General features: G+C 55.0%; 33 protein-coding genes across 33 annotated transcripts; 17 read left to right on the top strand and 16 right to left on the bottom strand.

Annotated features, from left to right (window-relative positions):
- Nucleotides 1-749: 749 nt before the first annotated feature.
- Nucleotides 750-7,862, top strand: ColSpa_09275 (reducing polyketide synthase rdc5; the record flags this gene model as incomplete). Its single annotated transcript, XM_049275487.1, has 5 exons — nucleotides 750-1,455; nucleotides 1,514-1,724; nucleotides 1,796-2,001; nucleotides 2,058-6,970; nucleotides 7,023-7,862. 5 exons carry the CDS (start codon nucleotides 750-752, stop codon nucleotides 7,860-7,862), a joined length of 6,876 nt encoding a protein of 2,291 aa, XP_049131444.1.
- ColSpa_09274 (uncharacterized protein) lies at nucleotides 4,346-7,921 on the bottom strand (the record flags this gene model as incomplete). Its single annotated transcript, XM_049275486.1, has 3 exons — nucleotides 4,346-6,932; nucleotides 7,021-7,816; nucleotides 7,900-7,921. 3 exons carry the CDS (start codon nucleotides 7,919-7,921, stop codon nucleotides 4,346-4,348), a joined length of 3,405 nt encoding a protein of 1,134 aa, XP_049131443.1.
- Nucleotides 7,922-8,514: 593 nt separating this feature from the next.
- On the top strand, nucleotides 8,515-9,076 carry ColSpa_09273 (uncharacterized protein; the record flags this gene model as incomplete). Its single annotated transcript, XM_049275485.1, is given in 2 exon segments — nucleotides 8,515-8,814; nucleotides 8,831-9,076. The coding sequence occupies 2 exon segments, from the start codon at nucleotides 8,515-8,517 to the stop codon at nucleotides 9,074-9,076; spliced, it is 546 nt and encodes a 181-aa protein (XP_049131442.1).
- An 815-nt stretch (nucleotides 9,077-9,891) lies between these two features.
- ColSpa_09272 (uncharacterized protein) lies at nucleotides 9,892-10,526 on the top strand (the record flags this gene model as incomplete). Its single annotated transcript, XM_049275484.1, has 2 exons — nucleotides 9,892-10,115; nucleotides 10,139-10,526. The coding sequence occupies 2 exons, from the start codon at nucleotides 9,892-9,894 to the stop codon at nucleotides 10,524-10,526; spliced, it is 612 nt and encodes a 203-aa protein (XP_049131441.1).
- A 6,879-nt stretch (nucleotides 10,527-17,405) lies between these two features.
- ColSpa_09271 (fusaridione A cluster transcription factor fsdR) lies at nucleotides 17,406-19,098 on the top strand (the record flags this gene model as incomplete). The annotated part of the gene is made up of 4 exons (XM_049275483.1): nucleotides 17,406-17,421; nucleotides 17,495-17,763; nucleotides 17,842-18,527; nucleotides 18,627-19,098. 4 exons carry the CDS (start codon nucleotides 17,406-17,408, stop codon nucleotides 19,096-19,098), a joined length of 1,443 nt encoding a protein of 480 aa, XP_049131440.1.
- An 800-nt stretch (nucleotides 19,099-19,898) lies between these two features.
- ColSpa_09270 (NAD/NADP-dependent betaine aldehyde dehydrogenase) lies at nucleotides 19,899-21,416 on the bottom strand (the record flags this gene model as incomplete). The annotated part of the gene is made up of 1 exon (XM_049275482.1): nucleotides 19,899-21,416. The coding sequence occupies one exon, from the start codon at nucleotides 21,414-21,416 to the stop codon at nucleotides 19,899-19,901; it is 1,518 nt and encodes a 505-aa protein (XP_049131439.1).
- A 3,151-nt stretch (nucleotides 21,417-24,567) lies between these two features.
- ColSpa_09269 (choline oxidase) lies at nucleotides 24,568-26,318 on the top strand (the record flags this gene model as incomplete). Its single annotated transcript, XM_049275481.1, has 2 exons — nucleotides 24,568-24,811; nucleotides 24,910-26,318. 2 exons carry the CDS (start codon nucleotides 24,568-24,570, stop codon nucleotides 26,316-26,318), a joined length of 1,653 nt encoding a protein of 550 aa, XP_049131438.1.
- Nucleotides 26,319-28,677: 2,359 nt separating this feature from the next.
- Nucleotides 28,678-30,862, bottom strand: ColSpa_09268 (pectinesterase; the record flags this gene model as incomplete). Its single annotated transcript, XM_049275480.1, has 4 exons — nucleotides 28,678-29,078; nucleotides 29,146-29,284; nucleotides 29,346-29,407; nucleotides 29,464-30,862. The coding sequence occupies 4 exons, from the start codon at nucleotides 30,860-30,862 to the stop codon at nucleotides 28,678-28,680; spliced, it is 2,001 nt and encodes a 666-aa protein (XP_049131437.1).
- A 1,500-nt stretch (nucleotides 30,863-32,362) lies between these two features.
- Nucleotides 32,363-33,925, bottom strand: ColSpa_09267 (tyrosinase; the record flags this gene model as incomplete). Its single annotated transcript, XM_049275479.1, has 1 exon — nucleotides 32,363-33,925. One exon carries the CDS (start codon nucleotides 33,923-33,925, stop codon nucleotides 32,363-32,365), a length of 1,563 nt encoding a protein of 520 aa, XP_049131436.1.
- Nucleotides 33,926-36,221: 2,296 nt separating this feature from the next.
- Nucleotides 36,222-37,594, top strand: ColSpa_09266 (uncharacterized protein; the record flags this gene model as incomplete). The annotated part of the gene is given in 3 exon segments (XM_049275478.1): nucleotides 36,222-37,174; nucleotides 37,298-37,555; nucleotides 37,570-37,594. The coding sequence occupies 3 exon segments, from the start codon at nucleotides 36,222-36,224 to the stop codon at nucleotides 37,592-37,594; spliced, it is 1,236 nt and encodes a 411-aa protein (XP_049131435.1).
- An 11,286-nt stretch (nucleotides 37,595-48,880) lies between these two features.
- Nucleotides 48,881-50,461, top strand: ColSpa_09265 (uncharacterized protein; the record flags this gene model as incomplete). The annotated part of the gene is made up of 4 exons (XM_049275477.1): nucleotides 48,881-48,932; nucleotides 49,016-49,216; nucleotides 49,279-49,472; nucleotides 49,529-50,461. 4 exons carry the CDS (start codon nucleotides 48,881-48,883, stop codon nucleotides 50,459-50,461), a joined length of 1,380 nt encoding a protein of 459 aa, XP_049131434.1.
- A 2,162-nt stretch (nucleotides 50,462-52,623) lies between these two features.
- ColSpa_09264 (uncharacterized protein) lies at nucleotides 52,624-53,637 on the bottom strand (the record flags this gene model as incomplete). Its single annotated transcript, XM_049275476.1, has 3 exons — nucleotides 52,624-52,695; nucleotides 52,736-53,144; nucleotides 53,240-53,637. 3 exons carry the CDS (start codon nucleotides 53,635-53,637, stop codon nucleotides 52,624-52,626), a joined length of 879 nt encoding a protein of 292 aa, XP_049131433.1.
- Nucleotides 53,638-53,651: 14 nt separating this feature from the next.
- On the bottom strand, nucleotides 53,652-54,594 carry ColSpa_09263 (uncharacterized protein; the record flags this gene model as incomplete). The annotated part of the gene is made up of 2 exons (XM_049275475.1): nucleotides 53,652-54,318; nucleotides 54,380-54,594. 2 exons carry the CDS (start codon nucleotides 54,592-54,594, stop codon nucleotides 53,652-53,654), a joined length of 882 nt encoding a protein of 293 aa, XP_049131432.1.
- Nucleotides 54,595-57,552: 2,958 nt separating this feature from the next.
- On the top strand, nucleotides 57,553-58,269 carry ColSpa_09262 (puromycin N-acetyltransferase; the record flags this gene model as incomplete). The annotated part of the gene is made up of 1 exon (XM_049275474.1): nucleotides 57,553-58,269. The coding sequence occupies one exon, from the start codon at nucleotides 57,553-57,555 to the stop codon at nucleotides 58,267-58,269; it is 717 nt and encodes a 238-aa protein (XP_049131431.1).
- A 2,072-nt stretch (nucleotides 58,270-60,341) lies between these two features.
- ColSpa_09261 (uncharacterized protein) lies at nucleotides 60,342-61,934 on the bottom strand (the record flags this gene model as incomplete). The annotated part of the gene is made up of 1 exon (XM_049275473.1): nucleotides 60,342-61,934. One exon carries the CDS (start codon nucleotides 61,932-61,934, stop codon nucleotides 60,342-60,344), a length of 1,593 nt encoding a protein of 530 aa, XP_049131430.1.
- A 663-nt stretch (nucleotides 61,935-62,597) lies between these two features.
- On the bottom strand, nucleotides 62,598-63,509 carry ColSpa_09260 (uncharacterized protein; the record flags this gene model as incomplete). Its single annotated transcript, XM_049275472.1, has 3 exons — nucleotides 62,598-63,030; nucleotides 63,202-63,243; nucleotides 63,460-63,509. The coding sequence occupies 3 exons, from the start codon at nucleotides 63,507-63,509 to the stop codon at nucleotides 62,598-62,600; spliced, it is 525 nt and encodes a 174-aa protein (XP_049131429.1).
- Nucleotides 63,510-73,814: 10,305 nt separating this feature from the next.
- ColSpa_09259 (sterol 3-beta-glucosyltransferase UGT80B1) lies at nucleotides 73,815-74,279 on the top strand (the record flags this gene model as incomplete). The annotated part of the gene is made up of 1 exon (XM_049275471.1): nucleotides 73,815-74,279. One exon carries the CDS (start codon nucleotides 73,815-73,817, stop codon nucleotides 74,277-74,279), a length of 465 nt encoding a protein of 154 aa, XP_049131428.1.
- Nucleotides 74,280-74,328: 49 nt separating this feature from the next.
- ColSpa_09258 (sterol 3-beta-glucosyltransferase UGT80A2) lies at nucleotides 74,329-76,168 on the top strand (the record flags this gene model as incomplete). Its single annotated transcript, XM_049275470.1, has 3 exons — nucleotides 74,329-74,438; nucleotides 74,534-75,615; nucleotides 75,675-76,168. 3 exons carry the CDS (start codon nucleotides 74,329-74,331, stop codon nucleotides 76,166-76,168), a joined length of 1,686 nt encoding a protein of 561 aa, XP_049131427.1.
- A 2,506-nt stretch (nucleotides 76,169-78,674) lies between these two features.
- ColSpa_09257 (uncharacterized protein) lies at nucleotides 78,675-79,832 on the top strand (the record flags this gene model as incomplete). The annotated part of the gene is made up of 1 exon (XM_049275469.1): nucleotides 78,675-79,832. One exon carries the CDS (start codon nucleotides 78,675-78,677, stop codon nucleotides 79,830-79,832), a length of 1,158 nt encoding a protein of 385 aa, XP_049131426.1.
- A 796-nt stretch (nucleotides 79,833-80,628) lies between these two features.
- ColSpa_09256 (methionyl-tRNA formyltransferase) lies at nucleotides 80,629-81,218 on the top strand (the record flags this gene model as incomplete). The annotated part of the gene is made up of 3 exons (XM_049275468.1): nucleotides 80,629-80,899; nucleotides 80,978-81,048; nucleotides 81,099-81,218. The coding sequence occupies 3 exons, from the start codon at nucleotides 80,629-80,631 to the stop codon at nucleotides 81,216-81,218; spliced, it is 462 nt and encodes a 153-aa protein (XP_049131425.1).
- Nucleotides 81,219-81,590: 372 nt separating this feature from the next.
- On the top strand, nucleotides 81,591-82,133 carry ColSpa_09255 (uncharacterized protein; the record flags this gene model as incomplete). Its single annotated transcript, XM_049275467.1, has 1 exon — nucleotides 81,591-82,133. The coding sequence occupies one exon, from the start codon at nucleotides 81,591-81,593 to the stop codon at nucleotides 82,131-82,133; it is 543 nt and encodes a 180-aa protein (XP_049131424.1).
- An 833-nt stretch (nucleotides 82,134-82,966) lies between these two features.
- On the top strand, nucleotides 82,967-84,175 carry ColSpa_09254 (uncharacterized protein; the record flags this gene model as incomplete). The annotated part of the gene is made up of 1 exon (XM_049275466.1): nucleotides 82,967-84,175. The coding sequence occupies one exon, from the start codon at nucleotides 82,967-82,969 to the stop codon at nucleotides 84,173-84,175; it is 1,209 nt and encodes a 402-aa protein (XP_049131423.1).
- Nucleotides 84,176-85,049: 874 nt separating this feature from the next.
- Nucleotides 85,050-85,933, bottom strand: ColSpa_09253 (uncharacterized protein; the record flags this gene model as incomplete). The annotated part of the gene is made up of 2 exons (XM_049275465.1): nucleotides 85,050-85,344; nucleotides 85,410-85,933. 2 exons carry the CDS (start codon nucleotides 85,931-85,933, stop codon nucleotides 85,050-85,052), a joined length of 819 nt encoding a protein of 272 aa, XP_049131422.1.
- Nucleotides 85,934-89,107: 3,174 nt separating this feature from the next.
- On the bottom strand, nucleotides 89,108-91,693 carry ColSpa_09252 (dual oxidase 1; the record flags this gene model as incomplete). The annotated part of the gene is made up of 1 exon (XM_049275464.1): nucleotides 89,108-91,693. The coding sequence occupies one exon, from the start codon at nucleotides 91,691-91,693 to the stop codon at nucleotides 89,108-89,110; it is 2,586 nt and encodes an 861-aa protein (XP_049131421.1).
- A 2,159-nt stretch (nucleotides 91,694-93,852) lies between these two features.
- Nucleotides 93,853-94,245, top strand: ColSpa_09251 (uncharacterized protein; the record flags this gene model as incomplete). Its single annotated transcript, XM_049275463.1, has 1 exon — nucleotides 93,853-94,245. The coding sequence occupies one exon, from the start codon at nucleotides 93,853-93,855 to the stop codon at nucleotides 94,243-94,245; it is 393 nt and encodes a 130-aa protein (XP_049131420.1).
- A 646-nt stretch (nucleotides 94,246-94,891) lies between these two features.
- Nucleotides 94,892-95,434, bottom strand: ColSpa_09250 (uncharacterized protein; the record flags this gene model as incomplete). The annotated part of the gene is made up of 2 exons (XM_049275462.1): nucleotides 94,892-95,289; nucleotides 95,353-95,434. 2 exons carry the CDS (start codon nucleotides 95,432-95,434, stop codon nucleotides 94,892-94,894), a joined length of 480 nt encoding a protein of 159 aa, XP_049131419.1.
- A 4,829-nt stretch (nucleotides 95,435-100,263) lies between these two features.
- Nucleotides 100,264-101,509, bottom strand: ColSpa_09249 (uncharacterized protein; the record flags this gene model as incomplete). Its single annotated transcript, XM_049275461.1, has 2 exons — nucleotides 100,264-101,056; nucleotides 101,109-101,509. 2 exons carry the CDS (start codon nucleotides 101,507-101,509, stop codon nucleotides 100,264-100,266), a joined length of 1,194 nt encoding a protein of 397 aa, XP_049131418.1.
- Nucleotides 101,510-108,012: 6,503 nt separating this feature from the next.
- On the bottom strand, nucleotides 108,013-108,791 carry ColSpa_09248 (pH-response regulator protein palI/RIM9; the record flags this gene model as incomplete). The annotated part of the gene is made up of 2 exons (XM_049275460.1): nucleotides 108,013-108,541; nucleotides 108,595-108,791. The coding sequence occupies 2 exons, from the start codon at nucleotides 108,789-108,791 to the stop codon at nucleotides 108,013-108,015; spliced, it is 726 nt and encodes a 241-aa protein (XP_049131417.1).
- A 2,068-nt stretch (nucleotides 108,792-110,859) lies between these two features.
- Nucleotides 110,860-111,664, bottom strand: ColSpa_09247 (uncharacterized protein; the record flags this gene model as incomplete). Its single annotated transcript, XM_049275459.1, has 2 exons — nucleotides 110,860-111,400; nucleotides 111,507-111,664. The coding sequence occupies 2 exons, from the start codon at nucleotides 111,662-111,664 to the stop codon at nucleotides 110,860-110,862; spliced, it is 699 nt and encodes a 232-aa protein (XP_049131416.1).
- A 402-nt stretch (nucleotides 111,665-112,066) lies between these two features.
- Nucleotides 112,067-113,145, top strand: ColSpa_09246 (ATPase get3; the record flags this gene model as incomplete). Its single annotated transcript, XM_049275458.1, has 2 exons — nucleotides 112,067-112,444; nucleotides 112,504-113,145. The coding sequence occupies 2 exons, from the start codon at nucleotides 112,067-112,069 to the stop codon at nucleotides 113,143-113,145; spliced, it is 1,020 nt and encodes a 339-aa protein (XP_049131415.1).
- A 569-nt stretch (nucleotides 113,146-113,714) lies between these two features.
- Nucleotides 113,715-115,764, bottom strand: ColSpa_09245 (putative RING finger protein; the record flags this gene model as incomplete). Its single annotated transcript, XM_049275457.1, has 3 exons — nucleotides 113,715-115,197; nucleotides 115,248-115,536; nucleotides 115,593-115,764. 3 exons carry the CDS (start codon nucleotides 115,762-115,764, stop codon nucleotides 113,715-113,717), a joined length of 1,944 nt encoding a protein of 647 aa, XP_049131414.1.
- A 1,396-nt stretch (nucleotides 115,765-117,160) lies between these two features.
- Nucleotides 117,161-118,645, top strand: ColSpa_09244 (Cys-Gly metallodipeptidase dug1; the record flags this gene model as incomplete). The annotated part of the gene is made up of 2 exons (XM_049275456.1): nucleotides 117,161-118,410; nucleotides 118,465-118,645. The coding sequence occupies 2 exons, from the start codon at nucleotides 117,161-117,163 to the stop codon at nucleotides 118,643-118,645; spliced, it is 1,431 nt and encodes a 476-aa protein (XP_049131413.1).
- A 480-nt stretch (nucleotides 118,646-119,125) lies between these two features.
- On the bottom strand, nucleotides 119,126-120,112 carry ColSpa_09243 (protein yippee-like; the record flags this gene model as incomplete). Its single annotated transcript, XM_049275455.1, has 1 exon — nucleotides 119,126-120,112. The coding sequence occupies one exon, from the start codon at nucleotides 120,110-120,112 to the stop codon at nucleotides 119,126-119,128; it is 987 nt and encodes a 328-aa protein (XP_049131412.1).
- Nucleotides 120,113-121,896: the final 1,784 nt, after the last annotated feature.

The following is a 121,896-nucleotide window of genomic DNA, read 5'->3' as shown; positions in this document are numbered from 1 at the left end:
TTGACGAGAATAACCATAATCATGGAACAGGCTTCTCCAACCGGCGCCACCAGTACCCTTACTCTGATCCTGCCTAGTACTCCCTGATCTGGCTGATCTGGGGGGGATGGCGACGTCGTGAACAGCAAGGACTGCCGCTGCTCCGCTGCTCCGGCTCGACATGGGCAACCCGGCATCGGATGTGCCCTGGCTCACTCTCCGTAAACGACCTCTCTCCCACCTGGCATGAGCCTGGCATGCACGTTCGGGATCTCCCTATGATCTACCCAACCGTCAGGCAAATTTAAATCACACAGGCTAGTCTGTGCGAAGAACTCCGGCCGACTTGGCGATCTGATCACCAACCAGTCCCTTCCATGTCAACCACTCCGCGACGGAGCGAGCACCATCGAGGCGATCTTCACCCGTGGCCGTTGATCAGCTAAAAACCCTACAGAGATTCCCAACCAGGTCCAGGAAAAGAAGATTCGTCACACTCACTCATCTCAACGAGGCTTGGTACGTACTCCCATATCATCCGGCCTGCCCTCTTCCAAGCCCAAAAGATATCAATTAGAGCACTCGCAGTCCGCCTTTCGTTTCGTCCTCTCTTCACCCATCTTTCTTCCTTTCTTCTTTTGTCATTGTAAGGAACGCCTAGAGCGCCGGAACCTTCGTTGTCACTTTCTTTCGTTGCTTCGACGAATGCTTGCGGAATAGGATCATCACACACAAGCGGCTTCCGCAATCTTCTCCCTCCGCCCCTCATCATGGCGCCCGGCGTCCTGTCCTACTCCTCCTCGGGGACATCGCCTTCGGCAAGTCCTGTAATGATGACCCCGATCGATCACTCCGATACCACGTCCGATGGCTTCACCAGCCTGTCCGTGGGGCCCCTAGATGGCGTCGGCCTCAACATCCACGGACAATCCTCGAACGGTAATGGCCACTCCAACGGCCATTCCAATGGCGGCGCCGGCAGCAGCGCAAACGCGGCCTACACGAACCCAGTCGGTGGCAGCGATGCCGGATTGAAACAGATGCCCATCGCCATTGTCGGCATGGCTTGTCGTCTGCCGGGCAGCGTCTCCAGCCCTGCCGAATTCTGGGAGCTGTGCTCCCGCGCCAGAACCGGCTTTACTCCCGTGCCCAAGGAGCGCTTCAACCATGAGGCCTTCTATCACCCCAACCCTGGCAAGACTGGCGCTTACCACGCCGAGGGCGGTAATTTTTTGAATGTCGACCTGGCTTCGTTCGACGCCCCCTTCTTCGGGTTGACGGAGAAGGAGGCCATCTCCATGGACCCTCAGCAGCGTCTGCTGCTCGAGTGTACCTTCGAGGCGCTCGAGAACGCTGGTATCCCCAAGCACACGATCGTTGGAAAAGACGTCGGTGTCTTTGTCGGCGGCAGTTTTGCCGAGTATGAGAGCCATCTGTTCAGGGACAGCGACACGATACCCATGCACCAGGCCACAGGTAAGAAGAGGATCATCCCTGTACCCCGGATGCTTACTCGCGCTAACCTACCGGTCAGGATGTGCCCATGCGATGCAGTCCAACAGACTTTCACATTTCTTTGATCTCAGAGGGCCAAGTTTCACGGCAGACACCGCTTGCTCGGCTAGTTTGGTAGCCCTTCATTTGGCTTGCCAGAGTTTGCGTGCCGGCGAGTCCACCGCCGCTATTGTTGGTGGTTGCCATCTGAACATGTTGCCTGAGTTTTGGATTTCGTTCTCGTCTTGCAGGTAAGCGCATGATGCACGCTCGGGTGCTTCTTCCCGTCGCCCTCAGTCGATGCTGACGCAGTTGACTTCAGATTGCTTGCGGACTCTGGCCGCTCTATTGCATTCGACCAGCGTGGTACTGGTTTCGGCCGTGGCGAAGGCTGTGGTATGATTATTCTGAAGCCTCTTGATCAGGCCATCAGAGACAACGACTCCATCCGTGCCGTCATCAGAGGCACTGGTATCAACCAGGATGGCAAGACCCCTGGCATCACGATGCCCAGCGGCGCAGCGCAGGGTATGCATCAAAAAGCGCCCCACGTTATGAATGTAGACGCTGACAACCCTATGCAGAGAAGCTCATGAGACAGATCTACAGAAACGCTGGACTTGACCCCAGCGACTGCGGATATGTCGAGGCCCACGGCACTGGTACCAAGGTCGGTGACCCGATCGAGGCCACCGCCATTCACAACGTCATTGGCCAGAACAGATCGACGAAGGACCCTCTCTTCATCGGCTCCGTCAAGTCCAACATTGGCCATCTTGAGGCCGCCTCCGGTATTGCTGGAGTCATCAAGGCCGCCATGATGCTGGAGAGAGGCTTCCTCCTCCCGAACCACGACTTCAAGAAGCCCAATGAGAAGATCCCGTGGAAGGAGTGGAACATGAAGATCCCTGCCACTCAGAGGCCTTGGCCCAAGAACAAGAAGTACATCAGTGTCAACAACTTCGGTTTCGGTGGCACCAACGCCCACATTGTCTTGGAGAAGGCGCCTTTTACCGCTGCCCCCAAGAAGGACAAGAACCTGCCTCCCCCGGAAGCCAAGAAGGTCAAGGGCACCAAGAAGATCTACGTCTTGTCCGCCAACGACAAGAACTCCGTCGGTGCTGTCATGAAGAACCTTGTTGTCTACCTCGAGCAAAGGCCCGAGATCTTCCAAAACGACCTGATGGACAACATTGCATACACATTGGGCTCGCGTCGCTCTCTGCTTCCCTGGAGGGTTGCTATCCCTGCCTCGGATTCTTTCGAGCTCATCGAGACTCTCAACAGCGGAAAGGTCATCCCCGGCAAGGAGACTGAGCCTCTGAGAATTGGCTTCGTCTTCACCGGACAGGGTGCCCAATGGTGGGGCATGGGTCGTGAGCTTTACGGCGCATACCCGATCTACACCGCCGCCATTGACAGAGCTGATGAGTGCCTGAAGAAGCTCGGCGCCGAGTGGTCTCTCGTCGAGGAGCTCAGCAAGGACCAAGAATCATCCAGAGTTGGAGATGCTCACATCAGTCAGCCGGCTTGCAGTGCCGTCCAGCTTGCATTGACTGATCTCCTCCGCACCTGGGGCATCCGCCCTGCAGCCGTTGCCGGTCACTCCAGTGGTGAGATCGGTGCCGCCTACGCCGCCGGTATCATCGGCTTCGAGGCTGCCATGGCCATTGCCTACCACAGAGGTCGTCTTGTCCCCATCTTGAAGAAGAGGAACCCCGACCTTCGCGGTTCCATGATGGCTGTGGGCGGTAGCAAGGAGGAGGTCCAGCCCATGATTGATGCGTTGAAGCAGCAGCAAGTCAGGATCGCCTGCTACAACAGTCCTTCCAGTTTGACCATCTCCGGTGACACCGACGCTCTCATCGAGCTCGAGAAGAACCTCGAGGAGAAGCAGATGTTCAACCGGCGCCTGCAGATCGAGACTGCCTACCACTCCCACCACATGAACCTGGTCGCCAAGGAGTACAGGGAGTCCATCTCTGATCTCCCCCACCCTCAGACCACTGACGTCCGCTTCCACTCTTCTCTTTACGGCCACCAGATCGACGGCTTTGAATGCCAGGCTCACTACTGGGTCAACAACCTTACCTGCCCCGTCCGCTTCTCCGAGGCTCTCGAGACCATGTTGGAGCCTGTTGGCGAGCACAAGACTGGTGTCAACATGATCATCGAGTTGGGACCCCATTCCGCTCTTCAGGGTCCCATCAAGCAGATCTTCAAGCATGTTGGAGAAGCCGCGACGAAGATCCCATACGTATCTCCCCTCATCCGCAAGAAGGATGCTGTTGAGTCTGCCATGGACTTGGCCTGCAACCTCATCACCAAGGGTGCCATCCTCAACATGGACAACGTCAACTTCCCCAACCTGAAGAAGAAGCCTTCCCTGTTGACCGATCTTCCTCGCTACGCCTGGAACTACCAGAACAAGTACTGGCAGGAGTCTCGCATGACTCAGATGCACAAGTACCGCAAGTCGCCCAGAAACGACTTGATCGGTCTTGAGGCCATCTACTCCAGCGACCTTGAGCCCACATGGAGAAACATCATTCACCTTGATGACCTTCCATGGCTGCGTCACCACGCTGTCCAGTCTGTCACAATTTTCCCCATCTCTGCCTTCATCGGCATGGCTCTGGAGGCTTCCGCTCAGTGGGCGCAGCGCAAGGAAATTTCTTTTGAGAAGTTCGAGCTCAGAGATGTCTCTGTTGTCAAGCCTTTGGCCCTTCAGGACGCCGATGTTGAGTTGACCATCAACCTCCGCCCTCACCAGGAGACCAACCTGACCGCATCTGAGACCTGGAAGGAGTTCCGCATCTGCTCTTGGTCGCACGGCAGCGGCTGGACCGAGCATTGCGTCGGTCTGATTGCCCTACACACCACCGAGACCAACGAGGTCGACGGCAAGGAGCAGAAGCTGGCCGCTCTTCGTGGCGCTGAGGCTACCATCAAGGCCAGCGAGGGTCCTGAGGCTGTTGCTGTCGCTGAGGCCGACATCTACGAGCGCCTTACTGAGCTCGGTGTCGGATACGGACCGTCTTTCCAGGGCATCAAGGACTGTAAGGCTTCCAGCAAGTACGCGATGGGTAACATCGCAGCCTTTGACGTCGCCGCCGACATGCCCAACCATTACCAGACCAGCACTGTGCTCCACCCGACTTTCCTGGAGTCCGTCATCGAGATGTACTGGCCCATCCTTGGCGCCGGCCGCACCGACATCAACACCGTCTACCTGCCCTCCTCCATCGGCAGGATGTCCATCGCCCGCGAGATCACCGCCCTCACCAAGACGCCTGGCAGCACTCTCAAGGCTTACTGCAAGGCTGACTTCCCGGCCGAGGCCCGCTCTACCAAGGTCTCTGTGTTCGCCACTTCCGAGAAAAATGACCTCGTCATTGAGATTGATGAGCTCACCGTTTCCCCCATCATTGATGGTGAGACTGAGTTGGCCAGCAACCCCGCTCGCGAGCTCTGCTACAAGCTCGAGTGGGAGGACATTGGCAACTTGAAGTCGCTCTCTGGCAAGGCCAAGACCAAGATCAACGGCGCTCTCGGAGTCAAGGTTGACGCTCCTCTGCCTGACGTTGATGTCGCCATCATCCACGGCGACTCCAACTTCCAGCAGACTTTGGCCAACGGTCTCGCCATTGCCCTGGCCAGTGCTACCTCCAGACTTCCCGAGATGGGTGGCATGCACGAGGTCAACACCGAGGGCAAGCTGACCATCGTCCTCACTGAGATCGAGCAGCCCTTCCTTGCCAACCCTACCAAGGAGCAGTTCGCCGAGGTCCGCAACATGCTTGCTGGCGTCCAGGGCTGCCTGTGGGTTGTCCGTGGTGCCTACGATAAGGCCACCTCGCCCGAGTCCAACATGATCATCGGTCTTAGCAGAACCGTCCGCTCCGAGACCGTTCTGCCCTTCGCGACTCTCGATCTTGACGACAACAACCAGCTGGACGAGGATGACTCTTCTGCCGTTATCTTCGAGATCTTTAAGCTTGCTTTCGGCGCCAATGCCTCGTCCACAAGCGAGCTTGAGTTCATGGAGCGTTCCGGCCGGTTCTTCACCCCCCGCATTGTTCACGACGAGGAGATGAACGAGTTCGTCCACCGCGAGACCAACCCCAGCGTTGTCGAGCTCCAGCCCTTTGGCAAGGACAACCGATACCTCAAGATGGAGTTCTCTACTCCCGGTGCCATCGAGACGGTGCACTTCGTTGATGATGTCTCTGCTACCCAGCCTCTCGGAGACGATGAGGTCGAGTTCGAGGTCAAGGCTGTTGGCATGAATCTTCGCGATGTCATGCTTGCTAAGGGCCAGATCCCCGACGCCGACAAGCACGCCCTTGGTGTCGAGGCTTCTGGTGTTGTCACCAGAGTCGGCTCCGCTGTCAAGGCTCACAAGGCTGGCGATCGCATTGCCGCCCTCACCATCAAGCACGGCGCCTATGCCACGCGCACTCGCACCACCTCCGCCAACGTCATGCCCATGCCATCCAAGATGTCTTTCGAGGACGCCTCCACTCTTCCTCTGGCCTACTGCACCGCCTACTACAGCTTGATCGAGCAGGCACGCCTCCGTGAGGGTCAGCGCATCCTGGTCCACTCCGCTGGTGGTGGCATTGGCCAGGCTTCTGTCTGTCTCGCCAAGATGATTGGTGCCGAGATCTTTGTCACCGTCAGCACCGCCGCCAAGAAGAAGCTCCTGATGCAGCACTACAACGTCCCCGAGGACCACATCTTCTACAGCCGCAACACCACCTGGAGAGCTGCTGTGAGGCGCGCCACCAACGATGAGGGTGTTGACGTTGTCCTCAACACTCTGCCGGGCGCTGACGCTCTGAGGGAGAGCTGGGCTTGTCTCAGCCGCTTCGGCTGCCTCGTCGATGTTCGTAGGAAGGATGGCTCTCGCGCCACCCGCCTCGACATGGGCCAGTCTGATAACAACGCTTCGTTCTTGAGCGTCGATATCTTTGGCCTCGCCGCCGAGAGGCCCAAGATCATGGAGAGACTGGTCACTGACGTCTCCAAACTCTTGGCTGACGACCAGCTCCGCCCCATTGACCCTGCCACCATCTTCCCCGTGTCCTGCATGGAGACGGCCTTCAAGACGCTTCAGACCACTCAGGGCCCCGGCAAGCTTGTCGTCGTCCCCCATGCTGAGGATGTTGTTATGGCAACGCCTTCCAAGGCTGCGAAGGCTCTTCTCAAGGCCGACGCCACTTACCTCCTCATCGGTGGTACTGGTGGTCTTGGTCGCAGCATGTCCAGATGGATGATCGAGCACGGCGCCAGAAACTTGGTACTCCTGTCCCGTAGCGGTTCCGCCACTGGCAAGGTCAAGGTCCTCATTGACGAGGCCGCTGAGGAGGGTGCTCACGTCACCGTCCGCTCCTGCAACGTCGCCGATAAGGCCAGCGTTGAGCAGCTGTTCAACACTGGTCTCAAGGGCCTGCCGCCTGTTCGTGGTGTCATTCACGGTGCCATGGTCCTTCGTGTAAGTCTTCTATACCTTGCTTCTATCTACATGTCACCTAACAATTGTACAGGACGTCCTCTTTGAGCAGATGAAGTTCAATGACTACATCTCCGTCACCGAGTCCAAGGTTCAGGGTGCCTGGAACTTCCATCACGCTCTCCAAGAGCGTCAGACCGAGCTTGACTTCTTCATCGCCATCTCCTCCGCCGCCGGAGCCGTCGGCAACCGTGGCCAAGCCGCCTACGCCGCTGCCAACTGCTTCCTCAACGCCTTCGTCCAGCACCGCATCGCCCTGGGTCTGCCCGCTACCTCCCTCGATCTTACCGCTGTCTCCGACGCCGGTTACCTGGCCGATGGCAGCGCTGAGCGTGCCGCCGAGGTCGCCAAGAACTTGGGCTCCGACAGTATCTGCGAGGCCGAGGTGCTCGCCCTCATCGGCGCCTCTATCTCGGGTAAGACGTCCGTCTGCAACCACCACGTCATCACGGGTATGCGCATCACGCCCACCATCCAGCCCTTCTGGACGCCAGACGCCAAGTTCAAAGCCCTCCGCCTGGCAGCTGAGGAGCTTGCCGCCGCCGAGGCTGGTGCCAACGGCGCCGTGTCGCTCAATGCCGCGCTCAAGGCGTCGCGCAGCGAGACGGAGGCCATGGAGGTCGTGTGCCGCGGTCTGGTCGAGAAGATTGCCGCTGTGCTCATGATGGAGACCGAAGACCTCGACGTCACTCGCAGCTTGTCGCATTACCCTCTCGACTCGCTTGTCGCCATCGAGATCCGTAACTTCATCACCCGCGAGTTCGAGGCCAACATGCAGGTCCTCGAGTTGTTGAGCAGTGGCAGCATCCAGACTCTCACCAAGGCTGTCTGCAAGAAGAGCAAGCTTTGCGTCGGATTTGACTGGAGCAATTAGAGACCATGAAAGATGGAAGAGTACACGCAAGAGATACAGGCATCATTCAACGAAGGCATGAAGACGAGTAGTGATTATTAGATTGTTCTTTTTCGGTCAAGGAAGTGTGGGAAGATATAATTGGGGCGCTTGGGGGGGGGTACTTGTATGGATTGGGACAGTATGGATTGGGACACGGGGAATGATGAAGACATGAGGATATGGAAACGGAAATTTGAGGGAAACGCCGGGGACATGGAGGTCACACGGGACACAAGGGCGACCAGAACCACAATTCTGCCATCTCCTTTACTAGTTGTTATGAGTGAGTTGTAACAGTTTGTGTTTTATCGTGTGGTGCGCCATGGAAACTGGAAATCGGGAAACGCGACCCCTCAAAGGTCGGAGGACGGAAAGGCTGGATGGTAACTGGAGATTGGAACCTCATCGGGCTAGGCATTTGGGAGTTTTGATGTCATCTTCTCTTGTTCTTGCAGTCTCAGTTCTCTTAGAATTATTATTATCAGCAGCAGCAGCAGCAGCAGACTTTCCTTAGTAACATGGCATTGCTATCTATTCACAATTACCTTGCGGCTTTCTGTGAAATCAACTTGTAGCGGTGAAAACCATTGAACTCCCTGGTAAAGGGTGCTATCCCATGTCCACAATCCCTATGGTGAGCAGCAGACACATTCATTGGGCCGAAGGAGGCGTTTCCAACTTCGATGCATACTTGCCTACCGCCCTAGTAGTACATATCTCCCTCACGAAGACGCTATTGGAGAAGCATGGCGAGACCATTGTGGCGTATGCCGGCTCGACGCGTCACATAACGGACCTCCTGGAACTCACTGCCCAGGGCAGCGGACGTTTTCCCACACTAAAGCTGGACGAGGTGCTCGCACTGCCGGAGATGAGGGACGGCGAGGGTGTCATGTCGGACTACACGGTGGCGGGGTGGAGGCCCGCTGACGTGACGGGGCGAGCAGGCGCTCCTGAAGCGCTTCGGCGGTGTCTGCTGGGTCATAGAAATGGACCACCTCGGCGTGCCGTTCTGTCGGGCCTACGCCGACGGTTTGCAGCGCGGCAAGGCCCGCTGCAGTGACTTTTTGCTTGGACTCGATGAAGTTATTGGCTGCGGCAAGCGCCACACGACGGCCGGCGAGGCCTTGGCTACGCTTGACCAGCACAGAGTCGACCCTGCTGACTACAAATGCTACGTCGACATACGATAGTTGAAGCCACTAAATACTACCGGATGGGGAATTGGCCCGGAGAGATTCCTCGGCTGAGTCTTGCAGCATGATGACATCCGGGATATTCAGCCACTACCACGACTCAAGGAGTTGACCTGCGCGCCCTGAAATGGCACGGTCTCGCTCGAAGTTTTCCCAAGACAGCCAACGCAGGGTGATGAGCTTTCCGGACTCAGTCACGTCACGCTGAGAATCATCTTTCCGCAGTTGACTTCTTTCTGCCCGTCATCCGGAGACAACAAGGAACAGGGGTGCGTGATGATGAACGGCCCTTGCCTTGTGGCAGGGGATGGAGGGATGATGAACAGGGCCACCCCTGACTCCCCAGCGCTAGGATGCATGCATCGACCGGCACGGAGACGTTGGCCAGAACACTTCATGTACAGATCTTACTCCGCCTGCTGGTTGTTCACAGATAAGATTGTGGATGTGCGCTACGTTACAAAAGCGGTCGCTTAGATTGGCTGGAACTTACGTGGAAATGCTTACTGATAAGCAGCGCTGGTGTCAATTCTGGCCTAATTACCCCAAGTTCAGCTCCGAAGAGGCCAGACATAGGGCTAGGGGGACTGGTCGACTGCAACGGGCAGGGGAGAAGCAACATCGCAGGCCTCAAGATCGTGTTCGCTCCGATGACAACCGGAATCTCGACAACTAACCTAACGCAACCCAAGAAAGACCACGTCGCAAGAGAGCAGCGTATCGACCATCGACCGTTCGACATCACCCGCTATATCATCTTCGCACGCCTACGCTGCCTCTGTGCCCTGCCGCCCATCTCAAGTCTTCCAAAAATGGCATCCGCTTTAGCACCAGCACCGCCCTCAACATCGAAACCGCTTCCCATCATCCACCTGAACGGCTTCCCAGGGACTGGCAAGCTTACCATCGCGCGCGCCTTCCAGCAGCAACTCGGGGCATGTTGCCAGCTGGTGCACAACCATCTGCTCATCAACCCCGCTGACGCGGTGCTGCACCGCTCCGAGGCCGGCTACCAAGACCTCCGGCGCGCGGGGCTGTCTTCGCGTCGCTGGCCCAGAGCCCGGCGAGCCACCGCTTTGCCTACGTCTTCACCGATTTCCAGTCCACCGACGCCGTCGGGAGCGCCGTGTGCGCCGAGTACCTGGCGGCGGCGCGTGCCCGCGGCGCGGCACTGGTGTCCGTCGTTATGCGCTGCGACGAGGCGACTAACCTGATGAGGCTACAGGTCGCGCATCGCGAGACTCATCACAAAATCGTCGACCCGGAGCTGTTGCTCATTTTTCGTAGGGGCACTGAAATTCACCGCTTCGACGAGCCGGGTGTGACGAGCTTGGACATGGACGTGACCGGTTTGAGTGCGGCCGAGGCGTCGCAGCGTATTCTGGAGCATGTGTTGAGAGTCTGCCCTGAGTTGGAGGATGAAGTTACAGCGGCCAAAGACTGTTGAAGTGGATATAAGAGATGCGGTCTCGGTTCACTACAGCAACCCTGTGTGCGGTATTACTAGCTAGGCTAGTAACTCCGTAATATCTCATTTGTCAACTAGCTGGGTCACGTGATGCTTACGTCGGCCACCCTACATCAGCCATGAGTGGTTTGGATATTCCAACAACGATACACCTTTTGGTTATAGTCGCGCCGGTTCTAGTATTACTTTCCATTGGCATATTTAGCTGGTGTTTGGCCTCCATAATTACGTATGCTGAGCTGTAGGTCAACTTTGGCCCCTATTTATAAGATAACCTGCAAGCTCCAAATTCTCCCTAGCAAAAGCCACGAATAACGGCGTCCAACCTTCTTCGTCCTTTGTGTGTTGGGGTCCACCCTTCTTACCTCAATCAAGTATTCGAGGTTAGTGAGGTGTTCTCCGTCCCCTTCGTTGTCGACGAGATGCAAAGAAGACACATCAGTGATGTCTCATGAATTAACAGCTCCCTTACCTGTTTTAAGTAGAGTTTTGAATAACGCGCTCGCGGTTGAAATGAACGACCAAAAGCAACGCATTCTGGCTGTCTTACATGGCTCAGTCATCACGTATACTATCTGGAAGTTGTTGATGACGTAGATTCCTTTGCCTTTTTGATTGCGGATGTTCAACTTGCTGCTACCAAGGGTAACGCGAACTCGGTATCAAATTGAATGAGGCTGCGTGTACGAGCGCTGTCCCAGCTTTCTAATTGTGAAGTCGCGTCGAAGCATGCCCTAAAGTACCCGAGAGAAATTATGTCGCGAGTGTGTGAACAAGAACATATCCAAAACGGAATTATTGATCAAAGCTCGAAGCAAACTCCAAACAACCCCTTAGCCTCTTGCTCGTAGATCGTTGTTCTATTGCCATTAAACCTAGCTTGTAGTTGGCAGTACATCTTCATCCCTAGAAGTCGCACCGCCTAAGTCGCTAGGGGCGTTTGGGGTTTTAACTGACACACGTTGTTCCTAGGTACATCCAACAGGGCTGATGCATTAGCCACAGCACGAGTCAGTCATTAATTGGCGAAACCGTACAGAATACGGTTGCCTCTGATACGCGTATTTGAAGCTCGGATGAAATACGCTTTCCGGCCCACCATTGGTTCGGATCTCGACCGAATACACGTATTGCTCAGATGAGAATTGAGTGCTGAGTTTAAGCCCGTAGGTCTATTGCATAGTTGTCACAGCACATATTGACGGACTCCCAGGGCGACAAAGAGCGGGGGGCACGTACGTAAAGCACAATGGTACAGCCAAGACTCAAGAAGACCACTTGAATACATGTGCTTTTCGCAAATCAAACTCTCTGGTGACTGGGATTCGGCCCAGACTTTCCACCACAATTGGATAGTAGGCCTTGTTTTTCAGTGCGGATAATTCGAGGACTTCGTTCAAGCTTTACGAGGGCAACAAGACATTTATCGGACCACCCGCGCCAAACCATGTATCGACGCTCCCACAAAAAGTCCCGAAAGGGATGTGCAGAGTGTAAACGACGTCACATGAAGGTGAGACTCTCATACCTGTTTCCACGTATTTATTCTCGGCACTCGCCTACGGTATCTGCTGCAAAGCTAACGTGATGATCTCTTAATTGGATGAGCAGTGCGACGAGACCCGGCCAAGATGCGTTAATTGTACCATGGTGGACCGGGTATGCGTCTTTCCAGGCCTCGCAGAGCCTAAGTCAACCAAAAGCTCGGTTCAAGCCGACGGCGCCTCGCGAGGCTCGTCTGAGGCGGCGAGGCCCAAGCATGGGACGGCCTCCGAATCACCGGCCATTATACCCACCCCGGACTTGGCCCACCTCCTCGGATGGCCTAGCAACGACAGTACCCGATCTGGTTCTTCACTTTCAGATGGCATGATTAATATGGGCCATATGAAGTTGCTTCTTCATTTCACTCTGGAGCTCGCCGTACCAGAGCTGGAAGAGACTCTTCGTGAACGAAACACAGAATTGACGCTCCAGGCAGGCGTCAACTCTCCCTATCTAATGCACGAAGTGCTTGCTCTGTCTGCTCGACATATGTCAACTCTCGAACCAGAAAATGCTCCCGAATATCTGGATCATGCAGTCCAGCTGCAAACAAGAGCGATATCGCTTTTCAACGCTCAAAAGGCGCACATCAACGAGTCAACATGCGTTCCATTGGTTCTATTCTCCTCTATTCTGGGCCGCCACCTCTGCATCGACGCTCTTGCCTTCCGCGGCCCATACTTGGAAGGGTTTCTCGACTGCTACGTCAACTTTGCAAGGATTCGGCGAGGCGTCAGAACGGTTGTCACTCGTGCCTGGCCGTTTCTGCATAACTCTGAACTGTGCTCTCTGATGTCCTGGGGCCTAGGACTCAGCCGACTTCGGAGCGTGGGCCAGGAATGTAACGGCATTATAGACCTTTTAGCCTCGTCAAATCTCTCGTTAGGCTCCAAAAAGACATGCGTCGCAGCGGTGGAATTGCTACAAATTGCGGTTGACGATCTCAACAACAAGGTCTATGTCGGCAGAAAACATCAAATCCAGATCATATTTTCTTGGTCATTGCTAGTTTCGGAGGATTTCACGGAACTGCTGGTGGAGCGAGGTCCTGAGGCCGTGGCTGTTTTAGCACACTATGCTGCTGTTTTGCACCTAGCGCGGGACCTGTGGCAAGTAGGAGACTCGGGAACGTATCTCTTGAATGTCATCTATCAGTATCTCGGTTCGGACTGGGATGAATGGCTGGCTTGGCCAAAAAGTGTTGTGTCTCCTGAGGCCTCGGACCATCTTATATCGATAGACCCGGCCCTGAGTTCTCAAACATGGTAATCAAAGGAGGCCAACATTTCAATCGGCTGTTGTCAGATTAGCGAAGAGTTGGATATTTTCCGGAAGTATTGACTTCGCTGACTCTTGAGTATTCGGTTCTATTTACGTAGTGGCGAGATGGTGGCGAGGAACTATGTCACTCAAGCGAAATCCCTTCACTCAGTCGGTCATCCAACTATCGCTGGTGTGTTTGCGCTTGAGCCGCCTAGTTTTGTGCCACACTGGGGGTTTCACTAGCCTAGCTACCCGCTTGAGTAAAATCATAGCCAGAGATCCTGACGATGATGGATGTGGGCAAGAAGTTCAGCCTCGACAACATTCCGGATATAGGATGCGCTAGCAATACCCCGCCTGAAGGCGGCCCGCGTACGAAGTGGAAATAAAGCTCCTTAAGGAGATACAAGACAGTTGGGGATCATCCAATCAGCTACGAGACAGTCAGAGCAGCTGCTTCTGAAGTCCCATGGTCAACTCTACAAAAATTTGCCGACCTTCAGCATCAGCTTCAACTGTTCAGCCAGCGGAAGCAGCAAACACTATGAATCTATATATAAAGGTATCTATTCCGGAAGATTTAGAAGGGCTGGCATAACCATGCCTATAGACTGGCATTCCTAAAGCATCAGATTCAGTTATTACATGCTCAGATGGATAGTCAACGACAGGGTAGGACAAAAAAAGTCCAACTAGATTCCAATTCTAAGTTTCCTAATATGGTTTAAAAGTGGGTGTTTGAGTTACTCCTAGATCCCCTTTGTTCTAAGGGGGGCTACCGGGGATGGGTGTGGTGTCCAACCACCGGTCTCTAATCCAGCGAACATACTGACGACCGTAAACGCAGTAGGGGTAGCCATCCCGATTGCCTCTGTTGGGAGACCATATGACATAGTTGCCGCCACTATCCTGAATCGGAGCACATGACATTCGTAGCCTGTTGTGGACGGTGTACGCCGTCTGAGCCTGCTTTATCCATACAGCGAAGTAACCGTTTGCACTCCCAGGGCATGAGTAGCTGTTGCCAGTCTCGATTGACATCTCGACCGCGAAACCACCTGAAAGCCACTGCCAAGCCGTTGCGGAAGCCGTCCAACCGATACTAAAAGAGCGGGTGGTGGTCCAAGTGATTTGACAGCCATCTCTGCTTCCACACTGCATTGGCTCCTGTTGTGAGCCATTAGTTATCATGCATCATCAGAGGTAGTAGGCGGTTGGAAAAGGACAGAGACGAAAGACTTACACTAAGCTGAACGTTAAGCGGATTCTGGTGCGGGTTATTATGCCAACAAGGTAAGTCTCCTTGCTAGAGATGCCGGCGTGGTGCGAGCGTCGAGTTGTCCGGAAGTTCGACCGGCTGCTCAATGGGAAGAAACCCTGGTCTTTAGAGAAACCCATCTAAGATAGCCTCCAGACCCGATGCCTGTCCAGTACTTGCAGATTTCATCGACTTGCACTCAGGGAGGTTGCGGCGGTTGAGTGGAAGCAAATCGAGGGTAGCCGGGACTGCCAGCTCACAGCTCACAATAGTCTCCACGGCGTTGTGGATACGGCCACAGATAACACCTCCTGAGACCTCAGGATCATCAAGGACCCTGAATTCCTCTTCGTCAACAGTGATGTTTCCAGATCCATTCTGGTCAACGATAAAGGCAATCAAGGAGGTACCCAAGGCTAAGCTGGTTGAACAAGAGTAACCGACCACTTCGCTGCAATCATTGTTGTAGGCTGTAATCGACGGCTGGGGATAGCCACCCTTGAGAAAATGCATCGTGACCTGAATGTTTTGGGGAGTAATGGTCTGGTTGAGAGTTGTGGCAATGGCCCAGCGGATGCCCCAAGGGCCAAAAGAAGGGTGTATCTCATAACGAGACAAAGAAATAGGTGCAAAAGGAGCCAAGTAAGTTGTTGATTGATGCGTGTCTGTCTCTCGAGCTTGAAGCTTTCAGGACTTATCTTGACAGGTCTGAAAATGTTTGCGTCTTGTTAGTTCTTAGGTGGTACGTAGCAGAGCCAAATTGCATATTGCTGGGGGTCGTTGCGAGGAATACACCCAGGAAGGGTACAAGACGACCGAGGGATGGATCGCGAGAGAATTGGAGGAAGTTTTCCCCTGTGTTGGCTAGGGGGAAGAGTCGAATCGGCTGCCAAGTCGTCGCTGCGTCATTAAAGTCGTCGTACAGACTTCGAATGGTCGTCTGGCTTCGTGAGTGCAGGGTCGCAATCGATTTATATCCAGAGTCGCACATCTACACCCAGGGGGCATGGCCAGGCACTCCAAGTTCACCATTCGACCAACCGTTGCTGTTTCCACGCGACCAATTGTGTGACCAGCAAATCACATTCATCTTGGGAGTGTGAACGTACCTTTGGTGTGCTTGGCGCTCGGCGGCTGGCGCTGGTACTAACAAGCCAATAACAAGCGCCGCCTCAATCATGTACTTGTTCACCCAGCTTACCCAACTAACTTTATACATCACGCGAGGAAGGCATAAAGCAACCAGACGAAGGTGAGCAGCTGGGGGAGGCGGATACACTTAAATCACCTAGTTAGACGCCACTACCTGATGTCTGAAAAAGCCTCACCAAGATCGCAAATCCCTTTGAGGCTGTAATCTCGAAGCTTACAGCAGAAAAACAGCTACCATGTTCCAGTGTCACGAATTATCTACCACGATTTACAAAAGGCTCTAGAGCTTCGTCGTCAGGGCCATTTGACACTATTTATCGCAACGTTGAAGCAATGCATTGAGCTCTGCCTCTTTGCCATGTTTTCCTGCATGAAATACACACGTCATTGGCCTCACCCAACCGGTGGGAGAGCCCAACCAACCCAATCACATGAATTGAGACCCTTCGGCGCGCCCGTGCCCTATCGTTCCCCAGGGGGAAGCTCGAGATATTTCCGTTTGCGGCCCCAGGCGCGCCCCTAGCGCCGGAACTTTTTATTGTCCGTCCGGGAGCCTGGTCAGCAGAAGTTGACGACAGGCTGGACCTCTCGCGAAGCTCTGTAGACCGCACGTTCAAGACCCTCCGACACCATCGTTCTCACCGGAAATTTTGCAACCTCTATCATAGTCCGCTTTTCGCCTAACGCCATCCGGGGATTCCAGTCTCACACCAGTCACAGAACAAGAATCCGAAGCTCGTTTCCTGTTCCGATGCAGGCCCTGGAGACTCAGCAGCAAGCGCCCGGTCAGCGGTCTGGGTCAAGGCCGCCGGTGTTATCTTGTGTGACATGCCGACGCAGAAAGGTGAGTGCCGTGGGAATGCCGATCAATTGCCAAGTCGAGAATTGCGGGCGACTGACCGGATTCAATATACCAGATCAAATGTGACCATAGAAAACCAATATGCTCTGGATGTGAAAAGTACGCGGAAGAATGTATCTGGCCAGAGAGAAAGAAAAATGCACCCAGGAAGGAAAGACGGTTTGTCCTCCTTTGCGTCACGATTGTCCCGAATGCGTGTTCTTCATATACGGCGAACTCATTGAAGATCGGGTTGCTTACTCATAAGTTGACTGTTTATTTTCTTGTTTTCATAGCCTTTACGAACACGTCGTCGACAGGTTAGCGCAAATGGAACGGTTGGTAAAAGAACTTCAAGACCCAAAGACTCTGGCGGAGACTGGACAAGACCTGTCGAACTCTGTTTCTCAAGGTTCCTCAACTGCATCTCCAGATGTATCGTTTGCATCAGTTGGAGGCCATCCCAAGGTGAACCCCTCAGATGAAGACTCTCCAAGAGTGAAACCGTATTACGCCGGGGCGGCATCTGAGGCCACTGTTGGGACAGTTGGTAGGTGATTGTCTAGCACAAGCGGACGTGCCCCGAATTCGATCAGGACATTGATTCGGTTTGGTGCTAGGTTCGTGCTCTTTATTCTCTGCGGAGGGAATCACGAAAATCGACGTTTTGGTGGGCGACAAGCGGTTCTCGACGGCCGTTCGAGGACTGCTGCAAAGGATACGAAGGATCACACCCCCACGAAACCTCGACTTCACGTCTTTTTCGACCATTTACCCCTTCCCGCCCAACAATGTCATCATGGAATGCATGTCGGGTAAGGATTTCTCATCGTCAACGTGTCGAAGCTTGGATCGACGCAAAAAGCTAACTGATCCCGTTCGACGCAGACTTCTTCTTGACCCTAAATCACGACATCAAGGTCTTCGAAGAGACTGAGGTCCGCGCTGCAGTTCAGTCTTATATCTACGGCCAACCGCCTCCGGGCAGCGGCTGGAAAATGGCGCTGAATGTCATACTTCTGCACTCACTCCGCAAACGTGATTGGACGAACCAAACCGGAGAGTATGAGAAGTACTTGCATAACGCTCTTGGCCTCATCCCGATCGCCATCCTGCAAACGCCGGACCCACTTACGATAGGCGCTCTTCTCTCACTCGTAGGTGGCACCTTCAATCCACCCCTTGGTGTCTTTGTACCTGCTCGTCTGTGGTTACTGAAATTGACTTGACAACAGACGACCTACTTCGTCTTCACAGCCGAGAACCACGTCGCACTTTCGATCCTCGCCATTGCAGTCCAGTTTGTCCTCCTCGCTGGTTACCATCATTCCGACCACCCCACTCTCACGCCTGCCGAGACACTGCACCGCCGGCGTCTGTTTTGGCAAGCCTACGTCCTAGACCATGACCTCATGCTCAGGATCGGGAAGCCACCTCTCATCACGGACGACTTTCTCCTAGACATACCAGAAGAGTACCCCCAAGACGGCTACGGCATGTTCTTCTACCCCGGAGACGTCATCCTGAACTACTTCCGTCAACAAGTGCGGCTTTCCCAGATCCAGGGGCAGATCTGCTCAAGGTTGTACTTCCGGAGCGGGCGCGCCGCTTCGACTTCCACGCTCGACGGCGAGATCGCAAGCCTGGACGCCGAGTTGCAGGAGTGGCGGGACAGCATCCCGGAGATGATCCGCCCGGAACCGTCGTCCGGCCTGATTGACGCGGATTACAGCCGGATGATGAGCCTGAGCGTGTTGCACTTTGTCTACTTTCAACTCGTTGTCGCCGTGCACTCGGCGGCGTTCCGGGTGCTCGACCAGGACGTCGAGAGCCTGCGGCCCAGTGTGGGCATCTGCGTCAACGCGGCTCGCGGCGCGATCTCGTTGCTGAACTACCATCAGCTGCAGCACCCTTTTACCATGTGAGCGCTCCCCTTTGTTCTTTCTATCTTGATGTGCCGTTTTGGAATGAATTCGAGAGACGTCCCATGGGGAGGATGAGATCTGACAACCGAGCCTAGATACCTGCTTTACCAGGTCGCCTGGTGCGTCGACATCCTCTTTGTCAACATTCTTGAGAACAAGACTTCGGCCCAATCTCTTCAAGACCTCGAGCTTATCAAGATGGTTCTCAAATTCTTCGAGGGGTACGACATGAACCACCAGAGGGTCGCGTCATATCACATCATCAAGGCCCTGTACGAGGTGGCATCGTCCGTGGTGGGAGGGGCACGGCCAGGCCTCACCGACGCTGCAACCCTGCCAGAACTACCAAGAAGCAGCGTGGGAATGAGCGTCGGCGGCAGCAGTGACCTCGTCGACTCTATGCCGACGCTTTCAATGTCCGATATCGATTTGGATGGCTGGGAGGAGATATCCTTGGGCAGCCATGACTGGCTTTCCGCTGGGTTCTTGCAGATGGCCGATTGGGGTCCTCCTATGAACTCGGGAACCAAGTTGGAGCAGCCAGACGAGGAGTTCGGCTTGACTTGAGTTTTGTGTATTGAAACAACTTGGTCACCTCGGTCTGAAATGGGCAGGGAACTTTGAAACCGGGTAGATAGTGTGAAAAGCCAATAGGTATGAACTTTTTGTGACGCGCTAAGTGGGTAACGCATGGTGGCAAGCCTGATACAGTCCTCTACGAGGCCAGTTTGAGAAGACGCTCCAAAAAGCCTAGCAAACGCAGCCCGCCACAAGCCAAGGGGCAGAGGTCTGCTGGGAGCCACTGCCCACTTAAGCATATACCTACTTGGCACGGCAAGCCTGGTTCCCATGATTGGCCGGAGACCACGATGCCCTACTGGAGAGTCACAGTATTGCCAATGAGGGATGGGCATAATGAGCTTCCTTTTCGAGTTACTCCGTCGCGTTGCCGCGTTCCCACTTCGCTGCCGGATCCTGCCCGCTGATCCGTTTCAGAGCAGTGTACCCCGTTGAGCTTATTCCAACCTACCCTTTTGCATTCCAGCCCGCCTTGTTTTCCTCGCATCAGTGACAGCATGCTGTGAGATGCACATTCATTCTGCAGGGCGCAGAACCTACCATAACTTGGCGCCAAGGTTGCCACAGTACAACAGTTGTGGAACATCACCCACTCGTAGGAGCAAAACAGCGTCAAATAGTGTTGGTAGTGAGGAAATAAAACCGTGATATCATAGAAACGCTACCAAACCCAACTTCTGGCTCCCCAAGGTATCAACCCGGGAGCAAACCTTTTTGACCGCTTCGGTACACCCAAGTAGTACATTTTTCTCCCCATCCCGAACCCCTTCTCGTCCGCACGTTTACTTTTACAACTTGGAGAAAACAGTGGGCACGCTCCCGCCCATCTCGACGAGCGTGCTCTTGTTGCGCACCCACGCCTCGAGGCCCTTGCGGCCGTTCTCGACGCCCACACCGCTCGACTTCCACCCGCCGACCGCCATCTCGGCGGGCGACTCGCCCCACGTGTTGACCCACGTGATGCCGGCCTCGAGCTGGGAGATGACCTTGTGGCACTGGTCGACGTCCCTGCCAAAGACGCCGGCGGCCAGGCCGACGTCGGTGTCGTTGGCGCGCCTCACCGCCTCGTCGACGGTGTCGTAGGTGAGGATGCTCATGACGGGGCCAAAGATCTCGTCCTTGACAATGGTCATGTCGTCGGTGCAGTCGGTGAAGACGGTCGGCTGGATCCAGAAGCCGGCCTGGTACGCCGAGGGCAGGCCCTTGGGCGGCGTGGCGCCGCCGACCAGCAGCGTCGCCTTGTCTTCCATGACGCCCTTGCGGACGTAGGCCTGCACCTTTTCGAGGTGGGTCTTGCTGTTGAGCGGGCCAAAGTTGGTGGCCGGGTCGAACAGGTCGCCGGCGCGGACGTACTGGATCTTCTCGAGCACGAGCTTCTCGAACTGCGCCTTGAGGGTCTTGGGGACGAAGACGCGCGTGCCGTTGGTGCAGACCTGGCCGGAGCTGTAAAAGTTGGCGAGCATGGCGCCGTCGACGGCCTGCTCGACGTCGCAGTCGGGCAGGACGATGACGGGGCTCTTGCCGCCGAGCTCCATGGTGACGTACTTCATGCCGCCGGCCGCGGAGCCGGCGACCTTCTTGCCCGTGCTCACCTGGCCGGTGAAGCTCACCTTGGCGATGTCGGGGTGGGAGGTTAGCTGGGCGCCGACGTCGCCGGCGCCGTAGATGACGTTGAAGACGCCGTCCGGCACGCCGGCCTCCTTGTAGACGGAGGCGAGGTACTCGGCGTGCAGCGGGGTGAACTCGCTGGGCTTGTAGACCATGCAGTTGCCGGCGGCCAGGCAAGGCGCCGACTTCCACAGGGCGATCTGGATGGGGTAGTTCCAGGCGCCGATGCCCGCGCAGACGCCGAGGGGCTCCTTGGTGGTGTAGACCCAGGCGGAGGGCCTCAGGCGGAAGGACTCGCCGTTGAGGCCGCCGGAGGCGACGAGGTTGGCATAGTACTCGAGGACGTCAGCGCCGGTGACGACGTCGACGTACTGGGTCTCGGAGAAGGCCTTGCCGGTGTCGAGGGTCTCGACGGTTGCGAGTTCGTCGTTGCGCTCCCTCAGGATGGCGACGGCGCGCAGCAGGATGCGGGAGCGCTCAATGGGCGGCGTGGCGGACCACGAGGGGAAGGCGGCCTTTGCGGCGTCCACGGCGGCGTTGATGGAGGCCGGGGACGAGGTGTGGATGGTGCAGACGGGCTTTGCCGTCGCAGGGTCGATGGACTGGAAGGTGCCTGGGGATTCCGAGTCCGGTTGCGGCTTCCCCGCATAGAAGGTGTGCCGGTCCTGCTGCTGCTGCTGCTGCTGTGGTGGTGCCATTTTGAGAATGATATTGGTGCTAGTGCTTGAGCGAGACAACGAAACAAAGCGATGAGCGGTACAGAATACACAGCCAACGAACAGGAACTCGGTAAGGGGGTATAATGGGATGCAAGACAAGCTGGGGTCGTCGATTGGAAGTTTAAACGGGTAGTGCCGGGGATGGATGGCGAACGGGGGTTAGACGGGACACGGAGGTCGGAGGCAGGCTGGGAGACTGGGCGGAGGACCAGAGGGTGGAAAAACTCGTAGAGATCGGAGTGAGATCGGGATCGTACATAGTACCACGGAGGGCCACGCCGGGGCCTTATCTCGAGTTCAGCTGACCCATGTGGGTAATGGGCTGGCAACGCCCAGCGCTGGGACCAGCTGGTGGGGTTGCAGATTTACCGGGAGACACCCCTGGTCGCCCACTCCTGCGGCGGTGTGATGTCATGGACCATACGTCATTGGCCGGTGATCCACACCTATGCAACACTACTCCATAATTAAAATCCCGGGAGGGAAAAAGCGATGCTGCGTTGTGAGGCGCCGTTGCGAGTAGAGGAAAGACAAGTTGCCTCCACTTGAAGAAGTTTCAGCCTTCCAGGTCGTTGGCGATGTGAAGTTTTTTTCCTTTTTTTCTGGAGACCTGTCCCGGTTGATTGGCTTCTTTGTTGCCGGTGCGACATGCATTGATGTTTGATAGAAACAGTGTGAAAATGTGGCTACGAATGCATGCACGCAGGGCCGCAGGATCCGTCTTGGTTCCGGGCCCGGCCGTCAGAGTCGAACGATGCAACGCGTGCAGCCGCGGCATCGAGGACCTCAGCTGCGGGATGAATGGTGTCGAGTGCGACATACCAGCGGCATCACAGCCGCGTGGGCGAGCCACAATCGGGAAAAAGATACGGCGGGCATGAGCCAGGGGGGTGAGATAGAGCCAGATACGGGGGACGGCGAGATAACTCCGTGAGACCGATATCAGAAAAAGGGTCTAGGCTTGACCGTGATGAACCCCGTCTATCTCGCAGTATCTCGCATCTGCGGTGCCGAGTTCTATCTAGTCTGTGTCGGCGATAGCGACGGTTCGTCAGGCCATCAGCAAAACTAGAGTTTGCGATTGACATCAGAAAAGCGCTTTTCCCTGATGGGAAACCCTTGATCGTGCTGCAGCCTGCAAAGTACCTGACGGAATTTTGCTCCTGGAGAATCTGAAAACTGGAAACCGGCCGACAAAGACCAAGGCCAGGGTTGCCTTGGCATGCTAACCCGGGCTAGACGAGTCGGCGGATGCCCCGGATGAGGCCGAACGTGGTGGAAGTGAAGGGGGGGAGGTGCCGACGACGCAACCAGTCAACTCCTGCCACCTCGCCCCCCGGCCACAGGCGACATGTCAGACGGCGCATACGACCGGGCGGGAAGGCGAGTCGTCGTCGTCAGGCGGACAGGGCGGACAGGGCGGCGGGCACGGCTGTGGAAACCGAAAACCGACGGATGGAATCCGACGGCTTGGCGCGGATTGCAGATGGCGGATTGGGGAATCTCGGTTGCAATTCTCGCATATGCAGCATGTCGGAATGTCTCATTGTCTGGAACCGAGTGTAGGCGAGCGGGTGACTTTGATAAGTTCAACGCTTACTATGATAAGTGACCACCCCCGGCTCCAGGCAACACACACACACACACACATACACACACACACCACCGGGGGAGAAAGGTAGGGTCGGCAACGACGGCGTTGGTTTGATGCGGTCGATAACCCCCAATATTCCTCGGAGAAGAGCGTGGGCACACTGTGGACGACGTGAGGGAAAAATGCAGGTAAGATTAGATGGCGAAGCTAGGTGGGCATGTCTTCCGCCGTCCTCGCCCGTACGCATTAGACGGATCAAGGGCATTCGCCGGGTCAACCAGGCAATCCAGATGCAGGGCAAAGTCGAGACGTCATGATTGGGCTGTGCCGTCAAACGGCGTTGCGGCACTTGGCTTTTTTTTCATTACTCTCAGGCCTCTGGCCATTATTCGTAATTCTTTTTCGACGACGTCGGACAGTTTCCACCAGAGTGGGCGTCGCGGGAGGACTTGGCAGGCCAGGGGGGCCCAATCAGGTTTGTCGGCAAAGACGTGCACTCATCTCGTATCGTTCTCGCCGCCCAGCCGCTGGGTGCTGGGTCCTGGTTGCTGACACAAATGTTGGCTGCCAGCTGTGCAAAAAGCGTTAGTCCGGCCTAGCTTGAGCCGTTGAGCCAGTCAGGAAACCTGGAACTTTGAAAATCCGGCCCTGATGTCTTGCAGGGATGACAGGGCGGACGGGGGGTCCCTGAGGAGCTTTCAAGGTGCAGGACCGATGATGGGTGCGCGCGACAAGAACTAATTAACTGCCTTACCATGTAGGTACGTAATGTACAAGAGGGAAAAACGACCAGGAAAAAAACAAAAAAAAAACCTGCTAGCGACCAATTGCCCAATGGGCCGTCGCCTCCCGCGCTGTTCCCGGTCCGGGCGTGGGTGCCGCCTCAGGAAGGGACCCGGCGAGTCAGTTTCAATGCCTTCGAAACCCGCTTCCCTTCCATGGCCCCGCCACCCACTTTCGCGGGGTCCGTCTCCACCATCCTGCGCCAGCGCCTGCGTGTTTGCTGCACCGGCGGTGCGACTTGCAGCGCGCGAACGAGGTCCCTTCAGGCGGCTTCCAACCGCGCCATCAAATTTCTCAAGGGTTCGACGCTGGCAGACGTGTACGGAGGTCGTGGTCGAGCTCTCTCTCTCTCTCTCTAGGTCTGTCGGTCTCTCCAAGGATGGGTCTCCTTGGGGCCCAGTGTGTCCTTTGCGCCGATGCCGAGTTACCATTGATCATAGATAATGCGGCCGGATGTCCACTTGGATCGACACTGGAGAACATCTAGAGCTCTCTTCCCTTCTTCTTTTTTTTTAATCACCATCGGTGTGCACCTCCAACTCTCCAACTCTCTCTCATCCCAAGATTCCTCCAATCTCACCCAAGACCGCCCGCGCGTTCTTGAGCTGTTTCACCCCTCCGTACATACATTCCTCGTGTGTGTAAGCTGATAAGCTACCCCTCACCCTGTTTTTACTGGCCGGGCGCCCGCATCCTCTCTTGTTTGAATACCCTCACCCTCACCCTCACTCTCACACCCCTCAATCCGCCAAAATGTCCACCACCCAGCTCCCTCTCTCCGACGTCGACCGCTACGACTATGTCATTGTCGGCGGTGGCACCGCTGGCTGCGTCGTCGCCTCCCGTCTGGCCGAGTCTCTGCCCCAGAAGCGCATCCTCCTGATCGAGGCTGGCCCCAGTGACTACATGGACGACCGCGTGCTGGACCTGCGGAAGTGGTTGAACCTCCTTGGAGGCGAGCTTGACTACGACTACGGCACCACCGAACAGCCCATGGGTAAGCTCCCTCTCCTCTCCGCATCGTCAGCTCATCCAGCGAGGCTGGCGACGGCAACCTTTGACCCGTCGACCACAAAACTGATACTCTTCTCACAGGCAACTCCCACATCCGCCACTCCCGCGCCAAGGTCCTCGGTGGCTGCTCATCACACAACACCCTGATTTCCTTCAGACCCTTCGAGTACGACCTGAAGATCTGGCAGTCCATGGGCGCCAAGGGCTGGACCTTCCACGACTTCATGCGTCTCATGGACAAGCTGCGCAACACCGTCCAGCCCGTCCACGCCCGCCACCAGAACGAGCTCTGCCTCGACTGGGTCAACTCGTGCAGCTCCGCCCTTGACATCCCCGTCCTCCACAACTTCAACAAGCACATCACCCAGAACGGTGCTCTGAAGCAGGGCGTCGGTTTCTTCTCCATCTCCTACAACCCCGACGATGGCCGTCGGTCCAGCGCCTCGGTCGCCTACATCCACCCCTTCCTCCGCGGCGACGAGAAGCGCCCCAACCTGACCGTCCTGACCAACGCTTGGGTCTCCAAGCTCAACGTCCGCGGCGACACCGTCACCGGCGTCAACCTGACCCTTCAGGACGGCTCCAAGCGCACCATCACTGCCAAGGCCGAGACCATCCTCTCCGCCGGTGCCGTCGACACCCCTCGCCTGATGCTCCTGTCCGGCATTGGCCCCAAGGAGCAGCTCAACGAGCTCGGCATCCCCGTCATCCACGACCTGCCCGGTGTCGGTGAGAACCTCCAGGACCACCCCGAGTCCATCATCATGTGGGAGCTCAAGAAGCCCGTCCCCCCCAACAAGACCACCATGGACTCGGACGCCGGCATCTTCCTCCGCCGCGAGCCCCCCAACGCCGCCGCTAAGAAGACCTACTTCAACCCCGACGGCATCCCCGACGGCGACATCGCCGACGTCATGATGCACTGCTACCAGATCCCCTTCACCCTCAACACCGGCCGCCTCGGCTACGACGAGCCCAAGGAGGGCTACGCCTTCTGCATGACCCCCAACATCCCCCGCCCCCGCTCCCGCGGCCGCCTCTACCTGACCTCGTCCGACCCCAACGTCAAGCCCGCCCTCGACTTCCGCTACTTCACCGACGAGGAGGGCTACGACGCCGCCACCCTCGTCTACGGCATGCGCGCCGCCCGCAAGGTCGCCGAGCAGGCCCCCTTCAAGGACTGGATCGCCCGCGAGGTCGCCCCCGGCCCCAAGGTCCAGACGGACGAGGAGCTCAGCCTCTACGCCCGCCGCGCCGCCCACACCGTCTACCACCCCGTCGGCACCACCAAGATGGGCGACGTCCGCAAGGACCCGCTCGCCGTCGTCGACGAGCACCTCAAGGTCAAGGGCCTCAAGCGGGTCCGCATCGTCGACGCCGGAATCTTCCCCACCATCCCCACCATCAACCCTATGCTGACTGTCTTGGGCGTCGGCGAGAAGGCCGCCGAGATGATCATTGACGAGGCCCAGGAGACTGCCCGTCTGTAAAAAAAGAGGTTCCGAAATTTTGATGCGGAAACCATGTGAGAAGGGATATACCTAAAAAAGCATTTGTTGTCTATTTTTTTGAGAGTTAGCTATCAGGCATTATACCAATGATATCATGACTATGTACAAATTTTTTTTCCCGCCCGGCTGCTGAAGTTTCGCTTGCGCCTTTCGTGACATTTTGACCCCTTTCATCTCCATTCTCCGGCGGATTCTGCTACCGAGGTGCTCCCGAGCCAAAAGTCCACATTTCCACCGCCGTGCATGAGGGAAAATTTCTGTTGATCTTCGCGAAGCACTGCCAACCCACTCAGTAGCGCAGGAGATCCAGTTATCGAGCATCGATTCGCAATATCCGAGGCATCTTCACACATCGCCGCCACTTTTTCCGAGGGGTTTGTTGTGAGGCATCCCTCGTTCATGCCTTATCCCATCCTCTAGAAAATCAACGGGGCTGAACCAAAGCCCCTCAGCCTTGGCGGCCTCCTGCCTTCGACTTCTCACTTGGGGAATATCTGCAGTTTTATAAGACTAGGTTGTAAGAGCGGACTCAAAGAAGCAACCTTTGCCTACACATCCGCTGAACTCTCGGAGGATGTGGCGTATGGGCCGTATGGACAGACCCTGAAATTTGTATCGGGGTTTTTTATTCTCCAACCAGCAAGAGCACGCCGATCACTCTGCGACTCCAAGCCAAGATTCTTAAGGGTCTTACTTATAACGGACGCGTCGAGGTCCATGATTGGCCGAGGACCGCGACTCTTCTGGATTAATAGGCGGACGCCGGTGGACGCGAGATCTGGCGGTGGCAAATTCGATCCCGATCTTCTTGGGGTCTATTCCATTCTGATTAACTAGCCCTTTAGCCTCACCCGTACTAGCGAGTATGCAGATCCTTTCGCATGAAGCCGCACACTCTGAATTGCTGAGTTGGAAACCATATCTTTGCTGCACTATTGCTTTGATCAGGGTGAAGAACTGTCAGCAGGGCGTTACAATTCCCGTTTTGTTGGATTGAGCAAAGAGGATAGACAGCGCCGTTCTGAGCCCTTTGCTTCTTCCGTTGTCTTTGGAGAATGACACTCTATTAGTGTCGATGCGATGACATTGAAATTCGGTTAGACAGATTAGTCGAGCCGGGAGTCTTGGCTTGGCATCAAACTATCCATCGGAAGTGAGCATCGCTATACACATTTTAATAGGCGGTCCGACTTTTTTCACAAGTCAACAACTTGTTTCCTCACCTTCTTTATCCTTCATCATTTCCCTTTCCTCAAGTCCAAATAAAGAAGACAATCCTGTTAGAGCTTTGTCAGTACTTCTGTGCACTGCTTGCACTGGTGCCCAATGTTGGAGGCATGAAACGTGCAGGGAAGAATGTATGACTGATCTTTTTTCCCCACTCCCGGCTACGTGCGCGGCAACCGAATACCGAATTCAAGATCTACCCGTCATCAGGTTCAAAGAGCTGAGGAATTTTAACAGGGTCTAAGGAAGTCGTACAGGTACATGTGCGTCTCGCCTGTTGTTTGTCGTCGTTGGTGTCGTATTCGCGGGGATTTACGTGATCAATATGTCACAGGAGGTGAGCTTGGGGGGTGAACGAGAGAGCATACCTGGACATCAAACAGGGTACCTGCTTTTCTGACACCGAGTATGCAGGATTGAGTTTTTGGTAAGAATGCTTGGGTGTCAGGAACTTGGTTTTTGAGATGCTTCTTTCTGTCACTTTTGACCTATACATCTATATGATGCGGTGGACTAAAATTCTTCCTACGTTTTGCATAAGGATGCTCTTGCATTCACTGGTCAACGCTATTGGGACAACACGATACAGCAAAGTATCTTCTCCTTTCCTCTCGCGGCAGTGCCTCCAGGCTACCCAAGATGTCACTTCATGGCAAGCAATGAGATTATTGCATACATCCTCTCGCGAACAGCCTAGAGGTGGAGTGGTAGAGGAACTGTAACCACGTTCAGCGTCTGTTTTCCTGCGATTCAATCGAGCTCTATCCCGAAGTTACGCGGCTGGCTGTACTCTCTGTACTTGCGGGTTGCATGTCAGTCTCCATGAACAAGAACGATGGAGGCTTTCTAATCAGGCACAGAACAGCAGACATGCATATGAGGAAGGAAGGGAAGGCAAATCAATGCAATTAGGCGTTGAATGTTCGTATGTGACATGAACAGTTTTATAGAGTATGTATACTTTGTCAATGGCAACGCGCCGTGGTAATAAATACAAAGAATTTCCAACTTTAGTTTCCTCTTCTTTTGTTGCACACTCAGCGACTCGGACTGACAGTGACCCCATCCTTCTCTCCCCGGTCATTCCACACTCTCTCTGATTTCAACTAACTCAAGCAGCGCAGATGCTCGCCTGGCGCCCAGCACCCTCAGATACAATACCGTACACGTCGGCAGCGGCGTCGAGCTTGTAGTCGTAGAAGGTCTTGGGGTCGAAGACAGTGCCGGCGTTCTTGGCGGTGCTACCAGTGGTGCTCTTGTAGACGTTGCCCGTGGCGCTGAGCTTGGCGGTGGCGTCGGCTTGGATGGGGTTGCGGGCCTTCTCGAAGTAGCAGTTCTCCATGCGCATCTCGGTCTTGCCGCGCGCGTAGTGGCCGTACGAGGTCTGGCCGACGAGCGCGTTGTTGTACAGGTGGGCGTGCTTCACATTGTCCACGGAGGGGTTGCGCTGTTTGGTCTGGTCGAAAAAGTTGTGGTGAATCGTCATTTGCGCGTTGACGTTGTCAGTCCAGCCTGAGGGAATGCATTAGCGGGTACTTAAGGGTACGGTCCATAGTCTTAGTGTAGGAGGATGACTTACCAATGCCAAAGGCCTTGTTGTGATTGCGGAAGATGGTCCAGGAGACAGTCAGGAACGTGGTGTCCTTGCGGCTGTCGAGGAGGCCGTCACCGCCCTTCTCGAAGTGAACGTGGTCGATCCAGATGTTGGTGCAGTTATCCTGTGGGTTTGTCAGTCAGTGCTTGGGAGGATACTGCATTGGTAGTGAGTGAGGGACATACCAGCTGAATGCCATCAAAGTCCTGGGTCTTGCCTTCCTCATCACCCTCAACGTAGGTGTTGCCTACCAGTCCGTGTTAGTCGTCGTATTCTACCAAATGTCATTGAATAATAACTCACCAATCCTGATGTTGCGGAAGATGACGTTGCGCTGGTTCTGGAGGTTGAAACCGCCCTGGTCGATCTCGGCAGTAGCACCGATACCAACGATGGTCTTGTCGGAAGAAACCTTGACTTCTTTGCCCTTGGGAGTAATGGTGATCTTGCCAGATACCTTGATGACGTACTTGCCAGAAGCGCTGGCGTACTTCTCGAGGTCGGCCTGGGTCTTGACAACAACGACCTCACCGCCCTTGCCACCAGTGGTGCCGCCATTCAGAGACGCAAAGCCGTCAGCAACACCACTGCAGTCGTCAGCCGCGGCGACCGCGGGAGCAGGAGTGGAGGAGGCCTTGACAATAGTCTGCAGAGTGGTAGGGGTGGACTTGGAAGGAGCAGCCTCGGCAACGACAGCGGGCTGGGACACGGTGGAAGACTCGGAGCTGGTGCTCGCAGCCTTGCTGCCGCCAGTGTACTTGGAGTCGATCCAGGAGGTAGAGCCGAGAACATCACCGATCTTGACTGCAGCGGTCAGCTTCTTGGAGAAGCTGGCACGGGTGCCGCTGGCGCCCTTGCCAGTGTTGGCATACTCGCGGTATACGACGTTGTTAGTGGGGTTGCTTCCCCATTTGGTCCAGCCGGCTGAGTTCACGACGGAGCCAAGGTCGGTGTTCTGGAAAACAACACGGGCGAACGTGCGCCAGGGGCGGCCGAGGAAGGTCTGGCCGTCGCCAACACCGGAGAGGGCCTTAACGGTGGACTTATTGATGACGTACCATGACGGGTTGCTCTCGGAATCGCGACCGCTGGCGGTGATGTAGCCTTTTCCGCTGATGGCGAGCGTGCAGGACTCAAACCAAGCGATGGCTTTCTGGCCGAATATGAAGTCAGTGGCGCCCTCGATGTAGGAGCCGTGGAAGTAGTGGTTGCCCTGGTTAGAGAGGACTGTGTCCTGGTAGCCCTTGGCCTGGATGCCGTAGTAGCCTTGCTGGTTACCGTAGGCGCTGAGGGCGATGGCTTGGACGCCCTTGCCACGCGAGTTGACGATGTTGATGTTGTAGACCTTGAGGCCGTTGTTCTTGGCTCGAAGGGTCCCGGAGGCGTCGTTGCTGCCGGCCTTATCGGCGCCGAGGCTGTTGGTGATGGTGACCTGGTTCTTGGAGTAATCCTGGTCGTCGGTGGTGGAGCCGTAGATGGTGAGGGCGCCCTTGTTGGCCGGGATCAGGACCTGCTCATTGTAGATGCCCGGCTGGATGAAAATGATGCTGCCGGACTTGGCGGCATCAACGGCCTTTTGGACGGAGGTGTACTGGCCACCGGACTTTGCAACGACTAGGGCGCCGGAAGGGGGCGAGGTCCGAGCCGCGCCGAATGCGCCGGCCACCAGGGACGACAGCAAAAGAATGGGAGAGGCAAGCATTTTTGCGCCGTAGGGAAAGTTGGGGTTAGAGAAATGAATGACAAGGGTCCCCGGGACCGAATGAGTGAAAGGGGGGTAAAAGAATGGAAGGTCTTGACGAGGAGATCAAGAAGAGCAACAACAAACATGGGAACAAAAGACAGAATATGGCTGTGGGCACTGCATTTGTTTTCTACCTTACTTCACGACGGAGCTATCCGAGCAGACCATTCAAGACGGCACCCGAAAGTAGATGAACCCGTGGCAGAGCTTGACCTTGATTCGCTCGTTGTCGAGCTCGTCGTTCCCCATGTTTCTTGGCAGACTGCAGCCACGATGTTTCAACACGCTCAATCGGCCCTAGCAGCACCCGCGCGACTAAGAGACAGGGCGAGAACATCCTGCATAGCAATGTGGGGAAGCGAGTATTTATTTATTCGCAACAGGCCGACAGGCGGGCGTGCATGTCTGGCTCCGCTGCACGGAAATTACGGTGCTGTCTATGAGCGTAGGTACTGGCAGTCGGGGGTTTCAGGGGTGCCAGTCTGGCCTATTTTGCTCGTTTTTCCGGGAGCGTCGTCCGTAAACGCCTGGCCGCACAGAGTGCTCCTTTTCCCTCTTCTCCCACTGGAAGGGGAATCGTCCCATGCGGTATCCACCTCCCCAAAACGAAGCTCCCCAGCAGGGGAGCATAAGCAAGCATATACTTAGTACAGTGGGCCGGTTTCCTATTTAGAGGACGCCACTCCAAAATCTTGGTCCTGAGATCTGACGGGGAAAGTGGCTCCAAAAGGGGAGGAGCCCGTGGGCAATCCTGTTTGGTCTGCATATGCAGTGGCATCATCACTTGCATCCGCCAGTCGAAAAGCCATCGAAGAGGCGAAACTGTTCTCTAGTAGGTGACTTGGCATTCTGACAGGACTAGTAGACGTAGTGGGTATTGGCTACGAAATACGACGTCAACCGGCTGTACACGGTGTATAGTGGTCAATTAATTCTTTGCCAGATGTTGACGTCGCACTCACAGTGTAAAAATAAGCTTTTCGGGAGTACATTGTGCAACTAAAGTATATGCGGTTATTCGCAATTCTATCGAACCTTCCTGCGCCAATCAAGGGCTCGCCTGTATGAATGACTTCATGCTTTATTGTATCCGAAGCATTGTATTGACTCAAGTGAACATCGCAAACAACGCAGCCATCCAAGTCATCGAAATGGGGCGTGTTTGGCAAAGTGATGACTTGCACTGTACAAGATTCACCTAGGACAAGCAGATTGTAGCCCCCATATTTCGGGGGTTTCGTGGAGCAATGCTAATCAAGAAGGTACCGTGCTGCGAATTTTCACTCTTATGTTATTATCTTGGGTCGAGACCCTAAGTTCGATACCTAACTCTTGATCATAAGAATTTTTATTCATAATCTGGCAGAGAATGGAAGCCGAAGGCCATAGCCATGACAACTGTCACGCATACATACTGGCCAACTAGTGTCGTATAACTGGACGGTAACCGGTTCATCATCAAATGTGGTCAGCCCCAAGTTTAACCGTAGGATTTTTAGCTCCCTGCTGGGACCGGTTCCCGTCTTGGGCACCCCCTTTCAACTTCCGGGTATGCACTCCGACCTCGAAACGCATCTTCTGGGCCTCCTCTTTGCTCCAGCCCTCAATCGGTATATGTGCCCGAACCTCCAAGTGATTCTGACAATTCTGGCACCCAGCAACGTGCCAGCGGCTCAACACAGCCTCCGTCCCAATCAACAACTGTTCTCCGTTCTCTTTTACAGCCCAAGCCGAGATGACAAATGAGCCTCCGATGGTGGCGCGGTTGATGTTGCCGACAGTCAGGATGGAGGATGGCTGGCTGCGCGGCGGGCAAGCCCTAGGCGGCGCATTGACATTGTCGTAAATGTAGCCTAGCCTGGTGATGTTGACAACATCTTTGGATGTATAGGCCGTCTTCGGGTCATTAGGCTTCTTGAACGGCTCCAGAGGGCTGTCGAGGGTGAGCCATGTCCCGCCCGCCACTCCAGGCGTAGGGCCCTGGCTGTCGACGGAGTTGGTGCCGGGGTACCCATCGATGATTTCCAGATTTTCCCGCTGGTTGTTCTTCACCTGCCAACGCCAGAACATGAGGTCGATGAAGCAATGATGGAAGTAAAAGATGGGATCAAAGGCGGCGGTGTCATTCTCTCCCATATCGCCAGTGGCGCCGGCAATCTGGTCGAAGCTGCTCTCGCCGGGCACTTCGAAACCGCCGACGGCGAGGTGCATTGAGTTGTGCGGGGACTCGAGCGGCACCACGGGTCGAAAGCCGTCTTCGTTCAGGCGGTCGTCGTTCCAGCGCTGGGCAGAGGTTCCGTTAGAGAAGACAGTGTAGTTGGGCGCGTTGAGGCAGTCGTAGTACTTATCCTTAATACCGGCGGGCACCTCCTTCCCTTCGCTGTTGTAGAAGGAGGAGTAGTTGAGCCATGTGACGACATTGTCGTTTAGCATCTCATTCGTTGCCTCTTCTCCTTGCTTGCGCAGCTCCTCGTTGTGAATGAAGGAGCCCTCGGCGTCGAGCGGGGTGCCCACGAGCCCGGAAAAGGGGTAGCGGACAGTCTCATAGCCTACCGGTTTGGTGTAGTTGGCATCTGGGATGGGCGAGAGCCTATCCGTGATCCTGGCCTGGAACTTGTACGAGAACAGTGGGTTCGGGATGGAGGTTTTATCAGAAAACATGTACTCTTTGTCCAGGAAGATTGAGGGAATGCCCCCTGTCAGGGTAGCCTCTTCGGTCTCGTCCCAGTACGGCAGGGCCACGCCGGGGACCTGACTCTGGAGGGCTCTTTCGAGTCTCAAAAGATAGGCTCGGTGCCAGGTCGGGAAGAGTACATTGCCATGGTTGCAGTATCCTCCCCACCATGCGGGGTTTGCGTAGCCCGCACCACGAAATGGCTCCCCGTGGTAGCCAGCAATGACGAAGAAGGAATTAGGATCCTCGGCAGGGAGCTTTTGTATGGCAGCAAATGCCCTAACGAGGTTGTCCAGTTCCGTCTTTGACAGATTCCGGATGTTCTTTCTTGTAATGACTCCGCCCATGATGATTTTATTGAGCATTACAAGACAGGGATAGCTCAAGAGATAGATCAGCTGAGTAGCGGCAAATATATGATTGATAATGAGACGTGCTAGGTTCTCTAACTTCTGAAGATCATGGTATGCTTATATAGGCCAAAGTCTCAAGTCACTGCAAACAATTAGAGTTCTCTGTGAGTTCCGCTGGCACCACAGGCAATGATCGATGAGTGGATGCAGCTCACATGCCTTCATCTCAACTGTAGAGAGTTGATGGTTGGAGCTGATATCTGAATGCATCCATACTAAAGCGCTTCCCCCCGAACCAAGGTTCAGCTTGACTCAAATATTCGTCTTGTCGCCGGGTATACTCTGTCAGTCGACGCATTTGGGCATTCAATTAGCATGGGTGGAAGCCAAAGGTCTTGATCAGAAAGCTTGAAGATGTGTCTCACCATTGAAAAGTATGAAGTGGGCCGTTCCGCTCTTCCGTCGGCCGCTAATGCTCGCCGTTTCCGTTTCCTCTGGCATGGGACGCCACGGCTCCAGAGATTTCTGACTGCAAACGTTGAGATGAACTGAGGGGTAACGTCGGCTAGGAACTGCTGGTTAAATTCCACATTCAACCACCCTTATAAACCGGCCGTTAGTACAATCATTTATCTTGTCCAGGCGAAGGGTGTTTCTATCAGTCTGTCGGGTGAAATACAATAGCTTGCCATGTCAGGCACGGAGCTGGGACAGATCTGACCCACAATGTAGGCTAAATACATATGCACCTGCCCTCTCACGGCACGATAATATCGGCAGATAGGGTGCCAGCAAGAAAAAATACAACATGGATGATTCAATCAATTAAATTCTGAAAAATCAGCACTCTGAAAGATACCGTAGAGAAGCAAAGATTCGTTCTTGCTAGGATCACCCTTAATTTAGAGGAGGGAGCTCGGTGCGTTGTCGCGCTCTTGATTAGCGGAAGTCTTTATGGGCGATAATTCAGCAGTACGAGTTCCGAGGCAAGCCGCACTTTTTGCACTTGATACGCGCCTTATTTCTGGGGTGTTGGTTATCTGCCTTGAGAACAAGACGCTGGCTCACTTGCTGTCCCAGTCATTCTCGGAGTCGCTGTTAACAGGGACACTCTATTTTTACAGCCAATTGGGCCCTGCATCACGGAGCCCGCTATTTCAGCTGGTAAACCTCTAGATGTTTGCTGGGAATCTGAATACCTTGATGTCATGGGGAGTTCGGCCTGCAACAGTCAAGCCCAGCCTGCCGACGATAGAAAATACCGTGTTCACGAATGCTTCAGCGTTGCAGATGACTTCAAAGCCGCGCTCGCTGGGACATAGCCTTATCTTCTTCCTTCGCCAGGTTGTTATCTTACTCGATCCATCCTGCCAGACACAATGACCCGACAAAACCAAATGTGGCAAAAAGAATTCCATCCTAGTGCGGCGGGATACCTTACAAATACCGTTTGGCCTGAGCCAAACGGTCTTGACTCGTTGCCATTGTATCCGGAACAAGGCCTTGGCAGTGGTCTCTGGACCATAGTGTTTTTAGCCGAACGCTCCATAAGACCAGTCTCTGGCTCTGTTTTAACAGTTCGAGACCCTTCCAGAACTTGGTAAATAGAGTTCCGGTAGTTTATAACTGTTCTGATCAAAAGGACTGCTGGTTTTTCGTTGAAAATGCTTTTCTTCAACGTGTTGTCCAACCCAGCAACCTAGTCACTTAAGAGATCCACATGGTTGTTAGCACTCGAAAGAGGCTTTATCCTTTTTCAAGTCTGGTTTTTCTTCCTCATGAATGACCTCTTGGCACATTCGCGGTGCAACCTGATAATGCTACACCACCTGTTGGTCTCGATAAGTGCTGCGTAGTTGTTTGTTAAGAGCCGGGACTATCAGCGGCAGGTTTGTCTATTACTATCATTTTATTCTCAAACCTATCAAATAGTAACAAGACCCTTATCGTTGATTGTTCACTGTTTGATGGTGTTGCTGACATGACCCTTGCCTGAACTTGGCAACCCCTGTGATCAGTATGATTCGCCAGCGACGCGCTGCTCAGCCGCACAAGGCTGCCAATGAACGGTACATAAACCCCTCATTCTTCCTGACATCTACACAGTACCAACGTCCCACGACTCATCTTGCATTCGATCTATACCTCTCTGTGCATTTTCCGCTCCGTTATCGTATCTACGGAATGGTAGCGCCTGCTACCCCTCTTTTCAACATCGCAGCAGATCACAACCAAGAAGAAGTCGGTGACCGAACGATATAACCACTACGAATTCCATACCAAGCTGACAATGGCGAAAAAACTGGGCCGCGGCGAGTACAAAGTGGCGTGGATTTGTCCCCTGGAGGTGGAGCAGATTGCTGCGATGGAGATGTTGGACGAGGAACACGAGGCTTTGCCACAACCAGCCGCAGACCACAACGTTTACAGTTTGGGAAGCATCAATGGCCACAACGTCATTATCGCAGGCCTTCATCAAACCGGAAACTGTCCTGCAGCAACGGTTGTGGCACAGATGAAGATGACCTTTCCTAATCTTAGGTTCGGTCTGTTAGTTGGTATTGGCGGTGGGGTTCCAGTACAGACAGACAACGGGATGATCCGGTTGGGTCATGTAGTGGTCAGCAAGCCTACAGGCGAACATTCTGGCGCAGTGCAATACGACCATGGGAAAGCGAGAGAGGGTCGGTTCCAGCGGACGGGTGCGCTTGCGCCGCCACCAGCAGCCCTGCTCAATGCCGCACAGGCTTTAGCAGTACGACGGGCTAGGGCAGAAAACGATCCAGTGCAGCAAAATGTGAAGCGAATCGATACGAACCGCCGCCGCCTTCGACATTTCCGGTATCCCTGCGCAGAGAACGATCATCTCTATCATTCAGAGTACCGTCATCTACAACCAGGGATACCCTGTAACATAGGATGCGACCCATTGCAGCGTATTCCCAGAGCAAGGGACGACGAGGAGGAGATGTATATCACTGTGCACAGAGGTAACATAGCTTCTGGGGAGCTGGTGATCAAGGATGCAACACTGAGAGATGAATTGGCCCAGCAGTACGAGCTGCTGTGCTTTGAGATGGAGGCAGCAGGAGTTCTTACTGATTTCCCTTGCATTGTTGTGCGTGGTATTTCCGACTACTGCGATTCACATAAGAACGACCAATGGCACGGGTATGCGGCCGCTGTAGCAGCTGCTTACGCACGGCAGCTCTTTTTTCACTTGCCCGTCGAAGAAATACAGCGGTAAGATGCTTTCTGACAACCAAACAAACTGCGTGTCACTCTTTTCGCAGCTAATTAGGACTCAACTAGAGACTTTATCAACGTAGCCAAATTGAGTCCGACCACTTTCACACTCAGCTCCAGATTGCTAAGAGTCACCGGCGCGAAGCACTTTGTTGCTAGAAACGAAGAACTCGGACTTCTGCATGATGCGTTGAAGTGGACTGGCGAGCGTCGCACCGCCGTGCTGCACGGTATGGGCGGCATGGGAAAAACTCAGCTGGCGATCGCTTACACCAAGCGGCATCGTAACGACAACTCTGCCGTTATTTGGCTTAACGCGAAAGACGAAACAACACTAAAGCAGGATTTCCAACAATTGGCTCAGCGAATCCTGCGGGAGTACGCTTCTGTAGTTTATCTGCAAAATGCCGTGACTAATCCAAACTCCAACGGAATGATAGAAGCAGTCAAACGTTGGCTAGATGAACCGGGGAACAACCGCTGGCTTGTCATCTACGATAACTATGATGATATTAGATTTAATGGCCAACGCGGTGCAGACCAAAGTATCAGGTGTGTCGTTGAGGATGCTGGAATTGGTTCCGGCAAATCAAGCCAGCCCAAAATAGCAGATTCTAGAGCATACGATATCCGCCCATTCCTCCCTGAAGCCGACCATGGCGCCATTATCATTACAACCCGGTCCTCAACAGTGGAACTCGGACAGTTGATTCGACTGAGTAAGCTAAGGGATGTAAAAGACAGCTTAGAGATACTGGCTTCAACATCTAATCGTGCTCATCTTAGCCAAGGTAAGTCAGCAAAAATGAGAGCATAAGTGAAACTAAGCCAATAAATAGACCCTGGTGCTTATACCCTTGTACAACGCCTCGATGGACTTCCTCTTGCCCTCTCGACGGCCGGGGCCTACTTAAAACAAGTCTCAACGACCTGTACTGAGTACCTCCGATTGCATGAGGAATCTTGGCTGCGTTTGCAGAAAGAGAGTCCGCAATTATTAGATTACGATCAAGCGTTATATTCTACATGGGGAATCTCATATGGACACATCCAGCAGCAAAGCCAAGGGGCAGCTATGCTCCTCCAGCTGTGGGCATATTTCGATAATGAGGATCTGTGGTATGAGCTGCTACATGAGGCAGGTTCAGATGGGCCTGTTTGGCTACAAGACGTGACAAAAGACAAGCTTAACTTTGACACAGTGATGAGAGTCCTTTGTAACCATGGACTAGTAGAGGCGAACCCTCTTAAGAAAGACACTGGAGGAGACTCACAGGGATACAGTGTGCATTCATGTGTTCACGCATGGATGGCATATGTGCTGAACACGGGAGTAGATAAGGAAATGGCCTGGACAGCGATAAGATGCGTGGCGTCTCACATCCCAACCAAGAGAGAGCATGGATTTTGGTTCGTACATCGACGACTCATACAACATGCAGACCGATGCATCATAATGGTAGCAATAGATGCATTAGATGAAGAAGGACCTGGGTTCTCTCATAGTTTAGGCGATCTTTTTTTCGACCAGGACCGACTAAAGGACGCTGAGACGATGTATAAGCGGGCACTTCAGGGCAGAGAGAAGGCATTAGGACCAGACCACACGTCAACGCTCGACACAGTTGGCAATCTAGGCAACCTCTACCAAGCCCAGGGTCAACTAGGGGATGCTGAGACGATGTATAAGCGGGCACTTCAGGGTTACAAGAAGGCATTAGAACCAGACCACACGTCAACGCTTATCACAGTCGGCAATCTAGGTGTACTCTACGAAACCCAGGGTCGACTAGGGGATGCTGAGACGATGTATAAGCGGGCACTTCAGGGTTACGAGAAGGCATTAGGACCAGACCACACGTCAACGCTTATCACAGTCGGCAATCTAGGTGTACTCTACGAAAACCAGGGTCGACTAGGGGATGCTGAGACGATGTATAAGCGGGCTATTCAGGGCTACGAAATGGTATTAGGTCACGATATTACAGGAACATATGTCTCCACCTTGACCATACTTGAGAGCCTTGGCTCTCTGTTTGAGAAGCTAGGCGAGCCAGCTAAAGCCGTCTCTTACTATCAACGGGCACAAAACGGCCTCCTATCCGTATTTGGACAACAGAGCAAGCGATACACATACGTATCTAGCAGGATTAGCTCATTACGACTGATTACACAAGAGATGCATGAATCGACTAGGTTCATTGAAAGAGCAGAACGAGGCCGGAAACCCAAACGGAGAAGGTTGGAAGAACGACCAAAAGGTACCCAAAGTGACCAAGATGAAGTTCAAGGTTGATGTGGGACGTTTCTCCAGCAGTACTGTATATAGGCATGATGCTAGCCGAGATGCGCCCTTAGCTCCAAGCCTGCAAATCCAGTCCGTGCAACACTTATGATCATTTGCATTATGTGCATGCCAAAGGATTCTTTACAAAGTTGAGTCTATAACGTCTGGATTCGTAATGGTGGCTGAACGCTGGTCGGACTCGCCTGCGAGTCGCTCATTTGATTGCCCGGCTATGGAGACAACAAAACGTTTTGTGTGAGCGCCCATGTTGAAAGATTTCAGGGGTTAAGTCTGCAAAGAAAAACCAAAGAAAAAAGAAAGAAAAAAGAGAAAGGTGTGCTCTATAATAGGATAAAATGAAGCAACCAAAACTTTATCCTCTGCACGGTAAAAAGCGAGCAAAGCGAAACATCTCATGTATAAAACAACGAAGGGGTCTCCAACAGCGATTCATCGACAAACTTATATATTCCCCGTCCCATAAACGACTAGATGTCCGGCTAGCACCCTCGCCAAACTAACCAAATAACGCGACCGAAGCTTTCAAAACCCCCAGTACCATTGTTTCTTCTAGATCATTTGCCATCCACATAATTGTCACCAAAATAAATATGTAATGCGCCAGAGATGATATGGTTGTTGCTCTGGCGCATTCGTGAACACAGACCCTATGAACTTGACTAAATGCTTCAAAACGAGGCAAAAAACATGCTGGACGCCCAATTGCGTCCATATCTTTATCATGTAATGGATTGGTCGTAATTGGGCTTTTCGCGCGTGGATTTGAATGGGCATCACGTGAGAGCCGGTAAGGGCCCGAAGTCTGAACAAATTGTGTGCTCCCAGCCGCTGCTGAGCCTGTACGTGGGGCAACCGTAGCTGTAGACAGAAAGACTAAACTAAATATAGCTTCCCACTCTGTAGTCGTGAGGCTTATTCCTCACGCGACTTATTATTGACATATCCAGTCCTGCTTTTGTCATGAGAGTTGAGTGTAGATAGCAAACGGCTTCTCGTAGTTGTGGGCCATGGAGTATTTGCCAAGCTGTTCTTGTATTCTTAAAGAGTTAAATTTCCATCTCAAAAATGTTCTAGAGTGGGTGGTAGACCACGGTGAATCAGAACCAGAAAAGGCTATTATATACACTCGGTTCAATTGATTTCTATTGTGAGATAAACAATTTAGAACTTGAATGGTTTGAGTACCTCTTGTAGGTCTTCAAGCTTGATCCACATCTTAGGATAGAAGATAAACGTTGATCAACTGTCAAAATTAGATCAGGTTTCAAAATCTTGTGATACATTACTAACAATCCAGATATTCCGCATGGCTGTTCCTAACCTCGTATTTTGCGTCAAAAATCGAGGAACACTAGTTGCCTTTACAAAAGGCCTGCGTAGGAGCATTTCCTGATGTCTTCTTGTTTTGTCTTCCCCCCACAACGACGCTCTGGTTAAACACATCCACTTTTTCAGATTTCGAAAAGAAACAACGAGTCTCCCACAACAGAGTGTGTACCGATAAACCGATGCAGAATACCAAGATCAGCTTCAGTTACAACCGGCTGTTCCCGTTAGCGAGACAATATCGACCCATGCTTGTCGGCATGATCACAGCGTTTATGACTCGTGCGTAGACTAGTAACCAACACGACATTCGGCAAGCTACCGTAGTCTACCCACCCCGAGTCCTGGATATACATTGCACTCTTTCCACAATACTCCCGCCATTCGGTGGGGATTGGTCCCTTGTATTCACACATCGTCTGGCGTTATGGAAAACAGCCGCGAAACCTGAAGGTACGCCATTATAAGCTCGGAAGACAACACATCCAGCCATTCAGATACCATCTCGAGAGTCGGAATATCTGCGCCTGAGACTATTCGAGGGTAGCTCTGATGTTCATTTGCAGCTTCGGCTGTCACTGGCAAGTCATTACTTGCACTGGAAAAATCAGTGCCGGCGGAAAGGGCTTTCTTGTCAAGGCAAGTCGGACCCACCTCCCATGTTGATGAGACACAAGACGTTGTTTTCTGCCCACGTTACCTATTGCCCGCAATTCACAACATCATCTTTGCGAGACGTTGACTCACGCGACACCTCTCAATCGCCATCTTGCCATGGCCGTCATCTCGAGGCTCGCCCGTCGCTCTCTGCAATAACAGCATTATCAAAGACCAAACGAACCTGCAACCGCCATTCAGCAGTGTCAAAAGTTAGCGCCCACATGCTAAGATTTTTCACATGCAACAAGCAAACTCCCAACGCAGCACCCAACCCCAAAAGGTACCCAACCCCGTCCCCATCCCACCGGCCCGAAATCACCGAAACCCAGACCCACACTAGGCCACCCCAACCCTATGGCCGCCGGGTCTTGGCACCGTGTCTTGGCGATAGGAACGGGAGGACCCAGATCGGCTTGGGGGGGACAGTCGAACGTCCAAGCTCCGCTACGGGAACCACGGTCCGTTGAAGAAATGAGAGCCACGACACACACCGCAGCCCGGCGACGAAAAGAGAGGGGGAAGAGGGAAGACAAGAATGGGAAGGGCGGACTCCCGGCAACGAAAACGAGGGAAGTCGGGGTGCCTCCCTTGAAATGTCACCAGTTTGCCGTGATTGGCCGCAAAATACGCGCGGGGCAAAAGATTTTCTCTCGGACACTTACCGTTGGTCTTTTTTGTATTATTTTTATTTCATGTTTTAGTTCGAGTTCGCTAGACGCGGACCCCTCGCTAACGCAGGCGAGCATGCGGCGTGGCTCCAACCTCGTTGCTTTTCCCGGTTCTTTTCTCCCCTACTCGGCTGCTTTTTTCCCTTCTCGCCTCGCGCCTCGCTTCTTGAGGACGAAGGGTAGACTACGGTAGTAAGCCCACCGCCAGTCTCGCGCCTCCTCGTTCCTGAACGGGCAAGAGTTTCGCAGCCTGAGACTTGATACCCTGGGCGGCGTGAACGACCCGAGCAAAAAAAAAAAAAGGGTCCTTCCAGTTGGGGCAATGTTCTGCAGCCCGGCGTGCGCATATGTGATACGTAAGTATGTATGCCTCTAGCCTTGTTTGGAAGCCCATTGCTTTCCCATGCACCTTATTGCTGTCATCGATCCGAGAGTGCGAGTGCCGAAAAATATCATTCATGCTTAATATATGCAGCTGGAGATCGTCTTCGGCCAGGGCTGCGTATACAAAAGCTAAAATGCCCCCCCGTTAAGGTAAATTAACGACTTTTTGGCCAAAACAACGGCGGAGTGCGAACGTCGAGCCGTTAGCCGCGGCCCCCAGGGGCTAGCTCGAGCGGGGCAGACATTGGCACGGACAATGAATCTAGACCTAGTACTGACCCAACGTCTACTATGGAAAGGAGCCGATGAGCCATGGAATGGTGTCATCTCCGTAGTGGTTTACACCTAGTCATGGATGACCGATTCTCCATTTGACTCTGCACCCAAGCCCACCCCATAACCCCGGCTTCAATCGTGCTCAAACCCCATGAACTTCGACCGAGCCCCAGCGTATGGATCCACGTACAAAAGAACTTGAATGAGGGACTATCGGAAAAGATATACGCGCAAGGAGGCCCAGATCGATGCGGCTCGGCGGATCACCGTTGGAAGGCATCGACAACCAAAGATGCAGCATCCACTAACCCGCCACTGGGGTGACAGAAGGCGTGCTGATTGGCATTACAGAGTCTTGCGGTCATGCAGAAATAGCAAGCCCAAATCAGGTTTGAGAGGGGGTGAAGGACCAAAGAAGAATCGGAAAACAGCCAATCCCTAGAATATCAGCATCAAGGAGCTTTTGAGAAAGACTCGGTCATTTCTGCGGGTGAAATTCCCCATGGTCGTATCGATGTCCGGTAGTAAGCGATATGTTGTCCCTTCACCTTGGTACCCGCCTCGGATCGTCCGAAAGCTCGTAGGTGGAAATTAGAAATTAGAAATTGCTTCCCCTGTCACCCTTCCGCGGAGACAGGCTCGGTCCATTTGCTTTGGAACCAACGACTCTCGTCAGAGCACGCGACCAGATTCCCTAAGCAGCGGTCGCTGTCACTTCAACTCTGCTCTGATGGGGGATGGGATGCATATTGCCATCTGTTGACGACTTTTTGAACGGGGGGTTCTCGGTGACGGATACGGAATAGAGTCGCGTGCCCGTCCTGGCAGTCCTTGGGGAGTGGGACTTGGGGGCGATGCCCCCTTCATTCCACACTCCATACCCACTAAAGGTGTGACTGCAATGAGGATTACGATGCTATCCGTTGCAGGGTCGCCGTAGAGCCCGTGTACATAGTTGCGACTCCTGGACTGCATGTGAAAATCCATTCTGCATGTGTTGCAGCCCCTCCCACAGTCTGCACGCCTGTGGAGATATAGAGGCCTTTGAACTTTGGAACCATTCTTCGCCCCGTTGCAGCATTTCAACTGCAGCGTTTGCGGATGCTCTGGAGACGTTGCAAGACCAGAAGGTCGGAGCCTCGGTTGAACAGCACTTTGTAATCGACGATGAAGCATCTGCCAGATCTTCGAGGTCCACAACTCTGCCAGTGATCAAGAGGAGCACGTCGGCATAGCGAGTGATTTGTTTGCCGCTCCAATCCGCGCTCGGAACTTTGCCGGGTTTAACAGAAGCAGGGCGTTGTCACTTGGTTGTAGTATATGATCCGAGGTGGGCACTCTGAGGACAGAGAGACATCATCTTGCCGGTGCCGTCACCTGGTTCTTGTGCATCATCCCAGGCTGGTCCTTGTATCCAGGGCACTTGCACTTGAACCACGGCTTGGCATCTTGTTTATCTTGACGGCAGAGAAACAAAAGTGACCTATCGGCAGCGAACCATTACAGCGGCCGACGCGTCAAAACCTTCATCGTCATGGCTGATGATGCGCGGCGACGACACACTTGCTTGGGAGAGCTAGGGAACACAAGACCAATAGATCTCGCAAGTCGAGCACGTGGGCCATACGAGAGCAGGCATTTGTTGATCCACACCAGAAATCAAGTGGAGGTTTGCATCCGGCTCGCCGCGGGCCCAAGCCGGGAAGCAGGACCCTGGACCGCAGAGGAAGGTGGCCAAGGCGGCTTTGCATTTGCCTGCTAGTTCCCCATCGCAACGCTTTTCGCAGTGGAGAGGGGTGAGATGAGCAAAAGTTGGTTAGCCACGCAATTGCGTAGTGTAGTTTCTGAGAATTGACGAACATGAGGTACGTACGAAATGTGATTACTGGAGTCCTGTTAGACGACGTTAAGTTGGCGGGGCCAGTGTCGTCCAGCATTAGAGAATTCTTACTCAGCGCTCATTACTGCAGACGATTTTGGTGGCTAGCCCAGCCCCCGCCAGTTCCGCTCGCCTAGTGATTGGGCAATGGTGAGGCTCAGCACCAGAGTTTGCTAAGCCGCCTCGGAGAGGTGCAATTGTTGTAATGTGGCGGACGGCCTAAAAGATGAGGCGGCAAACCAGCAATAGCGGCGAGCATTAAAGGACGACAAAACGCAGCGAATGCAGCATGGCCCGTGCAGCAGCGAGCGCGAGGGTGTCACACAATCCCAAGATTGGGCCCACACTACGGTTGGGCTAAACCCCGTGGTCCAGAGGATACGGGAGGCTCCACCGTTCTCGGGGGCCACCTTTTGGACTCTGCGCGGTTTGGAGATTGAGGGCGTTGCAGGCGTGGAGAGGGATGGAGTGGTGCTGGGTCGGCTGAAAAAACCTACAGACCCGACGACAGCGGAGCGAGGCTAACGTGAAAAGGCAACAGTCATGCCAGCCAGCGTATGCAGCTGTGGGCGGAGGAGCATCTCGATAAGTGAGCTGCCAGCATGGTTTGGTACGGCTTGTTGCGTGGTCATGGCACGGACACCCAGCCGAGACAGGGCCAGTTGTACAGTACCGCATAGACATGGGAGTGGTGACACGAAGCTTATCTTGTCGTGACACGGCAACAGTGAGACGAGCTAGCTGTCAAATGCAGAAAGTGAGCATGTGCTCATCAGCCAAGTTAGGTTCGTCCGCTTACGGATGAGGGGTTAATCTGTCGGGAGGGGGGGCGCCCAGACTGCAGACTGGCATGTTGTTGTCTGTGCCGAGCATCGATGTTGCGCTCCAGCAGCGTGAACGGCAGCGTGAGAGACCAATCATGTAGCTGTGGGCTTTTTAAAGCACAAACTCTGTTCCCGTCGCAATGTCGCGTTTGCCGTGGGTGCCACATGGAAGCGAATGGGCAAAGCCGTAGTTGCAATGGCGAATGCACCGACGAGCCCGAACGGACACTGAATGGGTGGTAAGTCAACCATGGTCCATGGACAAGATAAGACAGAGGACAAGTTTGCGGACGACATACACTTGCGTCGTGCAATGCATGCCCAGACCAGGGAGGCTCGGCGATTTGGTGATATGGCTGTTCTCAGACGTGGCCCAGCCTCAAAGACGACAGGAACAGCGTCCGACAAGGTCTCGAGTCCTAGACGTGGGACGGCGTTGCGTCCTGCTGCATGCTGTAGACACTCAGACTTTGTTCGACTGGTCCGAGACGGTTGGGCCTAGGAAGGCAAACGTACAAGTCCAAGTCGACCCGAGTATAGCCAATGAGTGGTCGAAGTCTGAGAGCCCGGGGGGGACGCTAGATCACGAACAATGCGAGGAATCAGAAATTTCTTTTTGGGTTTCCACCAGCCGCCCATCCGTCTGTTCAGTCAGGGTTTCCAGCGACAGGGTCTGTTGGCTTGCCTTTGATAGTTGAGGCCATCAACAACGAGCAGACCCTAGTGCGATGTCGCGACGTGTGTTGGAGGGCCAGACATGACAAGAAATCGTCGGTGTTGGTGTTGCAGTCGGCCAAAAGTCCATGGAGTTGCAGCGAAGACCGTAGAAGGCAGGTTTGGCCGAGACGAGGAAGAATTGCCTAACAATCAATCAATGGAGTGGGAGAGGGAATGCCTACCCACCTCGTCCTCCGTACATACTATGTATGTGTAGTTATGGCAGCGGTAGGACATGCACGGGGGGAGCAGGGGCAACCCTCGCAGCGGCAAGACCGGGGGGGGGGGTTAGGGGGGAAGGAGAATGGAGCGGGTCTAGAATGCTTGCCCAGCTGCATCTCTTGCAGAAACGGCAGCGAAACAGCAGCATTGGCTGTGACAGGAGCACCTTGTGCTTTGGTTGGGGTCTTTGGGGTCGGTCTTGGGGCACTTTTGGAGGGGGCGGGCTTGAGTTTATACCCGCAACACCCTCTCTCACTTCCACTCGCCCACTCTCACCTCGCTCGCTCACTTTGCTCACTCTCCCTGTCACTGCCACTCTGCCACTGCCAAACTCAACCTCAACTGCCCCGACGTCGGCTTCCAGTGCCCGAGTGTGCACATTGCAGGTTGTTGCATCTGCAACCGACTGCAACACCAAGGGTGGCCATCCACATCGCCTCTCACAATCTTGCCCAATCCACACGCAGTCCGTATCGTCACCCACAATCAGAAGCCCTCCGGTGCGCCGTTACCCGGCGCCGGCGCCCTTCAGTCATCAATCGGTGGAACACGATGGTCGTGACTCGTCCGCTCTTTGTCGTCGCCCCTCCTGATGGGGGGACCCTGAAGGAAGCAAACCCCAGGCCTCGGCTGAGTGGGCATATCCTCCTCGTAGTAGTGTATGTACACCCGTACCTACTGTGTAGGCCTCACAATGACTGGGCGTCGAGCGCCTCCAGGTCCACGCCCACGCCCACAACGTGCTGGCATGTTCCATACCTAGCTTTTTATTATTCCGAATCCCCTCCATGCCCACTTGCTGCTCGATGACTGTGCCAACGTGCTAACGCCTGCAAGCGGATACATCGTACCTGTGGGCAAGGAATAGCACCAGAGTACATACACGTAGTACCTACTAAGTAATTGTCTACAGGCATTAGTCCGAGCCCCGTAAAGGCGTGCCCCAGATGGTCGACCACGGTGATTTGGGCAAGGGGTGCGTTCAGCCGTCGATACACGTTTGTGTCTCTGATGCTGGTACTGGCACTGGCACTGCTGTGCTGCGTGCCAAGGAACCCAAAGTGTCGCTCATGTGGCACCCTACCGGCGTCATAGGGACTGGGGGGGGGGGGGGGGAGCTGCTGCACCGCTTGATTCTGCTTCTGGGAGCCAAGACGCGGTTTCCAAGGCACCCTCATGCTTCCCGTTCCCCTCTGTCAGTCCTCCAGTCCAGGTTCATCCTCTCTGGGCCGGCATGGCGCAAGCCGCTGCCGGTGCCGCTGCACAGGGACAGCAGGGTGGTGATCTATCTAGCTTTGGAGAAACCCTTCTCAAGTTACCGCATGTGGTCAATTTGCCGTCCGTTGTGTATCTGTCTGTCTGTCTTTGACCATGGATGCGGGCAACAAGCAACAGGCGGCAGGTACACCCAGCGCGTCCAGCTGCAGAGAGGGACCACATCGCCCTACCTGCCTTGCCTGGCTTGCCATGTACTGTACCTTCCTCTCCCGTGCCCTGCGAATGCAGCTCCTCCAGTCGGGTTCGAGAATGACGCCGAGTGCCTTCCCGGGTTGGGTGATTGGGCGACTGGGAGCGAAAAAGCTTGCAATTGACCCGATACGCTGAAAACGCCTTTCCCGTTCCTGTTCCTGTTCCCGTTCCCGTGAAGACTCCCGCCGTCGCTCGTCGACTTCACACACACACACACCCCCCTCCGTCTCAGTCTCGGCGACCTCTAGGAGCCTGCGGCCGCCACCTCAATCCTCTGTCAGTCCCGCAGTGCACTGGGAAACCACAAAACCACAGAGTGCCGTATCGCACCTATCGCAAGCCCACCCCAGACCTTGAACCAGGACGCGCCCTGATAAATCCATGCAATCAGACCCTCCACTGCCTCGTCCCCATCCTTTCCCATCCACTTTCCACCACACCTCCCCCCCACCTCCCATCCCCTCCCCTCTCCATCTCATCATATCCTGGTCACTTTTTTGTTAAGGCAAGCGTCCTGGCCACTGTCTTCCCAATCTCCATGTATTTAGACTTTGGTCCGTCTTTATCCAGACAATTGACCGTCGCCCAACTCCTCCCGCAAATTTCTAACCGAGTCCAGCCATCTCCGAATCTTCTCCTTCTTTATCATTAATTCAGGAACCAATTCAACTCTGCATATATCTCCGACAGCTCGCAGCACATATTTATTCTTCTATCTCTAGCACCCGTACACTCGCGCATTAAGACGAATTGACCGACCGAGTAACTGTCATTGCGTCATCCCAACCTGCCGGACCGCCCCCCCTGGCTCTTATCTAGGCCACGCCCAAGTCCCAAGCAGAAAAGCGACTAAATACGAGATCCGCGCCGTCAATACACCATCACCCGAGCGCATCGCACCACACCACACCCTCTCGATTCTGCTCCCACGCAATTGGTGACGATCCCTTCGCGGGAGACATCAAGGCCATGAAATACGGCGAACAACTCGAGCAGGAATCCGTTCCGGAATGGAGTCTACGTATGTTGCCCCGTCGCTGCAGACCTGGAATCCCAATTCGCATGTGAAGAGCCTCCCGGCTAACCAGTGACTCCATCCGACAGATAACGTCGACTACAACTCGCTCAAGCACGAGATCAAGGTTCACACGAGCCGCGACCAGGCTACCGCAATCGCCATCCCCGGCCACCAGGATGCCGCACTCAAGCGATTCGAGGATAATCTTTACAACGAGCTCTGCCAACAGCACGACCGGGTCGACCTTTTCGTGTCCAGCAAGGCGGACGAGATTTCGCGGCGGCTCCGTAAGTGCCCAGCCCCGAGAAGAGCGCAGTATCAGGTTCAACTGGCTAATTCGGACGCACAGAGTACGTATCCGACCAGCTCCAGAAGCTGATTGTCAAGTGTGCCGAGGAGGGCGACCGGGTTTCGATCAAGCGGCACCGTCGGTTCGCCAAGTACGAGAGGGACCTGCTTCGCTGCGGGGAGGAAACCCTTGCGCTTGCACGCTTCATCAACGCCCAAATTACCGCTTTCCGGAAGATCACGAAGAAGTACAAGGTATGTTGCGACCCAATCACGTATTGCTGAGGACCGAGTGCTAATACTCTATCAAGAAATGGACGGGCTCCCCCACGCTCGGCGTGCGTTTCCGCGAGACCGTTCTCGCCAACCCCAAGAGCTTCACCCGTCAAGACCTGAACAACCTCCAGACCCGCTATGAGGAACTGCTCAACACTTTGCGCAGTTCCAGCCCCCAATTGAGCGAGCCCAGCTCGCCTTCCTCTGATGAACTGGCGCCCACGCGCCGGGGATCTACCACGGACGACTTCTTCTCGCCACTTCCACCTGCGCAGCGCCAGCCTCGCCAGCCTATTCAGTATCAGCAGCCGCAGCAGCCGCAGCATTACTGGAACGAGTACGATGACGGAAGCGAGGCTGGCGGGCAGGAGGACGAGTACGCCATCTACATTAGCCCCGACGACGATATGAGCTTCCCCGGCCTGGACTCGATGCGAGCGATCCTTGCGGCACCTTTCCGTCATGCTAGGAGATGGTTTTCGCGGCGGCAGGATCCCGAGGGACAGCGATTGTTGGGCAACGCTCCGTTCCTGGAGAGCTACGGCGGAATCTCGCCTCTTGGCACCGATACCGACGACGAGTATGCCAGCTCTGACGGCATACCCACGGCGGGATATGCGGCGCACTACGCCACTTTTCCAAGCATCAACGAGCAGCAAGTCAGAAGGTATCGCGAGCGCGTGCTGTTCTGGGCTACCATCGGCTGCTTTGGCGTGTCCTTCATGCTGCTCCTTGTGGCCGGCATCCTCATCTCCACGGGCCGCCACAAGCTCCGCGCCGAGGTCGACGCCGGTGTCACGGTCGGCGTCGTGGCCAGTCTGTTCAGCGCCTGCCTCGCCCTGGGCATGTCGCTGTACCGCCGGGACGACCTCGGCATCTGGCAGCGCGTGGCCGTGTACAGCAGTTTCTTCACGGCCTGCGTCCTCAACGGCATGTTGCTGATCCTCGTGGTGGGGAACACGGCGTAGAGGCGCCTTTATTTTTGTTTTGTTTTGGTTGGGTCGCATTTCTCATGTCGGGGTTTTCCTTTGTCCATTGATTGCATCGTCAGCCAGCGGCCTGAACCCGGTAGAGTGGGAGAGGGCCCATCTGGTCTTGAAGTTTTGTGGGACTTTGGAGCGTGGTGAGGAATTCTGACAACCTTTCGGAAAATTCCCGGGGCGTTGGTTGGTTGCCTTGTTTTTGCTTTTGTTTACTACCAGATACCGGCAGGCACCACTGCCTGCCTGGCTTGTCAGATACCATACCATATCCACCGCCTGCCCTAGGATAGAGTCGGGCAGGTCTCTTAGTCTGAATCACGAAGTATGTCTGAAATATAGATAAAGAACATCCCACGACAGCCTCTTATCTCCCCGGTAGCACCCCCCCTCCCTTGAGCTCCGGTTATGGTTTCTCGGCGAAAAATGTTCCTGGTCCCGTTTTCCCACATTGCCGATCCTCACGATGGACATTCACATGATTCAGATGCAGCAATACCATGGCTATTAATGCTCTCTCTCCTTTTCCCCTAGTCTCCTGCGCACCACCCCCCTACCGCGATGTCCAATGTCTGTCTTACCGGCACGAACCGGCACGGTTAAACTTTTTCTGTCTCACCCGTTGCCCCGGCCCTGGATCGGCGCGCCAGCTCACAAACTGCTTGCGGCGATCGATTCCAGGAACAACCCAAACAGAAAACGGTCGGGAACGGCGAGCTCGACAGCCCCACGGCCAGATGCGCGAGCTCGCGTGATATGCGCGTGTCTCGTACGAACGGGGGCAGAGAGATAGGGAGAGGGACCCTGCAGGTTCCACTCGGCTGAGGCTGCTGGAACGACGAGGCCGCACGCACCTCTTTTTTTGGTTCTCTTTTTGGTTTTATTTGGGGGGGGGGATATCAATTAGAGAGCTGCTGGGCAACATTCTTCGAATCTTGGACGCCCTCGTCTCAACCGCGGCCGAACTCAGGGAGTGGCAGGTCGACCCGAACACTTCACTCGCGCACATGCAAATGCGCAGGAAATGCGGGGGTGGATAGCTTCCTTTTTTTCCTTTTTTTTGTTTGATTTTTGTTCGTCACACACGGTAAGCCTCAGCGAAAGGGGGTGCAGTGTTTCGTCAGATACCGGTCTGAGCCGTTTGACGCAAGGGGCGTCTGGTTCATTCTCTTGTCAAAGCGGCTAGGACAATGGTGGAAAGATGAGCAAACCCTCTGACGGAGGATGGTTGGAGCTCCTAAACCTCCAGAGTCCAAAACCACATCTTACTATGTATAGTGAGACTGGTTGCGAAGCGCAGTTCTCATGCATACCGGAAGCCAAAGCCCTATCACGAGCGACTACGACGCCACAGTGGTGACAAATCCTTCCGTCTATAGCCACCGACAGTCTGTAAGCCAGCACGTCTTGGATGGTAACGTGATGGATGAGGGCTGACGGAGTACTGGCCAAGACTGCTTCACGTTCGCTGCCAGGCATTGTGGAGCCCATTTGACTAACAGACTCGCGCTAGACGGATGACCTGACGCCGAAGTCAGATGTCTCTGTTGCTCACAGTCGATACGCGGGTGAGGCTGATCTGTTGAATGATGTCTTCCGTCGTCCAACGCTTCCAAGGCAGACTCTAGCCTGCAACATTGTCTACGGCAAGCATTGCGCCGACAGCCTTGCGAAACCTGCCGGACATTCCTCACCGCACGGGCGATTCTTCCCCGCTTTGCTCTCGCTCTCCACAGCAGTTTTTGCCGGTGTGGCAAGAAAGGGCAACCCGGGACTTGAGACTTGCAAACGACTTGCGGCAGTCGGTGCGACGATAGGGTTCGTCGCAAGCCTTGTCCGCCAGGTCTAGACTGATTGCATGGAACATGACGAAGTGCTGTCATGCGACGGCACCAAGGGCCAGTACAGGTCGCAGTGTGGCAATAGCTGATGGTGTGCGTTTTCTTAAGTGTCGCAGCCCGACGCTCTGGGCTTTATCCGCGATGCCTCTCTGATATCGCCGTCTTAGGACACCACAGGATCAAAGTCGAAATAAACGTGTGTCCATGGGTAGAACGCCAATATCGGTAACTCTGTCCCACTGTGAGTCGGACCTTGAGCCCGACTGTTTCTGCTTGAACAGACGTCGTAAATTCTTGTCTCCCATGATATCATGTCTCATTCAGGAACTGGGCAGTGTCCGCACGTCCTGCTTCCAAGGGTGCACCTATCATTGTCAGCCCCTGAGATTGGTCCGGGAACTCAAGCGCGATGTATGCTTACTTTTTGCACATCTTGGCCCCGCTCCTCCGCGTCGCCTGGACTCTGTCGAATTCTTCCAACAGCCAACCTAAAACAAGGAGTCAGCGGGTTCGTAGTTGAAAAGGCGTAGGGCGGATCCTTACGAGAACATGCCCATCGCTTCGTGGTGCTCTCGACGCTTTGCCTGACCTCTGCCATCATGGACTCTGCATCTTCCAGCAGGGCCTCATAGTGGAAGAGAAGCTGCATTGTATGATACTGTGCATATGGCCATACTGGGGCACAGTGCTCCAAAACGTCTTCACGGTTAGCGTACGCGTTGAAGATGCCATTTGAGCCATCGATTACGAGACCAATGGTAAACTTGATGCCGGCGACGGCCTTCTTCATCTCCATGTCTGTTTCCGGATCTCGGGCGGGAGTGTCGGGCCTGTTGGCTGAATAGAGGAAGGAATAAAAGAGTAGACAGAAGAGGCTGGAGAGCGTTAGCACCCAACGAACGGGAGTGGGCCAGAACTGACGAACCTTGCACACAGAGCATAGGTGTTTAAATTTTCGCTCCAAGTCTCGGACCGGGTAATCAAAGCTTCGATGAGGTTCCTTGTAGCCGACTCCAGCTGGACAAACGAGTAGACGCTGGGAGGTTCCTCAATCTCGGCGTTCGCCGCCTCCCAATTCGTAGCATAGCCGAGAAGGATGGCGGCCTGGCAAGATCTCTGAAAAGCGCCGACGCGCACCGAGGCAGGAATCGTGACGGGGTATCGCTTGACCAACTTGAATGAACCATTCCTGTCATTGTCCCAAAGGTAATGCTCCGTGGGCAGGAGGTCGTCTTCGGAGGGCATGTCCATCTGGAGCGGAGTCCATAGCGTCGAGGATTGCTCGTGGGAGATCCTATACAGTAAGTAAAAGCCGAGGTACATGGCCTAGGGAGCTCTCACTTGTCCATGATGACGAGCACCCACCAAAGAGCTCGGTTCTGCTCCTCCTCGGGGTCGGCAGGCAAATCCTCTTCCTCCTTGACATATTTACCGGGTTTTAGATTCAATACTTTGCCCATGGCGGCCACTTCACCAAAAGTCTGATAGCAGCGAGTGATGTCGCCATGCCCTAGCTCGAACAGAGATATGAGAACGCCGCACTGGACGTGCTCAATTTTGGGCTTGGAAAAGGCTTTCCTCAAGATCCATATACGCTTGGCGGATTGATAGAGCGGATGTTCAAGCATGGCCGTGGATGAGAACTCGTCACAGTTCCAGATGGTAAGGATGTGAATGCACAGAATGAGCAGAACCATGTCCGAGTTGTTGGGATTGGTCTCGAGCTGAGCGGCGGCGCAGCGTCTCTGCCATACTTCGGGGTGGATGACGACGAGCCAGGTGTTGACGGTGTTGAAGTAGGTATTGACGGAAGCCTTCCAGTCAACTCCATGGCTGTTGAGAAGCTGCATGATCTGAGCGGCGGTAAAGTCGGCCTGGGTGAGCCATTCGAAGGCAGGACGCGCGTCGCTGGCATGCTTATAGCCACTGCCCGCGGCGCCTTGCTCGACGATGGTGAGCGAGGGTGGGTTGACCACAAAGTCATAGCAGCAATTGGTGGCGAGTCTGGGTTCGAGTTAGACATGACGAGGACTTTGGCGGATAGAATCAGATTTGATAGGCTTACCTGGTGCATCTCGAACAGGCAGGCAGGCCTTTGTCGCACTTCTTCTTGGTCCTGGTGCATTTTTCGCAGGCGCGGTGGGCTCGGGGCGGGGCATCGGCGGGAGATGGATGACTGGACGACGACGACAAGCGACCCGTGTAGTGAGAGCCCGAGTTGACGTTGTCCGAATCCTCGGACGGCGGCGTCACGGCGAGCCGCTGGACCTGTCTCGCCATGTCGTGGTGCGGTATTGTTCAGCGGCCGGACTGCGCAAGCAAGGTTGGAGGCGGAAACGCAGAGAGGGACGCCGCGAAAAGGCGGCCTGCGCGAGAAGAATTCACCGCAGAGCAAATTCAGTGGAGTTCGCGATGACGAAAAAGAAGCGTCCAAAAAAAAAAGGGAGGAAAACGGGAGTGTGTCCCCGACAGAAGGTCTGCCAACGGTGTCAACAGGCGGCAACAGGTCGCCTGGCATGGCCTGACTCGCTTGCTTTGGGAAAAGTAGAAAATACCAAGCAGAAGCGATCACAGCAAGACCGGCAATGGCAGCCAGGTCTGTCGACACAGGTCTCGGTCCCTGGTGATGAGGGAGGAGAGAGAGCCGGCTGGGCTAAGGATTAATAAGGTAAGGTAGGTAGGAGGAGCTACGGGTACGCATAGGTTGGGAGCTACGGTACCCGACGGGAAGATACTAGTGTTCAAGTACTATCCGTCCTCGTCGACTGCGCGATGCAGCGATGCTCCCTACTAGTGCCGCGCGCTCCACAGGCCCAGACCTCTTTTTTATTTTTTGTGTGGCCAAGAAGGGCACCAAGGGAGACTCTGCACCCAGTCAAGGCCAGTTATAACGGGCGGTGTTGAGGGGACTTGAGGGGATCTCTGTGCTCTCCAAGCGGATCCTTCCTCGATCCAGTCTTAATCCCGGCCCCGCTGTAACTGAGGGCCACTGAAGATGTAAACGCTACGAAGACGAAACCCCTGCAACCCCATGGTACCGTGTTACACGACGACTGGTACGCTCGCTCGCCATTTGCCTCAGAAGCGCAGGTTGGGTTGGGTTGGGGAAAGAGCACTTGGGGTTGAACAAGTGCCGGCCGCTCCTTTTTCCCTTCCTCGTCATCCGATGCCAAGTTGAGCCGGGTGTCATGTTATCCGTTGCTCACTGGCACTCCCAGGGATGCTGGTTGATGAGACGACTCGGGGGCTGGAAAGAGAGAGAAAGTGAGAGCCTTGCCAGGCTACCTATAGGTGGTCCGTCATTAATCCCTTTATAATTCGACACGGGCAACCCCAATCGATGCGTTTGTTTAGTGGCTGGGACGATCCGAAAAAGACGGGTTCGACCCAGCGACGGCAGATTCCAGATGAAAGACAGACAAGATAAGAGGTACGTATCTTTTCTTCGGCATCTGTCGTGCTTTCTCTCCACATGCTGCCTGTTCGTCTCCTGCCTGCCGTGGCTGCCATTCATTCATTCATTCATTCATCCCCGTGCCTGCCTGCCTGCCTGCCTGCCCTGCCACACTCGCATTGTCTCTCCATGGGCCGCGGATACCATTTCCCGATTGTGATATGCGCTTGGGCCTCCAAACGATCCACGTTGCTCAGCTGCTTCGTCAGGCTTCCTTCGCTACCGCAACTTCCTCGCACCCAATCATGGAACAACGCCGAACAATCGCCGCTCGCAGCCAGACCTCGTCCGAGGCGTTTTGTGCGACATGTCTCGAGTGTAAGGCTGGAACAACCACCAGAACACCGGCGCTCTCTCGAATAGTGCCATGGCGTCTGACACGTTCCTCCCGGGAGCCATGGAGCCTTCCACGTTCGAGGAAACCAATTGACTAGCCCCATCCGCGGCCCTTCCTCCCCGAATCCGGCCCGGGACTTGCGGAACGATGACGAGACCACCGGGGCCTGGACTTGTCAGCAGCCCATGTCGCTGCACCCCTCGTATAGGGCTGACATGGCGGGTAAGAAATGGTTAGGATGCCTTCGTTTAACGTCCCTAACCACGTCCAACCGACGTTACACAGCTTTTCGGTAGCTAAGCGTCCACGGAGCTTGGGGATCCGCCTTGTTGTGGTTGCCGCCTCTGTGTAACCGTCTTACTGTTCACATCAAAGATCTGCCATGCGGTCCAACTCAAGACCGACCGCAACTGGGCAAACCACCAATGCAGAGCGAAAGGTAGCCGCGACGACGAGGTCAGACTCCTTCTTCTCCAACAGTCCCGTCCTTCCGGCCATGGGGTCCGCTGGCTGATCCGGATGGTCCTGTAAGATTTGCGACGGCCTGCCGTGCGGACTAGATACCGCCGCGTCCACGTGGACGGGACGGCGCTTTGGTCGCCAGGGATCTGGCAGTTTCTGCCCAACCTCCTCTCGGTGACTTGCGGGCTTGGGGGCCGAAAAGTGCCTCTCCTAAATTGGCAGATGGCTCCACCGCCTGTACCTCGGCGGATCCAATCCGCGTCTACCGGCACCGGCGTAGCGGGGGCAAAGAGGGGCTGAAGCGAGCTGGCCGGACGCCGTTGTCTGCTTCGGCTATCCCCCTCGAGAGGCTCTCTTCTCCGTGTGGAAGACAACCGTACGCAGCCGGGCCGTTCGGAGCAAATGGCCAACTGCATGGCACTCCAAGTCCCATGACCGGGGTTAGCTCCGGACCCTGCAAGACCTGCAGCCATTCGTTGGTGGATGCTGCCAGGAACTTTTGTATGCTAGGAGTCGCATCCCCACGTCTGGTGCTTGCCGATTGAGTCATCCGCCAAGCCCATATTTCGACAAGCTAAGTATGTCACTCCGCCCTTCCAGTGACATATGATGGACGACTACTACCCTCAAATCAGCAGAAGATCGCTTTTGCAGAACACCACCATCTTCTGCTTACCACGTCGACACTCTAACTAGCTTCCAGATCCGAACAGCCAGTCATCCATTGACTGCTCTCGTCAATCAATTCACCCTTGAATGCTGGCATTGCAACCTGGTGGAATCCAAAGGAGACCATTAGCCAATTGCTTCGCAAACGGTCTCCACCAGTCACGAATAGTCGAGTACCACCATCTTCGGCCTTTTCCGACTTCGTCCAAGAGCCACACCTTCAAGTAGAATTCCACCTGCTCATACCACTAAACAACAGATCCGACCTATCATTCCACAGGGTTTTGGCCATAAGCATCCTATCATGGTCGGAACAATGCCCAAGCCGGAATTCCATATTCGCCCGGGCACCTCCGACGACCTTCCGGCCGTAGTCGACATCTACATGGCTTCCTTTGGCCACGACTGGGCGGTCGAAAAGATGCAACCTCACCGTCACGAGTTCCCAGAAGATTGGCGTGCCTGGGCCCATCGTTACTTTTACGCCCGGTACTGGGGACCCGAGCAGCAGCTCTTTTACGTGTTGGTCATCCCGGACCCCTCATCCGCCTCCGGCGAGCGGATTACCGCGTTTGCGTGGTGGCGCCGGCCCTACCCCACGCCCGAAGAGAAGTCGGCAACGGAGGGTGCACTCACCGTCCGTGGCTGGCTCAAGCCGGTCCTCCTCGGCATCAACTCGCTTTCGGGATACCTTTGGCCGCCAAGGTCCATCGATCCGGCGATGGCTGACATTTTTGATGACACGCACATCGCATCGGACCCGATAAAGGAAGACCCAGAACACCCGAAGCGCAAGAACGCTTGGTACCTTTCCACGCTGGGTGTCTACCCGGAGCTCCAGGGCAAGGGGTACGGATCGTTGCTTGTGAGGGAGGGTTTGCGACAGGTCGATAAGGAAGGCGTGCCGGCGTGGCTCATCGGCCTCGGAGGCGTCGAGCCCTTTTACGAGAGGCTCGGTTTCGTCGTCAAGGGGCGGGCGAACGTTGGCAGATTGGCGGACTGGGATGGCGGCGCCATCATGTACAGGGAATAGGAGGCAGTGCTTCGGGCTGAACAAACGACAGACGTCGCGACATGGCGCCTCGGACGAGCGAGGATTGGATTACAGGAGAAGTGGCCTAACATCATCGGGTCTCTCTGTTGAAGACATGGCATAGACAAGCATAAGTAGACCTATTCAGATGATGTAGAGGGTTATACCGTGCGCGCCAGGAAACCACGAAAGCATTTCTCACGGAAGGCGGAAGGCCTTCCAGCAAAGCATAGCAGAGCAATGACAAGCCCCTTGACCAACCTTGACGAACTCGGCTCCCGCCCTCGATGCTCACCAACATCGTCGTCTGTGCATTTCTCTTGTCAAGCTGTGCCAAGCTAGCCCAGGGAAGAAGGAAGGCGCACGTCTCACCGCAGAGACGAAGCCGGCCGTCCACCCCTCTCCCTCCCTCTTCTTCCCGCTTCAACCCCCTTCCCAATAGGGAATACATGTCTTATACGATTGGACGTCCATCCCCGTGACGACTCTCGACTTCTCAAATGCGGCTTGGGAGCCGTGGAGACACGAGATACTGGATCGGAACATGAGGGAGAAAGGCTGGGGAGCCAATGGCGATGGCTCGTATACGATCTCGGCTGGATGGGTCCTTAAGTCCCCGGGGGTCCCGGCCCCCTTCGGCCCATCACCATCTTCCCTTCCCTCGGGAGCGCCAACCTCACCCGATCCGACGTCCGACCTTGTCCCAAGCCAGACCTTCCGAGAGGATGGAATCACGCATCGTCTGCCGGCTGCAATGCCAAGGTAGAGAGAGAGAGAGAGTCGTGGCGTCTCGACTCTCCGGCGGCGATGATCGATCTGCTCTGACCAATCACGTCCAGTAGCCATCCAAGTCTTCACATGTTCCCTCTCCTTTACAGCCACAAAATAGATCTGGGAGCACAAAGAAACGTTGAGCATTAGATCCAGTTAGCCTATCCGTACAATCAAAGGGAGTGCTAACTTTCCCTGTCCGGGTCAATCCCGTCGACGGGAAGCGGGCCCTTTCCCGCTGTTCCTCCACCCACATTCACCCCCGTGAACAACTTTAGACATCTTCACGTCCCACGTATCACATTACATCACGTCGAAAATATGGCTCCGGTGCATCTTGTTTTCATCCAACTGCGTGGTCATTAGGCCGAGCTATCTAAGCATTCAAAGCCTTTTGCCGAGAGAACGGGAAGAAAGCGTAAAGAAAGCGTTATCAATATGTAAGGAAAGGTTGGTGTTCCGGGCCCTCCTCTCTCGCCAACTCCCCACCCATCATCTGTCCACCCGCACACACCTCTGCCACCACTTCCAATCGAAGTGGAAGCAGAAACTAAGGTTGAGATGGCCGCGCAGGAAGATCAAGAAAAGTGAGAGCGAGAAAAGCAAAGGGCAGAAACCGGTCGAAAAAGCCAAAAAACCGAAAACCAACGCCACTTTTCAGAACCGCCTCCCAACCTGCCACTCCTGGGTCCCACCGAAATTCCCAAACCGCCGCCAGCCACGTCCATATCAGTACAAATGCCGTTCCACTCCTCACTAGCAACCTCCGTCACCACCGGCCAACCAACACGTTTGCGATCCGTGTATGCTTTGGGTGCCGTGCTGTCTCTGAGCTCTCCGACAAGATCCTCAGAAGTGAAAGCTGCCCTTGGCTTGGCCTTTTTTCTAGACCTGTAAGGATAGAGAAAACCCCCCCAGAACCGCTTCCCAGATTCATGCGCGTTGTGGTGTGTGCCGTTGATCCATACGATGTCCAGTCATCCATCATTGTGATCATCGAGGCCGGCCATGCTTACCCCAAATGGCCGGGATGCCCTCCCGAGAGATAAAGAAAGTCCATGTCCGTTGTACAAGTTGGTTTGTTTTCCCGCTGTTCCTCATGCAATTGTATGGCCGTGCAACGAGAGTAAGGAAAAAGAGAGTATAGAGATGATTAAAGAAAGAGAGAGGTAGGAAAACCAAATGACCGCTTGCCGTCCCCCAGATGTTGACTCCGATTTTGATGCCGTGTCGACGTGACATGATTGCGGGTATAAGGAAGGCCGTTTCAAAAGAGTGCGTTGCTCGAATCTCGTTCCCGATCAATGACGGGCGCCATCAGGCATGGGCTGCATGGGCTGCATCGACTGCATGGGCGGAGTGGCGTACGAGGAATGGCGCGAGTGCTCCGAGGGAGCCCGGTCATAGCCCTGCTGCTGGTCGTGGCGCGGAGCCATGTTCGGGCCAACAGCGAAGCCGTGCGCCGAAGGAGCGCGATGCATGGCACCGGGCGCGCTCGGGGTGCTCTGGTGACGAGTGTGTCTGTTGGCGCTACCGGGCCCCATGCGAGACGTCGGGTTGGGCTGGAATGGAGAGGCACCGTAAGCGTACTGCCGCTGAGGATCCTCATAGTAGTTCGGCTGGGTGGCTTGGGCGAACGGGTTGTCATGAGGACGAGAGTACGCGTTGTTGTACTGCTCTTGCGGTTGCTCGACGGGGCTGGGGCCGTATCCGTAGGGGCCGAAGCCCGAGGAGGAGTTGGGCCGATAGGTGGGAGCCTGGCCTTGGTGGAATCCGCTCATCTCGCTCTGGGACCGCTGGTGGAAGGCGCGGCGGGGATCAGGGTAGGCGGTGGGCATGGTGGTTGAGGTCTCAAGGTGAGAGGCCATGGACTTGCTACCGCGGCGCTGGGGAGTGGGCGCGGGGAGGGGGCCGCCCTGAGGTCCGCCGGCACCGAAGACGAAGGGACCAGAGCCCATCTGGGGCTGGCGATAGTAGTCCTCTTCGGGGTGGTTCTCGCGGATGTTGCCAAAGGCGGGGCGATGCGGAATGTTCATACGGCGCATGCCAGAGGGGACTCTGGGCATGCCGGGGATGGCGTTGCGATCTCCATAAAAGCCGGCTTCCATGTCAGTAATGCGCTGGCGCTTCTCAATGGAGGAGGCGTCGAAACCTTCATGGCCCCAGTATGCGTTGGGCTGGCTAACACGCCTAGTCATGGGGAGAGCCTCGGGTCTCAGGGCAACACCCATTGATTGCGAGCGCTTGTGGGCCGCGCCGCCGCTGGTCTTGCGCTTGAGGTAGGTCTTGGGCTTCTCGTCGGGGCCATCGCTGCTGATGGTGGGAAGGATCTCGATATCGGGGATCTGGCTTAGACCACCGTTGTCGATCTCGGTCTTGAGCTGCGCAACAATCTCTTGGATGGCAACCGTGGTGTATCCAGCACCGCACTTGCTGAGGAGCCACTCGGGGACAGCAGTGCCGTTGAGCATAGCACCGTCGAGCTGCTCGTCCTCGGACTCGTCTTGGTAGGAGCGCTTCTTCGACTCCTTCTTGTCCTCCAATCGCTTTTGCTCACGCTTGCGGATAGCGAGCGACCAGCTGTTCACTACGCCTGCCTTGCCGGCGCGCTCGTTCTCGTCGCTCCACTGCTGGACTCTGGCAATCTGTTTCTGCACGAGGTCGACCTGGAGCTTCGAGTACTCGTGAGCGTTGCGGTAACGACTGCGCTGGTAGTGCTTGCGGCAGAAGTGAACCCAAACGTGGGCAGGAATCATGCGGGTGCAGAGCTTGTTGCGGCCAAAGATGTGCGAGATGGCCTTGCGCGGCTGAGATCCGGTGTCGCAATTCTCGATGTACATGCACTTGATCTCATCGCTGCCGGTCGCGGCCGGGGGAGATTGGGGGGGCGACATGCCGTACTGTTGCTGTTGCGGAGGGAAGGGCGCTGTCTCTGATACTGAAGGGAAGGGTTGGAAGGTGGGCGCAGAGATCGCGGCGAAATCAGGAGCGGAAACAGTCCTCTTGTGAGTCCTGGAGTGAGAGTTGTCCTGGGGAGAGAAAGATAATTAAGGTTGTCTTGTTGTTGCTTTGAGTGAGGACTATTGTTCGATTTGGTCAGCAGAGTCCGGCTCAGAGGTAGTTAATATTGTCTGTTGGGCTTGTTCGGGAGAGGAAAGATTGAGCTCTTCAAGAGGCTCCTTGATTAGAGAGTAGAAAAGGACGAGGGATGCGAAGTTCAGGGCAGTGACAGGCAATTCGATGTGATTCACGAGACCCTCTCGAGATCCGACGGAATCGATCAAGGCGACGAGACGAAGGGAAGGAGCAGATATCCCACCACCGCCACACGTGATCAGCCATGCGGGCGAGATCAAGTGAGGTGAGGAAGTGAGTATAGAGATCAAGGTGAAGACAAGGAAGGTGCGGTTGGAATGAGCCAGGCAAGGAAGGTATGCTGGATAGGACAAGATTTGCCCGATGCGCGTCCCTTTTCCATGGCACAGACCAGAGATGTTCCTTTTTGCAGTGTGGTTGATGGGATTGGGTATGCATGAATCGCAAAGGCGCCAACGTTTTCACTTCATCACGTACCTCAAGCCGTCCGTCGGACTGGACCGATTACTGCCACCCATGCCTCGTGTGATGAGTATCGCATCTGATGGGCTGCCTGGTCTCCCCGGCCCTTTCATCGCGGGGTCCAGATTCGGGTCGTGCTGGGCCATTGTTCTCGGCGACGGCGGCTGAATGTCAACCATGCCCGGACCGGACATGTTCTGCTGGTGCTCTGCTAGCTTGGTGTCGAATGCTGGAACCTCATTCAGTAGCGAGGTGAACGGCTGGATACCGCTAACTGTTGAGAGTGAAGATATCCTGGAGTGGCCTCCAGACTGGTTGGAAGACGTATAAGAGGACAAGCTGCTGTGGCTGTCCGAGAACTTGTGCTTGGGGGATTTTGGGAAGCCTCCCGTAACATGCTGTTGGCCGTCATCTTCACGCGGCAAATTGGGTCTGTTTCAGTATCAGCGTCTGTATGCAGTGCAAGAGATGTGGTCGTGCGGGAATGGCAACCCAGCGCACTACAGAAGGCGAACGATTGCCCTGCGAGCAACCATCGCAGCCACTGCAAAGGCAGCCAGGGTGCAAGGAGTATCTCTGAACTGGGGACGCGCTCCTGCTTACCTGGCCGTTAATTGAGCATCCGAGTCACCGGAAATGCTAGGCCTGGAGGACGTCAGCTAATGGACACGACAATGGATGTTGTACGGCAAATCGCTCGAAGCGTAGACAATCCCCCCGTAACTGGCTCACCTTCGGCTAGTCGCAACATAAAGTTGCGAATCTGGCTCGCCCAGGTTTGCCAAGCTTCACGGGAGGTTAGTTGACAAGGACCAAGGACAATCGATGCGCGCGAACAGCGGAGAACACCACACTACGTACCGGCCGGGGTGTGTGCTCGTCATGGGAGTAATATTGGCGGATTGCGCCATCTCGTGTGCCAAAGAACTAAGAGAGCTGGCCCTCGAATGGCAGCTAGAAGAGGGAACGTCGTAGGAACTCGCTGAAGCCGACTGATCCACGTCGGATTCGCCGTAGTAGGTGGGCTTTGAATGGGTAAGGGTGAGTTTTGTATCAAGAGCTAGTGGAAGAGAATAACCGCCCGCATCCCATGGCGTGCGGTTCCGCGGTGCTCGAGCGTCGCTTGTCCGCCTGGAAGAAGCTGTCTTCTCCGGGGACGATGTTGTGTTATGGTGTCCGTCAAAGATGTTTACAGAGGTGGTTTCGACTGAGTTGTCCCGAATAAATGGCTTTTTTCCCGCCGCGACGTTCAGTAGTGATGTCACGTCCATCGCTCAAGCGCGGACGACGTGGGAGAAGATTTGTCGCCGAGACGAATCCAGCTTGGCGGTCCCTCGGGGCGATGGTGTCATATAATCTCTGTCCTGCCTTTCTCCTTGAGCCTATTGCCGTGTACTGCAATGCCCGGATCGTCGTTAACAAAAGGTCGATCCGGTTTCCAGTCTAGTGGTCGTCTTCAAGAGACCTTGCTCGTACTGTCGATGGCCGATACTGTTGTCGTTGAAGAAGAAGAGAGTAATGTCCGATCTAGGATCCAGTCCGATATATCGGATACTCGTCGTCTGTAAAACCCAGGCTGCGAAAGGTCGCACAACTTGGGGGTGGGTAGGTAAGGTGACAGCGGTGAAGGGAAGGCGTAGGGAACTGATAAGGTTGATGGGCGATCCCAAAGCTTTTGTGTGTGGCGCCCGGGAGGCGGGGAGGTAGCGAGGGAAGGGAAGGGGGTAGTACAGGAGGCGATGACAAGTTAAGAAGCAAACGATAAGAATATCAGACCTATCGTTGGGATCGCTGTTTCAGAGTCGCACTGACAGTTCCAAAAGCGGATTGAAACAGCCGAAACACCTTCAAGCCGGGCCAGTGGTGTACTTGAAGGGTCATCCGAAAGGGTTTTAACACCTCTTAGCTTGAACACGCCCTGGCAGGTCCCAGATGTCGGATCGACCTCGAACCGAAGGAAACAGAGGAAACAGTGCCTCCTCCGCGGTGTAGCTGAGATCCCAAGGCTGTACGACCAAGGGGTGGTGCGTGGCAGTGTCAGCCGAGGAGACGTTGTTCGGGTCCGCGAGAGTGGCTTGTCGGACGATAGCGTCGTTTCCAGATTCTTGCTGCTGCGAAAGCGAGTCTTCTCCCCTTGCTTTGAGACAGGAAGGACAAGAGCGAGCCCTACGGGAACGCCGATGTATTTCTTGGGCAGCTCTCGTCAACGTCGGCGACTGCTTCGGCGACGTTCGTCAAAGTTTCGTTTCGGGAACGCAGGTGTTATCATGCCATGGATGAGGCACACGCCAACCTCAACTTGAACCGAATCGTGACGGATACCAGGAGGCTAGAGACAGAGACCGGTGGTAATGAAGTGAGAAAGAGGAGTTCCAAGGCCAGCGTTCGGGAAAGGTCAAGAAGAAGGAAACAAAAGATAGGACGAATGGTGAGCGAGAGACGGGGACGGGCCCGGGGGCCCAGGGACACGCAGCAAATAGGGCTGTGCTGAGAACGCATAAAGGGACGGTAGGGATTGAAGACGGTAGCTGTTTAGAAATCCGGGCGGAGGGTGTCGAGACGGTCACAACAGAGCAGAGGGAGCAGCAGATTCGAAAGTCATGACTAGGTCAAAGACGCTTGAGATGGGTACATGGACGACGACGGATGGCTGGACCGAGCCCAGGTGTGCTGCTGCAGTCCGTTCTGTCAGGTCAGGGCCCCGATTCCAACACACACCCGACGACTAGGCTGGGGCAAGGCCCGAAAGCCGCGAAGCAATCATCGGAGAAAAAGATGGGGGCAGACAAGAGGCTCGCAACTGGAGCCAGCATGATCACAGTGCAAAGAGGAGAGTGGGAGGCTAGAGAATTCGACCAGAGTTTCCACTTGCGGCAACGCAAGGATGCTGGGCATTATGCGTTGAAGGGAAAGGGATGTAGTCGATGTTTAGACTTCCCCACAGTAGGTTTGGGCGCGCCGGTGGGGGAAAAAAGCCCCCGACTGGCCACTGGCGTCGACGGGGGTCCATGTCCACTTCTTCCAGGGACAGGGGGTGGGTGTCTTGGGTTGATTTGTGTAACTGGGACAAGGGGCGGCAGCTCTTCGCATTTCCTGCTCGGCGCTGTGTCGTGCTGTCCGGTGTTGTCCGGTCCTGTCCGGTGCTGTGCTGTGCCATGTTGTGCTATGCTGTGCTGTGCTGTGCTATGCTATGCTATGCCGGTGCCGTGCTGTGCTTGCAGTTTGTCCGCAATTCGGCCCCCATCTTTCTGCTACCTAGCGTAGAGAGATGGCACAGGTAGCAATTGCGCTCAGCGATGGTAGTTTGCGCTCTTGGAAGGACATGCCTGCTGCGTGAGCTTGGCGCCCTCGTCGTTGCCGAAGACTAGTGTAGGGCGACTCCCTTGGTCTTGTGCATCAGATTAGACCAAGAAGTAGATCATGGCGTCAGATGCTCCGTCTGAACCATGATCTCCGCAGGGGAAACGTCCGGGCAGGGCTTGGATTTCCAAATAGCTGAGCCGGCCAGACTGATAACGGACGTGATATAGCCATGGAAGGACGGGTGGGATCTATCTCATGTTCATTCCATTGGCACACTTTTCAGGTTGGCAGGGACACTGTAAACAACAAGCGCGGTTGTGTTATGGGTTGCTGGCCTGGCGGGTCGCCATTCAGGGGATGGACTGCGGCTGCTCGGTTGATACTAATGGGAGGCCCTGAGGCGCAGGTTATCCATCGATCTGCAAGCTGAGACCCGGGATTGGGCGTGAAACTTGTCAAGGAAGTGGTCGGTTTGAAGCGACTGGGATCCGTGATGGGGTGGACCGTGAATGGGGACAGGGCTCAGGCGTATGATCTCTGACCGGATTGGTATCTGACCGTGGGCGAAAGGGGGGGCGAAAAAACCACACCAGACCACGGGCATGTGCAGATGAATCTTCTGTCGGTCGGGAGATGCCGAAGCGAATGCTGGGGCGCAATTGCTTCACCCATGTCGCTCGGTGGTTGCCGTTTCTGGTGTTGTTGTTTTTGGTCATCGAATAGCCGCGCAGGATATAGGCAATCAGTTGTCGGCGCTGGAATGATACCGTCGAGGCGGGCTGGAAAGATGCAAGCGGCCAGAAAAGGCCAGGAAAACCACATGGCTGGGAAGCCACAAGGCGTCAGGGACGGTCGACGGGCCCTGCCAACGGCCTAGTGCTCCCTTTGTCGCCATTGTCTGTTTGTGCTTTGCGCATGTTTTGCTGTTGCAATATCCAACGGCGCTGCAGCCACGCGATGCCTTGGGACAGAATAGAGGCCGACTTCAATCTGACGGAGATTGGGGTGTTGAGATCCAGAGGGGGGGGGGGGGGGGGGGGGAGGATTCGAGCCACTCGACCTTGGCTCCGTGGGAGCTGGACTGTTTGGCAACCCTTTCTGTTTGGTCTTAACTACTCAACTGACACTAGATGCGACGCCAGTCCGTGCCCTCGCCGTAGAAAACGTCTCTTGCTGTCTGTGAACTTCCACTCATCTCACTTCCCAACACGAGATAATGAGTCCGTGTACGCAAATGTTTCCATGGGGTGTGTTTCTTTTCGTCGCTCTTCGGAATGCGGTTTTCGGTCCCTGCTTGCGAAGAGGTATCGCATCATTGCTTGTGCTGCTGCCATGGGGGGGAGGCATAAGACGTGCGGCCGGCTCATGACAACAGACAACGCATCCTAGTGCAGTGCACCGGTGGGATGAGGTGTACGAACTGGCGGGAGACGGACAGTCCCATTTGCTTCGCCGTCCAATCCAAGACGAACCACAGGCGTGCTGTTGCTCTGGGCGGCTGCTTGTCGACTGCAGGTGGCGGACGTCTTGTTTTCGTCACAGTTGCACATGCGGGACGCATGTGTGCATATGCCTCGTTTTGCTAATGTTCAGGGTGAGCATCACAGATGGCGCCGGTGCCTAAAGTGCCCGTCCGCTTCCTGCTGATATCATTTAGCACAGCCCTGAGTGTCTAGTTGGCTATCGTGTCGACCGCTGGCAGCTCAATATCCTTGGGACGGCATCTCCAGCCGCGTACTGCCAATCTGCCATTAGCATCCAGCCAGCAGGGATCATAGCCCCCTGCGGCGCGGCACAGCGTTGTTGCCTACCCATCAACACGCCAGACGAGACGAAAAGAAGACAGCATATAGCGTGCAAACGTATACCCATCGCTAGTCCGTTCATTCGTCCATCCAGTCAAGATGGACCAGTGGCAGAGCCAGCTGGCCCGTCTTCTTTATGTGCGCTATTCATTCCAACACAACAGGGCCACGCACGTCAGGTGTTGAGGAGTGAAAGGCTCGGCACCTGTACGTGACAGGACAGAGCAGACAGGGCGGCATAGGAGCTAAGCACGTTGAAACCGTCATCAACGCGGTGCGGGCTGATGTGAAGCAGGGCATCTCATGGTATTGGCATGGCAGTTGCAAGGAGCGGCGCTGCATAGAATTGGATAGTACTGTGTACAGAGTAGCGGCGCGGCCGTATGGGACAAGCCGGGTCATCTCGATACATAGCCGGCGGACGATCCATGGTGGGCGTGCTGGGGGGCGAATGCATCATTTGCGATTGGCTTGTGAGAATCTGCCTCCATGTTTCAAGACGGGGCTGCTGCAAGCCGGGATATCGAGATTCGTCAAAGGGGTGATGAGCAGCATGAGATGGGAGGGTGGCCCGGTTGGTGGATGGCGTCGTATTGCGGCGGCAGTGATGGATCATGGTTGCGGCGATATGTAGTCAGCTTGCTTCGGTGGTGTAGGGTTAGGCTGGAGGAACAGAAAGGGGGGGGGGGGGGGGGTAAGAGGGGGCCCCCTCGAACAAGCTCCAGGAGGTGCGCAGCCGTGGTTCAGAATTGGCACGGGATAAGGTGGGAAGTCTAGGTGATGCTGGGCTAATTTGTGCATCACAGATGGAGGGGAAGGGTGCGTGTCGTGGGTAGATGGATGGATGGATGCTCCATATCCATCCAGAGTTCCATGGGATGTAATGTACTCTGTAAGGTACAGTTGCGTGCGAAGGAGGTGAAAAAGATGGGTTGACGGATGGCGGGGGCTCCAGACAATCGGATAGGCTCCGTATCATGGCGCATGAGGTGAAGTTCAGACTCCGATTTAGCCCAGCTCCTATGCTACGGTACTCAGTCGAGGTCCATGTCCGTCGAGAGTGGAGGCCCAGACCCAGGCGCTGGCAGTCGTGGAGGAGGACTAACAAGGAAAAGTGAGAAGAGAAGCGACGGGATTTGTGGTGTACCTAGCGGTGGTGCTGATCCTGGTCCAGATGTCGACCGTGGCTTGGCCGATGGTTTGAAGTCCAAAGTGAGAGAGTAAGTTGGGCGAGGATGAATGCCGTCCGTCCAGTCGAGTCCAGTCACAGCCGGGATCGGGTCAGATTGGGTAGGTGGGAGGGGGGAAGTTCTCCCGCGCCATTCCCGCAGTGACTTGCCAGGCTTACCGGGGCCAACCCTTTGCTTGGAGCCAGTGGTGGGACGACGAGACGCCTCCTTCCGTGATCCGGCGTCTGTCGCCCGTCATCCGTCGTCTCCATGTGCGTTATCGCAGCTGCGGAACCCACTTCAGAGCGATGGCTTTGGAGTTGTGTGCCTGGAAAGCGACATCTCGCAACTCTGGGTTCTCTGGAGCTGCTTTCCAAGTACTATACATACCATGGTACCGTGGTGCATAGTACATAGCAGTAACGAAAGAAGGGGTGCGGCCGGGGCTGTCCTATTCTTGTCAACGGGGGCAGCAGGCACCGCGGTTTGTACATGCACTCGCTACGTATCCACACGCCGGTGCTGGAGAAGAGCCGCCTCGGCATGATGTGCAAGCAGCAGTAGCAACGCCTCGCTCGTCCAACACCAATACGACTCTTGCCAACCCCGTCACCAAAGCCTGCGGCTGGCCCTCACGGCATGAGTGGCTAAATTATGATGGCCACAGTGGCTATCACCCGCCCAAGCCACAACGTCCTACAGGGCAGTTCCCTCGCTATAAAACCACCTAATATGTCATCTGTCCCATCTTCGACCATCCCATCCAGACATCGGTCGATTTATTCGCTCGTTGAACAATTGCGCATCCTACCACGTAACACGGTACAACGTCAGGCACGTTTACCTTCATACACATGACACACGCACCCATATCTGACCCTGCCTGCCCTGCTGGGTAGCCGAGTCCCATCAGCCCAGCCAGGGCCACCAAGGGGAAGCACCCTGGCAACAAAAATTAAAAGAGAGGATGGAAAGCCTGTCCGCACACGAGAGGAGGCAAAGGCCCAGAGAGCCCCAAGCAGCAAGATTGTGGATACCTGAGGACTGAGGGCCTTCATCCCCCTCAATGATGTGTCGTGAGAGGTCGTGAGAGGTCGTGAGAGAGAGAGAGAGTGTGTGTGTGTGTGTGTCTGTGTGTGTGCTCTAGATAGTACGTACCTCACATCTCCTTCTTTCCCAGGGTTTCCAATCATCCTCGAGGCAGGCAGGCAGACAGGCAGACAAGGACCAAATCAAGTGGTGGACGGTGGACGATGGACTGCACCGCACCTGCCTGCGAACGAGGCCGGAAGGTGTGGGTCTTGGGTTTGGCTGGAGGGGGCGGGTCCCAGGCCTCTCCCACCCACTTCAGGAAGCTGCAGATGTTTCAGCTGATGTCCACTCCTCTTGTCATTGGAGACGGGAATGGAACGTTGAGCGAAGAGACTCAGGAACATCTCCAACGGTCACCCCAGCTCCCGGCTCTTCCCCCCGCCCCTGCGCTGTCTCTGTTTGTTCAATCCTGTACCACTTGCAGCGGATAACCTCAGCATCCGGCCACCGGACATTGGACGAGAAAGAGAGAAAGAGAAAAAACCGAAGTAAAAAAAAGCCCCAACTGCGAGGTCCGCGAGACGGAGGCAAACAGCACCCCGCCCACCCCATCTGGATTGACAGAGGCAGCATGTCAAAAGACAGAACCGATGTCGACGTCCATATCCAAAAAGACGAAGACGAGGATGGAAGCCCGAGCAATACTGGCTCCCCCGATGCGGCGATGCGAGACTGTCGGGAATACCAAACGCCACTGGCTGGCTAACGGACGGAACGACTGAATACCTGACGTTTGCCTGACAGACGCTCAAGCTTTTGCTCTGCTTGACACAAGAAAGACGCCTCATGAGTGTGTCTCCTCATGTCCTGCTGCCATCTCCAACCCTGTCCGCTGCCGGCTGCTGCAGCAAAGTGTCATCGCATCGCCCCGTCATCGCCCATCATCGGGTTCGGCGATCAACAAATGCACACTAGCCAGCTGGTCGCTGACTGACGACTAATTAGCTTCGTCTCGCGCCCTTTGGTTTTTTTTTTCTGGTTTTTTTCTTAATCCCCAGTTTGCCTCGCTAACGAAAGTCGGTGAGCACAGCCATCCATCACACACGTTGCAAAGATGCGCCGGGTCGTGGCCCAGCCCACCTACTAAGGACGATGGACGCCACATAGCGCCTTTCCGCAGCCTCAAGTAAGGTGGTTTGGGTAGCAGCTAAGGTGCCATGACCTTGGCTTCCGCGAGAAGATGGGTTGATGGAGAGGGATGCGACGTAAACTCGGCCCACGGAAGCTTGGGTCAACAAGGCCTAGCTCCAGGGCGCACCTGGAAACCATCAGCGCCAACGCCGGCTTCTCTTCTCCTGGACTCTTCTCCCTCCCCCGTTCCCACAACCAACAGGCTAGAATGCTGACCACCCGGCTGCCCTAAGACGCCGTCAAACCCGTACAGACGACACGTCTTCGTCTGAGGGGCTTGTTTAGGCTTGTTTAGTGGATACTGTTGCTTAGCCCCTTAACATTCGATCCCTTTCCCTCTCTCTCTCTCTCTCTTTCTCATTCCCTTCTTCTCGGGCCCGAAACTGCGCCGGCTTGACAGCTACGGACGAAACGATACGCAACTGTCTCCAGGCCCCCCCTCTGGCGGCAGACCAGCCCACCAAGCCAGGCCATCCTCTGACAAGGTCTGCTACAGGGCGACATCCCTGCGTCGATCATCTTGAGCGACATCTTCACGAGCTCGCGCCCTCGGACCCTGGTCTCGAGTGATTTACAATGGTTTCATCTCAACTTTCACCCTTTGCACTAACACGATTATGATACGAAAAAAGACTCGGGTCCTGCTCCTGTGCCACTCACCCAAGCCTTCCTGTCACTTGTCGCTGTCATTTGCCAGCACGAGCTTCACACCCACTCAGGTTCTGTCCCTCGCCATCCATGCCTCGGAGATCTTTCTGGTGGCCCCAAGAGTTCGAACGATGAGGGGACGAGGAGCGTTCTTCAGCGGCCTGTTCCTTGCGACTACGACGCTGGAAGCGACGTGGACCGACGCCGTCCGAAATTTCGCACAGGGCCATGCACGCCCAGCGACAGCAGGCCCGCCAGCTCCTCGAATCACCCAATATTTCGTTGGACCGGCGCGCCCGCAATGCACCAGTACGTGCGAGCGGTCGGCAGAGGCGTGTCAGGTGCCTGCAGTGGGAGGCCGCTAACATTAAGGTTAACCAACCTTGGTCTGGTTGCGCATGGCCTTCTGCAAACTGTTCACGTAGTCGGCTCTGTCCAATGCATCCACCCAATTCTTCAACAGCGGCTATGCGACGCCCCTCGAAGGCTTTGAATCGTGTCACCAAGCCATTGAAAACAAACGTGTTTGAAGGCCTCAGATGCCATTGAGGCTGATGGCCACGGCGCGGTGCGTGTTCGGTTTCTGCCCCCATCCTTTCATGCACGACACCATGATCAACTCATGTTTTGCTACGGTCTTCCCAGTCCCTCGAGGAGAATGTGGCCCCCAGCCGCCAGCCTGCCCACACATTCGCGAGTCAGGCGACCGTCCGTGGTGATGGGCCGAATGCGCGGGCAAGCGAACTCGATCTACCGGACCGCCGTCGGTCAGATTCAGCCGCTATCTCATCCTGCCCAAGATCCTCAAATTTCCGTCCACGCCTTGAGACAAAAGTAGCTGCCCAATATAGATGGCTGAGAGCTTCTGTTGAGGCCCGTGGGCAACATGTGTGTCTGCCTAGGCAACGTTGTTTGTTTCATTCCATTTCGTATTCTGGAAGCCGAGGCTACCTCGCTAAGCCATCTGGACAGATTGCGGTCGCTTGAGACAAAAACAACGTCGACTTTCTCTCACCGAGTCAGTTGTTGATTATGTCGTAGCGTCGCCGTGCGTCGCCAACAACGGTTCCGTAGGCCGTCCGCTACCCACCCCTTCAGACTTTCTTCCTTGCCATTGCGCCTTGCGCCAACCGACCGAGGACTTCAGACGCGGTGGACAATTGTAATCCGGTCTCGCCGTCGGTCTTTCGTCGCTTTCCCATACGGCGTTAAACTCTTACATGCCGTATCGTCCGATGACTGAACCAGAGAATTGAGTGCCGGGCTTTATGGAGTAAGAGAAGAAGGGTGAGTCTGATCGCGCACCTTTATACCTGCGCGCTCGACCTTGGCTCGCTCGACCTTGGCTGCTTGGCTCTCACTCTCGCATCGGCGGCCGGGGCGAGCTGGGTCACGGCCCCTTCGGTGACGGTCTGAACTTTGAATCAGCGCAGAAGAGGCGAAAGCCAGAAATGTGTATTCCACTGGTGTCATTTACAGCTTGCGAGATGACGGTGGTGGCTTGGCCCGTGAGATGATAAAGTGCCAAATCCGAATAAGACATGACAAGTTTGCCTTTTGCGGCCTTGGAACGCCGAGAGCTCCCGAGGGCTAGATCGGCAGGTCCCCGGGTCCGGAACCAACGCTCCGCTTTTTGCTTTCCGAGACCTACCATCACGACGGAGCGGCGGCCGCGGGCTCCTGGGATAACTTGAGGATCGCACGCCGTACCGGCAGCCTTCTTGGCAACTTTTGGTTTCTTTTTCCTTGAGCTCGAAGGATTTATCAATAGTGCTTTGCAGGATTTCCTCATACAGCCTAATTTGATTCGAGGTAATTGTGGCATTGTCATCGTTGCGTTTTTATTGGTACAGCCGATGGGATAAGGAAATAACTAGGAAGATCGTCTCACGTGAGATTTTGGAGTAGAAGAGATTGAGACAATCTAACAAGAAAAAGTTTATTAACGATAACGAGGTGCTGGTAGAGCTGTAAAGACCCGCGATGCATTCTCCCTACGTGACTATGCAAACGTGAACCTGTTCGGCATCACGGCCGTCGTCCGCAGCTGACTATTTTGACGTCCACCATGTCCAACGGGAAGCAAAGCGAGGCGACGAGCGTCCTTGACGACCCCGGCGCCGCCGCCGACACGGCGGCCCAGATGCGCCTCAACGTCGTCATCATGTTCATGGGCTCGCGCGGCGACCTCCAGCCGTCGCTGGCGATCGCCAAGCTGCTCCAGCGGCGCCACGGCCACCGCGTGCGAATCGCGAGCCACCCGCCGTACAAGGCCGCCGTCGAGGCCGCGGGCGTCAGGTTCCACTCGATCGGCCGGACGGATATCAAGGCCATGATGGAGAGGCGATTGCTGCCGCGCGCGGAGCTGAACAAGCTCGTGCCGGTGATCCGGGAGGACTTCCGGGAGATGGGGGAGAGGTGGTGGGGGGCCTGCGTCGACGACCCGAAGGAGAGGAGGAGGGCGATGGAGGCGCAGCCGGGGAGAGGGGGCCTTTGTGGCGGACCTGATCATGTCGACGATGCATGTCTATAACCAGACGTCCGCGGCGGCGCGGCTGGGGGTGCCGCTGCACCTTTTCGGGATGAACCAGAGGATCTACTCCAAGGAGGTCCCGCATTCGCAGGCAGGGTGGGCGCTGAAGAAGCCGAGTCGGGCGAAGAATGTATTTTCGTGGTGGATCCAGGATCTGATGTGAGTCTTTGCTCTTCACTCCTCTTCTGATTCCAGGGAGCGGGAACGGGGTGGGAAGGGGTCCGAAGGACACGCAGAGCTGACCGCGACGACAGGTTTCTCCAGGCGATGAAGTCCGTCATCAACGACGTCCGGATCAACGTCATGGGACTCGAGGCCATGTCTCCCGCCTGGTGGCTGAGCCAGTACAACCGGATGGGCGTTCCCTGCACGTACCTCTGGTCGCCGCTGCTGCTGCCGAAGCCGACGGACTGGCCGGATAATGTAAATGTCTCGGGGTTCGTCTTCGACGACGCGCCCGAGGGGTACGCGCCGCCTGCGGAGCTGTTGCGGTTCCTGCAGGCCGAGGAGACGCCGCCGGTGTACATTGGGTTCGGGAGCATGTCGTTTGCGGACGCGCAGGAGGTCTTTGAGGGCATCTTTGAGGCGGTGCAGAGGGTCGGCGTCAGGGCCGTTGTGGGCAAGGGGTGGGCGAGCCTGGACACGGAGGAGGTCAGCAAGGGGGCCGGCGGCGATGACGGGAGGCGGGACATGTCACACGTCTGCATCGTCGACGAGGCGCCGCACGCGTGGCTGTTCCCGCGGGTCAGGGCCGTGGTGTGCCACGGCGGGAGCGGGACCACGGCGATGGCGCTGCGGAGCGGACGGCCCACCCTCGTGGTGCCCGTCGCCGGGGACCAGCCGTTCTGGGGCACAAGGGTGTCTGCTGCCGGGTGCGGGCCCGAGGCCGGGTTTACCATCGCGGAGATTACCGGGGAAAAGTTTGAGGAGAGGTTGCGGGAGCTGCTCAAGCCGGAGTATGCTGCCGCCGCAGAGAGGTTTGCGGAGGAGGTGAGGGGGGAGAGGCCTGGGGAGGAAGTCTGCGTGGACCAGGTCGTGGAGACGTTGAGCGTGTACGAGAGAGAGGGGAGGTGTGTTGTCTATGACGGACGGCCTGCGGTCTGGAGGACGGCGGGAGGGCAGAAGCTGTCTGCTGTTGCGGCGCACGTTCTCGTCGAAAACGGTAGAGTGAGGAGCGAAGAGCTGAGGGCGTTGGATCTGGTCAAGTGGCCCGACCTGGTGAGTCCCGGGGATCCGGTTACTGGGCTGGTTCTGGGGATTGGGCAGGCTTTCGGGAGTATTGTGGAGGATGGGAAAGGAGGGCACTGGGGAAAGCTGGGGCTGCACATACTGAGAGGTGAGTTGTGCCGTCCACTCTGGCGCTGATTGATGTGCTGACGAATCCATCTTCTCTAGTGCCCCTGACGATCGTCGCCGCCCTCACGTTCGGCGTCTTCAACCTCCTCGACTTCATCCTCTACAAGCTCGCGTCGCCGTTTGAGCCAAAGCTCTACGCGAGCAACCCGCGGCTATACACATATCCCCAGATGCTCCTCTTCCTCGTCTCCGCCCCATTTTTCGAGCTCGCATCCGTCGGTACTCGGCCGCTAGTCTTGGCACGGAAGAAGCGAAGCATACCGCGCGTGGTCCTGGAGATACCTCTGGCAATCATCAGGACGTTGCTGGCCCTGCTTAATGTCGTTGCGGGGTTGGTGGGTATCACGCTGAGGCATCTCGAGATTGCTTGTGCGAGGGCAATGGGCGAGAGGCCGAAGCGGGACGTTGTTGCCGAGGCGAGGGTGAGGCAGGGGGGGGTTGAAGCGGAGGGGCTGAGGACTGAGGGAGCTGAGACGGGGAGGGATTTGATTGGGGATATTGTTAGTAGGTGGGATGAAAGGAAGAAGACTTGAGCGTTCCGTTTTCCTTATCTTATAGATATCTGTTGTTCTGCGTGCTTCGTAGGGAGAAGGGGTACTAGGTTGTGACATGGAAGCATGACCGCACGGCTAGGATTTAATGTATCAATGGAAGACATTTCTCCGTCAACACGACGCCTTTGAGTCCACCCGAACCTCCCACTGACATGATCTCCATTCGGTTACACGGCGGCAGTCCGTTATACGTCACGCAAGGATGTGATGTGTATTCTCCGATACATACGTCGTGCCCTGGTATCCCAAGTCCTGCAGGCAGCCGTTCCGGGCCACATCGACGTCCCACAACCACAGCCCGTGTCGTGGTCACCAGCACGGCTACACCCCATCGGGTTCGGGATGTTACCTGCCATGTGGCTTGAAACTGGGCTATGTTACACGATCGGTGTAGGATACGGATGGTCTGGGGAGCATTGATCGTATCCAGCCTCTGCGCGAACCGTTACCTGACTTTCGAATGTGTGCAATAGGTACTCAGGGGTGGGTTCTTTACGATGATGTTATGCCGATCGCAGGACCGATTGGTCGTGAATTCCTGTCATGGGATAGCATCTGGAGATGGAACTATTGTGCGCGGTGAGTGTTGGCGTCTAAACCATTAAGCGGCAGGCTGTGTCTGTCAACCATATCAGCTGTTCGTAGCCTCCGAGGGGGGTCATAAAATGCTGTGAAGCTTTCATCCCGCCTTCACCAAGCCAGACAGTAGTCATTCTGCAGCACACAAGAGATGGATACGTTTCGTTGACGTTAATACTATTGATTCCACTGACTAAAGAATGAACAAGTGTTGTATGACAAAAGCATACCAATATAAGAAAACGCTTGTCATCAGACGCAACAGAGGTAGTCACATCCGCCCTGGAATCAGCGTTCTTGAAAGAGAGCGGGGCTGAGATCCAGAGATACCACGACTCGGCCGTGTACAAGTAATCAATTGGGCGTCGGGTCCGAGGATAAGGGTGTAACTTTGACAAGTCTGCTTGTTATGCGATGGTTAGCTTATGTGTTCTGATCCGGAAGCAGACTTTAGAACTAGTGTTCATCTGCCAAATTTTAAGTAATGTGAAACGGATATAAACCATGTAGGTTTCCTCGTGTAATAGAACGTTTGGTCAACTAAGCAGCTTTCGCAAGTAAGTTCCCCGCAGAAGATAATAGTGTTCCTTTTGCGCTAAATTTTTGAGGGGTCTGAAAATTACTCTTACAGGATTACCTTTCAAACACATTGTCTTAAATCTTGACCTGGATGCCCGTCCAAATCTTTGATGTTAGTTTAATCAGATTGGAATACCTTCGAGATAATCAGAGACTGAGGCAAACAATATGCGCTCCCTGGAGGCTCGCTTCGCCCATATGTGAGTATCCGATAGAAGGTTTGTCTCCCGGGCTGTTCTCGTTGAATCTCGGTCAGATAAACGCATTCAAGATCGAGTATCATGTGGATTAACTTTCCTTGCAAATTGACTTTCCTATTTTCGGATTGTAAGAAGATTTATAGGGATAGCAATTTTGTCAAGGCTTCACAACCTTCCGCCACTAAATTAAGCACCATAGCCTTTGATTGCATAATGCTAAGAATTATGCTTCTTCAAATATAGAGCTTGTACATGTCATTCTGGCAAACACTGTGCCTAATAGTGCGACAAGGTCAGCACAGAAAAGTGCTGCTGTAGTTTATGATTGCGAATATCATCTAGAAGGAGTAACCAGTGACCTGTAGTTATCAAACCAATCTCAATTTTCTTATAGCGGGTGCGGTGAATTTAGTAATTGCAGAAGTGATGCCAATCTCTGTTCCCGTCTAACCCATCTTATGCCATACCACGACTAGAGAAGTGCAAGGATGGCCGTGAGCGCAATTGTGAATTCTCTTCTGGACTTAAATAAGTAAACGAAAACGATTCTTAGAATAGAAATACCAGCTGGGTTGCAATTACTTGTGTTATGTGGGACCTGATAAAATATGTCATCAGAGTGCCTTGAGCAGAGTCTATGCCTCTATGCTTCTTGCCATTAGCACGTTTCCACACCAGTAACTGGCTGGTTCAATAGAAAGCGTATCAATAATCAATAAAAATACGTGAACTGCAAGGGGTTTCCATGGTTCTATAAACCGACGTTGTCTTTCGTTGCATCAAGCTTTGTCGTAGGGTTGTCCGCTTAGAGGGGTTATGCATGTAGCAGATCCCTGAGGCACCCCACCTACCATTTTCGGTCATGACGCCGGCAGTGCTTAACGCGACTTCATGCAATCCACGCGACTGTCATTCCATCCTTCATCGCCAGCAGTGCTACTTTCACACAGTCTACCGCCAACATCATCGCCTTGCCTGATTATACGCATCCGTAGAACAAACTACGCGATGAACAAAACTCTATCTGTCTTAGAATCCCTACGACGACGACGCGGTCCTTTCGGCTGACCTCGGCTGACCTCCATGACGCAACCACCACCTTCTGTCCGCATTTCATTCCTTGTTCCATGGCCCTATTGCTGACTTCCTTTCCTCGACAGACACCCACGCCTCGCCGTTTTCTTCTGTCCAAGCGACCGCCGGCATCGCAACAGCAGACCCCTGGCAGCGGACCTCCAGTCTTCGCCGGTAGCCAGCGCTTCCAGACGACACCGCGCTTCGCCCCTCCCTCAGCAACACAGCGACCGCCTTCGACACCTGTGTTTCCAGGGAGTTTGCGACCCTCCAGGACGAGGGACCCTATCCATGATGCTTTGGACAGCTCTCCGACGGACGCACCTGTCTCTGCGACGCGACCAGCACTAGCGACCGGGACTAAGCGGCAGAACAACAGGATTGAGATCGACTCGGATATCGAGAGCGACTCACAATATGAGCAAGAGGGGATTCGATTACCACCGCCTACCTTTGTAGCAAACGACTCGATCGAGATTGAATCTGAGCCACCTAGCGTGTCGCACAGTGAGGTCGACGAGAGAACACCGAAGAGGAGACGAATATCAATCTCACCGGCGCCGACATGGCACGACGATGCCCAGGAGGATGTGGCTATGAGTTCCCAAGATGGGAATGCTATCAAAGACTACGAAGATGAGTACGTCGATGAGGAATTGCCCGACGCTGAAGACAAACCTACAACCGATTTCACTGCGCCATCTATGGATGCGGAAGACCTGAGCATTCCATTTCGCCACGATGGAGACATGCCGAAAACGCAGCCGACCTTCCGCCGAGCACCACGCTTCAAAGTTTCGGAAGCCGAAGCTTCTCGCCAAGAAGGTCTACCAGAAGCCTTCTCGCCGCAGAGACGTGGGGCAAAGTACGTGCCGGGAGGACTTGCAGCGGAATTACAGACTTGGCTCGCAGAAGTAAAGGGCTGGGCCGGCGGCGACAGACCAGCAGACCTGGTCATGACGATCATTATTGACGAGTTGCGCGCTGGAAACAGGATGTACATCGTCAGGGGACGGAGGATTGTGGGCGATGGGGATGCGAGCGAAGAGATCGCCGCGCGGCTGATGTTGGCTGGCGAGGGGAGGCTGACTGGATTAGGGCAGAAAGCTGCCGTTATTGTGGGAAGTACAGTTGCGATATCGCAGCCTGCGTGGGAAGTAGAGCTCGAAGGGACGCGGTGGATTGTCGCGTGCGACTGGGCGGTCTTATAGACGAGGATTTATCTGATGTTCACATGTGCGCTGGTTTCAATAAATCAGTAAGAGCCAGCTGGCAAACCGATACGGCAGATCAAGTCTGCAGTGGTGTCATGTATGCCCTGACATTGAACAACCCGCCAATCGTGAGCCAGTTTGTGGCCCATAGGCACATTAGTTTTTGCCCGACTACGCCATCATTTCTTTTGCAGATTGCTCTGGCAGTCAGATTGATGGCTGGTGGCAGCTGTGAGGTGTTGTAGAATAGCCAGTACTCTAGTGACTAGGAAGGCAAATTGAGTTGATTGCATGGGGGATTCTAGAGTTGTCCATCTAATTTCATTCACCAGATGCCTGCAACATTTGGGTGGGTTCTGCAACATCGGGCTTCGTTGGTGATGAGATTCCACTGGACTCAAATACTAACGTTGAACAACGAATTTTTTTCAATTAGGTTCCATTCAAGACCATCCTGCAATGAGCACTAATTATCACATATCATGGATTAGAGCCCTTTCAATATTGTTGTTTCCATTATCCTTCCAACGTCCTCTGGACGCGCATCGCTTGATGCATAAACTGGCTAGGTGCACAGTCAACTCTTGCCATGTCTCATTCCAGTGAGCTCATTCGCCAAAAAGTAACCTGCTGTCCCACAAATCTCACCAGATCATCTCGCGTCAGCCAACGCGGTAGCTGCAAGCTGCTGCTAACGACCTGAACGTCAATCGAGAATTCCCCTACCCGAAGGCTTGATATGCATTGCGTCCAAGGCAATGTCATCCGAAAAGCCTTTTAAACCTTCAACATTATGACGTGGCTGGCACTCCAACCAGCCGCCTTCGCGCGGGCGTCGGCAGGCCTGACTTGTCGGCCGGGTCTGCGACTCTACTCGGCCACCGCCGGCGCCGGCATCTCGGACCCGCTCCGGATCCTCTTCTGCGGCTCCGACGACTTCAGCTGCGCGGCGTTGGACGCCCTCAACGCTGAAAAGAAGCGCAATCCCGGACTGATCGAGTCGCTTGACGTTGTCGTTCGACCGGGTAAGCTGTCGGGAAGAGGGATGAAGAAGATTCGCGAGGGTAAGTGTCTCGACTCAAATATCCTCTACACAAGCACGAGTGAGTGGTGATAGGACTCGAGCTGATGCTGCGTACTAGTGCCACTAAAGAGCCTTGCTGAGAAGCTCGAGTTGCCGATTCACGAGAGGGACACATTTACCGGGTGGCAGGTACCGTCTCCTAGCCCTCCAATCACTTACATTTGTACTGATGCACACAGCCGCATAACGACATCAACCTCATCATCGCCGTCTCCTTTGGTCTCTTCGTGCCACCAAGGCTACTGAACCTGGCCAAATACGGTGGGCTCAACGTTCATCCATCTCTTCTCCCAGAGTAAACAGCTTGTCACACCACACCCTGAACATGTCGTAGTTGACACCACTTTTAGCTTCCGCGGCCCTGCACCGCTTCAACACACCCTCCTACAGCGCCGCACCCATACTGGCATAACCCTCCAAACTCTGCACCATAAGTCATTCGACCACGGCACTGTTCTCTCCCAGACGCCACTTCCGGGGATCCCGATCCCTGACAACTGCACAACTCAAGGCTTACACGACATCGTCACTCCGCTCGCCGCTGAGATTCTCGTCGACGGCCTGCGGAGGGGACTACACGCCCCCCGTTGAAAGATGTCGGTTGGCAGCCTAACGAAGAGGAACGGCAACAACTCAGCCACGCACCCAAGGTAAAAAACCATGACCGCCAAATGAACTGGCTCAAGTGGACCGCCGACGACGTCTTACTGCGCCAGCGTGTACTGGGACCAGTTTGGTGCTCGGCGTACCACCACGAAAGTCGGATAATCATGAGGGTCAAGTTTGGTGATGCCAAGGTCATCGAGCGTCCTGACCGGATCAACCAATACTACAGACGATGCTCCCTACGCAAGAAGGGGCAACTTGCTGCTGAGGATGTTCCCAAGGAAGATCAGGATGTCAAGGAAATTTCCTGGATGTGGCAGCCGGAAGGCAAGACCCAGGATCGAGAGTCGTGGGTGGCTCACCGTACCCCATTCTTTGAGGACGAGGACGGGAAAAGCATCCTGATCGCCACTGCTGGTGACAGTTGTCTCAAGCTTTCGACGATCACCGTTGAAGGATCACGGTCGAAGCCTGCAGTCTCGGCGATCAGTGGCTTTAGCAAAGCTGTCAAGGCCGAGGATGACGAGAGCAATGGACCAGGTGGAATGGGCAATGGATGGGGGAGTTCAATAGCGGGGGCCCTCGCACTAGCCATATTCGACATCTAAAGGGGGTTTGAGGAAGAGTGAGTTGGTGTCATTTTGTGCTATTAACGTGTACCATACCAGTGCACAATATCCCATCTTAGCAACTGACGGACGCCAGTGTACTAAGTAGTGTATATTATGAGGATACTCTTCTTAAAGTTGCACGGCCGAATAACTATGCTCTCCGAGGCAATCCCCAAGGCCGTATGATACTTCGAAAGCTCCTCGTCTCCAAGATTTGGCGCATACTCAAGTCATTGGCTACTCCCCAAAAGGCGTTTGGCCAACCCGAAATATTCATCTAGTTAGTTCGAAATCAATCATCATAAGCCAGAGGCAGGCACTAATGCGTCGTACCGGGTCTTCTCAAGGGAAATCTCATGCCTTTAACCATTCTCGTGAACCTGATATGTCGGCACATTGCCTCTTCTCATAACCAACACCACATTCGGCGGATTCTTGATTTTCCCATCTACATACGGCAGGAGTGATACGGAGAAGCTTGCATCTCGAGCGACGGCTCCTTCCTCGACAGCACTTTTCGTCTCGCGACCCAAACGGGAAGGCTTGCCCGAAACTCGTATCTTTTCCTTCTCTCTTTTCCACAACGCCCATCTATAGCATTCTATCTCGTCGTTTCCTTTTTGTTCGCCCTTCACCTTTTCGCCAACACCCACGGACCTTGGCTTATGTCTTCTGCCAGGTACATCTACCACTTTCTTTATTATCTTTGAAAAACAACCATCAGTAGTTATACTTGACACTGACGATTTCAGCAAATTCTTCCTTGATCCCCCAATCACTCAGCCGACATAACTTCCACCGCAGCCAGCATTGAGTGCACCAAGGGCATCATGGATTTTCTCGAGACAGTGGACACTACCGTCGCCCAGTTCAATCACTTCTCAGGAGAAGAATCACCTCTTGTTGTTCGCCATTTGCTCGGCGAGGGATATTCCGCAGGAATTAAGACCCTCGAGGTCAGGTCAAGGGAGCAAGAGAAAGAGGAGGCAAATGACAAATGCCCTCCTGTGGCTCAGGAGATCGACCAATCCACGCTGCAGTGCGAGGCATCTGCCACAGTCTCGACAGCCAAACAGCCAAGCCTCTTCAAGAACCAAACTCCCGTACAGCTGGAGATACCCAAGACCCCAGTCTTCCGTCAATCAGCGGCCCCGACGCCGGGTCAGGAATACTTTGCGGACACGCCCCCCAGTCGTACTCCTCGAACCCCTCCGATGCTGCGATCGAGTGCGCCATCTTTAAGTGACTACTCAGAGACGGTCAGGAGCCAATCTTATGCTCAACAAGACAACCATGTTCAACCGAACAAGTCTAAAGGTCCGGGATTGAGCAGCAACGAGAAGTCTCCAGCGCAAGTGCCCCTACTCCGCACACCTCTGGTACCTCGTTCGAACGCCCTTAGCTGGAGTGAGCCCTCACAATCGGCAAGAAGTCAATTGTACAATCAAGAAATCACCACCATACGCTCGGGCAACTCCTCCGATTCGAGAGACTTCAATGTGAGCTCGTTCAACCTTTCGCCTGAGGTCAAACAGTTTCAGAGCACTGCTTCAGATGGTCCAGATGAGCTGCACCTTGTCAACATGCGAGGCCTTTCCTGGTCGCCAATGACATCACCTCCAGCATCTCCGCTGGCACCAATCATCGACATGATTGATGAGGACGTCGTTTCTACTCAGATCCCTTCTATTCAGCCTGCTTCATCAGTGGCATGTCAGACACCTAACGAAATTTCCGAGACGACCGTAAAGCATCGAGGTCTTAACAATTGTCCACCTCGCACTCCTCCTCCTCGGGTATCCGGCAAAACAAATCCCCGGACTTCCCACCGCCGGACCAAGGGACAGAATGGACGGGTTCGCAGCTATCGACCTCGTCAACGAGAAGCTTCAACGCGCTGGTCGCCGGTTGCACCGTGGTCTCCCGGTCGGAAATTGTCGTTCAATTACGACGTGCAACAGAGGATCGCTGCCGCCACTCGCGGCACACGCATTAACAATGGACTCCTCAACGCCACCGTTGACTATCTCGATATCTAAATACCGTTTTGGCGTTGAGCAGATTTTGGGATGCAAATAAATGCATTCGAACTTGCTTGCAAACCTGATACATTGCAACGGTACGTTCCAAATTGTGTTCCAGTCGACCTATCGCAGTCCCTGACTTGCAGTTTTAGTCACTTGCAGGTGCCTATCAAGCTGTATACGTGGCCGACCAGGGACGGCATCTCTCATATCTGCCACCACTTATCTCTAAGCTGATTGGTTTTCTTTCCTTCATTTGGCTAGTGCCCTATTCATGTCTCTTTTCGCTCACAGTTCTAATTTCGAATCCAATGAGCTTTCGTATTTTGCTGCTTAAGTCGCTTTCCACATCGTCCTTCGGTGTGGGTCAGTTGCCCCCCCATCTTGACTCTTAAACACGAGCTGTCTCAAAGATCGGGCTCAAGCCAATGTCCTTCACAACAAGACGCGCGACCATTTCAAGAGATACAGAGATCTAAGCCATACACTAGGAAATCAGAGGCGTTGTTGGAATTGAACTGGATTGAATTGGGCGGTGGGACGCAGAGCAGATCACATTCCAGTGAACTGGTAACGACTGAACTTTTCATATTTTCTCTTTGCTCTACCAACATATTACCCTTGAGCCACTCATTACTCATGAATATGATCATAGTTTGGAGCCCGTCTAACGTAAGACTAACCCTTGTCAGGTCCCCGCCGAGCCATCTGAATGAGTGAAACACTAAGATGTATTCCCCCCCCCAGCTAATCGACTGTGGTTTTGTACAAGACGCGCACATGCACCAACATTGCAGCGAATGGTATCGGTCGCTTTCTCGTTATCTACTCCAGACCGACGCCCCGATAGGGCCAGCGAACAAGTTCCAGCTCAAAACTGGCAGCCACCTTACATCAGCAAGCCGACAACAACGCTGACGACGGCAGCCAGGCTGAGAGCACCGGCAGCTCTGACACCGGCGGCGCCGCTGTCGATGCCGTTCTGGCTGTTGTTGGTGCCGCCCTTGCCACCCTTGCCGGCCTTGAGTTGCTGGCAAACACCCATGAGCGTTGAGTTGTTCATCATCTCGTTGAGCTTGGCCTCCTTCTTGGCGGCCTTGGCCTTGAAGTTCTCAATCTTGGTGGTGTTACCGTTGAACTTCTCGTTCAAGGCGGTGTCGTTCTTTGAGAGAGCAATGAGCTTGCTGCAGTTGGTGTGGTTAGTCAACGTCCATTGCAGGGTTGTGGCTAGCGCCTTAGGGGAACTCACTTCAGCTTGTTCATCATCTTGCACTCCCCCTTGGTGGTTTGTGCCGAGCAGTACTGAAGAAGAGTCTGGTTTCCCTGCAGTTCGGTGAGCTTGGCCATGCCCTTCTGGGCCCACTGCTTGAGCTTGTCGGCCTTGGTAGCGTTGTTCTTGGTGACTTCGTTCAGGGCAGTCTCATTGGCAACCAGCTTTTGCAGCTTGTCCATGCGGTTCATGAAGCGGCACTGTCCGTTCTCTTGCTGAACGGCACGGATCTGGTCGCAAGTTGTCATCAAGGTCGCATTTTGCTTGGCCTGGTCGATCAAGGGCTGGACCTCAGCCGCCTTCTTCTTAATGGATTCGATCTTCGTGGCGTTGTTGTTCGTAAGCTCTGCCAGGAGAGTATCGTTGCTGGCAATCTTGACCAACTTTTCTTCCTTCAGGAAGCGCTTGCACTGAGCCTCTGTCGAGTTGCGGTCGCCTCCGTTGTGGTCCTTGGCCAGGGCCGTGAGGGACAGGAGGGGCACGAGGAGGAATGAAAGCTGCATAGTGGCGGCTGATGAGAGGAACTGTTATGCGCTGGTGTTGTTGAAGAAAAAGGCGGTCCGGCCGCAGTAAGGAAATAAGAGTATGAAGAAGTGAAGGGATCTGGATAAAGTGACCGCAAAGCGCAGAACCGTTGAGAGAGGAGATCGGGGAAGAGGCGGCCAAGTCTTATACCAAACCCTCTTCTACACCCCACGCAGACGACCACTCAACATACCCTGTCGGTCTGCGACCGTCCATGGACTTTCGTCCGATCACAAGCCTCCCCTACCCTCCTACGGCACTCGCACGAAACCAGAATACCAAACGCACACTGAACAGCAGGATGGCCGCCAGCTATTCAACGAATCGCCCTTCAGATGGCATGTCTCAGCCCCCTCCTCCGTTACGCGGCGACTGGCCGACAGCGTCCACTTGCAGACCGTTTCGCGCTTTCGCCCTCAATCCTCCCTTTAGCGAGTGTATGGCTGAAGTGGGCGCGGAGGAAAGAAACCCAAATCCCCAAAAGGTATATGCTGCTAACTTAGATGGCCCTCAACGAGAACAACCACGGTGGCCTTGGCTCGAGCGGTGTTTCTCGGTCGTGCCCATCTGTTTGATCCCGCGGCAACACTTGCCCTCGACAAATCAGATCGCCATGGTTTGAGCCTCAATAGCGCGTTACGAAACCATTGTCATTGACAATTTTGCAGTTTGTTACACGCTACTAATCTGACGTGTCCCCCGCCCCGGGAAGTGGGTGGGAGGTCCAGGTCTGATGTGAAGAAACATCACGGACTGCTCTCTCATTTGAACTTGATGTTTTCGAATGGCAGGCGCATTTACCCACGGCAGACTGAAGGTGAGGCATCTATCTGCCGGAAAATTACTAGTATACGATATGTCTTCTCCCGCCAGTATCTTAGCTGCCTCAAGATGCGGCTCAAACGGCATGTTTTAGGAAGCCCCTCTTTCTCCAACGTCAATCCCAGCACCCACGCATTGTCCGTTTCAGACACCCCAGCCCGGACGCGACGAAACACTGCTGATCGATCGACAGCACGACCAAAACCATGGAGAAAACCAGGGTCAGCCCGTTCGTCGTACCTTGTCGGTCTTGAGGCTCGCCCCAAGTTTAGAACCATGAGGACCAATTGCTGCGGTAGAATGTCCTCATTCTCTTAGTCTTTTGCCTCCGCCCCCTTCACTGCTCTGGTCCACTCGCTTCACCCGTCACCGCTAGCCGAGTTCCCAGCCCCAGAAACCGACGAGTCCATTTTTGGACCACGGCGGTAACGTTCGGTCCAGGGACCTTGCAGACATTCCTGGGGCCTGAGGAGCAACGGCAGAGTGTCCATTCAGCCTATGTGTGCCAAGAGGATGAGAGCGCGATGTAACACAACGAGCAGATCCAAACGCACATCCCGCCTAACTGGTGTACCTTGCGATTCTCGCTACCAATCTTCTCAAGGACATACTTTTTCCACGCCACTTGGATCAAATGACTAGCTCGGCGTAGATCAGCTTTTGTCTTGGCGGTTGCGGCTCAATTCAGAACCGCGGCGTGTCCTGGAGTCTCGGATTGATATCTCGTTCTCTTAACATGAGATCACAACGATTCGGCGGGATGCCAGGCAAGGGGGTTCTTGAGTAGGGTATCTTCTTCTCCTTGGCCAGAGTGCCAAAAAGGGTCTGTCTGGTCTGGTCTGTTCTTATTCCCGGGGCTGATGGGACCTCACACGAGCCTTCGTCGTATCGTGCCTCGTCATCTCATCGTCGGACCTAATCAATGACGGTTTGGCTTATTCCTCCGGGAGCTCTCCATTTCGAGCCCCGTAGCTGTTGAGGGAGGATGGGTCTGTTGTCGTCTGGTATATCTAATGAAGACGCTCTTTGTGTCATCCATCTGTCTGTCATGCCGTTGGGTTGCATCAGCCTCACATCAGCAACGGCAGCGTACGCGCGCGAAAACATCGCTGCCGCTTCGGCGAATTTCTTGCGCCTCAGGCGTCGCCGGGAAAAAGAGCACAGGAACGGGCAAGATTTTCCTGTCCTCATTTTTCGCCCTTGGCCGTAGGGCTCTCTCTGGCAAAGGGTAGCTGGGTGCGTGCGTGCGTGCGTGCTTCCGCTGTTGCATACTGCAGGTTCCTGATGCCCGTGATCGGCGTCCCCACGGCGTTTCTCCTTGGCTACATGTGTCTGCTCCCATTTCCCCATGTTGCCTCGTTTGCCAAGAAAAAAGCAGAGTTCTTCCGTCTGGCTTGGCACTGCTTTTCCTACACTGACAGTGTAACACTGCATCGAGACAGTGCAAGGTAGGCCACGCGCGCGCACACATACACACATACGCACCCCAATGTACAGCATTGTGTAGAGCAGGTTGGGGCATCTGGCGACGCAGGGCGAGACCAAGACAAGACGTGTGTCAAGTGTGCAGACCACGGGGGGGAAGCGAGCGAGTCACGCATGAGAGAGGATGCACAATGCAACAATCGCTTTGGGAACCCGGGAACCTTGCTCGCCTCTCTGTCGTCTGTCGGACGGACAAATAGAACGTTGACCCTTTTCCCGTCCAGAAACACTTTTTTCCCAGACGGATGGAAGTCGAGGTCTGGGTTCATGGGTCCACCGACGAGGAGGTGGCCGGGACCTGACATGACCCTTCCATGGCCTGACCTTCCATAGTACCAAGATGAAGCGTCAGGAGACCAAAAAAAAAAAGGGAAAGGCCAAAAGGAAGGAAATTTTCCAGGCTGCTGCTTAGGGTTTGAACCGAGCCGATCGTACCGTGCTGCGTTACGTTCGCAGGTACTAGAGTTCCGACGACTAGCTTACACGTACACACGCATACACATTACACGCACGCAGGGCGCTGCACCATGGGAGCATGGTACAGTCTAACTCGGTACGCCTAGTGGGATTCGTCGCCCCTCCGCGTCAGCTGGTCGGAAGACGGCTCGAAATACAGATCCAAAAGGGGGGGGGGGGGCCGCCGGGCAACGTGGGAAACACACAGGGACGAACGATTGAGCTCCAACATGCGTCTGCTAGTTTCTCTAATATGCTTTTTTTTTCGATCCCCTCCTCAGGCCAACCGACCGGCGCGCCGAGCAACGCAGCCGATTGAAGGACGCCCAAAACCTACTAAAACGAAGCTAAACACACTTTTCCCTCTCTTCCACCCCCTGCCCGATCCATTACCCAAAGACCTCGATCATGAAGTGGTACTCAATCTTGCTCCCGTCGTGCCGCCCCCGCACCGTTAGCTGCCGGCACTTGTCCGCCAGGATCTCCCCGACGACGGGTGCGCCGCAGTAAAACACGCCGACCTTGAGCTCCTCGTCCTCGTCCTCCACATCCCGTCTGGGCCCGCCGCTAGTGCGGCGGGAAGTACCGTCTTTGCCACCGCCCGCACCGGCGTCTGCGCCCTGCTGATCAGCCGCCGCCGCCGCCGCCGCCGCCTTCTCCTCTTGCCCGTTCAGTCCGCCCCCCTCGATGGCGCCCGCGTTCATGTTTCGCCGCTTGCTGGCCCTGAACCTCCGCATGTCCTCGTAGTGCCTGTCGAGGATGGCGTCAAAGTCGGGCCGGCCAAAGTGCGTCGGGTTCAGCAGCCCCGTCAGGGGGCTCTCCGGGTGCTCGTCGGTGCGGTGCATCTCGAGCAGCCAGCGGTAGACGTGGGTGACAATGTCGCGGCGCTTCTGGGTGACGTGCGTCGCGATGCGGATGTCCAGGTGCTGGTCGGCGCCCTCGTACTTGCGGTGCCAGTCCTGGCTGCGCGAGACCGAGTTGAGCAGGTCGGCGATCCAGAGGAGGTAGTTGCGGTCGCGGACGGTCCAGTGGAAGTCGACGCGGCGGTAGTCGGACGCGAATGCGAAGGACTCTGAGGGATTGGGGGGCTTGTTAGGGTCGCTGGCGTCGGGGGCCGCCGTAGCTTCCGAGTCCTTTCTTTCCGAGGTGCTGTTCGTCTTCTTCTCCGTCGTGACGGTCGTCTCGGAGTCGTGGCGGTGCTGATGCTGGTGGGCGTGGGCGTGGGCGTGGGCGTGGGCGTGGGCGTGGTCGTGTGTCGGGCCGCCGTGCTCGTCGTCGTCGCGGGCTTGCAAGTCCGCGAGGATACCCGAGAAGGGGGTCACGCCGATGCCCGACCCGACGATGATGGTGTGGCCAAAGTCGTAGAAGCGCTGTGCCGGCGCGCCAAAGGGGCCGTTGATGCCCACGTCGATCTCGGCGGTCCCCGAGTCCCCTCCCAGCCCGCGGAGCTGCTTCGTCCAGTTGCCGTCCGTCTTGATGTGCAGCTGGAACTCCCTGCCCTTGCAGATGGAGACGGTGAAGGGGTGCCACTGGAACGTGCTGAGCTTCGGCACCTGCAGGAAGACATACTGGCCGGCCTGGTACTTCCAGATGCGCTCGCTCGGGATGGTGGCCGTGATCTCGACCGTCTCGCCGTCGAGCACTTTGAGCGTCGCCTTGATCCTGTGGAAGCCCGTGCCGATGCGGACGACGCGCTCGACGAGGACGAGCAGCGTCGGGAAGGCGAGGAAGTAGCCAAACATGGGCCACTGCAGCAGATGCGCCGTGCCGTGGGCCATCATGAGGCCGATGATGGGGTACATGAGCAGGTGGCCGAGCTGGAAGACCTCGTAGTTCCAGTTGCGCACCTTGGGCAGGCTCAGCAGCGCGAGGATGTAGAAGGAGCCGAGCGCCGTGATGCCCGTGGCCCCGGGCAGGGTGCGGACGTACGCGACGTACGGCTTCGGCACCATGTCCGGGCCGAGGACCTCGGCGACGCGACCCTGGTTCTCGGGCCGGCTGCCGTGGTAGAAGGAGCCCGTCAGGTGGCCGATGGCGTGCAGCGTCGCGAAGACGAGGGCGGCGATGGAGATCTTGATGTGGAAGGACTGGCTGAGGTCCCAGTTGACGAAGCGCGAGACGTAGTACGAGCGGCGCATCCATGTGGAGAAGTAGCGCGACATGCTGAGCAGGAGGAAGAAGAAGGTCATGTACAGCAGGCCGGCGGACGTCTTGGCCATGACGACGCCCCAGCCAAAGGCGGCGCGGTACTGCGTCTGCGTGACGTACTTTACGCACTGCCAGACGCCAAAGGCGAGGGTGCAGCCGACGACGAGGCCGAGGAAGGCAATCTCGGGCCCGTGGACGGCCCAGTAGGCGCGCAGGCGGCGGGACAGGCGCAGCTTGCGGACGTAGTCCTTTTGCGAGTCCTCCGAGTCCTTGTCCTGCTTCAGGGAGGGGATCTTCCACTGGCGGACGCGGGCGGCGAAGTCGTCGCGCAGGATGCGGTGGGAGCGGCTCCGCTCGTCGGCGGCCGGGTCCGAGGTGGTGCCCGGGTCGGAGCCGGGGAGGCCCATGATGGTGCGGAGGAACTCATGGCGCAGGCGGTTCTCGTCGCGCGAGTGCTGCTTGGACGAGAAGTCCCGGGGCGGCTCCTTCTTCCCGATGACGTGGTGCGGCTTGGCCTGGTTCTGCGGGGCGAGCTCGTCGTGGGCGGCGTCGAGCTTGGCCTCGACCTCGTTGTAGTCAATGTAGCCGTCGTCGTTGTGGTCGAGGTCGTCGAGGAAGGAGTTGATCTCGTCCTCGGTCAGGTACTGGACTCCCTCGTCGGGGTTCGTGACGGGGTGATCAACGGCAGCCATCAAGGCCTGTGGTCGGTATGCCCGTGTGGTTTGGGCTTTGGGGGGTCTGTTGGCGAGAGACGGGACGGGTGTCTGTGGGACGATGATCCTCCCGGTGAAGGGAAGGGGGAAGGGGAACGCGAGACGGCGGTCCATGATGCTTTTTGTACGAAGCTACGGGCTACGGGCCAAGGGCGGCAGGTTACGCTCATTTTCACTCGGCTTCTTGGCGGTGATCTCCCCTTTTTTTTGTCCTTCTCATGGTGTTTGTTGCTAGGTCCATGGTAGGCTTTTTTTTTTTCCGGGGGGTGGACCGCGTCGTTGTACGTCAGCCGGGGATGAGCCAAGCTTCTTGGTGGTTTAACGCGGGTGGTGCGCAATACCAAGCAATACCAAGACCTCGCTCGCCGCCGCCAGCGTGGGCTCGCGGGGCCCAGGGAGCGCAGTGGTGAGATCATCGCTCAGGTATCATGGTGCCGCCCAGAGTCTTTGTACTCTTTACAGGGCTCGGTAATGGGAAAACGTGTGATGGCATAGCTGCATTGCGGCACGGCAGACAGGTCCCAAGCCGTGAACGTAGTAGGCCATGGACGGTAGCGCGCGTGCTGTCGAGGTCTGGGCCGACTAATGGTCTCAACCGGTCCAAGCTGGCACCAATCTTAAAAAGCCGCAGGTTTCTCCCCCCACCGGGGGTTGCTAGTTTTCTGGGTCTGGATCAAGCAGAATGCCATGCAATTTGGCCCTGCTTGGCTTTTTCTTGGCTTTTCTTGAGATCAAGTTCTTATTGTCTGGTGTGTTTTGGTGAAGACCCCGTCGTCACCATGTGCTGTCATTTACAGCAGCCCTGATTGGGCGAGATAAAGAAGGTTTGAGCCCGATAAGTGGTGGGCTTGTCTACCTCGATCAGGGTCGTAGTAGTTGCAACGCACGGGCCAATGACGTTGATACCAAGGCACTGGTGCTGGGCCAATTGGATGTGAGCGAGTGGCTGGGCTGCTTGTGCACTACGACCCCCCCCCCAAGAGAGACGCTGGCCGGCTCGGTGACAGAGGCCCAGGCCCTCTTCGCCGGGGCCTCCCGCTCCACGGGTCCGGCATGTGCCGGCCGTCTGTGCCCCTCCATCATCACACCATGGCCGTCGCGCAGCTGCGTCGAGCGTCTTAGCAACACCAGGACAAGAGTTCCGTGAAGCAAACGAGTTGGGACGTTTGTAGCTTTTGCGCCAGTCATCGATGGGGGTTGGCTACGGAAGTTTTCTCACCGTCGTGCGTCACCCCGGCTGCTCGCCGTTCTGCGAGGTGCCGTGCAAGTACAATCGGAACCCTGAAGCTGACTGTGCATCTGTCCAACAGGCCCGTCTGCCGCCTCCCAATCCTTTGCATTTCTATTTTAAAACCACCCGCTTTTCAATCGCTAGTGTCCTCCAACACCAGTCCAACAACCCCTCTTGGCCTAGAGATGACTGTTGTTGTGAAGAAGTCGGAGCGCAGACAGAAGTGCGCGTCTGCCTATCAGCCCGGCAGGCACCCGTGGGCGGTGGCTGTGTACGCCGATGGCTGTCTGTTATCCAGTCAAACAAAAAGGACTCGTATGCGCTTAGATAAGATGCTTTTTCGACACATGGCATGAATTGACAACGAGAAGGGGACCGTCTGGAGCGCACCAAGTCCTACGGATGAGTCCTAGAATCAATTCCGCTGCCTGGACATCGTGGCATCACAGCACCAACACGCTGTAACAAGCACCGGTGTCACTGTGGCCGCCGCAGCCTGGGGTGGGGCCTCCGCATCGCATCACGGCGGCCTGCGATGCGGGCTGCTCCCGACTTCGGTCCCTCGAACAGGACCGTCGTCCCCGCAGGATAAATCTGCCTCGGACAGCCCTTTTCTCTTTCCTTCTAACTTTCAAAAGACAGCAGCCTTCTTAAAACATCAACCAGAGTCTCCAAAGAGAATACACTTGTTTTCACGGTCCTTGAAAGGCAGAAGCAAAGCTGCCTTGTCGTGAACAGCCCGACCCACTTCACCAGGCAGGGGACCAAGAGGACCCCCCCCCGGCCTAGCATTCACGTCCTCGCCTCACCACACCGCAGCACCCAGGCGCCCGAGTTTACCCCGCCATCCGTCGGGGAGCCTCACCTTCAGCCCAACCAACATCACCTCACCCCTCCCAGCACAACCAAAAAGCACACGTTCAAATATCCACTCACCAAAAACATACTTTTCACACACTCCCTCTCAAACCAACAGCACCGCAAAAAGGAAACAGACCAAAATAACAAAAAAAAAAAAAGAAGAAGACCAAAAAGAAAAGAAATGGCGACCCCGACAAAGGACCGCATCACCTGCCACGTCCTCGACACCTCGGCGGGCCGCCCCGCAAAGGGCGTCCGCGTGCAGCTCTCGACGGCGACGCCCCCGTCGCCCTCGGCGCCCGGCGCCGCCGGCACCCTCCGCGAGTTCGAGTCCATGACGGACGACGACGGCCGCGTCAAGGCCTGGCTGCCCTACTCGTCGGCCACCGCGTCCGGCGAGGTGCCCGTCTACACCCTCGAGGACGTCCTCGGCGGCATCCAGGGCCCTCGCGCTGGACCCTGCGCTTCGACACGGCCGCCTACTTCGGCGGCGACGACAAGACCTTCTTCCCCGAGGCCGTCGTCGTCTTCACCGTCCAGGAGGGCCAGCACTACCACGTCCCGCTGCTGCTGAGCCCCTACAGCTACACCACCTACCGGGGCAGCTAGAGCGCCCACGCGGAGAGCCCCGGGGAGGGGTGGGAGGGGTCTGTCCTGCGGGGGTTTGGGCTGGGAAGAAACTAGCACCGTAGGAAACCTTTCAGATGATGGGCGCGGGAAGAAGGGCATGTTTTTTTTCTTTTTTTCTTTCAAGAGTGTTGTTCACGGGCATGCGGACGGGCAAGACAGATATCCAGTGTGCAAGACTCTTGCAACGTAATGATAGAATTATGAGAATACTGGTTAACGATAGTCGGCTCGTCGTCCCTAGAAGTGTTGTCCCTTTTATTAAGGGACCGTGTGCCGCCAGCCAGAAGAATTCTGGCATTGACGATGATGATAATGATGACGAGTGTGAGGATAAACACTCTTCGCGATGCGGTTTTTTGCCATCCCATTGCTCCCGTAACCCAAACCCCAAACCCAAAACCTAACCCAGCCCAAAGATCCCAGCCCAAACCCCTAAAAAAAACAAAATAAAGATAACTCCGCGCTTGCGCTGTAAGTGTCTGTTTTACAATCTTTTCGGCCGTTTCATCGTGCGTGGCACATCGTGTCGATAGTTCACCGGCTAACCTCGCAACCCCTCATCATTCTTCCGTCTCCCGAGGTGGCACGGGCTACTTCCGCAGGCCGAGCTTCTTGAACAGACTGTTCCTCCGCCCGCTGCTGCTGCTGTTGGCCGACATGACGGGCGAGAGGTCGCCGCCACTGTGCGAGAGGAAGCTCTCGGCGCCGTCTTTGCTGTAGCGGCCGCCCGCGTGCAGGCTCGACTGGCTGGCGTTGGAGGGCGCGTCAGCGTCGAGGATGGCCGAAGCCTCGGCTTCCGTCAGGGCCTCGCTGCTGTAGAGGGCGGCCATCTGCGGCGTGATGACGCCGTGGCTGATGGTTCGCCTGTGCTTCTGCAGGAACGAACGCCGCGTGCGGGCCATTACTCGGTGGCCGTTGATGTCCTCCTGCGAGATGACGGCGTTGGGTGACAGGTTGGCATCGGGGTGCGGCAGCGTGGTGTTGCGTTCTGGAATTGTCAGTATTGGTTGATGCAAATAAAAGAGGATCCTTGGTTGGGCTGTCGACTCACCTCCGTTGAAGGGTTCAGGGAAGCCAGTGTCCCGAAAACTAGCCTGACTCTTGGTCGACGGGCTCCGTGGTGCGTTGGTCATTGTGTGAGGCTCTGCGAGGAGAGAGGCGGACTTAGTTTATTGTGGGGGGAAATAGGCAGTATATGAGTGGGAATAGTGTGGTAGTATAGTGTGGTCGGACGGATAGTGGCCGCGGCGGGTGCTCGCAGGGCTGATATTCAATGGAATAGTGGTCGGGGGGTGTGTGGTGGTAAATATGGAAAGCCTGGGGGAAGAAGAACAGGGAAAAGAGAGAAGCTGATCTCTTTGTGAGTGGGTGGCGGTTGTTTGGGAAAACTGGAATTCAGAGGACGAGAAAAGAGAGGGAAACAAAGACGGGGACGAGTGCCAGGTCAAAGACTGAGGCAGAGGACGAGAGACGCCGCCGGGGTTCCGTGGTTGTCCCGTTCGGTGTTGACGTTGCCGTTCGATCCTTTAGCGTCTTGGGCAATTACGAATCCCCTCCCAAAAGAGGGCGAGACCAGCTAATGAGACCGGCAAGCCCAGGAACGAGATGAGAGCAGGCGGCAGCGGCAGCGGTAGCAGCAGCAGTAATGAGTAAATGAGAAATTGAGATTCCGCACTAGGTAAAGGATCCCCTCTGGGTACTGCACTTCAGCGACCGCGGGAACGGGTGCGCGGAGGGGAGAGGTTTGGGGGGGATGGGCACGGTATTTAGAGCAGCAGGAGTCGAGAGTTGGACAGTCAGAGCAAGCAGGCGGGTGTGGCCACTGGCCTATGCGCCGCATCTGGAAACACGTAACGCTGTTCCGCCTCTCGGATTCTGTGCGGTGGTGTATGGCTACAAGGTGCCGACTTTGCGTTTCGCTCTCGCTCCATCGCTTATGGCTCCCCGCTCGGCCTTGACCTTTCCGCTTGCAAAGGCAGGCGAGGTGGTGAGAATGTGCCAAATGACTGGCCGCAGCAGAGCAGCAAGCAAGCCATGCCAACGAATGACTGGGACGGGCGGGGAAGGGCACGCTGCGCTGCTTAGCCTTTTCTCTCCCCCGCCTCGGAGGAAACGCAAGGCACAGAGACCACTAGACTCACTCGCAAAGACACGACTCTGGACGGATGCTTTTCTTCTGCTTCCTGCACAAGGGCACAAGGGCACAGGAGCACAAGAGCGCCTGAGAACCTGGGATGGCCTGCATGAGGCACCCGGCCATGCCAATGCACCCCCGGAGGTTATGACGATTGGTGTCTGGCTGTGTCATGTTTCGAACTCTGATCATGCCACACTGTTCACCGTGTGTCTCGTGGGAAACTCCCAACGGCCCCAACAAAAAACAAAAAAAGAGGAAAGGATACGAAGAGAAGAGCGAGATTGCAAGGCAGAACCGCAACAGGCAAAGAAGCGTGACTTGGGTGGATGAGAGCCGCTTGTTCTGGAAAAAGCGCGTGTACCCTGGCTGGCCGGGGCACTGTTTCCTCTCTGTTGGATCGTGGAATGATGAGTGGCGGGCAGAGGGTTTGCCGAGCGTGGGAGGATGGGGAGTGGGTTTGTGAGAAAGAGCAGACGGTGACTACGACCACGACCACGACCACGAACGACGGGAATGGAGCTTGGAAAGACAAGGGAAGTTCGGCATGGCTTACCTTGTTGGCGCAGGCTATTGGTGCGATGCGTGCCGGTATTCCGCTCGGTTGGGGACAGCAGAGGCGTCAGTGGTGGAACCTCCCTGAGGATCCTGTCTTGGGCAGGCGGTAAGACGGCGGGTAGTCTGGGCAGCGGAACGTCTTGTTCCAACTCGAGCTTTCTCGGCGGAGGACTGAGAGACGTCTGTACTGTACTGTACTGTCCTGTACCAAAACGGCCGAGTCGAGGGGGGTTCTGAGATCCCCACTGAACAAGCGCGCGGTAGGGTATTAAGCTGGTTTTGGGGAAGAAGCAAAGCCTCGGGAGTTGAGGATGAAACGGTCTGCGGGGGTTGGGCAAGAATGGTAGGTTGCCGGGTTCGTGAGGGTCGGCCTTGTAAGAGCGTCCGAGTTGTACGAAGGGGAAGAGGAAGAGAGTCGTGTGGCCGTGGGACACAAATAAAGTCTGTGGCCGATGGTCGTCGGCGTTCGTGGGTTGTGACTGAGAGTTGACGTGCCCTTCGTTATGCTGCGAGTCTGTAAGTGGGGATGGGTGATGACATTCGGTGCTGGTGTCCAAGGGATTTCCTGTACGAAATCGCGAACGCCCGGGAAGGCGGCATCCATGTTGTTTATATCATGGAGGGCTAATGCCGCCTGCCACCGCACCGCACCGCACCTCACCTCACCTCACCACCGCATCATGCTCCCTCTTGTGGTGAAATGGTAGGTACGGCAAGAGCTGACGATCCGCGCACCTGCGAAGCGCCCCGCTAGGTGAACCCGCAAGGTCGGTCATATCCGTCCGTGGCTTGCTTGCAGCAAGAACACGCTTGACCCAACTAGGCAAGGTCACGTTGGGCTTAGCGTGATTTGACCTGGCCTTGATTCATCACCCAAACCCACGATCCCATCAGATCGTAATATGGCAGCTGGCTGGCAAGCGTCCGTGTACTCTGCTCTGTGACCGCACTGCAATTGGATGTTTTTAATTGTGTGGTTCTTGTACTCCCTCTCCGTCATTGTCAATTCACGAGTCCAGCCGATTTACCGAAAACACAACGAGAGAAAAGGGCAGAGCACGACGGGGAAACACTTTTTCACTATTGGCCAAGCCAACCTGTGACAATGGCTGTTCGGCACTTTGCTACTCATGTAACCCAGAAACATGTCCAAACGATGCAACGATAGGCCCTCCTTCTGGGATCTTCGTTGAGAGCTTTGTTGCGGTCTTTTTTCGTTGGAGGTAACCCAAAAACACCCCTTTCCCGTTCTTGGACCGCAAGCGAGACTTTCCGGTCAATCCTCACCTCAAGACCCCCCCCCCCCCCCGTCTCCAACTTTTTGGCGTTCCGATGATCCAGCGATGCCAATCAAACCTCGCTCGGTGTCTCTGGAGTGTCTCGCTGTTGGTTCCCTCACTGGTCCAGCGCGGCAACTAACGACTGCAGAGCAACTCCTCTGACCGACTGAAATGAGACGCTTATCCCATGACTTTGCTGACCGCCGCCGGTGGTTTTTTCATTCTTGTCGTCCAGTCCCCAAGTCTCAACCGTCCACGTTTGCCCTGGGCCGCGACACAGGTTTGGCCAGTCACCCCCCGGCTTAGCCCAGCCGGAAAGCCGGAACACCTTAAATCGAAAATCTATGCTTAGAAGCGCCTTCATTTACAGATAACGCTAACGAGAGAGCCTGAGTCGGTATGCTATCCGTACTAAACCCCTATGAGCACAATCGGTTGGGCATTCCAGCAGAATGCACCTTATTTGAGGGCCCAAGTCCTACACCAGACGGCCTGAGCACCGCAGACTGCGACGCTATAGATGAAATGACCCCGTCACTTAGGTGTCAGAAAGCTGCCAGCGGCCTTCGGAATCCCCGCTCGAAGCATTCTGCGCCTTCTTTTGACGGCTGGAAACCCCCTCGCTGAAATAGGCACCGCACCCCTGTCCCTGTCACCCTGCCTCGTCCAGCAATCGGCACCAGGGCAACCTCCAGCGGCGGAGCAGAGACAAGGAAGCTCTGGCGGCGGAGGAGGGACGAGAGAGCGGCGACGGCGGTGGGGCTCACCGGAGGACCCTGACGACCTGAACAGCGGAGCCTCGGAGGGCTGCGCCCTGCCCCTGATTGGCCCCATGCGTGTCCACGCCACACTAAAGAGCGGAGCTATATTTCCAGCGTTGTGATTCGGCCAGATTGGCCCGCTGCAGTGATGCAGGCCGAGGCCAGCCACAGCATGCGCGTTACGCGGCCTCCGATCTTTTGCTGGAAACACTCGATGAAGATTGTGGGAAGATCCGCCGTCACCGGGTCACGCTGGCAAAAACTGGGACGATGGGCGCCGAGGGGCATTACCGGATAATTTGAACATCCCCTCCTTCGCTTCTGGGAGTTGATTGACTTGTCACGCCGCCACTCATGATGCATCTTGAATCTTCCAGCAAAGAGCGGCCCCCACCCCGGCTTTGTCGTCCGCACGGCCACGAATCCCGTCGCCGCTGCCGTCACCACCGTCGCGAACCTGTTTCTTGCTTTCATCTCTTTGTTCCTTGCCGTTCGGGATCCCATATCCGTACCATGGTGGGATTGGCTGGACTAAACAAACCTGGGGGAAGACGTCTGGCGTCCGTGACCCGCTAAATGGCATGTTCCTGCAGACTGCGGTTCACTCACTACGTACCTGAAGAATCCGCAGATCGTTGCCCGGAGCTTCGCTAGGCCGGTGCTGACCCCACGATTCGATCCCGATTGATGGGCTCGGCTGGCATGTCGTCCCGTTCCCGGCTGTCCATAGTCATGATCTGGCATTCACTAGCCACAGCGTCAATGGTCACGTTCCTCATGTCAAATAACCTCCGATAAGGTATTGAGACATGTAGCAAATAAAGCTCGCCAACGTTCTTTGTTGGAGCTGACCAAAGTTCGTCGTGGTCTGGACCGCCCCGGCGCAGAATGTGAGCCTGTTCTGGATATCCCCTGGCACGCGGGTATCCAAATGTTGAATTTCACCCTTTCTCCACCTTCCGACCTCGTCAAACTAGACTGCGCGGATTTGGAATGCTAAGCGCCATCCATGATTAGTTGTCTCCGGCTTCGCTATGTGCCGAAATGACTCGCTGATAAGCCCAATCTATACTCTACTGAAATGTCCAAATTTGGCATACCTCGAGTGGGAGCCAACGCCACGGCTCCTTCCGAGGTGTCGTGGACCTCAGACAACCCCCTGGAGAGAGAACCATCGCAGCCTCCCCGGTAGCGACTGAGATGAGACTGGCTCAGCACCCTCGCGAGTCTCAAAACGGCCCCTGTTGACACGGGACCGCCGCGACGTGCCACCTGTCCTGGCACCGGGTACAGATCTTGGCGCTGCAGCCGCCGCACCAGATCAGCTCGCGCTTCCAGTTGTCGACCATGATGCGCCGGCGCCGCCGGCACTTGGCGGCCGGGCACGTCACCGTCGACGCCGTCCAGTCGCCAAACTTGCGGTTCCACCGCCTCTTGAACTGCTTGTCGAGCAGGTGAGTCGCGTGGCCCGGGAAGACGCTCGCCGCCTCGCAGCACCGCGGCCTCTTGGTCGACTCCTTCAGCATGGAGGCCGAGAACCGCGCATAGATGCAGCCGTCGCAGAGGCGGTGGCCGCATTTCAAGAGTTGCAAAGGGTCGCCTGTCTCGTTGGTCGACGAGCCGCAGCCGTGGCAATCGGCCGCGCCGGGCTCTGATGCCGGCGGCGGGTCTTTCCTGCCGGGCTTCTCTTCTTCGGGTATCCCCTCTTCGGGATCCTCTTCTTCGGGTTGGAGAGTGGATGAGCCATCTTCTGTTGGCGCATCCTCGGGGTTGGTTGCGTCTCCCTCTTCTTCTGACTCCCAGACCACTTCGTCGCATACCGTCTCGGCGTAGCTCGTTAATCCGTCGAGATATTCCTCGAGCCTGGCATTTGTGCTCCACGCTGGACCTTCCCCAGGAAGTGAGACTCGGAGGTGCTCAATCTCCTCCAAGATTCTCTCCGTGTCATCTTTTATGGCAGGTACAACTTTGGTCTGATCTCGGATGACTTCTGTGTCGTTCTTGATACTCTTGGCCAAGGTTCTTAGTTTCTGTTAGCATCGACTGAGACGACGTCCTCCGGGGTCCGACTCACAGAGTCACGGTCTCGACAGCCAGACTCAGAGAGCTCCTATAGGCCTCCAGACCCCTCTGCAGAGCCTCTACCTCCCTCTTGCCGTCGATCGCCCAGCGCAAGGGGCCCCTCCTCCCCTTGTGGCGCTCCAGCACCGCGTCGATGCCTTGGATGACGCCGCCGCAGCTGTCGACGATGGAGACAATCTGCGCCCGCAAAGGGTGTGGCAGATGGCCGCCGTCGCCGTCGTCCCGGAGTAGTTCCAAGATGATCTGCAGGTCCGCCAGCTCGCGCGCGACGGTCGTCAGGTCGGCGCGCGCCTCGCGACAGTCTCTGACGAAGGCCGACACGGCCTTGGCGGTCGCTCCCGCGGCTGTGATGAGACCCACGCAACTCGCTGCGATGGACAAGGGGTCTGCCATCGCTTGTCAGCGGCCGTGGTGGGAATTTCTTCGTCGACTTTTGCGGCGGGCGCGGGTTGAGAGGAGAGGGTGGGGGGGAGGTGAGCGCATGCACGCGCTCCCGATAGAGGGAGAAGTGGGATTGAAGCGGGCTGCATTATGCAGGGCGCCTAGCTGATCCAAAGAGATCAGCTTGTGACAGCTATTCCGTACCATGCACAACGTTGAAATAGTAGGTAGCCCCGCTATTCGTCGACGATTGCGCAACTGCAATGACGGCTTGTTTAACAGTAGTCAGGGAGCAACAGCTGAGTGAATGAAGAACCATATCTACCATTATGACTCCGACATAGTTTTAGTACGTTTAGCACTGTTATTTAGCATTAATTTTAGCCACCTCTCAGCAATAAACATAACTGTCGGATATTTGACCAAAGCACTTCAGACGCGGTCTGTTATTTCCCGCCAGCTCTAACAAAGTACAAAAGAATCAAGAAATAAGGTTGAAAAGCTTACTGAGTAGGTAAAAGAGGTGACACTGTCCATGCGTCAAACGATGTTATTCGGATGATTGAGGCCATATAATACGATTTCTCTGGTCAAAGATACCCCTCAATAGTTGCAGCCTGGCAGGCAATCAACATCCGCCGGGTTACGCCGTAGCCATGTGTGCCACGTTGACAAACCGCAAAAAGACCAGATTTCGACCAAACGTTAGGAATTGACTCTAACTTTCCTCCGTTTTTGCTCCCTTCTTCAATCAACTCCTGTCATGTCTTTGAGAACTCTCCATCGGAAGGTTCGAGGACCTCGACGAAAGAGGCCCTCGACCATACGTCCATGTTCATGAAGTACCTCGAACATGCATCAGACGCCAGTGGGCTGAATATTAAATGACCAGAATCAAAAAACCAGCCACACTTTGAATGTTCTGCCATCATCTTCTCTTCGACCAGCGGAGTTTTGAAACAATCTGTCTGTTCACTGAGCCACCTTTCCAAGGCAGGTAGCTGAAAATTGCCTGAGATGTGAGGGTCCAGAGTGGAAATTCTACGATAGGTCAGCAACTCCGTCTGGATTGCTGCCCAGAGGATGCCAAAGTCCGTGTCCAAGCAAGGAATTCTGAAAAACTCATGGTCTCCCGATAGATCACATTCTTCATGTGATGCCTCACGTCGATCGTCAGAATCACTCCTGGCGTCGTCGACATTATCCTCTCCAATCCAGTCGAAATCAATGCTGTCCTCAAAAACATCGAATGATCCCCATCGTGAAGTACTGGGCTCTTTTGAAAACCCAGTGGTTGCACGGTGCAAAATCAACAGCAGACATCTCCAACCAGTTTGACAGGAGGAGCTCCACTTCTCGATGATCGGTTCAGGTATTTGCTGTGCAAGCTGGAGAGCAGTGAGGAATTGATGATGACAGCCTTCGTTGTCAGGGGATTGAAGGAGTTCCACGACTGATAGGTCAGCCGTCAAATTTGCATCAGCACCGAAGGCTAGAAGGCAGACCAGACATGCCAACACACCGAAAAGCGTTTCACCGTCCATACCGCGCTCCGAAAGATAGAATGCAGTCAAAACAAGTAGGTGGATCGGGCCCAACTTCAGCTCGAAACCGCAGTTGGTGCATCGGCGTCGAAAAAGTCCACTGAGGGCGTTGATATCTGGGGCAGATGTAGGCCCAAAAATCGCAATCATGTTGTGGCATATTGCTTGAGCTGCGGTGTGACAAAAGGAATGCTTCCATTGTTTCGGGATCCGACAATATCCAGCTTTATGCAATTGTCGGATAGTCGGCGAGTCAGCATCCCATCGCCCACAGATGTCCTTCTCTTCCCCAGGGAAGCGAGTGCACTCTCGGAAGCTTTCACTAGCCTCAAATGGTGACAAATCGGTGTGTGATCGCAATATTGAGATTATGAGACTGTCCAAAACTGTGTGTCCGTTGGAGTCCACGTTGTTCAGCGCGATCGGAAGGGACACTTGGAGAAGACAGATGAGGTCGTTCATGACTAGGCAGCATGTATGACCACCGTCTATGAAAGAGGCCGCAAGGTGGAAAGGGAAGATCGCTCTAACCTTGTCGACCACACGATCCCACTCCTCCTCTTCCTCATACATCTGGATTGCGGGTGTCAAATTTCCAGCCATGATGGCGAATGCCCATGCCTCTATTTCGAGTTCTTCGGGCGACTTCGCAACAGCCTGTTTAAGGATATCGTTTGAAATAGGTAGTTCATCATCAGATATTGTACTGAAACGACTTTGGTTGAACGCTTCACGCATTGAGTCTGGCAAATTCCGATAAATAGCCTCAGTCGCAGGCCACTGAGTCCACGAAGACTGGTCGTGCAGGTTGAATTCCGCTTGCGTTGTCCGAGGCGGGGAAGCGATTCTTTGGTAATGAACGTTGTCTCGGTGGTGAATGGTCCATCTGCATAGACTTGTTGGCTGCCTCAATTCGATGACACCTATAGGCTGTGACGACGGTGCAGATGCAGTTCCCGATGGTGATAGGAATTCCAAAGGGCTTTCCAAGTTCATCTGCATGAGAGTAACATCGGATACTAGGCCGGCAGTCCACTCTTGAGGCCCTCTGCCCCAGAACTTCGTTGTCATATAGGAATGCATCCAGTAGTCATGAAGCCATTCGCAGATCAACCTACATCTCTGGTGAGCACCGAATTACGAATACGTAACTTGACAAATACTTAGAGATATTCCTAACTTACCTTCTATCGCTGATACTGCATCCGCCCAGAAGTTCTTGCCGGCGGCCCTGCAGAAGAAGGTTCGAACGATCGCGCAACACCTTTCTCTGGACTAAAGCAGCTGTCGGTGTAAGCTCTGCTGGTCGCCCACCAGGAGTAGTCGCTTCAGGACTGTTGATATTCAAGTACTGGGGCGTGTTTGCCAAGTGCTCAAAGGGAGATGAGTGATCCATAGGTCTGACCATCGAGGATCTGTATGCAGCGTAAGGCAGATTCCATTGAAAAAAGCTACAAAAACGTTAATACCAACTGGTTTTATGCACGATGCATTCAGAGAAAACTCACGTTCCAGGAGAAAGTGGTTCAACAGCCTGATGACGAGTGCTGTCATTGAGGTATCGTCTCAAATTTTTCGCGTCCACTGGCCTCATTACCCCACCCTCACCATCGTCCTGCTGTATTGTCACATTGCCAAGGCTTGCGCCAAGGTAATTCCTCTTTCCAAGTGCAGTCACAACGGCATCTTTTTCTTCTTTGACAGTGCGTTTCTTGATGTTCCACTTGCGAAAACGATGACGATATTGGTGGGCTCTAGCAAGATGGATGTCAGACACGTCAATTTCGTAAATAGATCCAAGAGGGATTACAACTTACTCTGCAGGGAAGGAATGTTTCTCCTTCATGTAATCGGCAAGTTCGGATAATTTCAAAGGCTTATCGAGGCTATACTTTCCGGTACCCAAGAAAACATCGATGATGATGGGTTTCAGGTGCTCCCATCGCTCATCGTATGGGACATGCGTACTGCTGTTGCCGGACATTGACCTGTGACTCTGATGGCAGGGCTAATCTGCCACTGGCAAAAATAAGAGACAAAGGCGATGACTTGGAGAGAACAGATGTGTGACCAGGGAGTTGAACCACCTGCCATTTACACGTGATTCAAAGCGCCGCAAAGGATGGGGTGAGGAGTGGAAAGGCTGGGTGGGTGTGATCCTTTTATACTACTTTGTCAAAACGGAAGTTGATCCCTGGTGCTGTTGTAAAGGCAAACGGTTGCCTCGTCTCAAAGATAGGCAAAATTCTCATGGGCCGCGGCCATTCAACCACTTGGCAGCAGAAGTCCGATGTGCAGTTCATCCAAGTAAAAGGTGACATGGCTGTCTCACAAAAGGTGAAGAGCCAATCAACTAACGGAAGCCCCTAGTAGCCGGCTGATCCAACGTGCCGTCAGGGGAGCATGATGCCGCCGCTAATGCAGGATGTGAAGGAACAAAAGGACACGACCCAATCAACGAGAGACTTTCAAGCCACTGGATGGGCTGAGTTGATGTGCTGGGCAGGCTTTAACGTCACTTACTTTCCAACGACACTCTCCGTACTTTGCCTACCGACCAAGAGTCCCACTTCACAAAAAGTGATCAGCCAATCATTACCTTGACAAAACGTGAAGAGCCAATTGGATTATGGCTCACACCGACACATTGGATGCACTATCAAAATGTAAGGCCAACTTGCTTTCTAGGGGTGAGTGAAGAAACATTGGCACAGGGGCAACACCAGGACTCCAAATCGCCTCCATCCACACTCACTTCCCCGGTAACTAAGCCTCTAACTCGGCCAAGTGCCCACATGGGCGGAGACTCCCCTCACAGTTTTAACAGAAGACAAAAAGAGAGGGACGAATCACACACTGAGTCTTGTAAAACAATGGGGCCGTTGCCAACGGAGTGGATGTGTTCCTCGGGGAGGAGGTGCAGATGATGGAACGGATCTATGGTCATTCTAGGCACAGATCCTAAGACTAGAATTGAACTTTCCATTTGCTTGTTTTCGAAGTCCCCGTTGTAGGCAGACACCGTAAACCTGGGCAGCCAACTCTAAATGTCTAATCGAGTTGTTTTAGGGGTATACCAATAACTAACATAAATATGAACACTCGGCGCTCCCAGTGTTCATTCATTTTCCATCATCCAGAGCAACATCTTCTTCTACTAGTCAACAGCTTAAACGGTTCTCATGCGGCTTCTGTCTTCATATTCCTAGCCCTTAGCTTATCGACGCCTTCTGGCAACCATTATATCACCACACCACTTGTCGCTAAGCTACTCAACCCTGAGCTTGCTATATCTCGTCAACATCATAATGCCGTCGCAAAACAAGTACTCCCAGTATAAGTCAGTAAGAACCACCTAGGCTCTTGGAAGTCCTTAACTGACTGTCTCTCGAAGGAAAGCTTCCTCTTCCTCTTCTCAATTCGATACATCGAGCACTGCCGGCCGTTGCGGATCTCCTCCTTCACACACTACAAAGAAGACCGATAACGGCAAAGGGGCCCATAAAGTAGGGAAGAAGAAGGGTAAAAACAAAGATTCTGATGGAAAGGAATCCAGTGTCACATTCGACCTGGTTTATATGGGTGCACAGTTCAGCTCGTGATAAGCGATAGCAGATTTGGATGTCGTCTATATCGAATCTTGTCTGTGCCGCTGTGGAATTATGCATTGATATTCCACTAAAACAATGCATTGTGATTTACTGCTTATCCAGGCCGGAATAGATGACTACAAAAGTGGAGTAATAGAACATCCCATGTGGTATCTTCTACTTATTGATCCTTCGGCCTTCGTTGCTGCGAATCGGCTGAAAGAGAACAAAATCTGAACCTGACGGCATATGATATTGATATTTATTGAGCGTGACTGATTAAATAGTCGAACAGACTGCAAATGGGACAAAACCATGGTGGGCACCATCAAATGTGACATCTTCTACAAGGAAACTTTCCAAACCAATTCGGATATCGACGGGAGAGAACTTCTCAAGAAAATCACTGCTGGGTTGGCCCATAGGCAGTCATCGACGACCATGTCGTCAATCCTCACTGCTCCACCCCATCCTCTCTATACTCTATCACCGTCTCCTGATCTCATTTAACCGTAGAAGAGCCAAGATAAAAGTGGAATCACCAACCAGAATAATTCTACCCATACACAAGCTCTACTCTGGGGGGAATTGTGTAGGATACACGCCTTTAAAAAGGGTATATCTAGTCTTATACCAACGGCCAGTTTGATAGCAGAACGGCACTCATTTGGGGACTGCCAGTAGGTCTTTATTTTAAAAGCTTTTAGAACCACGTGTTAGTTTTTTCCCCAATCGCATACTTGCTGTCCATTTATTGGGTGTCAACTGTGCCTAAGTTCAGTCGAGATAGGAAGGGGTTTCTAAGTGCAGCTCTTTGAGGGAACGGTCTCGTGTTGTCAGTAGAGACGTGTGTTGAACAGCAGATGCATCTGGTTCCTCCAACTAGTATCAAAGTAGAACGGCTAGATAAAAGCCTTCTAGCAGAATATTTTCTAAGCTTGTGAAACGGTGTTTGAACGGTTCGCCGATCAGGCGCTACGCACGCGGCATGCACAGTGCCTCTCTTTGCTAGCTCCATGGCGAGGAGATTCTCAAAGAAGTGCTGTAACTCTATCTCGATGGTTGACGTATGACGGTTCATCACAATTCCTGCTACATCATTGAAAGGCACGCGATATTTAACGACTCGTTGTTTGGAATAGTTCATTAGGTATAAGCTTATGATGTACAAGAAAAATGGCATGCCTGTCGATGCAGGTGTGGTATCATGTGTCTGCTAAACACGAATTCATCCAAAATCCTTTACTAATAAAATCCCAAATTCCTTCCCCAGTACGCCTGCGCTAAATCGGAGGCGCCATTCTCGTGGACGCGTCAAAGTGATGTATTATAGAGTTCCCAGAGCTACTGATTGTCGGGACTGACTCGTGGATTAACAAGCTCAGACGCGGCTGCGCTGCCAGAAGCGGCGACGGCGGTAGGTGGTGTGCGTGGCAGGGGGAGAGTAGTTGTCGATCTTGGACCGCTGCTGGCGGCGCTTGTGCAGACGCCCACTGCAGCAGGTGAAGAAGACGATGATGGTACCGAGGAGCAGGCAGATGGTGGCGGCCAAGAGGGTCCAGAGCGCGACGTCGTAGTGAGCGTAGCTGCCGTCAGTGCCGTTGTCGTCCCGGTTGACGTTGCGGCGGATGACGGCGAGCATGACCCAGTCGCAGATGAGGGCGACGATGGTGATGATGAAAGCGACGCCGGAGACAAGGGCGGCGAAGAGCGAGCCAAACATGCCGGCGCCGACGGAGAGGACGAAGGCGATGAAGGAGACACCGGCGGCGATGGGGTGGAGGATCATGACCCGGGTCAGGCCCTCGGCGGCGGTGGAAGACCAGCCGGAGTACTGCGTGGCATCGGCCTCGCCGACGATGTCGGCAGGCGAGTAGCCGATTCTAGAGCGGCTGCATTGGTCGGAGCCACTAGGAGATGGGTTAGTAAAGTAGTCGGTTCTGTTTTAGGATCGAAGACTTACTCTGCGGAACCGCCAATGACACACCATCCAAAAGTGCCAAACTTGATCTCGTTGCCGGCAGAAGATTCGCCCAGCTTCACGGTCAGGAGGGAGATGTGGTGCACCACCGGGGCGGAGATGCTGGTGATAACAAGCAGGATTGTTGCTGCAAGGAGCAAAAAGGTACCGAAGTGGTGAATGAAACCGGTGACGGCCATGGTGATGGATTGCTACTGCCGAAGCGCTGGTTTGTAATTGTGTGGAGCTGAGTTATACAAGACAAGTGGCGATGGAATACTGAAGAGATGAACATGTTCGTGGAAAGTAGGGAGCAGCCGTCTGCATATAAGCACCACCGTCTCACGACCCCTGGGCCGGGCCAAGAAACAGGAATTCAGCATAATGTGCTGTGTGATCTGTGACGGTACAACGCTGGGCATACCGTCCGGGGTCAAGAATGCCGTGTAAGTCAGGGTCCCCGACGCAGCCCAATGGGTTCGACGTCATCAACGTGGCCCAGTTTGGCTCTGCTGTGTGCTTTTGTGGCTTTGAGAGTAAAAACGGGTGGAATGGACCCTTGCTTGCGCAAGCACTCCCGCGCCACGGTTGGTCGGCTGGCCTAGGCCTTGCGAAATTCGTTTAATTGTCGCCAGAAGCTGGCGGTCGTGGCTTCAGTGATAGGAACGTGGCACTGGGGGAGCCGTGACGTATTGGCGTTACCGCCAAGCTGATTGGCCCGTCGCCGGCGTCGGCGTGGGTGCCGGTCTAGGGTATTGCGGGTTGCAAGTCTTCCTTGTTTTTGTGGCTCTGATATGACGCCACGCGTTGGATGGACCCTGGCAATGGGAAGTAATCCAACTTCAAGGTCTGTCCAGCTGACTGCCGTATTGCCGATTCCCAGCTTTTTCTTTGGCAGAAGCACATGCAGATCGTCATCAGGAAGCTGTTCAACGTTGCATTGGCAAGCGAGGACCCTAAAATGTTTCTTCGTCATTCTCTACAATCGTCTCTGGTTCTTGCAATCCGATGTCGAGGTGCCAACTGTCGTCCCTAAGCGTTCGCTTGCGACGGTTCAGGGTCTCCATGTTATGTTAAGATGTTAATGCATCGTCCAGGCCCGCATTAAATTAGGCCATGCAGCGCGAAACATTAAAAGTTCCGTCCAATGATCTGGCCCAATTGAAAGGCTTGTTTAGTCCTTCTTCCATCCCAACTTCTGGCAGAGCCTCCTGCCAAATTGACGGCTTGAACGGGTGATTCGCTTCCGGGACGCTTGGCCGAAGGCGAAACGATTGAATGTGAGGAAATCGATATTGTCACGTCTTTATGGTCTTGGCTATCAGCAGAGGCTTCAAGTTTCAACACGCCGGCTTGGGCTCGCATTCCCCATCATGCGCCGGCGCGACTAAAATAAGCCATTTTATCGCATAGATGGGCCGCCGTTTCTTGAGCCGCTCCACGCGGGTCTGGTTCCAAAATATGAGCCCAATCCAGTGCTAATGCTCCAGCTTCTGCCGAATCCAGGCGCGCTGGTAGAACATAATATCCTCCTTCACAGCCAGTTCTATGCAGTCGACGAATGTGCGCGGTTGCATTTCACACACAAAGGAGTGGGCACAAGCTAGTTGATGCGTCTCCCAAGTTCCGAAGAGGCTGTGAAACTTATAGATCATGGTGGCCTCGTGCTCCAGGGAGTCGCCGAACTCGATGCGCACCAGCACCTGGTGGCGGGCCGGCGCCCTCCGCGTGCATCTTGCGCAGCTCCTGGGGCCTAGACGATTCAGACTCTCCAATCCACGTCGCTTCTCAGTGTTTGACTTTAGTGGGGGTTATCAACATTGCAGCGAGGCCATCCCATATTGCGGAGCTGAGACTCCTGAGGAGGATGCCATCCAGCATGGTCTACTTGGCTAACAAGACCATGCAGACAGTGAGCGAGGCACGGGTGGGCTCATGCAGATCGACAGCAAGGGCTGCTTGTGTATCGTCCCATCCATGGCGCAAAGTGCCCAATATAAGTTAGATGCGTGCCTCGTTGTGATGTTGGAAGACTCTATGTCGAATAGAGCCTCAACTAGCCGGCGTCGGGTCTGCCACGTCCGGGTCGAGTTGGATTGGCAATCGCGAAGTGATCATGGTTGCCACGACAGAGAATTCCGGTAATTCGTCAACAGCCAGCCCTGCCAGGCCACCTGATGCGACAGGAGTGCCAACAGTGGAGGCCGGCAATCGCGTTCTGTCGTGTAGAGATGCATGGCATGCTTGTCGTGGCTAGTCACGTCTTCCTCAATCTGACTTGCCCGCTTCTTGTCGAAGATGAAGCAATCCTTCCATGATGGCAGGCGCCTTTTCGTTTTGTTCTCTGCGTTGAATACGGTCGATAATGGCGCGTTTTCTGACGTCGATTGACTTGGTGCCGAGAAGAATTTCCTCCCAGAGCTGCCCCTTGGAAGAGGCTTTGACCTGTCCGCCGGTCTCCCAGTCCGACAAACCGTCAGTGGTGACATCTTTGGGCATCGACTCCTTCAAGGTTGCCGACATGACTGTTTCGCGACGGGACTTAGGCCACGGGCCGTGCAGAGGAGACGCCTTGATGGCGGCGGAGTGTATATAGGTCGGAGCCGGGAAGATGTACACCGTGAAGTCCTTCTTGTCCTCCGCGTGCGCGACGCCCTCCGCATCATCGCCGTACCTTGAAGAGTCGACAAAGGGGCCAGCCGAGGCTGAGCTCGCTAAGAACGTCTTGACGGAACCGTTGGTTCGGGGGGTCGCAAGCTGGTATTGTAACGGGCTGATCTTGGCGAGCTCCTTGACTTTTGCTTTGTCGCTGAGGACCGAGATGAAGGACGAGGGATGGTTCTGTGTACAAAAGAATGTCAGCAAATCGAAGAAAAATCAGGGCCAATGATCCTCGCATGTGACATGCCTCTAACTTCTTGAACACTTCAACTTTGGCGAACTTTTGCAACGAGTGCAAGACAGCGCGTCGCTCAGCGAACTTGGTCGGTCTTGGTACGACCGTGACTTGTATTGTGCGCGAAGCCACCTTGTTGTGAAGAGCCTGCAGGATCGCGTGGCCGTTGGTCGACATGGCGAATGCGGTCGTGGATGTGGTCACAATTGCATGTGAGGCATCGGGGCTTGCGGAAGCGCAGTTCAGTTGAAGCTCCGCAAAGTCGTAAAGCTCTGGTGGAGCATGAGGCCGTGCGAGTGGTTGCACCAGCAAGTTTGCACACGGTGATGACCGCCGGGATGCCCCGCCATTTGGCGGGGAGGCAACGCTCTGCGAATGGACTTCTAGAACAGCTTGGAATACGCGGTGCTACGCCTCAAGTCTGTCACCTACTCACTTCTCAGAATCCTAGCACAAGCCTTCAAAACGACCCTAAAGTCCAACAAAACTAGTGCACATCACCAGCTGCAACTACACACGACTCCAGCATCGTCACAGACACACCAACCAACCCCAACGTCGCATCTCCAGACCGAAGCCATGGCCGCCATCATCGACGCTGACGATGTGATGGAGCCCACCCTCCAGTCCATCCTCGACCAGAAGTCGCTGCGCTGGATCTTCGTCGGTGGTAAGGGTGGTGTCGGAAAGACGACCACCTCGTGCTCTCTCGCCATCCAACTCGCCAAGGCTCGCAAGTCGGTCCTCCTCATCTCGACCGACCCGGCGCACAACCTGTCCGATGCCTTCAACCAGAAGTTCGGCAAGGAGGCCCGCCTCATTGACGGCTTCACCAACCTCAGCGCCATGGAGATCGACCCCAACGGCAGCATGCAGGACCTGCTCGCGGGCCAGAACGAGGAGGTGGATGCCATGAGCGGTGGTCTTGGCGGCATGATGCAGGACCTCGCCTTTGCTGTAGGTCTTCCTTTGCAACCCTCTTTTCCAGAGTGAGAACTAACCTTCTCCCCGACCAGATCCCCGGTATCGATGAAGCCATGTCTTTCGCCGAGGTCCTCAAGCAAGTAAAGTCCATGTCCTACGAGACGATCATCTTCGACACCGCCCCGACGGGCCACACGCTTCGCTTCCTCTCCTTCCCCAGCGTCCTCGAGAAGGCCCTGGCCAAGGTCTCCCAGCTGAGTTCGCAATACGGGCCCCTCCTCAATGGCTTTCTGGGCTCGGGCGGCCAGCTCCCCAACGGCCAGAACCTCAACGAGATGATGGAGAAGCTCGAGACGCTGCGCGAGACCATCTCCGAGGTCAACAGCCAGTTCAAGGACGAGAACCTGACGACCTTTGTCTGCGTCTGCATCCCCGAGTTCCTGTCGCTCTACGAGACGGAGCGCATGATCCAAGAGCTCGCCAACTACGGCATTGACACCCACAGCATCGTCGTCAACCAACTGCTCTTCCCCAAGAAGGGTAGCAACTGCGACCAGTGCAACGCCCGCCGCAAGATGCAGAAGAAGTACCTCGAGCAGATTGAGGAGCTGTACGACGAGTTCAACGTCGTCAAGATGCCGCTGCTGGTCGAGGAGGTCCGTGGCAAGGAGAAGCTGGAGAAGTTCAGCGAGATGCTTACGACGCCTTACGCCCCTCCCGAGATGGACGCATGAGTAACGCGTTTCGTGGAGTGTCGGGGATAGCGAGCACTGGTGTTGAGAGGTTCCAAAAATACGACTGAAACTTGTTTATGATGGGATGGGCAGCATGGAGGCGTCAGAGTCAAGAGTGGAGATATAGAATACATTCACAAACGATTGATACCCGGTGATATGTGCAGGAGACTTTATTGACCATCTTGGTGCGTGTTTACATACAAAAAGCGGCCCACGCTTGGGTAAGATGCGTGAGAGGTACACGTCTGGTGTCCCGTTATCCCGAATGCCCCCCTCTCCCGCATTGCCTTGGTGGCACATCAATGGTGAAGCCCGATCCCCTTCGAGGCACAAAAGTATTCCACCCATACCCTACCGGAACGCCTCAAGACTTCAGAATAGTCTTGCCTAAATACCTCTTGAGGTTTTGAAGATTGTGTTATGCCGTGGTTTTCCAGAATGATATGATGATGATGATGATGATTATGAACCGTAATGCAATGCGTGTCGTCTAGTGTTACAGTCGAAGAAGCTATAGCTGGCCGTGGATGATGAAAAAGTCTGGCGTATAATCAAGTGATCGAAGCTCACAGCTCCCTGTAGTCACTGGGTCGGACTCGCTTCTGACGGTTCTGATGGCGATGAGGGTTAACCGGTCTCCGGAAGTAGGCATCCTCATCATTGCTCGGCTGCGTGAAATTGTGACGTTGCTGTTGGTTGAATCCGCCCATGCCACCGCCGTTCATACCGCCGTTCATACCGCCGTTCATACCGCCGTTCATACCGCCATTCATGCTATTCATTCCGCCATTCATACCGTTCATACCGTTCATACCACCGTTCATGTTGGGATTAAAGTTGTTGTTGCCGTACATGTTGTTGCCCATGTCGGGGAAGCCGCCGCCGTTCATGGGGTTAAAGCCGGGCATGCCCATCATGGGATTCATCATACCCATCATTGGCATTCCCATGTTCATATTGCCCATGTTGGGCATATTTGGCATATTTGGCATGTTGGGCATTCCCATGAATCCGTTCATCATGTTCATGCCGCCGAAGCCCATCATGGGGTTCATGGGCATGCCATTCATGCCGTTCATACCGTTCATCATCGCTTGCTGTTCTTGTTGTTTTTGCATGGCCTTCGGGGCCTTGGGAATCTTTGGGTTCTCCATCAACTCATCAGCGGGTCGCTTCTTTGAGCTGGACTCGACCGATGAGGCACGATCGGCAGGACCAGTTGGGGCGTTCGCTGGTGTGGCCGATGCTGACTTTGGCGTACCGTCGTTTGTTGGTGCGGCGGCGGGAGCAGCGGCAGTGGCAGCGGCAACGGATGGCGATTTCTGGGGCGTAGGCGACTTTGTGGTTCCGTTCGCCATCTCTGACTTGACGTCCTCTACTTTGTCCTTGGGAGACGAGGCCGCTGCCGCCGGCGAGGCTGCGGCGGGGCTTTTGGCCTCGGTCTTTTCCTTGAGGAACTCCTTGATCTTGTCGGCAGCCTCCTCATCAGCCTTCAGGTCGTCGATCAGGACACCTTCCGTAGAGCAGTTGGGGCAGATGAAGTCCGATTCGATGAGAGCATTAGTTATGCAATCATTGCAATACGTCTTCTGGCAGCACGGGGTCTTCATTGGTTCTATGAACATCTTCTTGTCGATCGGGCACTCGAGTCCCTTCTCCTGCAGCTCCTTGTCTCCCATAGCGATTGCCTTGGCAGCGGAGGCTGAAGACTTGGCCTTGGCCTGGAACTGTTCCCACGATGCCTTGTCAGGCTCGGCGATCACAAATTCTCCTTCAGCATTGACCATAATGCCTGACGGTCTCTTGGTCTCATCGTCTCCGCTCTGGGCAAGGGCGACCGACTTGTCAACCGTCCGCAAGAACGATCTCGGAATACCAGTCGTGCGCTTCACACGCGGACGGTTATCAAACTCCGGGTCATCGTTTGTTGGGCACAGCTGGATCCAGTGACCCTTCTCTCCACAGCGGTAGCAGATGTAACCGTTGGGCGGGTCGTGATCAGGCACGTTAGCTGGCTTCTTGGAGCCTGGTTTGAACACTGGGGTTTGACTGTAAACAAGTTAGCTAATACCGACTGACGCCTACACGTGGAAACCTACTGTGACATCTCTTCTTGCTGGGCCGACCACGACTCGGTCTGCGCCTGGAACATAGCAGCCATCTTTTCTTCCTCGGTCATAGCGTTGTTCATCTGGCTAATGGCGTTGGACGCCGCCTTGGCCGTGGCCGTTTTTGTCGTTTGCTCCTTGCGAGAAGAGTTCTTAGCAGCGACAGGCATCTTGCCAGAGACATATCGAGCACCACGGCCTGCGCCAGGTTTCGCAGCTGGAAGGCGACGAGCGACAACTGTGGTCGATCTGGGGATAATCGTGGTGTCATCGTCGTATTCTGGAAGTTTGTTAGAACAGATTACTTGCAACCCACATAACAGCAACAAGACATACCTTCACTGCCATCCTCAGAGTAAATGGCGAGGTCAAAGTCAGTGCCGTCGCCTAGGCCACTCTTCAAAATGATGTCGCGCTTCAGCTCGAAGACGGAAATGCCGGTGCCATCGAATTCAACTCGCGTCGGCTCCTTCTGCGACTTGAATTTGAAGAAAACGGAGGACGCCATGATGTCTCGTGCTTCGTAATATGGTCACAAATGTAGACCAAGATAATACGTCGAAAGCAATACTGTGCGTGGTCAAGTTTTGAAAGCGGCGATGGCGATGATAAATAAGCGAGCGACCACGAAGACGCAACGCTACCTTAAGGTGAGTAGAGAGTGACTTGATGCTAGTAATTTTTCTTGCTTTTTGCGTAATCTCTCTTGCGCTCAGCACCTCTCAAGAGTAATAGAAAATCAATTCTGATTTACTTGCAAGAACAAGGAAATAGGGTTGTGGAGTGTAGAGAAAGAGTACAATGCCAAAGAGGCCGACACCAGTTGGAGAATAGGCAGCCCTTTGAGTGAATCCCTCCTTACATCCAAATCACCTCGACACCACGCGTACCATCAGTCGAGAAGCCTCAGTTAGCCAAAGCAAGTTTCCTGGTCAGTATTCCGTTCGATGCGAGGGTGATCGCAGACGCTCTTGTATCTGGAAGGGGGCAAGGTCGAGATGAGGGAAAATGGTCGCTGCTGAGCGAGCGGGCACTTGCGTCGCTAGTCGGTGGCAGTTCGGGGCGTGTCTGGTCGTCTATTCGGCGGTAGCAAAAAGTTGCACAGCCGTATAAAGAGCGGATGGTTCGCAGCAGGGCGCGATGTCGCGGTCGAAGACTCAGAAAGGAAGCGATGTGGTGGCTGAGATGTTCGTGGAAGGAAAAAGAGGAGTAGAGCAAAGGGGGAGGAGAAGACATATAGCCGGCTTTGATTGCAGGCAGAGACGGAGAAAGGTGCACCAGGGAACCCACTTGAGTCCTGCCACCTGATTCTGTAGCACAATGCTGGGCAGGTCGCCTCCAGTGCCGGGGCAGCTGGGTGGCACGTGAGCTGCCGGAATTTCTAAGCAAGAGTTTCTCCGCGATCTGGCACTTCGAGTGGATCTTCAAGTTGAGTTCGGCAAGTGCCGTTGTGATCACAGCCGCAGGCTGAGTCATCCACTGAGGGAAGAATTCGCCTACCCACAAGTCACGTGCTGCAGCACGCAAAAGTTCTTTCGCTGGGTCTTAGCGTCTCCACGCCTTAGCAAAGAGCAGGTCCCTTCTTGCTGATACGCCGTTGCTTGCCGAAGCACGCATTGAGATAACCCCGCCATCCTGAGTAGCAGCTGTGGGTAGGTGCATGTGGTGGTACTCTGGTGTTCCCTCCCGGTGCAGCAGAAATCTGGTCAGCTCTATTGCGCCCGATGTAGAAGGTCCAGTCCGGCGTCATGCCCCGCACCTCATTGTTCAGAGGTCTTGCCCGCCCTCAGACGACCAGAAAGTTTGTTCCTACATCTCCCAAATCCCTCCCGTGTTGGCAGTCGATATCTCATTCTCGCCGTCACTACCTCTCTCCAGCAATACAAGCACACCAAGCTCGCAAAATGGCTCCCCAACTTGACGGCTACTTCAAGCAGGTCGACGCCGACTCTGACCATTTCATCGAGCGCCTCCGGAAGGCCGTTGCGATCCCCTCCATCTCTGCCGATGTCGAGCGTCGTCCCGATGTCGTCAGGATGGGCGAATGGCTCGCTGCCGAGCTGAAGGCCCTTGGTGCCTCTGTCGAGCTTCGACCCCTCGGCGAGCAGCCCGACAAGCCTGGTCTGCAGCTGCCCCCCGTCGTCCTTGGAAGATACGGAAGCGATAAGAACAAGCGAACCATCCTGGTTTACGGCCACTACGACGTTCAGCCCGCTGAGAAGACCGACGGCTGGGCGACCGAGCCTTTCGAGCTGTCCGTCGATGATAAGGGTAGAATGTTTGGCCGTGGTGCCACCGATGACAAGGGACCCGTGCTTGGCTGGTTGAACGCCATTGAGGCTCACCAGAAGGCCGGTATTGACTTCCCCGTCAACCTTCTCATGTGCTTTGAGGGCATGGAAGAGTATGGCTCTGAGGGCCTTGACGACCTTATCAACGCAGAGGCCAAGAAGTACTTTGCTGACGCCGATGCTGTCTGCATTTCTGACAACTACTGGCTTGGAACCGAGAAGCCCTGCCTGACCTACGGCCTCCGTGGCTGCAACTACTACTCTGTCGAGATCTCGGGCCCCGGCGCCGACCTGCACAGCGGTGTCTTTGGTGGTACTGCCCAGGAGCCCATGACTGACTTGGTTCGTGTTCTCGGCTCTTTGGTTGATACCGATGGCAAGATCCAGATCCCCGGCATCAACGAGCAGGTTGCTGCTGTGACCAAGGAGGAGGAAACTCTCTACGACGGTATTTCCTTCACCATGGAGACTCTCCAGGAGTCCCTCGGCAGCAAGACTACCATCTTTGAGGACAAGAAGGCCACTCTCATGGCCAGATGGCGCTACCCCTCCCTCTCCGTCCACGGTATTGAGGGTGCCTTCTCTGCCCCTGGTGCGAAGACCGTCATTCCTGCCAAGGTTACTGGCAAGTTCTCCATCCGCACCGTGCCCAACATGGAGATCGACGCCACCAACGAGGCTGTCTACAAGTACGTCAATGAGCAGTTCGCGAAGCTCAAGAGCAAGAACACCATGAAGGTCTGGGCCCAGCACACTGGCAAGTGGTGGGTTGCTTCGCCCAAGCACTGGAACTTCTCTGCTGCCGCCAAGGCCACCGAGCGTGTCTGGGGCGTGCAGCCTGACTTCACTCGTGAGGGTGGAAGGTATGAAACCCATCTCTTGTGCGCTTCTGAGTGTTTGCTAATAGAATGATCTAGCATTCCCGTCACCCTGACTTTCGAGCAGGCCACTGGCAAGAACGTCCTTCTTCTGCCTATGGGCAGCTCCACTGATGGCGCCCACTCCATCAACGAGAAGCTGGACAAGCGCAACTACATCGAGGGCATCAAGCTTCTTGGCGCCTACCTGCACTACGTCGCTGAGGAGCCCACCGCATAGATCGGCACTGAGTCTGGCGAGATCTTACACCAAAATCAACTAGGAACCGCGATTTAGGCCATGTACATTTAGTCAGGTGTGCTTCCAAATAACCAATGGCGGTCGCGCTCGGATTGTAGGCCGCTTATGCCGGCATGCTGTAAGCGCAAACATAGCGCGGCAGTAGGCCATCAGCCGGTTCATCAGGTTGTTGCAGATTTGCTTCGAGTATTCACTGCAGGGGTTAAATCATAGGTCACGTAATCAAAATACCCAAACAAAGTCATATCAACCATGGTCCATTTGATTATTTCTAGATGCGAAGGGTATTATATCGTGAGGTGTCATACTAAATGTCTGGCAGTCGTGGTATTGGTCGTGTGTCTCATGTGCCAGGAAACCCAAGAAACCCAAAAACGCCGGTGGGTAATGAAGCCAAGTATGGCAGGGGCTATATCGTGAAATAATTGTGGGAGGGGGTATCACAGCTTCCTCGAAGCTTTACTTCTTCCGCGCCGCCGTCACTCGGCGGTTTCGCCTCTTGGCTACGACCTCTGGGTCCCAGTTCCCAGAGAACATGTCCTCAAGGTCATCCTCATCCTCGGAATCAAACACAACCTCGACCTCGTCCTCTTCTGACTCACCCCCCTTGCCAGCGCCCTCCGCGGCGTCGGCATCATCCTCTTCGCGCCTGTCGTCGACCTTCACCTCGTCACCTTCTTCGTCGGACTCCTCATCATCCTCGGAGACATTGTAGTAATCAGCCGAGACGTCCTCCCAGCTGCGGAAGGGCACGACGCGCTCCACCTCGAGGATGAACTTGCCGACCTTGTACTTCTGGCTGAGCTCCTTGGCGTCGACGTACTTCCAGCCGAGCTTGGCGCTGCAGAGGGCGCAGGTGATGTCGGCGACGACGTGCCAGCCCGTGACGAGCTGGCGGTTCTCGCACTTGCCGATGCGGACGTTGGCAAGGGACCCGGGGCCGGCTGGGCCGTTGTTCGTCTTTGCGGGCGGCGCCACGCCGCCGGAGATGGGTGCGGAGGGTGGAGGTGTCGGCGCGACGAGGTATGCGCGCCCGTAGCGGCCCGTGAAGCCTTTGCTAACGATCTGGGAGGAGAAGGCGACATCGCAGGAGCAGGTTGAGCAGCGGAGGGTGTCTGGTTGGATGCGCGCCAGGGAAGGGCGGGAGGGTCTGGTTCTCGCGGATTTTGTGGTCGTAGACAGGCTGTCAGTGGCTGTGGTGGGGGTGGTTATGGCATCTTGGTATGACGGCGGTAGCGGGGGGCTGTTTGGCGGGGTTACGGTCTCGTCGGTCGTCGACGATGTTGGCGAGGAGCTAAGAGAAGGCACCTGGCTTGCTTCTGGCGTTGAGGCAGAACCCGATGTCGATGTCGAAGTCGTGGAAGCACGGCGACGAAAGGGGATGTTGAAGCTGGGGAGGAGGTAGGTCGGGAACGTGGGCCGGGAGACAACGATGTTGGGCGCCATCGCGATGATTCTTTTAAAGGGAGGCCCGCTCTGCCTTCGGAGCCCGATCCGAAGGCGTCGTTTGGTTTCTTTGTTGGGAAGATTCGCTAACCTATGCACTATGGCGTCCGAGGAGTTGCTTTACGTGGGAGAGGGCGGCGATCGTGGAGGGTCCAACCATGGTTCTTCAACGCGCAGGAGTGTGTTGAAGAGGAGGGATGTAAGTGGCACAGGGACTGTGGACGGTTCAAGGCGAGGAAGGCATGACTTTTGGGACGACAAGGCTAAGGGTTTTTGTTTTCTCCTTCTGCAGAGATTGGGTTCTGCGCGAGCGGAGGGGCTGGGTTTGGGGGGAAAGGTCATGTACAGGTGCCCCGTGTGATGGAGGGTTGGAGGAAAGGCGCAAAGGTAGGAGGAGCAGGGAGGAGAGAGTGGGCAGAGGGATGCGGCACGAGACAGCGGACACGGCGGGATGGAGGGGTCTGACTACTCTTGGGGGCCGGGCTGCTCGAAGGGCAAGTAAGGTATCAAGGTAGAGCGAGTGTATTGGTGTAACGGTGTAAGGCGGGCGGCAGTCAGCGATTCGAGCGTCACTTGTTGTTCCCTGGTCTTATTACCGTCCCGTTGCGCGATAGCCCCCCGCCTGTTTTGCGGTGAGGGACGACGTGTGTGAGATATCAAAGGTCTGGGCGGACGTCGGACATGCGGGTATCAGATCGGTATCTCGTTTTGCTGCGACACAAGGCCGGAACCTGCGTATGCTCTTTTACACCAGATTAAGCATGGCGGAAAAAAGGAACTGGAGGAGGGTTGTGCATGTACAGCCTCCTCCTCTCTTCTTTGCTAAAGCTCATGGGAGAGAGGATGCGAACGAAAGCCGACCATCTCTTGGAGCATATGGTACAGTCTCAGATGACACGACCTTCGGAGGTGCGGGCGGCGGTCTCATCGCATGGGATGGGCGATCAGCAGTGCGCGGTACGTCCGGGCAGGCAGATTGCGTTGGCTTAAAGATGGTGTACAGTATGTCCGGCGTCTGCTGTGGCTCGACAATTCTCCACTCGCCTCTCGATTGCTGCAGTGCAGCCCGGCGTTTATCGATAACGCAAGCGTGAGCCGATAAGAGGGCGGGAAGAGGTGGGGAAGGGCGGGTCGTGGGTATACTTGGGTTTTGGAGGTTGGCGTCGGCAGCGAGATGGGTGAGTTTTTGCAGCTGTGGTGTGTGTCACTAGACTCACAAGCGTGGATGATCACCTCATCTGGCCGCCATCAGATGTGACCTCCAAAACCTCCAACGACTGGTTGGGAGGGTGTCATGGTTTGGAGGAAGGGGTCCCCCCACCTCATTTCTTGAAGGAGAGAGACACTGGAGGGCGCCGTGCTGGAGACGGCAGCGCCTGAGAGGGCGGGGAAGAAAGTCAACTCAAAAACAGCTTCTGGAATGAGCGACGTTTTGTTTCGGAATTCCTGAGGTTGTTGATAGTGGGTGCGGGTGATCGAGGCTGTGTTCCGAGTACCTCTTGGTGGGTTGGAACTGGCATGGAGTTGCCCGTCGGAGGTGGCGGACGAGATCATTCCAGCTTTTCGCTCGGGTTCGGTGAGTGAGGGGTGATCATATGGCCCGTTGTCGTAGTTCGTGGCGGCTGACCGAGCTTGGCCGATGCCGACCTGGATATCTCTCTAGCTAGGTATCGTGACTGCGCCCTTCTTACTCCATTGCTCGCAACATGGTACTTGACTGCCTCACGCCTTAGCCAAAGATGGACAACACACTGGCCGGTTATTCTTAGTCTACTGTGATGCAT

This window comes from Colletotrichum spaethianum (assembly GCF_022836535.1).
Source record: "Colletotrichum spaethianum MAFF 239500 DNA, contig27, whole genome shotgun sequence".
In the NCBI taxonomy this organism is placed as follows: domain Eukaryota; kingdom Fungi; phylum Ascomycota; class Sordariomycetes; order Glomerellales; family Glomerellaceae; genus Colletotrichum; species Colletotrichum spaethianum.
This window is presented reverse-complemented; position numbering and strand designations above follow the sequence as displayed.